Here is a 115,838-nt window from a genome sequence, read left to right as displayed (position 1 = left end):
GATGGCTGGAGCAGTTCTGAAGGGCAGGGCCGTGGAGCAGGGCTTGGGAGGCCACCATGTCAGTCTTATATATACAGTGTATATATTATAATTAGGCCACCCAAACCCAAATCTATGCTGAGGCTAATGTGGTGGCCAGCCCAGGCCTTCTACCGGGTCTTGTTCCACCCATTGTTTAGCGTTAGTCTTTGCTAAGTCATTGTTTCCTTATTTTTGTTTTATTGTTTTTTGTGTGGCTCATGTCACGTTTCCTTCGCCGTTGTGTTGTCCTGTGATGGTCATTTGCTTTCTGCACTTTAGGTTGCTTAGTGTTGTCCCCAGTATTTCATGTGTTTTGTGGTTTGTTAATTTTTCCCAATAAAGTTCTTACTCCATTTTTATCCTGAATATGAGTCTGGTTTTTGTACTTTTCGCAAAACAATCGTTTCTCCTGCTGAATATTCAGGTTCGATTCCCACCTCTTGCAGCACTGTCATGAGAGCCCTGTCTGCATCTGGAGAAGCAACTACCATGTTGACCCTGTAGTAGCTGGTGAACGGCTGAGCGGGCTTGGCTGTCAGGCTGGTTCTCCCAAGTAACTTCTCAAGGTCCCGCATACCATACTCATAACATGAATGAACTCCTCTTTCTAATGGTACTGTAATAAGCGGATCTGCCTACTTGGCGCATCAGGCCCATCAGGCGAGACAACATTAAAAATAGTTCTGTAAATAGAACTGGGCCAGGAGCACAAACACTGGCTAGGCTACAACAGGGTCAAGAAAACAAGCTGTGTGTCAAAAAACTATCAAGAAATCTTTTACAACTTTGGAATGTTACAGTCCTCTCCAAAACTATTGGAATTGTAAGGCCAATTCAAGTATTTATGCTATACACCAGAGTTCAGTTTGAAATCAAACTTTGAATGTGATGGTTTGACTTCTCTGTGGTGTTTCCATGGAATCATTTGGTGCATTTTTAAGACTCATGAATGTGAATGACATTTATTGATATTTTATATTTTATGACTTTTATACACAGATTGATTGTAGGTTTGTGGTGGAATACACACTTATAAAACACTTGTCTACTTTTGAGGCCACAGATTTTCATACATAAATCAGGCCATGAACAAACAAATGGCTAAGCCAAGAATGCATTGGTTACCTTAAAAAGTGAAACTCATATGTTCACCTGGAGAGAAAAATGTTTGTTCCAACACTGTCAGCGGTGGCTAGTGGTGAGCTAAAATCTAAAAGCTATTTATAATGTAACAATACTACTACTACTACTACTACTACTACTACTACTACTACTACTACTAATAATAATAATAATAATAATAATAATAATAATGCTTAACAAATCAATATGTGCTGTATTGGTGATGGATTACAAACAAATGGTTTATGCTACCAGATCTTTTTTTTTTATTTCTAAAATGACTTTTGGTTGTTATTTCACATAAAATGGCAAAGGGATCTTAACTTATTTATCTTGGTTTGTTTTTTCATGTCCTATTTTTGCATGTATTACTGCAATAATACTTAAAAGTATTATTTTTCCTCTCTCTATTTGCTAAGCAAACTAGTTTTGTGTCTCAAATCACATACTATTTTAGATCATTATTCAAGAGTTAAAAATATCAGTAACCGGTTTAGTTAAGCGCAAGTGTTTGAACAAATATATAAAAAAAAACATACTCAATCCTGAAAGCCCTATTTTGTGTACCATTCATCTTTCTTTTTAGTTTAGTAAATACTTTTTATTGAAGGTCATAGTTTTTATTTGAAATAAGGTCATTTGAAATTCACCTCATGACAGCAGAAAGTTTTAAATAGAAACATGACTCACCAGACTGTTTAACATTAAGTTCTGCATGACACCATTAAATATTTTACAGAAACAGAACTATTTTACAGAATAGGAACATGAGCTTCCTGTTCTCTATTCCAAGTCTAACACACAAAATTTACTATGAAAGCATATATAAACACTCATTATATGTAATATTTCCACTAAGAGAGATTTGGATGTTTTTCACAATACAGATGTATATGCAGCGGAGAATGATTCCATAACTGATTATGTTTGTAAGTTGGACAACAGGCACACTAAGAAAGACATTCCTAAACCACAAATCATCTATAACAAAACAGATAAACTCTGTACCAACAACAAAGAATCAGCATTTAGAAATTGTGACTGGGTAGAGCTGACATAATTATCTTACTATCCATGTAACTATCCATTATCTTACTATCCATGTAACCGTAAACCCCTCCTTGAACCGCCACCTTATTATGGTGGAGGGGTTTGCGTGCCTGAATGATCCTAGGAGCTATGTTGTCTGGTGCTTTCTGCCCCTGGTAGGGTCTCCCAAGGCAAACCGGTCCTGGGTGACAGGCCAGACAAAGAACGGTTAAAAACCCCTTATGAAGAAGAAGAAAACAAGGTCCGTGACGTCGCCCGGTATGGTGCAACCGGGACCCCACCCTGGAGCCAGGCCCGGGGTTGGGGCTCGCATGCAAGCGCCTGGTGGCCGGGTCTTACCCCACAGGCTCGGCCGGGCTCAGCCCGAAGGAGCGACGTGGGGCCGATCTCCAGTGGGCCCACCACGTGCAGGAGGAACCTTAAGGGGCCAGTGCATTGTGGATTGGGTGGCAGTCAAAGGCGGGGGCCTCGGTGACCCAATCCCCGGACAAGGAATCTGGCTCTAGGGACATGGAATGTCACCACACTGGGGGGGAAGGAGGCTGACCTGGTGCGGGAGGTTGAGAGATACCGACTATAGATAGTTGGGCTCACCTCCACTTTTCTACTCTGGAGTTGCCCACGGTGAGAGGCGACGGGCTGGTGTGGACTTGCTCATAGCCCCCCAGCTCAGCCGCCATGTGTTGGAGTTCACCCCGGTGAACGAAAGGGTCGTTTCCCTGCGCCTTCGGGTCAGGGATAGGTATCTCACTGTTATTTGTGCTTATGGGCCAAATGGCAGTGTAGAGTACCCGACCTTCTTGGCGTCTCTGGGAGGGGTACTGGAAAGTGCTCTGACCAGGGACTCCGTTGTTCTACTGGGGGACTTCAACGCTCACGTGGGCAGCGACAGTGACACCTAGAGGGGTGTGATTGGGAGGAACGGCCCCCCTGACCTGAACCTGAGTGGTGTTCTGTTATTGGACTTCTGTGCTAGTCACAGTTTGTCCATAACAAACACCATGTTCAAGCATAAGGGTGTCCATCAGTGCACGTGGCACCAGGACACCCTAGGTCGGAGGTCGATGATCAACTTTGTTGTTGTTTCATCTGACCTCCGGCCGTATGTCTTGGTCGACCACGACTCTCCATGTTCCGGAGGTACTAATTAATGCACTTAGTGAAGAGAGCAGTAGAAGACGGTGTCGAAAGTTCAGTCTTGTCCAGAAGATTTGCAACCCAAGTAGAGATTAAAGCTATGGAACACGAGAACTTCTGTAAACACATGCTCACTCCGGCCACCAGGGTAATAAATCAACCAATGACTACTGCACACCGTATCCAAAGAGACAGAATAGTAAAGAACTGGTTTTAAGTCATACAGAAGAAACAATGTAGATTCTTTCAATGTAATTCTTTTGAAGGACAAGCACTTCAAAAGAATTAAATATATACTGTGTTCTCTGGGTAACAGCAAAGTAATCACTAAAGATAGTGGCAACACCACCTCCACGACCAGTCTGACGAGGCTCATGCTTATAAATATATCCTGATGGTGTAGACTCATTTAGACCGATGTAATCATTTGGTTTAATCCAAGTTTCAGTAAGGCAGAGTGCAGTAATGCTATTTTCTGAGATGATTTCATTTACAATAAGTGCTTTGGGTGTAAGCAATCTAATGTTCAGAAGCCCAAACTTTAAGAACTGTTTTTGTTTGCTTCTATGGCATTTTTCTTGTCTAATTACAGTAAGCTTATTCGAGAACTTCTCACGTATTTACTTTTTGATCTCACTGCTCGGGGAACAGACACAGTTTCTATAGGGTGAGCTATGTGTGTATTTGTGTCAAGGTGTTGAAGTGAAGGATGACTATTGAAATTTAAATTTAAGGAGTAGTTTACCAGTCAGAAGATGTGCAGCACCCTGGAGATGTGGTCTGAGAGGATATCCACTCGAACTCTGCTGGGGTGCAGGCCGTCAGCACGGAACAGCCTAGGACACTCCCAGAAAACATTCCAGTTATCAATAAAGAGTAGGTTCTGAGTCTGACACCATGACTGAAGCCATTCATTTAAAGCGAAAAGTCTACTGAACCTTTCAATTCCTCGCTGGTATGTTGGAAGCGGTCCATACACAATTATCCTTGCTGTGGGCGCTGTGGTGCGAACCGTCTCCACCAGGGTGTTGAAGTCCCTCTTCAGGATCTCCGACTGCCTCAGGCTGGTGTCGTTCGAGCCAGCATGAAGAACCACAGCTGCGGTGTTTCTGCTCACGACCTTAGGTACCTGTGCAGCGACATCAAGAACACGAGCACCAGTTAAGCAGTGGGTCCGAGCCTTACCTTTCGACACAGTAGCACGGACGTTGCGGACGATGGAGTCTCAGATGATCACAGTGTCGCGGTCCGTCTCGCGAAGGGGGGCGAAGCGGTTCCAAGTGGGGATCTCAAAGACCGGCGGTGGTGGAGGGGGGGAGGTCCTGGATCGGGGACCGGCGCGCGTCCCCCGCTGCTGCACCCAGGATCCGCGGTGCCGGGAGTTTACCTGAGACAGGTGAGCGACCGGCCAGGGAGCTTCCAGCGCGGCTTTCCGCTCCCGCAGCTCGGCCTGCTTCACCTGTAGGTCACGGATCTGCTTCTCCACGGCCTCCAGCTCCAGTTCCACCAAGTGCAGCTCGAACGTGTCCTCACCTGCACTCAAAGGCAGAGACGTAACCGACATGATGTTATAGAGCAAGAACAACAGAGATAATTGGTGTGAAAAAGGTGTACTAGCGGTAGCCGGGTTAACAGGCCGGTTATGCGTGATGCTAACCAGCAAATAAATGCGACGCTCAAACAATTCAAACACCGCGCTAACAGGCTAGTGGTGCTAACCAGCTGGCCGCTGGGAAAATAAATAAATAAGGTATTTTGAGTGGTTAATAGTAACTCAGGATAACTCAGGATAAATTGAGATTGAATGAAGATACTCAGCCAAGCAAACAAATGCAACCTGGCGACTAATTCAAATTTTTTATTTATTCAAATTTGCAGCCGAGTGTGAAGCGGCGGGGATGAGAATCAGCACCTCCAAGTCCGAAGCCATGGTTCTCAGCCGGAAAAAGGTGGCTTGTTCCCTTCAGGTTGGTGGAGAGCTCCTGCCTCAAGTGGAGGAGTTTAAGTATCTTGGGGTCTTGTTCACGAGTGAGGGAAGGTTGGAGCGGGAGATTGACAGGCGGATCGGTGTATCTTCTGCAGTGATGCGGTCGATATACCGGTCTGTTGTGCTGAAGAAAAAGCTGAGCCGCAAGGCGCAGCTCTCTATTTACCAGTCGATCTACGTTCCTACCCATACCTATGGTCATGAGCTTTAGGTCATGACCGAAAGGACAAGATCCCGGATACAGGCAGCCAAAATGAGTTTCCTCCGCAGGGTGGCTGGGCGCTCCCTTAGAGATAGGGTGAGGAGCTCGGTCATTCGGGAGGAGCTCATAGTAGAGCCGCTGCTCCTCCACATTGAGTGGAGTCAGCTAGAGGTGGCTCGGGCATCTGTTCCATATGCCTCCTGGATGACTCCCTGGGGAGGTGTTTTGGGCATGTCCAACCGGGATGAGGCCCAGGGGAAGACCTATAGCACTATTCGGACTGGATTAGTTCTACGTGGGGACGTGGAGTAATGCAATTTTACCTCAGGACGTCTGTAATATTAATTGGCCAATTCGCACGGGACAAGACATTTCAGTAAAACTAGCAGAAGTGGGAGGGGCAACTTGCTTTACGCACCACAGTAACCTCCTTGTCGTCATGTGCGTATGACGTTGCTTCCTGTTATCACGTGCGCAAACAGACAACTTGGTGCCTCCATGCTTGAAAAATGCACCAAAAACTACTTTTAAACAGGAAATGACGGAATTTTACCGTACATATTTACAGTGGGTCGATTCGGATTATTACCTGAGGTAATTTTTCCATCCGTAATCTTTACTAACATTGTCCGTAATGATTACCGAGATGGTGCATTCTGACGGGACTAAAATCACAGACAAGCTCTGGTAATAATTACTTTACCCCATGTCCCCACGTAGAACTAATCCAGTCCGAATAGTGCTTATGTCTCTCGGCTGGCCTGGGAACGCCTCGGTATTCCCCCGGAAGAGCTGGAGGAAGTGTCTGGGGAGAGGGAAGTCTGGGCATCCCTGCTTAGACTGCTGCCCCCGCGACCCGGTAGAAAATGGATGGATGGATGGATGGATGGATGTAACTGTTTCAGGCAAGTGCAGTTGAATATTTTTCTGTATTAATGAGTCTTTGGACACCAATTCCAGACAAACCTTGATTTAAGAGAATAGACTATTCGCCTGTATCTTTAACTTCTGTTGTGTTCTAAGAAATATATAGTATCCAATTTAATTTCCTTACATATAGGGCAGACAGTGAAGTAAGTGAACTAATTGGTTAGCACTAATTTTGACCTGCCAAAGTCTTCAAAAGATCGCTGATGAAGACCCAACCATAAAGCTGGCTGATGCAACAATAGTTCAAAGAAGCTGAGACAGACTCCGGGCAGTCCCATCCACAGAAATCCCATGAGTCACTGGCTGTCTATGTAGATCAGTCCTCAGCAAAGTGCACACCATGTGACGAATCTTGAACCAGGGGTAGGGCATCAGCAGTGTTGTATAAAGTACTAGAAAGCAATACTTGAGTAAAAGTACAAGTATTGTACTAGAAAAAGACTTTGGTAAAAGTGAAAGTTACCTTTTAGAATATTACTCAAGTAAAAGTCTTAAAGTATCTGATATATATACTGTACTTAAGTATCAAAAGTAATTTTCTGATATTTAATGTACTTAAGTATTTGAAGTAAAAGTAAAAAGTAAAATTTCAGTGATTTCCGGTAGGCATAAGAGCAGGGGCGGTTCTAGGATTTCATCTTTAGAGGTTTTAGCCCTCAGTAAGAATTTAAAACAAGAAGAGTTTTATATTATATATTATATGACTACATAGTAAGCCCAAAGTTATGGTATTATTAAATGGCAAAAGTGGAAACCAAAATTTTATGCATGATGTAATGATGCCAGTCTTGAATCAAATCAGTTCATGTATGTGTGCATTCTCCACAAACAGTGTGTCCAATGAATACAGTCACTGATAAAAAAAATATTCACAAGACAAAGACCAAATCAATAATTGTTATTTTTATTTAGTATTGAATGGATTGTTTGCATTAATATTTTGTTTGTGCTATCAACTCTGGTAATAAGAATAATGAAATTTCACTGCTTTTGGTTGCCATCTTTGTGGCTTTCCGGCGATTAACGTTATAGATAAACGCCTCCAGCTCTGACTGCGCGTGCATGCTGTGTGTTCCTGTGCTTCTCCGTAGAGCGTGCGGAGTGTAATGCAATCTAGGAGCAGTGATTCGCCAAACCTCCCTTATTGCAGTCGCACACATTTCTTCTGATTTTATTTTGTAGTAATGAGTAACAAAGATGCTTAGTGGAAATATAACGGAGGAAAAAGTATACATTTTATCTAGGAAATGTAGTGGAGTAAAAGTGAAAGTTGACAAATTTAAATAGCGAAGTAAAGTACAGATACGGGAAATTTCTACTTAAGTACAGTAACGAAGTATTTGTACTCCTCTACATTACAACACTGGGCATCAGGATTGATGATGTAGGTCTACCAAATAGCCAGCACATTTTGTTTCGAAGTAGTGATGGATTAGAAAAAAAAAAAGATTGCTTAGGTACTATGGCACAAGACCTTTACGTGCTTTATAGGTCAGTAATAGTATTATATAATCAATGCAAAATTTGACTGGAAGCCAATGCAGTGTGGATAAGATAGGGGTGATCTGGAGCTTGTTTATGTTACCACTGGTACATCCAGATAGTAAAGTATTACAGTAATATAACCTAGAGGTAGCAAATGCATGAACTGGTGTGTTTTGCACCATGTAGTGACATCATATTTCTTATCTTTGCAATATTTCTGGAATTGAAGTAGGATAACCTTGTGATATTATTTATTTGAGCTTCAAATAATTTGTGTTTGTGCTTCAGTTAATGACTGTGTTTCAACCTACATATGAAATTGATGATCATTATCAAATGCTTGGAATGGTTAATCATGACTCTGATCATACAAAATCCCTTACTTTGTGCAAGTGTAAGTATTGATGCTGTTAGGGTAGAAGCACTGATTTTTCTTCTATTTGCTCACTTGTAAATTGATTACAAAAAAATAAACAATTAAAATACAAATTTTTGAAAGCATTCTTACTTTACAGCATTTTTTCACACTTGCCAAAACTTTTACACAGTATGTTTTGTGCAGAGAAATGTAAAAGCAATGAAATATGAAAGACTAATGACAAAGAATCAAGAGCTTTTTTTTACAATTGTCCCAAGCCTGTCTCTGGCATCCCTATTTCTGTTCCACCTCATAAAGTGTCACACTGGTCCTGGAACCAGGGACTGAGAAAGAGGACCCACTGTCATGGAGCTTTTGTCACTTGCAGTAATTATCAAGACCCTCACCAGCAACCACAAGGCACAACATCAGGCCCTTCATGAGCTGTGTACAGAGTAGGAGCAGTGTTTCAGGCTCGTCTCCAAACTCAGGCAGAGGACCGGTGCTACCAGCAACACCACAACAACAGTGTCTTCAAAGGATTCTCTTCAAGTTCTTCTACCTAGTCTATTGTTTAAATTTTAGATGAAGGAGTCAGACTTAGACCTTCAGACATAGTAAGTAGTGCACTCGAACATCTGATAATTGAAACTTATCTTTGCTTAAATTTTCTTAGTCAGTTGGAGTCTTCTCCTTCTTCTCCTCTAGGTACAGCGTCTAATCCTCTGCAGTCTTGCAGTAGCATTTTTGGCAATTGGAATTATAATTGTATTTAATTCATACTCAATTGTTTCATTTCTGTAAACAAATTTTCTATTTTCAGAAGTTTATTGGCAAACAGAAGCTGCTTCTATTCCTCTTTTCGCATTTAGCTTCTCTACACCTCTTCCTCTTTTCCTTTCTTAACCATTTTTGTTATATATAGGCTGTATCTTAGTATTAAGTCGAGGTCGAGGGGGATCCATGAATCCTACAACTCCATTTTCTCCTATCCTCATTCTATTATGTTTTTAGGATAATCTCACAACACCCCCTCTTGGAGTTTTATTTTCGTATAACCTTCTTCTTTCCCCGAGTTCTTTTTCACGATTTTGTACCAATTGTTGCCTCAGTTTAATGACTGCATTATCATAACGAACAGGAACCATTCTACAATCCTGATCAAAATCTTTCATCATCCCTGTTGTGAGTATCATGTCTTTGAAGACATAACACAAGATGCTCCCTGCGGTCCATATAGGAAGCAGACTTCCTCCAAGACACAGTCTCCTATTTTCTCATAATTTCTCTGTTTATCAGAATCATCAATTGAAGTCCAAACCATGGATGTTCACCCCAGTCTCATCAACATCCCAGTTTGGAGTATCTTCAAGCCAAATTCTAGTTACCTCCTGTCCTCTCCAATTTCCTCTTTCCCTCTGCCAGGACACTGCCTGTCGCTGTAACCCCATGAGTTCCAGCACTACTGCACTAAGGTCCAGACTCCACCACTGCTGTTAAAGGAAATTCCATTGAGGAAGACATTAGGGTATATAGAATCAATTGTCATTTTAGTAATGAGTCTAGTACGTGTTTTACTTTCCAACATCCACGGTTGACTAGGATCTATCTCAGTAACATTAGGATTATAGATTTAGATAAGATTAAGATATAGATCTTCCTGTTTTCTCTCTTCTTTTTTCCAATGTTTTTAAGTTGGTCTGATTTGTCTTTTTAATTAGTTTCCTTTGTCTGTTGTTTGTTCAGATCTATGTATGTGTTAGTTAAGGTATTTTCCCAGATTCCCTGAATTTCATTAAAACATGCAATCATTACATCATTTCTAAGTATTTCTGTTATTTCTGCATCTTTTAGCCATTTTTCGAAGTTCACAGATTCCCACCTATTGTCCTCAGCCTTCTCAAAGATCTCCTGAGAGAGAAGACATATTTCTTACCTCTCTACATAATTCAATAACATTACTCAGCAATTTAATTCTTAGTGGAGTGAATAACATTAGTATTCCCAACAATCATTGGTCTAACATCATCAGTCCATTCACAACGGTGATTATGGTAAAGATACCATTGGGAGCCAGGATCTTCACATACTTAAATCTATTTTGTTTCCAGATGTAGATGCTTACCCATAACAAAAAACAAAAACTCATGATTCCATTAACACATTTAGCGATCCAGGTAGGTGCTTTTTCCAAATTTATCACAGTGGCAGAGGCTTTGAATCCTAATGCCATCAGAGATGGAAATTATTCCCCTTATATCCCATATTGTGCATCAACCATAATGCCAAGATTATTGTTAATGATATTCTTCCAATTTGCTGACAATATATTGTACCTGAGAAACCTATTATAAATTTGAAACCAGGATGTCTGTCAAACAGTAAATATATGCAGGCTTATAACCTTTTGTGGTTATATGAAAGATCTTGTTCTATTTTCTTCTAGCCACATTCAATATTTAAAATATATATTTCAATTATAGAAAAAAAGGATACATATAAATGTAAATAAAAGTGATCAGAGCTCCCTTGAAATTCTGATAAATAAAACTTATCACATCTTCTTAGTCAGTTGAAATCTACAGCGTCTGATCCTCTGCAATCTTGCAGTAGCATTTATCACAATTGAAATTGTAATTGTATTTCAATCATATTCAATTGTTTCATTTTTGTTTATTAGCAAACATCAATTGCTTTTGTTCCTCTTTCCTATTCCATTCGCTTCTCTATTCCTCATCCTTTTTACCTCTCTCATTTGTTTTTGTTCCCTTTTTTAACAGGTTTAGCTTTGGATCGAGGGGAATTCATGCTCTATTCTCACCTATTCTTACAACAACAATACACACACACACCACTCTGCTGTGTGGAATTCAGAGGATCGTAAGGGAAAGGTAAGCTATCATTCCAGTATGAGTACATAGTTAGTGTTCACTCCTTTACAATTGTTTTTATCATTCTTAATTATAAAAAATGTATTCTTATTTTGTCTTTATCATACTTCAGTAATAATTTAACTGAATAGAAAAAAATGTTTTATTCCTTAATGTTTTTGACAAATAAATAAATTTCACTGCAATCAACATGTTTATTTTTCTTTATATAGTGTCTGTTTTTTTGTAACAAGTGTTTTTCCATGCACTTAATGAATTATTTTATGTCCGTTAATTTATTTGAATAAATATATAATAAAAAAATAACTTTTTTTTGTACAGTGATCAAAATCACTGTGTATTAATACTATGTGAATAGATTTTCAATTTTGTAGAAATAAGGTATGATTTTTAATGACTAACAAAAGGAAAACCAATGGGGCTTTGAAATCAGAGACACCAAAATATTTGGATATTAGTTGATTTTAACGGTGCATATACATATAGCATATTCCTAAGTATGTCATGCATTGTATGAAATGGTACCAAGTAAATTTTGTTCATTTAAAGCAAAGCCATTTACACCAGGTCACGAAACAGCTGAGATTGAAAGTTAAAGGTCTTGCTCTGGGACACAGACATGGTCGCTTGACAGTGACAGGATTTGAACACATGACCTTTGCAGTCAGTTCATAGCAGCACATAAATTTGCACTAGCTCAAGTTCGGTAACATTCTACTTTTATTTTTATCATTTTTGCATTGACAAATTTAATGAATTTAAAATAAAAAATGAGGGCCTTTTAAAAAAAGCTGAGCTCTTACTTTCATTTTGTTGTGTATACCCTTTAAGACTTGCCAAGTTTCCTAACACAAGAAATTAAGGCTTGAAGAGAAAGTAAAAAATTAAATTGAACTGAGAAATCACAGATAAAGATTTTGTGAATGTAGTGAAATGTAGAGCATGTGCTAGAAGAAATGCCAAAGTTTAAAAGTGTAATATTTATCAAATACACAAGCAGGGTTGGGAAGCAGGATCCAATGATACCATTAGCATATGTGTAAGATATATTAATATATATCTATGTCCAAGCTAAACAAGAATTATTGTTGTCACTCTAGGATTCAGCTTCAAAGCAAACAAATGGCTACAGAAAATTACAAGGTGAGTTTATCCTTTGCATACATTGGTGCATACAGTGCACTTAAACTTAAGTTTCTGATAATTAGTTCATGAGATGATTATTAGATTATTAGTTTGGCCTATAAAAACATTTCAAATAACATTAATAAATTATTGAAAAAGGATGCCCATGTGCGCATGTGTCTATTTCTCTGAATTCGCCATAAATTAGTCGCCTGGCCGTGGCAGCACCGTTTGAGATATCAAAAATCCCTTCAGAATTTAGCAAGTGCAATGTCTCAGCATCATGTTCACCACGTTTGATGTCAATCTCATGAATTCCCTAGGAGGAGTATTTAAAAGTTCACCGCATGCAATTATAAAACAATCCAAAATGGCCGACTTCCTGTTGGGCGGAGCTCATAGTTTAGAGCGCGAAAGTTGTTCGGGTCGATGAGATCTATATGCATACCAAGTCTCGTACATGTGCGTACATAATTGCCCGATCTGTGCACAAATGTTTGTTTTTGCATTACAGGGGGCGCTACAGAGCCCCCTTGCCACACCCGTATTCGAGCCTTTGCCCGAGCCTAGTGTCGCACGGCTCTGACGTGTGTGCCAAATTTCAAGAGTTTTCGAGCATGTTAAGGGACCCCAATTGGCCAATGTATGAAATAAATAAATAAATAAATAAATAAATAAATAAATAAATAAATAAATAAACCTGAGCAAAAACAATAGGGCTTCACACCATTCGGTGCTCGGGCCCTAATAATAAACCCGAGCAAAAACAATAGGGCTTCACACCATTCGGTGCTCGGGCCCTAATAATAAACCCGAGCAAAAACAATAGGGCTTCGCACCATTCGGTGCTCGGGCCCAAATGATAGGAACTATTTGTACCCTGATATTCCCTGTCTAAATCTGGCCTTTTTGTTGCTCTAAAGGAGCAAGTGACTACAGTATGAGACTCAGACACCAATTCCAGAAAAACATTGATTAAAAGAGAATATTGACTATTCATCTGTATCTTTAACTCCTGTTGTGATAAAGTGTTTAGAGAAATATATGGTACCCATTTTCATTTAGTTACATACAAGGCAGACACTTACTGTATGTTTTTGACACATCACAGAGTGCATGCACACCTGGTATTTATTGATTTTAGCTCCACATCTTTATCCACATATATATTTCACATGTAACAGCTTAAATTAGAGAAAACGTTTGTGGAACTGTGCACAATTCTGTTTGGAAGGTGCAGTATTGCTCAGTGGGCAATACTATTTGAGCTGTGTAAGGTGTACTATGCAATACACTTGGGACCATATAATTACTGTAATATTGTAGCTATACTATACTGTACACTGTGCAAAACTGATGAAAATGTGCATTAATGATAGCACTACAAAATACTTTTTTAGCACTACAAAAAACTACTAGGATTGCATATGTATATGTACAGTATTTATTTTCTTTTTTTTTGTTTGTTTGTTTGTTTCTTTTTTTCTTTTCTGGTGTTTATCATAGTGTTTCCATTCTGGTGTTTATCATCTGGTGTTATTCTTCATAGTAAAAGTCTTGTTAACATTAATAATGAAAAACCTGGTCAGATGACATGGTCAGTAAATCAGGTAAAATGGTCAGTAAATCAGCTGTGTTGTGAGTAAGTTTGGTACTTTATCAACACAGGCATATGAGCACATCTTGCACATGCTCAATTTGTGTGAATTATAAAAAATATTAACCTTAATTTTGTTCCCTTTTTTAATCCACTGACACAAGGCTTCAGGTTCAGGGCAAAATATGGCTACAGGAACAAGTGAGGTAAGTTTTAGAATTGCTTACATTGTGTTTTTATTAGTAATGTTATGTTATGATCAACATGTTACTTCTGTTGTTATCATATTTGTATTGACAGATTTGATGAAGTGTTTGAATTTATACCCAGAATGAGATATAAATAAACTGAGCTGTCCTTTTCATTTTATTGTGTATTTCCTCTCAGACTTGCCATTTCTCTGAAATGAGAAATTAAGGTTTGAAGTGAAAGGAAAAAAAACTGTAATAAGCATTAGTTAAGCATGAGTAAATACAAGCAACACCCTTAATTGTTTGTATTATATTGATAAATACCTTACTTCATTTAAAATTATATTGTCAAATTGGAAAATAATAGTGACTTTAACAAATTTATACACCAGAATTCTATCACTTCTGAATTTACACTCCAATACTTTTTGCCAGTAACAGTAATAATGAACTGTTGATAAGCAATTAATAGATTAGAAATTAAAGCTCATTCATTCATCAATGATCATTTCATGCAACTTATACATTAAAGTTAATTATTAATTCCATACACCCGATTTTTCTAAGTAAAAGTCTTAACATTAATAATGAAAAACCTGGTCAGATGACATGGTAAGTAAATCAGCTGTGTTGTTGCCAAGTTTGATACTTAATGGGTGCTATCACTTTTATCAACACAAGCATATGAGCACAAAGAAAACAAAAACATTTGTGAATCCAGTTTCTGATCAGGATTATCAGAAAAAGAAAGAAGAAAAGAAACTAATAGACATCTGGTCACGGTAATCAAAGATTCCCCAATCGGCTTGCATCTATTTCAGATTTGATGAAGTGTTTGAATTTATACATAGAATGAGGTATAAATAAACTGAGCTGTTCTTTTTATTTTATTGTGTATTTACTCTCAGACTTGCCATTTCTTTGAAAAAAAAACAACAACTGTAAATGTAAATCATAATTCAAAGGTAAATCAAAGGTAAATGTAGTGGAATGTACAGTATGTGTTATAAGAAATGGCAAATAAGAAATGGCAAATGCTTAATTTGCAAATGCAAATTTGCAAATTATGCAAATGCTTAATTTGTGTGAATTATAAAGCATACTAACCTTAATTACTTTACTCTAATCCACTGAAATAAGGCTTCAGAGCAAAATATGGATGAAAGTAAGTTCAAGGTGAGTTTTAATCTTGTATACATTGTGATTTCATAAGTAATGTCATAGTTAAGTACATTTACCATGATGTAGGAGGTAGAGGCTGGGTGGCTACATTTATTTGTATTTGTAAAAAAATTGTTGGAGATAATTAAAAATGGTGTGTGTGCCTTGCGATGGGTTGGCACTCCGTACAGGGTGTATCCTGCCTCGATGCCCGATGACGCCTGAGATAGGCACAGGCTCCCTGTGACCTGAGAAGTTCGGATAAGTGGTAGAAAATTAATGAATGGATGAATGAATGAATGAATGAATGAATAATTAAAAATGGATGGCATTATTCCAAGAACTGGATCCAAAGGCAAGAGAGTCCACCTCCAATATTTAATGGACATTCAATATTTACATTCTTTTGCACTTTACATTATATATTACTGACATGTTTACATTCCGTTTATAACACTTCAATACCCTCTCAGTATATACACATTTCCCTTTTTGTCTATATATATAAGGTATACAGAGAATGTAAACATATAGGTTTTGTGTATAAAATGCCAGATCAGATTGTTGCAATCCTTCAGATTACATGTATGTGTGTGTTCACAAGTCTAGGTGCATTTAGCTCCCATATTTTGCTGGGGTAGAAGTTTTTTCGTCTATTGGTTCATGAGATGATGGACCTGAATAATTTGCCAGGGGGTAGTAATTTGATGTCCAGAATGAGAAAGGTCCTTTAGGATGTTTGCTGCCCTTTTAAGGCAGAATGCTGAATAAAGATCCTTTAAGGAAGGCAGAGAGCAACCGCTGATTTTACGTGCCGAGTTGATAAGAGGAGTGCTTCCTTGGAGGGCTTTCTTGTCCCCCTCTGAGCTGCTGGTGTACCAGGTGGAGATGCAGTAAGTTAACACATTCTCAAGGATACCATGCCAGCGTCATTGTGGGTTGTTGTGCGTGAAGTGGTCCTCTATTAGTCCTCTCCAAACAATCTTGAATTTGTAAAGAGGCTCCTTCTGGCCATTTTTTCACAGCTATTATTGTAGTGGAGATTTCCTTCTTAGTGGAGTTTATGCTGTAATTAAGAGCACTGTAATGTGGTCTGACTGACCAGAGTGGGGCAGTGGGGTTGATCTATAGCCTTTCTTGATGTTTGAGCAGGCCTTATCCATTGTATTTTTTTCTCTAATTGCACATTTGATATGTTAATGGAATTTCGGGAGAACTATTTTTAGTCTGATGTAAATGAATGGCATGTGACAGTATTAGCGTTGGCATCCGGTGGAATGTAATTTTTTTGTTTATTACCATAACAGCAGTAATTTCACGAGACAGGTAGAAGGGCCTGCATTTAAGCATCAGAAACTCCAGATGAGGAGAGCAGTGACTGTCTGCAATGCTGGCGTTAATGCACCAGTTGTTGTGTACATAGATGCAGAGCCCCCCACCCTTGGACTTTCCGAAGACCTTGTTTCTGTCCCAGAAATATAGTGTACTCCCAGCTAGCTCCGTTTCGCCATCAGGTATGAGAGGGTTTAGCCAAGTCTGTGTTATTAGTAGGATGCAGCAGTTCATTTATGGTGTTATTCTTGGCAATCAGCAGATGTAGTTCATCCTTTTTGCTGGCTAGAGGTCTGGGGTTATTGAGAAATAGACTCGGAAGCGAAGGTTCGTTATCACTTGGTTACACCGAAAACTTAGGTTTAAGATATCTGACCAACTGAGGCTGTAATTTTCGCTGTTTCACTTATATCTACACCAGCATGTGAGTTCAAAGAAAACACAAACATTATGCTTCTATGGACACTGTATTAAATTGCAGCTTAGGAAGTATTGTATTAAGAGCTATTGCATAATGCTATATGCAGTATTTTGGTAAAATATTATATAATACTCCACTATACTTGTGACAGATATAATATAAGCATCTATTTTTGCATTTCTAGCTGTGAAGTGAGATTTTTGTCATATTGCAGATATTCAATGACTCCATCCATGGCCATATTAAGATGCATCCCTTGCTGGTGGATATCATTGATACTCCAGAGTTTCAACGCCTGAGGAACATCAAGCAGATGGGAGGAATCTATCACGTCTTTCCGGGAGCTTCTCACAATCGCTTTGAGCACTCCATTGGGTGAAAATGTCAAAACATTTATATGAATAGGAAACTATGTTAGCCAGAGAGCAGAAGTTGCTAATATGAGGAACAAATAATATATTTTAGTAATAATATCAAAATACCGAGAGTCAATTGGATATGCAAGTCAAAAACATGAATCCAGAAAACAAGAAAGTCAGAGCAGAGAGCAAGGGTCCTAAATGGGAAAGGATGCGATGGTATAAATGGTTCAGAGGTTAACTGTCAATATTTAGACATGTGATTGTCAATAAAAGCTTTTGCACTTTTGAAAGGCTTGAAATTTATAACATAGTAACATGTGACAAAAAGATCTAAAACACTGAAGCAGCAGATTTTGTGAAATTTAATATTTCAAAACTTTTGGCCACAGCTGTGAAGGTTATGAAGGGTGCCCTCTTGTGGTTTGGTGGTGAAATGTCCTATAAAGACAAGACAGATTCCAATGTCATATGGCTCCTAAAGCCAAACCACTACTGCAGTGGGGCCTGCCTCAAAGTCTGAGAGCAGGCAGTCTGAGAAATCAGAAAGTAATCATGAATGTCCTTTGGGCCATAGTCTTCCCGGTACACCAGGAAGAACATAGCAATGCTCTGTGGATAAAACTGAGTGTGTGAACACTTTATGAGGGTCCTTCTTCATTCTCCATTGAGGCAGATTTTGACAGCATGTTCTGATTACTAAATGTTGTTGCTAGCTTTTCTAAGATTTAATACTATAGTGGAGATCTGCATTTTTTTTATTTAGAAAATAAATATTTGATACAGGGCAATCATTCAAGTATATTGTCTGACATGCTGAAAACACATCACAATATTTATTTTATGGTTAACATGTATAACAATTCTACACCTTTTTTCTTTTAACAGTGTGTGTCATCTGGCAGGGGAACTTGTAAAAAGTCTGAAAGCTCAAGGACAAAAGATTGATAATAAAGATATCCTCTGTGTTCAGATTGCAGGATTGTGCCATGACCTGGGTTAGTTATTCACACTGCATTAAACTATAAGACTTAAATATTACAATGGAATAACACAAATCAAATCTAAATCCATGATGCAACAAGAATCCGTTTTTTTAACATATAAAATATAACAGATATATATTCTAAATAATTTTTAGTTCTTCAAAACTTTTGTAGCTGTTGAGTATGATCTCTAAGAAGATGGATCTTGGATTTAGGATCTAGGGTCAAATCCATGGTGTACAATGTAACACGGAAACAAAGCTTGGAATTACGTAATGTAGTGGTGCACAGAAACAGCAGCAGGCAAAACATAGATTCAGACACAGCCAGGACTGGTGGATAAGCAAGATTGTATTTCTGGAAGATGGAATTAAGAAGCATGGGATGCTGTCTATATATGTAAGGGTGGAGCACGGTAGTGGTCACTGTAGTTGTTTGGGCAGGCAGCTGCAAAGAATAGAGTGGAACATGTTACAACACTGTAATGTTGAAACCTTCACAAAAATATTTTCAGTTTGACTCTTTTGTAAAATGTCTACACCTAATTAATATCTGATAATCAATCAGTAAAATCTACTTTTCATATGAAGGTCATGGACCATTTTCACATTTATTTGAACATGTCACGAGGGAGCTATCAGAGAAATTGGTAACTAAACACTTTTACATTTAAATTTACCAGCAATTTAATTTACACAACTAATATACTGTAACTGCAAGTCTCTGGTCTAAGTTTTTACTTTGTTATGCTGTTCTTGTTTTCCTCTCAAGAAGGATTTGGGACCAGAGAAAAGTCAAAACTCAAAGGATTTAGAAAACTGGAAGGTGAGGAATTTGTACTTTTAAACTTCAGAATGAGTATTCTGTGTAATTGCAATTTGAGAGTTAAGCATATTCATCTGCAAATTTTCACAGTAATTAATTAATAATATTTGTAAATATAATATTCTCTTATTTCTTTATAAATAAATTTGCTCTTATTTTTATTTATATACATGGAATAGCACGAAGAACAATCACGCAAAATGTTTGACCTGCTGATCTCAAAAGGCATTAAGAATGATATGATAGGTAAAGTTTATGGATTAGAATTTTCTGAAGACGACTTAATGTTCATCCATGAACTTATTGAGGGCACAAAAGATAAGGTAATAATAACAAAAATACATCACATACACATACAGTATATGCACATATACAGATATATAACATATAATCACAAGATTATTGATTACCCTAATAACCCTGGAAAATAAAATGATAAACACACAAATTTGATTTCTTATTGTCTCTTGTTTTGATCTGCCACTGATTATCATAGAAAAAGCTGAACAGTGTAGGCATTTATAACAAAAGTAGAGTATCTTTGTTTATAACCTTAGAAATCTCAAAATCAGGAGCACTAAGTGGTTCTTTGGTTATAACACTGTGTAAAGCCTCCCGAGTTTCCAAATAGAACTGTTTTATGGAAGTTAGCAACCTCTAATTCTATCCAATAAACCAATAAACCATTTTTTTAGGCTATAGGTGCATGGATCATTATAAGACAACAGTCACAGTCAATTTCTGTTTAATTTGTTTTTTATGATATTTATATGTTTGGCCTGATATAGTGTTCCAACAGTAGTAGAAAAGAGGAAAAGCCGTACTTGTATGAAATTGTGGCCAATAAACTCACAGGCATTGATGTTGACAAAATGGATTATATCAGCAGGTGAGTAAAATGCACAATAATTTTTATTTAACAAAATTTTATGTTTATTTATTATGAAAGGTGTGATACTATGTATCCTATATATTACTATTCTTTTTCTAGAGATTGCCACCATCTGGGACTGAAAAGCAACTTCTCACATAAGCGCTTTATGATGTTTGCACGAGTTTGCCGCAATGAAAATGAACAGCACATTTGCATGAGAGATAAGGTAAACTTTAACGTGTGGAAATCCTTTAATGCAGAAAGACACTTGTTATAAAAAAAACATATTGAATTTCTCTCTCCTTTATACTTCAGGAAGCGATAAACATGTACGAGCTCTTCCATAATCGATACATGCTTCACTACACCGTCTGCCATCACAGGGTTAATGTGGCAATCGAAACAATGTGAGTTAACTTAGAAAATCAACCATCACTGACACTTCATGTGAGATTTAGACAAACATTTGTGTTCATACAAATACAGTACAACACTTTTGAATATTGCCAGTGACAGTAGTAACTAGTTTTATAAAAATAAAAGCACATATTTTCACCATGTTTTCTTATCTTTAAAGGATTACTGATGCACTTGTGGCTGCTGAAGGTCACTATAAACTGGGCAGAAAGACAATCTCTGAGGCAGTTTTGGACCCTAAAACATTCTTGAAACTCACAGGTTCACACCTTTGTCTCTCCTAGACCATTCATATCTTAACAAACATAAAATAAATTCACATACATCCTCTCTTCCCCCAGATGATATCCTTATGGAAATCATGCGGTCAACAGAAAAAGATCTCAAAACTGCACAGGAAATCATTAGAAGAATTCAGGCACGCAAGCTTTACAAGTTTGTCGGTAGTAACATATTCAAGACAAACGAGCTAAATCATTCGGTTGGAGCTAAAGAAAAAGAGGTTAGTCATGTGCATTTGTACCAATTTTATTTGACCAATTACTATGTAGTGTTCCAAATGAATTTCTTAATATATAGTATCTGGGGTATATGGTAAAATGTGGTGATACCTGATTAAAGGCAGTGAGACATACAGAAAAACTGTTAAAAATATATAATTGCTTGCAAAATGATTTTGTGTGTGTGTGTGTGTGTGTGTGTGTGTGTGTGTGTGTGTGTGTGTGTGTGTGTGTGTGTGTGTGTGTGTGTGTGTGTGTGTGTGTGTGTAGGAAGCACTAAAAAAATGGTTCGAGAATATCAGGACAAACGTGAGTTGAATTTTGGAATTAAGTGGTTTTAAAATCCTGAGCAGCACAAGAACCTAAAATCATTATCCCTTTCAGTTGCATGTGTTTTACTGATTTTTTGGAAAAAGCAATGCATTAGACAATCATTTAATTAGCTACTTGTACCTATTAGACATTGATTGAAGTCAAAAACATGTGTGTGTCTGTGTGTGTGTGTGTGTGTGTGTGTGTGTGTGTGTGTGTGTGTGTGTGTGTGTGTGTGTGTGTGTGTGTGTGTGTGTGTGTGTGTGTGTGTGTGTGTGTGTGTTTCTGTGTGTGTGTCTGTGGCAGGATTCGGTGCAAAATACAAGTGCAGCTAAACAATATACTGAACAATATACTGTCAAGGTAAGTGACAAAAATAATATAAATCTAAAAAAGTGGCTTAAGATTTTGGGGCTTGGGCTGTTTTTTTAAATCTCAGGCTGATTTTGTTTTTATTCATTACAGCTTGTTAAATTAAGTTACGGAAAGGAAGAAGAAGATCCAATCAAATATCTCAGATTCTACAGGAAAAGCAACCTGGAAAATTCAGTGAAACTGGATGAAAATGAGGTACACACTTTTACACATACTGTAATTGTAGAGTTTACATTTTCATGCACAGGGTTTTTGCAGATTCTTCAATTCTTTCAGAAGTTACATTTATAAATGAAAGGTCTGGTTTGACTCCCTCCTCCACCATGCGTGTTGAAGTTTATGTATTCTCCAAATGTTTATTCCATGTACTCTAGTTTCCCTCCCATGTCCTGTAGGCTGATTACCATTTCCAAATTGTCCTTAGTATGAGTGTGTGTGAGATTATGACCTGCACTGGGTTGGCACCCTGAACAGAATGTCACCCACCTTGTGCCTGGGATAGACTCCAGGCTGTGTAGGATAAGCACTACAGGAAATGGATGAATGGTACAAACCCAATTTATTAATTATTTTGTCTTTCTGCAGGTTTCCTACATGCTGCCCAAGACCTTTTCTGAAACCAAGGTCATGGTTTTCTACAAAGGTTTGGGAGAGGTACCCCAAAACCCCCCAGTTGACAAATTATGGGAAATTGTGAAAGATTTATGGAAGCCAAGTTCCCCATCCTCAAATGAGGAATCAAGTGAAAATGTGTAAATGTGATAGTGTAAAGTGTGTACCCAGCTCTTCACAAATCTTTTGCTGGGGGAAAAAATGGAAGGGGTAATTTTGAAATCCAAGGTTATTCTATAAAATATTATGCTTTCTTTTTAAGCTAATTGCTCAGGCAAATGGCTGTGCTCATCTAGAGAAAAGAAATTAATTTGTGTGCTGAAATCAAGAGAAATGTGCATATGCATGATGAATGCATGTAATTTATTTAAAATTCATATAGTGTGTTTGTTTATGGCAGATTTCTTTTTGGGGCTTTTCTTTTACCTTTGAATTCATTTATATTCTGAATGATTTTTATATGGTTTTTGCGACTTTTGGTACAATGTTTAACATAAAATATGAAAAAAATATTAATCAGAATAAATTAGTACCTAACAAGTAACTAGTGTGTCACTTCAAGATGATTACAAGTAAGCATAGAAAATTAAGCATGTTATACAGGACATTAATCTGAATCTGAATCTGAATCTTATCATAATACAAATGTTATAATAATGTTTCTTCTGTAGTAGTAATTATATTAAGTGGAATGTAGTAATATTATCATAGTATGGCTTGATCTGGGTTTTTTTTTTTTTGGCTGTTTTTTTGTGTGGGTTTTTTAGAAACTAAAAACTCAAAGTCAAATGTATTAGAGTTTAAGGTCAGTGATCAGTGATTGGCTATGTGATGAAAGAATTGTGGGATTAAAAAAAATATCTTAACTTGTGTGTTGTTGCCACTTTTTAAGAAACATGCACAATACCACACTTCTCTGAACTAGGACACAACGATAATGATATTAATGAGCAAATTAATGAGCAGGACCAACTCACAAATATACAGATTAAAAAAAAAAAGATAGTGTTAGTGCTTTGTTAAAATCAAGGGTAAAGTTGTAAATGTACATTTTAAGACATTAGGATTCTTATGACAGATGGCTTTATGGTTTCTTGTTAATATCACAAGCTGTGCTTTGTTTTTTGTTTTTTTTTTGTTTTTGTTTTTTTGTTTTGTTTTGTTTTTTTGTTTTTTTATTTTGTCCTTATAAGAGACTTCAGGAAAGCTGCTTCATGAACGTTCCACAACATTAAGTATAAATTAAAAAAAAGTATGTTTCACAATTGTTGGTGCTAACAAATCACAAATATCCATTTAGTTATCCATTTAATATTCATACTTTTATAACATCAGTAATAAACACTTTATACATATACCTATTAAAAGTGCAGAGACTTTTTTTCTGAAGGCAGGCATATTAAAAACTTAGCTCTGCCCTTTTCATGCATGCTTTCTCTGGAGTGTATCATGCTGTAAATGCATGTATTCAGTAAAATGTTTTCACTTTGAATCCTTTACTCTGGATTGCAGTGTTTTAGAGATAAAAGCTGGATAGCTGGACAGGTATATATCTAATATTTATTATTATTATTAATATGTAAAATTTAGGTCTACTCACTACAAAGCAAGTCAGCTTTTATAGTATTATTATTGTAGCATGTATCTAGACATGTAATTCCACAGACTTTTAGTGTATAAATCAGTGTTCTATATGATGATAAGTTTAGTGAACTTTTTTGACTATAGGGTGGGATTAGAAATGTCCTCCCAAAGGGCTCCTCCTCTGAAACCTCATTGCACATAGTGTACATAGAGAAAATACTGCAATTTCAATAGAATTGCATTTGAAGATCAGAAGAGCTGCTGAGAGTAAAAGTGCAATCAGGGGTTAATATGCTGAGTCCTGTGAGCTGGTGCTGTACCTGTAGCTTTCTAGCAGTTTTGGAAGGCAGGCGATGATCCTCAGGTAAACATCTGACTAACTCCAGCACAAACTCTCGTGATTATGTGGGAAGTAAAAGTGGTGACGTGTTTGCTCGCGGTCTCGTTCATTCACGCGCGGCTCGTCACGCACAGACCGGAGCAGGAATGCGCGGATGCTTGTGACACGTCCCGCTGCCCAACAACACCGGACTCGTGCTATTTCGGTGTGGTGCGAGACGCGTGCCGCTGCTGCTCGGTGTGCGCCTCGGGCGAGGGTGACCCGTGCGGTGAACGGGGCCGCACGCGCTGCGGTGATGGTCTGCGCTGCGATCGCGCGCCGGCACACCGCGCACGCACCTGCGTATGCGTCACCGCTGGACCCGTCTGCGGAAGCGATGGTCGCACGTACACGAGTGAGTGCCGCCTCAGAACGGAGAACCGGAAGGCCGAGCGGAGCCGCGCGCCCGCTGTCATTCCTGTCCAAAAAGGCGCGTGCGATTCCGGTGAGTAAATGAGGCACGCGCTCCCGTTTCATACACTTTGTACAAAAGGTGTATTTTTTTTATTTTTTTTTATCTTGCTTCGTTTATTAAATTGAACTGTTATTCAGCATGAAACAGATATGGTCATCATTAAGAGTAAAATAACCAACTGGAAAGGAACTAATAATTTATTACATTACTGAATGACAAACAATAAAACAAACAAATTGATATATAACACATATTTAGCCATTATAATGAGGTTCAGCATATAACAAGTGGACACCCAGATAAAAAAAAAACAAGTTCAATTTCTGCCACATCACCAAAAAAGAGAAAATAATGTAATCAGAAAGTACATTTTGGATTATTGTTATTGTAAATTTGTTATTTAAAGTGAAGTTGCGTTGCTCCATCACTCAGTAAATGATACAGCCACAGGACAAGAAAGCAGGAAACTTCCTGAACTCAAGGAGGCTGATCACATCCAGGATCTTATCAGTGTGTGTATCTTTTGTGTTTATTTAAATGAAGATGTGCAATGGACAGTGAACAAAGATAGTTTAAAATAGTTTAGAATAACACTCACCAAAGCTAACTTTGCTTCAGCGTACACACAGATGCATTAACGTCAAATACACTTTCACTATTTTAATCAGTAATAGCATTAAAGTTACTCTGTGATAAAAGATAACCCTTTCTCCACTTATTCCTATGAAAGCTGTAAAAATTCTGACACACATGTTCTATGAGTAATATAAAGGTGCAGATTGCACCTTTGATATTTTAGAAATTCTGATCTACTAAATACTGTAAATTTACATGAAAGCAAGAGTCTATGCTCATTTTTCTATATCTGTTTTTATTTTATTATTTCTATTTCATTTCATTTACAACGCCAACTGTACAGCATTATTGCTCAAATGAAATAACAGAATTCTCCTCTATATTTGCATTAGACTAGCCTTTACATATACTGTACATGCTGCAGTGTCAAAGACAAAGCTGGCAAAAGGAAAATCAGTTATCAGTTCACGTGTTAGGGAAGCCAGAGTCAAACTTTACATCTACATGCAAAATTAAAGCCAGGCCCCTCGTGACATCATAACTGGGGGTGTTTGTGATAATGGATTTATTGGTATTCCTATAAAAATCTGAATGATTAAAAAAAAACTGGACCACATTACAGAGCTCTTTTAATGTCAGGAGAACTTTCATAGCTCTCAGTCCATTAAACAATGCTGACAGTGCCTGTTTCATTTTTTTCATGGTCTTACTGTAATGTTAGCTCTCAGCCTTTATACTGATAACCTATGATTTTGTATCATTGTGGTCCTAAATATCATTTTAACTTTATGAGAAATAAAAGTAAGTATTCTTTTTTCAACATATTATCAATTTTACAACTTAGATGTATTCATTTTATCCTCTACTGAATTTTTATGTTAGATGTAATCTCCTGTGTGAGCCCTTTGTGACAGTCAGAGATTTGTGACCATTTTAACTTTTTGAAAAAGTCTTCAGGACAGAAGATGATGCATTTTTTAATGGTTTCTTTACTAGATACATTTTTGTCTTAGTAACAAAAAGAGAGACAAATATTCTCATTCACAACGATTCCCTTTTCCGAATTTTTTTTAATAGTTTATATTAAATTAATAGATAAACAACTTAAAACATACATACATGGTCATTATATAATAAAAAAATCTAATCATTGGCAAATCATTATGGTATAAAAGAAAGAAAGCATTATGTCGAAAAATTATCAACTTCAGAGTACTCACATCACATCAGCCATTTGTTGATATCTCAAAATGTTTTATTTTTGTAGTCCTGTAGCAAGATATAAAAGCCAGCTTTAGCCAGTAGTGCATTGTAAACCTGTCTTTTTCCATCTGTCCTCATCCATTTTTATTTAAAAAATATACAGTACACAAAAACATTAATCTCATATTTAATTTTATTATCTACATTAAAACTCAATCATGATACATGATGCTTCATTTCTAGTGAATCTGATGTGCGGTAAGTCAAAGACTTCGTAATAACCTGATTTAAAAATCTTGGTAGAATACAAATAGAGAGTTATAGTTGTCTTTTCAGTTTTCTCCATCCCACGATAAACAACAGATTTTTAATCAAGTGTATCTTTTTAAAAGTGTATATAAGCTTGAAAAAGTTTTTTTTTTGTCCTGGAAAAACATAGATAAGTCATGTTAGATTTTTTCCAACAACAGAATTCAAGTGAAATACAAATAAAAATATTTTAGAAAAAAAAGAAGAAAATACAATACAATAATCTGGTTGCACATCCTTCAACTAATAGTTCGTTCAAGTAATAGTAATAGTAACAGTAATAGTAATAGTTTTGCTTGTAATATAGCACTCAGTCTATTTGATGACTTTTGTTTCACTCTTCCTGGTCAAAATGTTATAACTTTTCATAGGGATTGTGCACAAACCTCTAAGTCAGTCCACAGGTTTTTTTGATAGGATTTAGAACAGGCCCTGACTGAGTTATTCCAATATAAGTTCTTTTCTTCCCCAGTCCCAGATAAAGAGAAGCAGCCCTATAGCATGATGCCAATATCATGCTTCACCATGGGTATGGTGATATTCAGATGTCTTGATTTTGCACCAAACTTCTTTTAGTTTTTTTTTTACATGACTTGGGGTGATTTGATGAAAATTTTGGCAAAATGTCAGTAAGCCTGGAGGTTTTTTAAGGCCCTACCTCATAGTCCAGACAGGTGAAGAATGTGAGAGAATGGAAGTAAATGCCAGATATTTCTGCAGTGCCATTTCATGTTTCTATAGGATTCTGGGCAGCCAAACCTGCCATTTTTTTGTCATTTTTAAACAGAGATTTGTTTTGTCAGTGTGTTTCCACCCATCAAGGAAGATCAGGGTTCAAGCCCCAGCACTGTCACGCCACTACTGTTGGGCCTTTGAGCAAGGCCTTTAACCCTCACTGCTCCAGGGGTGCTGTATCATGGCTGATCTTGTGCTCTGATCATTAAAAAATCAGATTTGTCCACAACCTCCAAAGTTGGGATATGTGAAGAAAAGAATTTCTCTGTGCTGTAACATATGTGAAATAAAGGCTTCTTCTTCTCCACTTGTTGACGATGGAAAAAAAGGCAACAGCTGAGAAATTGGCACGTAACTGTACTATGCCATTGTAGAACCTTCCATAAACAGAAACACTTGCTGTGCTCCAAATTTATAATTTCTCTACATTACAGGAATTCATAAAACATATTTGCATGCCGTTTGCATCCTGCAGCGTTCTCTGGAGAGGGCACAGATAACACCTCTGGCATATTGTGTGCTACAGCTTTAATGCTCAGGACAGCTTTAAAGCTCTGACATGTGGCTTGTTTGCACATGTTGCTCATTTGCCTCTGTACAATATTTTTTTTTTGTCCGACTGTATACAGGCTGGAGGGCATACAGAGCGATGATGTTTTAGGTGCAGTTTAATGATATATTATAACAACCCAATCTCTTACTTTTTTCTACAAAAACAGTAACAAAAGTTATATGTGGAATTAAGAAAGCAGACTAATGAGAAAGGTCTTCTAACAAGGCTGAAGTTTTGCAAAAAAGGGTTTGCAAAAGGACATGCTTGGTTATTAGGCCATTAGGTGAACTAAGAAAAAGTGGCTAGAGAGTGATTTTCTTTTTGACTTTTTAAATGCATTTTTGCATAGACAACACTCTTTTGGACTTTATGTTAAAAGTTCTCCACAAAAAATGCTGCAGTTTTTTTGTCACGATACAAAAATGTGTATAATTGTAAAAAAAAAAAAAAAAAAAAAAAAAAAACGAAAATCTTATGCTGCTGGCTTTGCTTATAACTTTATTTATTTTCATTTTAGCAACATAAAATCTCTTTCAAATTGACCTTTATACGTGTACCTAAACATTTGAGAAAGGTATTGTTGCATTAAACACTCAAGTGTGAATGTAGACCATAGAATATGGCAAATTTGTAGGAAATTAATTTCATCGATTGGCACCAAGCAAAATTAAACATACACATTGTAATTTTAGCAAAACTGTGATGTATTATCCATCAAAATTTTCAGTAGGCATTGCGTAATCACAGAAACATAAACAAGCAGCACACTTTGTCCCAAGTTTTCTGAATTCACTCAAAATGCGACCCCCCCCCCCTTAATTACAAATAATGCAAAAAATTAACAATTCCACAACAGATTCATTACAACTAAAAATAAGCTTAAAATATTGCACAGCACATCTTTACTCATACGTATCATCATCAGAGCCATCATCCCATCCCCCTCTTTCCTCCGTTTCCTTTGAAACATTTGCACAATTTTGGCAAAGACAAAAATCAGTACAAGAAAGTCGTGCAGACACACAGGAACATCTTCCAGTCTCACATTTGCCTTGCTTGCAACTGCAGTGGACTACATGCAAAACACTTTCAGGTGCAGGATTTCTAGTCATCCAGGTCACTGTTAACTCCCCATCCTCGAGGTGCCATCCGTTGCCAAAGGGTGAAGGGGCACACATTATACCTTTCAGAGAATGTCTCATTATGGCTGCTTGGTAGTTTGCCCTTTTGCAGTGTTGGTGCAGGGCATCACTTGTCGGGGGCATGGATAGTTCTGGCAAAGCCGATGATGCCACGCAGAATGCTTTGTACCTTGCATCATTCACATTTTTGGCAGATGACTAGCCATAGAGGTGGCACACATATTTGCAAAGTATGTCAAAGGTAGACTGGTCCAGGTTAAAACTTTTACCCAGATTTTTAAATGGATTTAGGTATTCCTCTTTCTCACAAGCAACAGAAAATGCCTTTCTTAAAAGGAACTTGTAGAGTCACAACCTGAAAAGGTACGGATCCCAATAAGTGCCAAACACACTGGTGCCAAGAGCTGATGACACCTTAGCCAAATCAGTGATCCTCGTTTTGTTGCCAACCCCTGTGAAAAAATACAACCTACATGGTAAATCTGGCTGCAGACTTAAAGCAATCACGGCCACATCAGTATCAGGGCTCTTGATGACTACTGTTTGATGTTCATTGGCAGCATGCTGTGCATGTAAAAACAACCTGGTGTCACATTCCTCATGATCACATGTCAGATCTTCAACAGCACTGAGAGTTTGTATATGGTGCATTACAGTCACACAGTGACACAGGTCTCCATGTGCGATGTACAGTACAAGCTTAAGTCCTTGCCCACAGTGGTAAGATCAGCATCTTGCCACGCAAGATAGAGGAATTCTGCCAGTGCCCCTTTACTTGTTCCATCTGATAGAAACTTTTTCCATTGAGTTGGTGTCTTCTGATCACATCCATAAATTTTCACCAGTTATGTACCACCAGCAGCTCTACATGAACGTTCTAGATTTTTAATACTCATTTCCGGATACTGGTCAATCACAAAGTTTATCCGTGTACAGTTGTGCTTCAAAGCAAGCTTGACTATGTACTGCAGTATGGTGTCGGCGAGCTCTCCAAAGGTACTTTGTATGGACCAAAGGGCTTGAATGACCGCCATACTATCAAAGAGAATAGCGTCATGTTCTGGAACTTTGTCAACTAAACATTCTCCACCTTTGGTTTCCAATAAATCCATCAGAGCTGATTTGTTTGTTTTAGCAAGTGGACCATCAGCACTGGCTAAAGGATATGACACAGTTCCCAAGGAATAGGACAGAATTTCCCACAGCTCTATCTTTCTACTTTGACCTACGACGAGTAGTCTGGAGAATAGCTTCTTGTCGGCACGCAGAATCACTTCATTGCTGGCTGTCGATGTCTTCTTTGTCTTTGCTTCTTAACTGAAGGTCTTCTGCCTGTGAAAGATGGTCCTTCTGTCGTTTGCCTGCCACAGTAATGTACTTGTCCGTTTTCTTACAAATTATGCACAAGGCAGGAAGCACAGGACCTGTACAAGCTATTGGCAGGCCCGTCATGGACCTAAGTTTCTTTTTAGGACATTCAGTTGTTGAGGTTCTACTACTCGATGACACAGACTGCTCTTTGTGAGCATCTTGAATTTCAGGATGCTGTATGACACGTTTCTATGCCGCATCCAGGCACTTTTTGTCAATGAAACGCCTGTAGCAAGTGCTTCCTACACGTGACGCGAAGCCAAATCACTCATGATCAAAATATGATTACGCGATGAAGGAACTATTGGTGACTTTAAACACTAATAAAAACTAATCTGCAGGATTATACATGGAGAACGTTTATTTTCTCGCTCAAAACCAATAGCTCTTTTTATTGGAATGAAAAGAATTTCGTTCTCAATATATGGGAACGGGATGAAATGAAAAACGGCTTCACCTTACGGCCTATATGGGGTGACCCTGAGGAGGGCTTATAAACAACAAACAGTACGCTCTCAAGTACAGTATGCTAATAAATTCAGAGCTAATGAGGGTACATTGTCTGTACATTTTCTTAATACACTAACACTTTCACTTCAGAGGCAATAAAAGATCATTAAAGATCATTCAAATCAAGATTTTGTGCTTTTATCTCAACAGGTTCTCAGAACCCCAGCAGCATGCGTTACAAATTCAACTTCATAGCAGACGTAGTGGACAAGATCGCTCCTGCAGTCGTTCATCTAGAGTTGTTCAAAAGGTAAGAAGAATTAATTGGTGCAGACTTACAAATGGAAAAACTGAAGTCAGCAAGAGCATCTTATCAAGATCAGGGGGTCATTTGGAGAGCCCTCGCTTGTTTAACTTTTAACATCATAACTAGTCTAACTCTTGCTATAATACTTTCAACAAAGTCACAGAGAGTGACATTTCTCATCCAAATACTCATTCTTTTTTCCTCAGACTGCCATATACAAACCAGGAAATGCCTGTCTCCACTGGCTCAGGGTTTATTGTGTCTGAAGATGGATGGATAGTCACCAATGCCCATGTCCTAGCCAACAAACAGCGAATTAATGTGGAGCTTAACAGTGGTGTCCATTATGATGCTACGATCAAAGATGTGGACCAGAAATTGGATATCGCTCTGATTAAGATTGATGCAGAGGTAAGCTGGATTGTACCACTTGGCAAACATGTGATTGGTCACTGGGAACAATGTTGATCTGTGATTAATCTAAAGAAACAGTGGTGATTGTTGATTGGTCTTCGGGAACAAGTGTGCAGGACATTTGTTAAAGTTGATTTGCACTAAGCTTTTTGATCAAAACTTTGATGTCCAAATTAAAAATGATAAGAAAATATAAAGAACAGCCTGCACACTAGTAGGATGTCACAAAAATGTAGATAAGTTGACTAAAACAAACAAAGAAAATAAATAAAACACTGCAGTCTGATGATGCAAGGTGAAATCCATATCCAGTAATTGGTGGATTGGTGGTTTGTTTTGATGTTGTGTCCAGTGTGTTGCCTTACTGACAGCCAGAATGTGAAAAGAATCTTTTGCCTATTAGACCAAAAGGGTGTTTCCTCATTGTGGATTGTTGCATAGCCATTGCTAGTCATCACTGATTAATCTCAAAGGATCAGGATCCAATTATTCCAGTAGGAGCCACATAAACTAATGCAAGGTTCAGATCCAGTCCTTGACACAGTCAAAATCTAGCCTGAAATTCTCAGCTGCACATATATAAATATATATTTGCCTCACAATACTTTGGTGTTTAAGGCAAGATTTAAAACAACATTTATTGTGTAAAACTCTCTCAGATCTTAGCACAAAAAAAGAGCAAGTTAACATTTCCTTTACCCTGTTAAGGCCACTGAGAAAATTCCATCTTCTTGTATTGTATGTAAGGCCACATTAACCTTGTGCAGGACAACAGCAAATGACTCTAGTAATCAGTCACAAGCAATGTTCAGACTTCATGAAATGGACTAAAACATTTTCAGGCAGATGGGGGTACATCCATTGCTGCCGGCTCCCTGGAGAGGGAAAGGCAGGGATGGAGCAATTCGTTGTGCCCGGAGGAGAGCAGGTAATAAAGTGAGAGTGTAAAAACACTCTCTGCTAGGCACGGACAAGGCAAGACAGGCAGAGACACGTTTCTGTGCTGCCTTTTACCTTTCACTTCTTGCCAAAAAGCTTTCGGGCAACGCTGCAGGAGTGCAGATGAGTGGCGTTATTTTTTTCCCCAATAGGCAGCTTAATTTTTTTGACAGGACATTAATAATCACAACACATACATATTAAAGTCCTTTAAACTCTTTCTCTGGAATTATAATGAAAACTCCTTACAATGGAATTTTTAATAACATACAGCATATAGCAGCCTTTTTTGTCCTTCTGCATTTGCACATGTTTGAAGTGGCAAAAACCAACAATTTATTACTTGTCCTTTGGTTGTAATCATATTCATATCTATATTGCAGTTGTTGATTTCATAGTAACATTCAGGACACAAGCACTAATTTAAATGTAAGATTATATTTAGGTACCTGAAATGATGCCACATGATCAGCAAAAGACGATGGTGTTTGCAAAAAAAAAAACAGACGTTAAACTGGGGTGCTGATTAGAGGAATATCAGATCAGGTGTATGACATGCAGTGGCTGATGGGTCATGTAGTAAATTGGGGGTGTTTATTAACCATGACAACACGCTGCCCTGTTTCAGGTAGAAACACACACACAAAAAAATCCAGCAAAATGGACAAGCTCTTTTGAAATGCTGGTGGTTCCTGGATGTGAAAATGAGAACACTGATCAAGGGTAGATTGATTTCTGTATCCACACTGTTGGAGTTTAAACTTTACTTTGTGTCCATGCAGGAGGCTTTGCCTGTCCTATCTCTGGGCCACTCCTCTGACCTGCGGCCGGGCGAGTTTGTGGTGGCAGTCGGCAGCCCGTTCTCGCTTCAGAACACCGTTACTACAGGCATCATCAGCACCACGCAGCGCGGCAGCCGCGAGCTTGGCCTCCACAACTCTGACATGGAGTACATCCAGACTGACGCCATCATTAACGTATGTGCAAGGAAGGATACAGTCAAGAGTTTGACTGAGAGAAAAAATCCTGTGAGAGAGTAGAGTGCAGGGCAAAAGTTTGAACCCCCATAGATATAAAGAATTGAAATGGCTAGAAATAGGTTGAATTAATTAATTATCTTATTTTTCTTTTTTGTCCTAAGGATAACATTTGCACCCAAACTTATACTAATCATTTTTAATTTAGCTTCTGCATCTGTCATCTGTGTGGAAAACATTATTAGTTGATTTCATTATCATTTATTGCATCTACTAAAATATTTTGATTCTAAATATTTTGTCTGTTTCTGTGGAAATATGTGTTAGAAATATATATGTTATTGGAAACTAAAGTCTAGCTTGGAGAGCGTGGGAGAAATCTAACCTCACTCAACACTTCTTAAGCTTCATGTACAGGAGATAAGGATCATTTCATGTGGCGTGAAAGAAAACGAAGTGTATGAAATTTGACTTGTTTTGCAGTACGGCAACTCTGGAGGCCCGCTGGTTAATTTGGTAAGCATATAAGCTTCTGTGTGTCTCAATCCTTCTCTGGTTTTTAAGCCTTCATGCTGGGTTTATTGCTCTAGATCTCTCTTTTTTCTCTGTTTAACTACTGTTGGTTTATGTTTTGCTTTCGTCTGGATAAATCATCTGCACTGGTTTATATTCTCCTATTGATCCTGAGAGGGTGAGAACACTGTTTGCTCAAAGCCATGCCCCAGGATGATATTTCAATCCAGCTTCCCCCTGCAATAGGCAATAAAACAGCACTCTCATTTAGTGACCACAAATTGAGATATTTTAAAATGAACTGTGTTAAGTTTTTTCCTTTTTTAAGGCTGAGGTGAAAGCACATTCATATATCTATAGGTTCACTGTAATCTGATTCTACTAACGGTCTCTGAATTTCATTCCTAGTTACCTTCTGAACAATAAAACAGCAGAGAACTTCTGTCAAAAGCCAGATTGGCAGATTTTGTCTAAGAAGGTCATATATTGGTAACAATTTTACATTAAGGTTGCCTTAAGGTAACTGACACTATGTAATAAAAATAAAATGAACTTAGCATTAATAACAATCACTATGATGATTGTTTCTTGCATTGTTTTTTTTTTTAAATAATAAATGAGCCCATGTTAAAAATGTCTAGTTAAAGCTGAAGACCAACAAGAACAACATAGCAATGAACATGTTTTTGTTTTTAACCTGAAACTTTCATTGTTAAACCTAGAAACCAGAGATCAGTAAATTATCAATATTTATCTCATCACTAATGACCTTTTTCATGGAGTTGATGAAGACATGTTTCATTAACAGACAGAAGCAACAATAAACTAACTATATTATTTCGTTCAGTATGCATTTTGCTATTGTTCTGCAGGCATTCACGGTTTGTTCTGGTCTGGTCTGGTTTGGACTGTTCTGGTCCAGTTGTACCAGTTGTAGTTGGATTCCGTTTAATGAAGATTTCAGACATTCAAAGTTGCTGACCCCATGAGGACTTTCAGGAGAACAGCCTCTTAATCAATACACAAAATAACGCTCTCTCTTTGCTGTATCTCCATCATTGAGCACATGAAAGCTGTACTCAGATAATGAGCTAATTGTGATTTGCTCAGAAGCTCCAATTGACTGTATATGACTGTAAAAATGACATTATTATTTATAATCACACTCTCCTGTGTTTATAATCATTTGAATCATTTGAGAATGAATTTCCCTTTTGAGTCTGGTTCCTGGTTTCTGGAAACAGGTTTAGGTGTAATTTGGTCACACAAACAGTCTGGCAACCTTGGTTTGAAAATAACCACCTTTGCTACTGATGCAAGTAACAAGTGATTTTTTTTTTTTTTTAATGGATGGATGAATTAAGTAAGGAATAAAATACTTCAGGGCATGTTGTAGTGCAACATTTTTCACTGGATTCTCCTTCGATAAACTATTATATAAACAATTTCCTACAATTTTTTTGAATGTTGTATTTGTAAGAGCACAATTATTTCTTAATTCCATTGTTTGTTAATGTGACCTACCTGTTTGTTCGATGTTACTATAGAAATAATTACATTATGAACAAGTGCATCAATATCCAACTACCTCTTTTATTAATCAACATTTAATCAACACCCTCTGTTTCAATAATCCAGTCGTGTTGTGGTATGAAAACAGAGGGATTCGATTTGTTTACATATCAAACCCAATTTGAAAGAACAAAAATTCCAGCAGGCATCAATAAGGGCTTTAAAATGTCCTCACACATGGACTAATTTATGTGCAAGGTAAGTTCACATGACGTGTCGACTGTCTGAAAAACCAGACTAAGGCCAAAACAGCTCTATTATTTTTTAACCTTAATGAAGCTCGTTTTTCATACTGCTGCATTTCTGTGATGCTTCAATCAGTTTAAAATTATTCTCTGATTAAAATGCAGAGAACTTTCAGGAGTAATTTGGATTGCACTTCTCAAACAACTGGTGCGGTGCGACCTTTATGTTTTCCTAAAGCCGGACTGTTCGGAATTTGATGCTTTTTGGTTATTATGCTGTCGGCTTTTGTGTCTCAAGGATGGAGATGTCATCGGCATAAATACGCTGAAGGTCACAGCAGGAATATCATTTGCGATTCCCTCGGACCGGATAAGGCAGTTCCTAGCAGACTCCTACGAGAGACAAAGGAAAGGTTTGTCCAGCATTGTTTCTCCACATAAATCATACACTTTATTATTTCTCTGTCAAACTGTTCTGTTTTTTATTTATTTATGAACATGTACATAATGTTTTCTTCTCTCTTCTTTCTATAGGTTTTATTTATTTTTTTATTTTTATTATTTTAACCCTTCTGTTTTTAATTTTTTCGCTTCTCTAGTCCTAAAGAGAGGGACAGTGAATTGAAATAAACTGAACATTGTATTGTTTAAGCATGAAATACATGAACATATTGTGCTTCTCATTTGATTACAGGGAACACGCAGCCCAAAAAACGATATATGGGAGTTAGAATGTTTCAGCTGACGCCAGCGTAAGTTCTGCCCAAGATATATAATATTCTAGCTTCTGCTTGTAGAAATTTAGCTACCATGTTTTGTTATGCTAGCCAAAATGAAAAGTCCTGACTGGTACTAAAGCTTCTTTTTGATCTTCTGTTAAAAAATATACATACTATTTAATAAATTACAGACAAAACTGCTCAAGTTTTTTTTTTTTTTTTCGCTAGCATGAAAACAGAGTTTGGCGACTTTAGACAGGAACAATACTTTCAAACAACATGCCAAGAAATACACAGAAAAAAGATTAACCCAACAGGTTAAGGAAATTAATTTAAATGTTTCAAAAAATAAAGACTGTATAACAAGCAATTAGGCTCAGAAACTATAGTGCCAGCAATAGCTTCATTACTAGCTTCCAGAACATTCTGTTCAGTATTCAGCTTTCAAGGCTCCAAAATGAAAAAAATCAAATAAAAAATCTTTTTGACAATAAACAGAGAAAAATAGTGGCTGCGTGAGTCTTACATTAAAAAAATCTTCTGTACAAAAAAGAAAAAAACGAGTGCAACAATCCCGTAAAGCATGTGCATCTTAGCAACGAAAAAAAAATGCAAATCAACATTCAATCTGCCTCATGTTAGTGTTTCTGTAAGTGACCTTTTCCTGTGCATTTTCTATATTATGTAATGTGTGGTTTTTTCTTGCAGTTTAATCAGAAATCTGAAAGAGAGGGAGAGCGATTTCCCAGATGTCAGTTTAGGAGTGTACGTCTACGAGGTCATCCCTGGAACGGCTGCCTCCAGGTTAGAGAACAGGCCCAGACCTTCCATCTCTCTCTCTCTCCTCATCTCTCGCTCCATCCAATGTAACCCCAGCAGCCTGAGGTGGCGCTCATGTGATCACGCCCAGCTTTCCTTATGCAATTTATGTCCCACTGTTTGCCACAGGGCTTCTTCTACCTTGCGTTTCTTGAAAACATTCCACCTTCTCTCTGCACCATAATGATGTGTCATGCACCGCAAGGCATGTTGGCAGAATGACAAAAAGGTGGCAAGCACAGACTGGAGGGTTTATAGAGCTTTATGGAACCACAAAATATTTGAGCTTGAACAAAAAAGGTGCAATTAATCTCATTGCCCCTGAGCTGCTGAGTGATGGGATTAGCGAGGTTTAGGAACAAAAGAAGCTGGTTGTTAAAGTAAGGTGATGCCTCCCGGGGCTCTGAAAATGATCCCCTTTTGATTCAGAATCATGATCTTGGTGATGGAAATCTATGCCTTCCTAGAATCTCTCCTAAAGGCAGGTTCAATCTGCGCCTCATCCGCTGGTCCTGGTGTACGAATTTATCCTGATAAAATCTTCTATAGTGAGATAAGGTATTCACTGTCATATTAGACCATCAATTAGTCTGGCTAAATCGGGCTCACATTAACACAAACAAGCATCCCTGTTGCATCCACTCTGGAGAAAAGCCATTCTATAACCTAATCTTGAGGTAATATGTTTCTGTATATTAGGATGCATGAGAGTTTTAGCAGTACAGTTCTATTAATGAACATCAGTATAGCAGCTCTCTGCAGGTGAAAGATTCATGTTCATCTCAACTGGAGGGTTCTTTTACGGTTCGATTGATTTGGACGTATGTTTAAAGTCATTATCATGTTAAAAGCAACATCTATGCAGCTTGAAACCTCCTTGCAGAGGCAACTATTTCTGCAAAAATGTATCACGTCCTGATTGTATAATATTAGGGATCAAACATCACACGTCTGAGTGTAATTATTTATTTATTTTTTTAGCGCTGGCCTGAAGAGCCACGATGTGATCATCAGCATTAACGGCAAATCAGTTCAGAGCACGGATGACGTGAGTCACGCTGTGCAATCAGCCGAAACGCTCTTGGTGACAGTGCGGCGCCTAAATGAAGCTGTCACTTTGACTGTTGTGCCAGGAGAACTGGAGTGATATCTACATCCCAAACACTGTTACTGTCAACTGCAATCTAATGCTGCATTCACACATACTGCAAGCCGCAGAGATAAAGCAACCAGAGACGTTTATTTTCAGCGAGAGCTGACGACTTCATGTGTGTCCAGTGAATTGAGAAAAGTTGAACTATGGAGCGACTTGGAGCAGAGACTACCAATTGGATTGAAGACAGAAGGGAGCATGCTGCTTCATATTCATCTCGTATTATTATATACGCTGTAGAATTTTATACACAAACACCAAATCTTCCACCAGAGGATTTCATTTTAGCATCAAGAAAAGAATTGTAGTTGCTAGTACCATGGCAACCGGTATTAGCATAAGAATAGCAGCTACTGGTGGCTTTGTATTACAGCGACTGTTACCCGCAAAGTAGCGGGGGGGGGAAATTGTGTGAACACAGCATCAGAATTCAGGGTTTTGTTATTCGTTGTAGTGATGGGACTGCCTGTATTACCCATAATGCACTACAAACAAAGGTCAGTTTTAATGCAAAGAAACAGTTTACTAATAAATCTATATATCTATAATTACTATCTATAAATAAACGACAGTTGTGACAAACAATATTATGCAACACGAAACACTCGTAAAGCATACATAAGGGCATTGTTTTTGTGGGAAATTACATCCCAAATTTTATCCTTATTGTATTTATGGTGAAATATTTCTCTCTCTCAATTCCTAACAAAATCAATGGGTCTGTGGTGCTTTTGAAGATTTACAAAATTTTGAAGTCAAAGGCTGCAGGCAGTTCATATGAGAAATCAGAATTTGTTGCTGAAAACAACAGCAATTATGTCATGTTATTAGAATTAAATCCATAAATCCATTGGCATTTCAACACATTCGTTTCCTGCTGTAAAATAAATCAGAGACCTAACACCACACAGATTCAACAAAAGAGTCATAATTTATTCAATTACTGACTGAAAGCACGAACAGAGAGCAGTGCCAAGCTTCAAAGATTTACCTTATATCTAATGATATTGTTTTATATGTTTGTTGCATGTTTTCTTCAGAAAGTTTGAGTGAGTGATGTTTTATTTTGCAGTATCTCCGGTGCTATAGTTGATCTGTAATACGATAAAAAGCACCTTTATGACTGAAATTTTCATGACTGTAAGCTTTCCTATGCAAATCGTGACATTTTATCAAACAAATCAAACGTGGTGACAGCCGCTTGTACATGGGACAAGGAATAAATGATTTTCTCCAGAAAGGCCAAGCACTGAAACAAACGAAACAGTTGCCCGGTGTCTTTATTAAACATGTATGAATTTATTCTAAAGGTCAAAATACAGAGCAGAAAGAGCTCTTTCTTCAAGGAGGTGAATACTTATGCACTGTATTATACACGGTGAATGATGTTTTATTTACAGCAACAAATAAAATACAATCTTTACACTGTACAAAACTTTTCCTTTTAAAGAATCACAAACTAGGCTGCATTTACATCAAGTGCTTTGTGTCATTGACGATACAGTAGCACAGTAAAGAAGCTTGCGGGTACAAACGTGAGCAATCAGTAGAACGTGCACCAGTTGCTGCCATCGCTGGGTGTCAGTCCTCCGGTTATGAGCAGGATGAGATCCACAAACCACCAGATTCCCAGGCCTCCGAGAGTCAGGAGTTTTCCAACGGCGGTGCCTGTGTGGCCCAGGCAGAAGCGGTCCACTCCAAAGCAGCCCAGAAAGAAGGAGTACAAAAGCGTGGTGATAAAGTAGTGGCCCGTGTATCTGTGGACACACTTTACATTAGATGTACAGTATATAATAGGACCTTTTTTCAGGTTAGAATAATTCATGGAAATGTGTCTGCAATGGTTGGAGTTTAAACAAATAATCCTGTGTTTGTGTTTTAACAAATTCATATAGTTTTTTTTTTTTAATTGCTGCAGACAAATCAAGCATTCACCAAAATCGGGGAAAATAAATCTGTGAAATTCTAGAGTGACTGACAGGTTTATAACACATTTTCTGATGTGGCATGTCTGATCCTTTTTGTCGCACTGTGAAGTATAAAAATGGATGTTAATTGAAAAATCTTCTTGAAGTCAGAAACACTGAAACTGATTAAACTGATATATCTGTTTGCAGTGCCTGGTCCTGTTGTTCTTAATAAAAAAGGTAGATAGGAGTGTGATTCTGGCTTCGCTTTCTAACCTTGTCAGCACCATGGTGCAAATGTGGCATTTCTTAGCGCATAAGAACATGCAGTTAATTGTAGATAGAATGACCAATGGAAGTGGGTTACATAATAACGCCCCAAGAACAAGAAATCTAGATATTACCTTTAGAAGCAATACAACACTGTGTTCAATCCTAATGCTAGACTACCCTCTAGTGGTGTGTGGTGCACACAGAGCAACATATACAGTATATCTATTTTATCGCTATTAGATGTGCATTCAATATTTATGGGAGGAGTCTCCAGTATCAGTGCTCAGGAGTTCTGGATTGTCTGTAAACTGTTTTTTTTTTCCTTTCATCTTACTAATGTACAAAGAGAAAAGAATGAAAAGTGTTGTTAAATAATCCAGCAAACTTGCTATGGTGTAAGAGGAATAAAAGACAATGAGATGCTGCTACAGGAAAACAGTCGACTTTGGAGCAGATGGTTTTTCTCTAACAGGCTGAACATGATTTGGTTACTTGAAAAACAAACAGTGAGGAAGCAGTTCTAGTACTTGATGCATGGTTCGTTCCCTCTGAGGAATTCCCGAGGCCCGGCACACTCGATGCCGTCCAGGGCTGCACACTGCACCTGAGTGTGATTCACGTCTTTGTAAACCTGACCTTGATTTCCAATCTGTAAAAAGAAAAAGCAGAAATTAAATGCATAAAGAAATAAACAAGGTGGCGGTGTTAATTATGAAAATTTTGCAGTTTTATAATGCTTTGTAGTAGTATAATAGACTGGGACTTAATCAAACAGTACGTGGTTTACTCTCCAGAGGTCATGTCCCGAATTTAATTTTAAAAGCTGCTATTTTACTGTACAAGCACGAGTGGTCTTTTTCCTACTTTCAAGCTGTTAATAAACCTCATTTTTACACTCAATTAATGATTCAGATCTTCAAAGTGCACCGAACTACACAAGAATTGACTTCTTTCATTCACTCATACTCGGGGCATAATTATTCTGGGGAAGAAGTAAAAATAAAGGGGTGGTGGGAAGGTGTTTTTGGGTACTTGCCTTTACACAGCCGTGTCCCAGATCCAGGAAGGCTGTGAGGTTTCCGTCGTGATTGACAGGATCTTTGCAGTATATAAACTCCTCAGGACTGAATAAAAAAATAAATAAAGAACATAATGACAAGGAAAATAAATATATTAAAACCGTATTTTGATATTCCTAAATGATCTTTGTTTGTTTCAATATTAAACACAATGCCAGAGACAAGACAGTGTAATAATAATAATAATAATAATAATAATAATAATAATAATAAGAGATTTAAGCTATGTTTATACTATAAAGCCACAAAACAGTGTTTCAAATTCCCTCAATTTTACCATAGTACCTAGTCACCTCTGCCAGAAGGTTAAGACTTAGAGACTGATAGAATTTTTAAATCTTCTTTACATTATTATTTGATTGATTATTGAGTGATTTACACAACTCCAAATCTAAACATTCGTTAGTGTAGTCGCATTTTCATGGACACGCCCCTGGGGGCGGGAAATAAACATCTATAAAGCCCTTGATTGGATGAGTCTACAAAGCGATTATTTGTATATTTAACCTAGCAATTTTGTAGTATCAGACATTTTTGATACTACGGAACAGGGTTTGCGTTCAGGAGCTTGGTAACGTTAAACACTTACAGGTATCGGCAGAGGACGACCGGTGATGGAGGGCTGTATTCATAATGCTCCGTGTGGTTTGTCGGCTCTGCTGTTGTGATGTTATTATATGTTATATTTTCTTCAGGTTGCTGTGTTAACAGCGCTGTGACTGTAGTAGCTGCTGTTGTTGTTGTTGTTGTTGTTGTTGTGGTTGTTGTCGTGGTTGTGGTTGTAATGGTGCTGGTTGCTGTTGTCTCTCTACTTCCGGGTGTGGTGGAGTTTTCGGATTCAGTCCCTTCCAGGCATTGCAAAAGCAGCACCGACACGAGCAAGAAAAACTGTCCGCCTAACAACACATAATTTACAGAAATGTGAGACATGGCGAAGACTCTCGCTTCAAGACGCTCATTAAAGAGCTAGCTCATGCTAACTACACAAGCCGTCGCGTCGGTCCCCGAATGTCAGCAAGTCCCGCCTACTGAGCTAGGATTGGCGCGGAGCTATGGACGGTTTTCCAATCAGCGAGCTCTACGTGATAACGCAATATGAAGCGCGTAACAAATATCTATGGTTTCAAACTGTAAAATGTTGTCTAGACAACACATAACAATGTTGTGGCTCGACGCTGTACGGGTGGGAAAAATACATAAATACAAACTGTACAGCTAAATTGGAGAGTTAATTAACGTTAATCATTTTTAAGCGTTAAGAACGTCGCACGCTGATGACGTTAACATATGCGGCTATATTATTTATTTATTTTACTTTTCTTTTTTGCCACTTAAGTAAAGTCTATGGAGTCGATGCAGGTTCTAGTTATTGTCGTTTCTGTTTAAAAGTCTCACTAATGCTCTGATTAGTTGAATAATGAATATATTTCTTAGTCACTAATAATAATAAAAATAAAAAATATAATAATAATAATAATAATAATAATAATAATAATAATAATAATAGTGTTACATTCTTCTGTTCTACATTAATTGTTATGTTCTGAGATATGGTGGTTTGCTGTTGGCTACCCCTGAGTAAATTTTCTTCTTGACCAGATTTGTCTCTCTCAAGTTATTACATTTTGGTGATGAGGATGAAAGCAAGGAGAATAAAGTTTTGAAAAGGTGAAAAAGCTGGATCCGTGCAAGTGGGAGCTTTGGAAACATGGTAGGAACAGTCACACCGTTTGATAGTCAGTCGCAATCTTGGGAAGAATATTGTGAAATCTTGCAACATTTCTTCGAAGCAAATGAGATTACAGATGCAGCCAAGCAAAGAGCTATACTGTTGAGCACTGTGGGAAATCAAACATACAGTCTACTGAGGAATTTGTTGAGTCCAGTTAAACCAGGAATAAAGACTTTTGGAGAATTAATGGATTTATTGAAAGAGCATTTCAATCCAAAACCCAGTCAGATTGTACAACGGTTTAAATTCAATTCAAGATCAAGAGACGAAGGGGAAAGTGTTGTTGAGTATCTGGCAGTATTGAGGAAATTGGCTCATGATTGTTATTATGGAGAAAAATTAACAGAGATGCTGCGGGACAGACTGGTTGATTGACCTGTAGGGGGCAATCTATCGCTGTACCTGGGTTAAATGCAGCAAAGAAGACTGTTAATTGTAGATATGGGAACTGTTGTGTATGGTTTGCTGTTGGTTACCCCGAGTAAATTTTCCTCTTGACCAGATCTGTCTTTCTCAAGTTATTACAGTAATAAGCTTTTCAAATAAATTATAATGCTTTTTGTAAATGACTGCCAAATGATAGTTTTGGAGCAAAAAATGATATAATAATAATAATAATAATAATAATAATAATAAAAATAATAATGTCTGTTTTATTTCCTGTCTATAAAGGACCTACCTCTCAAACTCCTTCTGAATCTGTGTGCGTGTGACATTTAAGACACACCAACATTTGACGTTCAATTACAGTAAACCATTTCCAACCCCAGTGTAAAGACAGTAACAGAATCATGCTCACAGAGTCCTGTATACAAAGAAATTCACTTTATTTGATGACAAGTCCATTTCATATATCTTTCACTTTCTCTTCCAATATATTACTCATGCACACATATCTGCAAAATGCTCAATAATAAATAGCCAAAACTTCATGTCTTTATTTATATTTCCATTTATTCTGTGATGGATTTCTTACCGATGAGTCGAGGAGAACAGGGGAAGACAAGCCATGTCAAATATACCTCTAACATTTTAACCTTTTTGCTCATTTGATGAAGAAAAAGATCACTTAAAGTACAGTGTGATTTGAATTACATAATCATAATTAGAGTCTTACATAAATAATTTGTCTTACACAAATAGAGATTTAGGATTAATCAAAACACAATCGCAAAAGATCATTTTCACAAAGCTGGAGGATCTTTTTTTAATACTACTAATACTTACATTTTAGTTTTATTTTCTTAGTGTAATTTGGAAGCTTTGGTCCAAAAGGTATTTGTAACATGTAAATGTTGCTGTAGCTCAATGCATTTAATTCACTCAGCTCAGAATGTACTGTGCTGCACAGGAAAAGATAGAATGAATAAGAAGTGGCTTGTCTTATCCTGTTTTGCCCCCTTACAGGTGAACGGTTGAAGATTAAGAGCCTTTCTCCTGCTCCTATTCTACGTCATGATTTTTTTATTCTCACTTCAGTCACAGGTGTGAAATGTTTATTGCTGTTCAGTTTCAGTTGAAATGAGGTCTTTTATGTGGAAGGTAGCGTGGGTGACCTCTGATCCCTGCAGGCTTTGCTCTCGGGCTGGACTCGGGCTGGAGTGTGGCGTCTGGGCTGCAGCCGGTGTGTGTGGGAGGCATGTGGGAGAGGATACGGGGCACAGCGAGCTGGAACGGCCATGCGCTGAGTCCAAGGAGCCGCCAGCATGCAGTTATACGGGTAACAATGAGAGATGATCAGAGCCTGAATAACATGAATTTAAAAAAAAAAAACATAAAAATTTATCATTTATTTCCTGTTTGGCTTTTTATTACATTTCTGCTAATGTTTATTATTTTCAGTTTTATATATATATATATATATATATATATATATATATATATATATATATATATATATATATATATATATATATCTGTGTGTGTGTGTGTGTGTGTGTGTGTGTGTGTGTGTGTGTGTGTGTGTGTGTGTGTGTGTGTGAATATTTGGGTATTTATTATTTTTATTTTGAGGAATTATTCACATTTCTTAATTATTTCATATTTATTCTGAATACTTATTCAGAAAAGAAACAAACAAACAAAAAATCATAATGAAAAAACATTCAAGACACACAAGTTTTACATTGTTGAAGTCTATTATAAATTATTTTATTTCAAAATTTTACCTTGTATGTATTGTACCACTAACGTGTGTATCATTTACAGTTATTATCAACAAGGACAAAAATCCTGCATCGTTTTTATTTCTTTATTATTAGTAGAAGTATTTTTTCATTCATTCATTCATTCATTTTCTACCGCTTATCCGAACTTCTCGGGTCAGGGGGAGCCTGTGTCAGGCGTCATCAGGCATCAAGGCAGGATACACCCTGGATGGAGTGCCAACCCATCGCAGGGCACACACACACTCTCATTCACTCACGCAATCACACACTACAGACAATTTACCAGAGATGCCAATCAACCAACCATGCATGTCTTTGGACCGGGGAGGAAACCCCCGAGGCACGGGGAGAACATGCAAACTCCACACACAAGGCGGAGGCGGGAATCGAACCCCCAACCCTGGAGGTGTAAGGCGAACGTGCTAACCACTAAGCCACCGTGCCCCCTAGTAGAAGTATTTTCTTTTTAAAAAAATTTTCTGCATAGTGACACCTGAATATTTTTGCTGCTGATGTGTGATGGTGTGACTGCTCATGTGACTGCTCGCTGACATGCTGAAAGACTGATACTGTTTCACTGATACATTTACAACTGCAGGTTCTTATTAGAGCGATGAAATGGTACCTGCGAGGTCGTTTCAGGCTGCTGAAGGCACAGTGGGAAATTTCCCAAAATGGCCTGGTTTGAAGTCTCCATGGTGCCGTAGCTGCAGCCCCGGATGCTTTCTCCAGCAGCTGGAGCAGTGGCCGTCCAGATGTTTACACAGTTTTGGTTTGGCAGAAAGCGTGACGTTCTTCTCACGCCGGCGAGAAGCTGCTGTCCTGGAAAGCAGCAGCGGTGAATGTAACACTCCTCCAGAGTCCGTGTGAAGTGTTCGGCGTGCAGAGGTACAGAGGTCAGGTCGAACAGGCGCTTCTCCACACTCCGGCCTCGTTTATTTGTATCGCAGCCTCTGGTTGGCTGCCTGTCTGTGGGCTCGTGGCTGATGGAGGAGATTTCTCTGGAGTCAGTTTTCATCTGATGGATCGAGTTCTCAACTTCTGCGTCACTCTCACTGTCGCTCTGACAAACATCTGCACAACAAAACACACACACACACACACACACACACACACACACACACACACACAAACATGCAACTGTCATTATTTAATTATATTATGATTATTCTTTAATTAAATTACTTTATTTATTTGTTTGTTTGTCTACATATTCCAGTGTCTCTGTATTATACTATATTTTTTTGCTTATTTAATTTGATATTTTATTTATTTGTTTATGTAATTTACTTTTTGTACATACACCTGTTATTATTGTATTTATTTATATATTTATTTATTTATATTTATATTTATATTTATTTAGATTTATTTATATAGTATTGTACACTATTTATGTCATTCATTTATTTGTTTCTTTCATCATTCAATTATATATATATATATATATATATATATATATATATATATATATATATATATATATATATATATATTTACACTTATGTAATTTTTTAGGCTTTTTATTTAAAATGAAAATGAAAGTCTTAAAAATTGAAAATGAAATTGTATTTAATGCATTTTATTTATTTTTCCATATTTATTTAGATATGTATTTGTTTGCTTGTTTGTATTTATTTTTATTTATTTATTGTACATATTAATGCTTGCATTTATTTATTTTCTTGCTCATGTTCTTATTTGTTTATTTATAATTAGATCTGATTTTGTGTTCATATTTTTTATTCTATTGTTATTTTTTGTCCTTTATTATGATCATTATTGAGGTAATATGAGGGGAAGAAGAGGACAAAGAAGAGAAAGCAAGGTTGTAACCTTTGAGCTTGGACGTAGCAACAGTTGAAACTTGGAGGAAACGACCGGAGGTCAAGCCCTCTGAGGATCCGTTGTCTTTATTCTGCGCCACGTTTCTGGCCTTCAACTGCATTACAGGTTTTCTAACAGAAAACATACTCATTTATTTGTTAATTCATGTAGCTTCTCTTTGTTCGTGTTTGATTCAACAGCAACTCCATCCCAGTTCTGACCTTTTCTCCCTCCTCCCGTTTCCTGTGTCCCGAAATCCCTTTGCGAATGGATTATTGTCGATTTTCAGCTGCGTTATCTGTTCAACATCAAATGTGGTGTAAAATATCAGTTCACTTCCTCTCTGCATGCTGATTAGATCACATAAAAAACATACCATCAACAATAAATACTTAATAAATGTATAGCATTACATCATTTACAAACCTACTATATGATCATGTGTTCACAGATCACAGATTTCATTCTTTTATTATTTAGAATGAATAAACACGAGACATAAAAGAGCGTAATCTACTTTATTAATTACCGTATAATTAAAATATAGAGGTTATTATTTTTTTATATATTTATTTATTTATATTTTTTGTAGAGGTTATCTAGATTTTAATAATACTGTAGTTACTGAATAATAATAATAATAATAATAATAATAATAATAATAATAATAATAATAATAATAATAATAATAATGGAAAATGAGCTGATAGAGATAATTAGTATAAGTTCACATGCTGGTGAATGACATGTAAGGAGTGTGAGAGAGGAACCTTGTCGTTCTGGTACGCAGTGACGGCGATGAACTCAGTCTCGGGAAACACGAAGGTCCTGAACGCACTGTAGGGAAGTTTGAGGAGATCGTCAGCTCTCACCACGTGCAGCCGCGGCTGGTATTTATGCATGGAGTTCAAAATGGTCTGAAACAAGAAACATGATCTCATTTCTGACAGAGAAAATTCTAGAAAACCACTGAAAATAGTAGTAGGAAAGGATTAGTAATTAAAATGATTATGACGAATAAAGATAACTTGATTGTAAGATTTTTATAGTAATTATGTACAGAATCATGTAGTAACACTGCATTCTTTTTTAGACTTTTCCCCTCTTTAAACAAAATGAACAATGATACTGGACATGGAAATCAATTTCCATGTGATCTGAGGTTGTAAATATTTCTTCCTTTTCATTTCTTCATCATGCTGAACAAATGGAAATTAAAGGATTATAGTAATATTCAGTAAAGAAGCAACATGTTCATATATTATATTACTATAATATTAATAATTAAATTGAATCCTGAATAACTCCACACATTTCACTGAAGTATCAGTAACTATCGAAGTTTCTCAAACAAAGTACTAAAGTATAATGGGATAAATATGTAGTTTAAATATTATTCATTTACCTTCTTGACTCATTTATACATTGTATATTTAATTATATATTGTTCATTTGTTTTATCTTTAAAACCAGTTTTAATATTAATAATAAACTCTTGTATTACCTTATAATTAAGCTGACATTGTTATAAAATTATTTATTTATTTTTTTAATACAGTTTTTTTGTTCATTTGTCGATGAATTTATTTATTTATTTTGAACATTTGCTCTTTTTTTAACATCTGATGGAAATTAGTCACTTAGCTGGAATATATTTTCCCTTTAATATATTATTTTATATTATAAAATATACAATTTACTAATTTTTCCAACAGCCTTTACAAAAATAAAACCATTTTGAAATGCCATTTAATTGCTCTGGCTTATCTGCCAACATATAGAAATGTTAGCTGTCATTTTTTGAAGTCTTTCTTTCAACCTCAAACAGCAGCTATTTGTACTTATAATAAACACCGATGGAATAAAATTACGTAAAAGTGTAACAACTGTCATAAAGGAGAGGAAAGGAAATACCACCATGGGGTTTTAATAAAAGTAGAATATGTGAGTTTATACAAAGAATACAAGCCAGTCACATTTCTCAGAGGAGAAAACTGGGGAACTCTGATATGGTGAGAAGGTGTGTAACTTCACAAGGACACAAACTGGAACTCAGACTACGGGTGTGATCATTACTCACAAATCCATGTTTATCTGAGATGTTGTTGGTCAGTTTCAGCTTGTGGAACGTCACAACTCGGGACATCCAGTGTTCTCCAGAGGCTGGGCTGTCCGGGTGAACGTACATACGCTTGGGCAGTTCCGGGTCGGCTTTCCCTGCCACTGTCCAGTGCGAGTGATGAAACTTGTACCTGCAGCCGTCTGATGACATGATGTCCATCAGCATCACGTAGCTCGCTCTGCGGTCCAAACCATTACATCGCACACGCAACGGAGGAAACATCCGCCTCAAGAAAACACGAAGACATGGCCGTGTTATTCTCACAGAGGCTTTTATGAGCTAAAGGTCCAACACAGCGGCTTCAATCGTTACAAAGACCAACTCGTGTAAATATAAGTGATAAAAGACCTGCATTATACTGAGAGATGCATTTATAAGTTCTGTTAAAAATGAAGGAGGAACGTCAAACAATATACAGAGCAACTGTCTGGAAATTTTGACTTCAGTATGTATTAGAGATGCATGAAACCTACAACCGGTGTACAAAAGTAATAATATTTTCTCATCTCCTGAAATGTTCTGCTTTGAGAAATGTTAATTCTAGGTGCTATATTGCAACTTTAATATTTAGTAACAATATTAAACAGAAAGCTGTAAGTCGTATGAAAAAACTCTGTAAATGTAAATTGCAACATGGAAAACATGGGAATAAAAGCTCACACTTTTTAAATATAATAATTTAGTTATTATAATTATAGATGTACACAGCTGTGTTGCTCCAAGACAATTTTAAATATTACTTGTGACATATTAAAATGAAACAATTTCACGTACACATTCAGTATTTAACAAACACGGTAAGTTACTCAGCTTAACGGTAAACACAAGGACTAAGGCCACATGGACAAACACAACAACTTCAACGGCGTAAATTTGACTAACATAGTAACTCAGTAATGATCAGTAATATAACACTGAACCTTATGGTTAAATTTATATAAGATTTAAAACATTTGACGTATTCCGAAATGATCAAACGTAACACAATAAAGAAAAGTTTGAACATAGGGAGTTTATATGTAATTACATTGTATATTAGCTTTTTAATTGTTATATTGTATTACAGTTCAAAGTTCTATATTGCATCTTATTTATTTGTTTGTTTGTTTGTTTTTTTTATTATTTTTAATTCGATTAAAGACATTTGAACAACTTGTGTGTTCACTGGTACATAAATGTGCACACAGATATCACACACTGACAGATAAGTTTAGAAATCCCGTGTCCAATACCATATTTTTAGTATTTTCAAACAGATTAAACGTGTCTAAGACAAGGTTTTCAGACATTTCATCATGCAGATGAAACTTTCAAGTATTTTTCAGTGCTTCACTGAAAAGTTACAACATGGGACATTTTTTCATTTCTCCACAGTAAATTAATTTCTGAATTTCTAAAAAAGTACTTTTGCCTTCTTTCCTTTAAAGCAATAATTTAAAAAAAAAACACTGATACTGGTAATGATGCATATTTAACACAAGTTTGTCATGTTTGTTTGTTTACCTCCCTGACTTTGTGATAACCATTTCAGTGCCGAGCCTGTGGAACTGCCTCCACAGCTCCATGCCCTCCAGGTGCACCGCCGCCTCTTCCTCCTCCTCTTCCTCCTTTTCCTCTTTTTCCACATGTTGGAGGTGATGATGAGTAGATGATGATGATGATAATGAAGAAGATGATGAAGGACTGGAGATGATGATGCTGTTCCCGGTGATCTGCTCCATCAGAGGCCTCCCACACCCCAGCAAAGGGAAAAATGGAGTATGGTACGCCATATACACCTGGATGATCCAAAGAACCAAAATAAAATCACTTTTGATCTTTTCAAAAGAGCTTAGCTTCAGTTCTGGACAAATTATGAGTCTCTGTGTACATGGAGTTGTTTCTTCATGTTTCAGGATGTCTCCTTAATCCCCTAAGCCTCTTAAAAACCTCCTAAACCCTCTTTAGCATGATTTATTCCTGAAGGAAAAAAATTAACAGACGAAGGAAATGAAGTGCAGTGTAAGGAGCAGGGTGACCTCTTCTCTTCATCACAGTCCAGCTGGAGTTTAAACGGAACTAAAGACGACACTTTCTGATTGGCTCCCTGGGGCAACGCGCACGAACCAATCGCGTTTGCGCTGGGCGTGGCTAGTAAACATGACACAAGCTGCACTTATGAGCAAAATCATATGGCAAAATTAAAGGAACGCTACGTCATTACGTCATTACGTCATTAGTGGCGCGTTCGCTTGTCTCCGTTTCTACGTGACACGTCCTTATTATCAGAATCAGAATCAGCTTTATTGCCAGGCATGTTTTCACATGCGAGGTATTTGTTTTACCAGAAGCTCCACAGTGTAACAGAATGACATATACAGTATAGATGAAATTGTAGGTACACATTTACAGGTGTGAAATGTGCAGGTGCAATATACATATGAAATATATATATACAAATATAGACAATATGTATGTATGTATGTATGTATGTATGTATGTATGTATGTATGTATGTATGTACAGATGTGCAAGTATGAAATGTGCAATTGAGGTATACGTAGTACAAATATTAGGTGTTGTGTGTTTCATGGTGTTAATTGTTCATCAGATGGATTGCTTGAGGGAAGAAACTGTTCCTATGTCTTGTCCTATCTATTACTTACAATTAATAGACTGAAAAAAAACATACAGCATAACTCAAGGTCTTTCATATACAAAACTAAAAAGCAGACTTGCATTTATGATGTACTAATATTATGTACTGTTTAAATAAGCCTATTAACTTGCAGTGAAATCACAGAACATTATTTCCGTTTTAAAGTGTCTAAACAATATGAATGGTATTTAGGAAGAATCCATACAGAAATAACCACGTGGTATAGCTATGTTTTTTATGTTCCGTAAACCTGCATTAAGACAACTTTTGTAATAATAATAATAATAATAATAATAATAATAATAATAATAATAATAATAATAATAATTGTGCTCAACAACAATAATAATAATAATAATAATAATAATAATAATAATAATAATAATAATAATAATAATAATAATAATGTGCACATGCACAGTGGCTTAGTGGTTAGCACGTTCGCCTCACACCTCCAGGGTTGGGGGTTCGATTCCCGCCTCCACCTTGTGTGTGGAGTTTGCATGTTCTCCCCGTTCCTCGGGGGTTTCCTCCGGGTACTCCGGTTTCCTCCCCCAGTCCAAAGATATGCATGGTAGGTTGATTGGCATCTCTGGAAAATTGTCCGTAGTGTGTGATTGCGTGAGTGAATGAGAGTGTGTGTGCCCTGTGATGGGTTGGCACCCTGTACAGGGTGTATCCTGCCTTGATGCCCGATGACACCTAAAATAGGCACAGGCTCCCCATGACCCGAGAAGTTGGATAAGCGGTAGAAAATGAATGAATGAATGTGCACATGCAAAGGAAAAAGATTTATATGAAGTAGTATGATTAGCAATTTCTGCAATTTAATTTGAAATTTCATGCAAGAGTGCTGTGGTATAAATAAAGATGGAGAATTGCGAATAAAAATGTTAGAGGTTCAATCTCTCTCTCTCTATTTCTCCCTCTCTCTCTAGTAGCAGGTTCTCCCTATAAACTGAGTAGTAATCTCCCTCTTTCTTTTTTAAACAAACAAATTCTGACCCGAAGCTTTATGAGTCAGAAAAATATCTCTTCTTGCATATTCTGTAGTGTTATGCCCATACATACTGTTTAAAAGTTAATGTAGATCTCAAAGAGGTACAGCATAAAGTGTGAGACTGATATATGGCCAGTACATAAACTCCCAGTGATTGGCTATTTAGTAAAATAAACCTGAGTTTCTCCTCCTCCTTACGTCCCACGGCATTAATCAATCTCCATTCCTTTAACTACAAGACACTAAGCAACACAAACCGTCATGCCATAAAACACACCTGCCAGACAGCACTGCATCACCAACTCATCCTGTACTTGTTTCCTAAGAATCACAGGTGGCATTTAATATCAGCATACTACATACAATTGACTTACACTACAAGTAGAAACCATTTTGAACTACAACAAGTATTCTCTAAAACTGTAGCAAGTATATGATCAATAGTTTTCCGATTTATTTGACAGACTTTTTTTTGTCAACTTACAAACTATCTGAAACCTAGCAACTGTAAAAAAAAAAATACTGTAAGCTCCACCCACTTTACTGACACACACATACACACACACATTGCAGGGTACAATCACATGCACACACATTCACACTCTATGGACAAATTTAGAAATTGTAATCAACTTACAAGCCATATCTTTGGACTGGGGCGGAAACCCAAGAACCCACAGGAAACCCAGGGATGCCAGCTCACCTGTAGTGTTCATTTTAGTTACAGTTTACATAATAGTTTTGCTAGACAATTGTCCTACACAGTACACATGCATTACAGAATTTCTTTAAATGGATCTAAATAAAGAACCTATTGTTTAAGAAAAGAATTTCAGAAATATAGCAGTGATATAATCTAACAACTTCTTTATATTTGGGGGAAAAAAATTCTGTTGACTTACCCCAACCATGCCTTTATTGCTTTTCCTTGGGTTTTCTTAGCTTCTTTGGTTTGCTTGTGCTGGCTGATTATTTTTTAAAAGCCTGAATTAATAAAAAGCCTTTTTTTTAACTACCTTTGCTTACTGACTGTGATCTGTAACCGGCACTGACAAACTGTTCATCAGTTTTGTGTCTTAGATTCTGTGACATTTAATAAAACAGATGTGAGATCAGCTGGAGTGAGTGGCAGAATGATTGCGCCAAGAAGTGTTTTTATTTCATGAGGGCAGGAGTCGTACCGTTCTATGCTGTTAATTGGGATCAGGTGACATATTGAGTTACAGCTTTATATTACAATGGAGTCTGGCATTGGGTTTAGAGTGCAAAGCCTCCCAGCTCACTGTATTTCCTCATCTCTGATGGTCTCCACACATATCCACCCATATTATTGATGAATTTAAAAAATCTATTTGGTTCATTCATAGTTATTTCATCTTTGCAAACTATGAACCAGATTTCCATCACCAGTGGAAAGCTTCAAATAATCTTTTCTCTTCAGCACAGGATGTCCACGGATTCACATCTCTGCACTTTAATCACATTAACATTACATTTGCCATTAACACACTGCCAAATATTGTATTTGTGTATGTATTTCAGGAATTGTACACATTCCTTCAATCCCTATCTTTACGTCTCTTCCTTTAGGCTTTTGAAGCATGAAATGTGAAATGCCTGGCTCAGTATATGCCAGTCAAACCAAGCTTAGGACCTTGCATTCAAGGCCACCTCTGGTGTTGAAAATAAGAAAGAGGTGGGGGATTGGAATGGTGCCGGAATCTGGATTAACTCAGATTTCCCTTAGGGAGCTATGTTTAACCTTTTATTATTCTAGACCTGCTGTTAAATAGGCCCTTGTGTGCAATTTTTTTTATTCCAATCCAAAATGAATAGCATTTCAGGTTAAATTATTTACAATTTCAAAAACAAGATTTTCAGAAGATTCTTATGATAAAACATTGGAGTTTAGGTTATAAAGCTGCAGAAATAATGTCTTCTGTTCTGTTTAGTCCCAAGTTCGGTTAAGTCCCAAGTACCCGAGCAACTCCATAAGCGTTACCTATGCCAAAAAACATCTCAATCATTTCACACTCAGCCTTTTGTAACAACTTTATGTCACTCAGCAGCTCTCTGGAGTACCACCGGCGTTGAGAGAAATACCCCCCCATCCTCCCACACACACTCACACATACACACACAGGCTTATGGGGCAGCTGTGCCAATCCCCAGCAGTCTACTAATAACAAGCCGGTCTTTTCTGGCATGTGGGTGAGGGAAAACCCAGGGTGCTCTTCGTGTCACTTCAAAAGGAACGGAATGAAACTGGACCCAGCCAAGGGGGTGGAGAACAGGACGCTGGATTGTCCAACTAAATTCAGTGACATCATTGCACAGTGGTAAATGCCCCATTAACCAAAATATATTGAGAGCAGTAAGTAGTAGTTTCTAGATTTTTAGACTGTGCTGACTAAACTATAAAGCAAGTCTCTAGATTAGACTGTCACACACATTCACTTTCTGTAAGCACTTTATCCTGATCAGATTTGGATCCAGGGGCTGTCTAATACATCATGGTATTCTCTAGATTACACACTGTTGATGTTGGGAATACTATAGTATTTTAGAAGTATTTTAGAAGTATTATAGGATAATAATTTTGGAAACACGATGTTGTTCTCTAGATTAGACAGTGTTAAGGTTTTAATATTGGAAACATGATGTTATTCTCTAGATTAGACAGCGTTGAGATTCAGATATTGGGAGAATGATGTAATTGTCTAGATTACACATTGTTGATGTTTTAATATTGGGAACATGATGATATTTTCTGGATTAGACAGTGTTGATGTTGCAAATAGGAAATCAGTCATTACTAGTCACTAGAAGGCTGTATTGAGATTGGAAGTAATGTAATTGTAAGATTAGACCCCTACAGTAACAGTATTGGAAACAAGACTGTCACTAGATCAGATACTTCTGAGATGACTTCTGTTGATTTTCAAAAAACGATGTTAGCATAAGTGTTGAGTATTAGATGTATGTAGATTGATGGATCAGAAATTAGATCAGATCTCTTTGAGAATATAGCAAAGAGAATGAGATAGGAATGTTTAGATCAGTCTCTGCGGTAAGTAAAGCTGAAGACTGTGAGAATGTAGCGGGAGAAGAGACGGTGGAATGAGTCTTTAGTCTCTGCGATCTCTCAGACACCTCAGTGTGTACTTAGAGGGAGTATGATGAATAGTCGGGCCGCTAGCAGGCTCATGCGACCCGCCGTGTTTGGACTGAGGAGGTGAGAAGAATGCAGTTAAACAGAGAAGGTGCAAGAGAGAAGAAGGTCAAATGGCACTTATTTCGGACATTCTTCTTTCTTGACAGCTTTTTCGAACAATTTTTTCTGCTGTAGTGGAGAGAAAAGTCACTGGATAAAATCATTATTAAATCCTTTCCAACACTCAGGAATAAAGGGTACTATTACTTGCCTCTGAGAACACTTATATAAAGTAATTTGATGTTTAGCACCATACAAATGTGCATCATTTACTAAACTATTGACCAAAATAAAACAAGGGCTTTGTGATGCTCTGAAATTTATTTATAAGTGTAAGAGATTTGAATACACTATTTTTCAAAACAGCAGTTTGAATTTATCCAAGAATCAATCTCACAGTTACTCAGTTTTGGTAATGCAGTGTCCTTCCTTTTGTTGCTTGTGTGTTTTCCAGAAGAAAAAATTCATCGTTTTATTGTTGTATTTAAGTGTTTCATAATCATGGAATGGTTCTTGAGAGCGCCTTCAACCAAGGTGAATATAATTATCACAAATAACAATAACAAAAAATGATAAATCTCTTCAGAGAAGGATAGCTTAGCACAAATGACCTTCAGAGTTGAGTAAACCACAATGGGGATATACTGGACGCTACATGATTGAATTGTGTTGTGCAGTGAATGGATATTAAATTAAGCCTTTTTTTATTGTGCCATCTTTTCCAGCTGGATGTTTATTGGAATTTTTAAGCACAGTCACAAAGTAGTGATCAATAGGGTTCGACCTAGCAGAGATTCAAGTGTGGATAAACTCGTATACTTTTGTTCTCGTGAGGGCCAAACATGGCCAATTCTATAGTTTTCACAAATACAATGTTTTTCTGCAGTTTCATAGACGTCCTTGAGAATTTTTAGACACGTCCATTCAATACAATTATACTTTTTATTTTTTATATCAAGGTCAGCAGCAGATATGCTAGAAACTGTTTCTAAAAGAAAGTTGTGAAGTTGGGTTAAATTATGTATTCTAATTTTGTTTTACTTAATTTGTTCTAATACATTCTAGTATATGCAAACATTGTTGATGTTGAGTGTTTTGAGGAGAAATCACTGAATTAATCTTTAAAAAGTACGGTGACTCTAGGTGTTTAGTCTTTGCAAAAACATCCTCTTACACTAGAGATGTCTTGATTCATTAACTATTAAAAAAAGCACCATGATATCATGTGTCTTGTTGTACCTTTAAGAAATGGAACATCTGCAGTCCAGCTTCTCAAGGACTTGATTGAAACCTGATTGGAGTTCAGCACGATTTGTTGAAAGATAATCTGGCTGACAATACATTCATAAGCAGACATTTAAAAAATTGTGGTCATGTAGTTTCTGGAACTCTTAGATGATAAAGAATGAACCCACTTGTTCATTATTACAAACTAATGATGAGTGACAAATACCTGTGGTTCTATAAATTCTATAAATCTCTGGACTGACACTAAACCTTGAATGTTTTTCAAATCTTCCAAATTTGGTGTCCATTGTGGTGTATTCTTAGATGCGTTTCTGCAACAAGGCATTTCCAGATACAGACCTGCTGCTGCTTCATGAGAGACTTTTGTGTGTGAAAAATCCCAATTATTCCAATATCAGCAATTTCTGAAAATAATCAAACCATGCAGGGTAAACGTCACTGCAATAAATTGTTTTCTTGATCAAAATTTGATGTTTGATGAGAACATGAACATGAAGTTCTGCATAATTGTAAAATTTTAATTTCCTACTGCAGGTTTTTTAAAGACGCACAAATTGTGTCTATAGAATATGTATATGAATTCTTATAATCAAGATCAATGTGACTTACTAAATGATTGAAATTTTGAGAAACTGGCACAACTCAGGATGCATCAAACTGTTTTTTCATCTTAAGGAATGCACACTTATGAGTAAAATTTGCACGGAGGTTCTAAACACACACAGCAGCCTGGGTGGTAATAGTTTGTTGTTCGAGGTCGCTCATCTCTATTTGGCACATACAAAGCATAAACATTACACTATTGTTTAATCTAATATAGATGGATAATATGCATTGTTAGATTATTGCTATGACTGTTTGAATATCTGATTAATAAATACAGCCAATCATTTGAGAGGTTGCTTGAAAATGTTTATAAAATGTCCCCAGACATTACTGACCCTATGCATAAAATACAGTAGGTTCTTTATTGTTTCTCAGTAGCTATACAGAAATTTCAGAAAAGCATGTAAAGCTTGTAGAAATTTGTGGATTGCAAAATATTCAAGGAAAAAAAAACTGAAAATCAAGTACATTTTCTAAAGTTGTAGAATCTCCACTCATCCTTCTTTCCCAATTTGGCAGATTGTTTTCTGGAATTCAGGAAACACACACAGACACACAAACAAGGGAGTATACATAAAGTGAACGCTTTTACTGCATTACAAAATCAATAGAGGCTTATCAATAACGAGGGCATGAATCACTCCGAGAAGGAGGACAGAAACAGGGAAAAATGAGAGTGAGGGATGGGAAGACTGGGGAGGAGGTCTGAAATCAATTTTCACACATTAGAACAATTAGCTTATTGAGAGGAAGGTGACATATTGAGGGCACTGGACTATAATATACAGCAATTGTGAGAAGGACCGAATAGACTGGTGATGCTGTTGGAATGGATGTTTCTTGATGTATTTTGTGGGATTTAAAGCCAAATTTAAGTACCGGTATTTTGTGCATTTCCTCCATAATATAAATCATTAGGTTTTAAGGACAGGATGTGTTAAGGTCATGCATCCAGCAGTCAAATGCGTTTACTTCCCATTTTTAGATTAGACTTTTTGTACTGTACATCTACAATAGATTAACAAGCAGTTATTTAGTTAGATATCCATTTGATTTCAATTGGGTTGATATAAACTTCGCTCTGTCGAAGGTTCCTAGGTTTGGATCCATTTCACGGATCTTACTGTTTTGGGAAACAAAACCTGCATGAAAAATAATAAAATAACATAAAACGATAATAAAATAAAAATAATAATTAGATTATTGCTACAGCAGAAATGTTTTCAAAAAAATATGTCCAATAGTAACTAAAAAGTGTGTAGTCATTGATATGAAGTCTTCTGTCTTAGAGGGAGAGATGTTTGTTTAGTATTTATAAAAAGAGTCTCCAGTGTATTTAAAGTATTTCAAAAAATATTTCAAAACATGAAGTCTTTTTGAAAAAGAAAAAAGGGTTCGTAATTTTAAGTTTAGGTTCAGTTTGGGAAATTAAACATCTCTTTACAATCAGTGTGAGCAGAAAAGAATCTCAGGGAAAAAAAACAACAGTGGGAAGTGTTATTGGCTGTTACAAAATTTAGTGATCCACATTAGTGTCCACATTGTATACAGGTAATTGTAATATAGTACAAAGAATTATAAACTCTGGGTCATACGGTTAGTGTTTAGTGTTAGTGGTTATTGTTATTGTTTTTGTTTAATGTTAGTGTTTAGTGTTAATGTTTTTGTTTTGTGTATAGTTTTAATGTTTTTGTTTAGTGTTAAGAGTTTATTGCTAGTGTTTAATGTTAGTGTTTAGTGTTAGTGTTCTTGTTTTGTGTTTGTGTTTAGTTTTAATGTTTTTGTTTAATGTTAAGAGTTTAGTGTTGAACTGTTGAATTCCTTATTGCATTTTTAATCAGATTTGTGTAGTTATAATCAACAAGAAACGTATGTCACGTTCGCAGATGCTGAAGCTGTATTCAGATGGTGGGCTGCTTTATCTATAAAAATAATATTTATAGCACAAAATCTTTTTTCTGTGTAAATCCCGATGACCTGGCTGACATCGAGACCACAGTATAAACTTACTTCATTTAAAGAAAAGCCTGTTTTATTGTTATTTAGCCATCTGTGTGTGCATGTGTGTGTGTGTGTGTGTGTGTGTGTGTGTGTGTGTGTGTGTGTGTGTGTGTGTGTGTGTGTGTGTGTGTGTGTGTGTGTGTGTGTGTGTGTGTGTGTGTGTGTAGGTACTCATTTTCAGGATTCATATGAAATACTCTGATGAGAACCGATGCAGCTTTTAATCACCTCTTTAAGGAGTCTGGCAGTCCTTTGCTAATCTACCAGAGTAGGTTTTCACTGCGCCAAAATGTCAATATGCGCTTTTTTTCTTTTGGCTCTCCAGAGTTCACAGGATTTGATGTGTTTCGAATTTTTTCATGTCCCATGGGTCTCGTATGGCTTCTCCATCATACGGCTTCTCAGCATCTCTTTAAATGAACGGCACGGTGAGTTCAGAGCTTGACCACTCACAATAATAAAAAGAGTTTCATCCTGGTGAATGTCTGCAATCCTGGAACATAGAGAAGAAAAATAACAAAACGAGAGAAATCAATGGATTTGCCCTAATGAACATATGCTGTAACTTCAAATTAGGTGAAGACTTTATGTCTTTTTATGTATATGAGAAGGGTAATGAGAGCATGTGGTATTAATTCTTATTACTTCTTTTCAAGGGTTCTAGCTTTCTAAATAGATTTTTGTCTTTGAATACTTTCTAAAAGGAAAACCATCTGGTATCTGATTCTACATCGAACTGCTAGAAATTCCATATTATGCTATACACTAAAGGGTTAGCACAACATTTTTACTTAATCATGAAGTCTAGCTGCTTTCTGACCAAATACTCTAACTAAAGCCTCACATATGGCATTTAAAATTGGTTGGATCAGATGTTAGATTAAAGAAGTCTGAAATCACAGGTTTGGATTGAAGTGCTTATTCTTACACATTAATATATTTAAAACCATTTATATACAAATGGAACGTCATTGTCCCCTGGTGGTCCAGTGGCAGGATCCCGTGCTTTCATTGCTGTGACCTGGGTTTGATACCCCGGAAAAACTCAGCCACTGAGGGATTAAAGCTCATTGCCAGTCCCAAGTCCAGGTAAAATGGGAGGTTTGTGTCAGGAAGGGCATTCGGTGTAAAATCTGTGCCTACACATCAGCGTCTACAATTATAATAAGCAGATTCATCTTGACAAAAGTCATCTGCTTTGGTGACCCTGTACAGGTAGCAGCCCAAAGAACAATGTTGAGAAGGTGAAGATTTCTTTCATTAGAGGAGTTTCCAGTGTCAGTGATTTGTAACAATGGATTGTGAGGGGAAACGTATATGATCAAGTTAAAAATTTTGATTGGTTTTAAATCCATCATAAAAACAAAGGAAAATGTAGATAACTTTTATCTTTGTGTTGTTTTTTATACTTTTTAAATTTTACACCAGAATATAAACAATTGATCAAAATAAAATATTATTGTATATATTATATATAATTTTAAATATTACATTTATTATGTATGCTGACAATAATAATAGGTAAGAGGAACAAGCAACTGGTTATGCCATATGGTCTACTACAGCTACACCGAAAATATCTTAACTACAAGGTGTAAGATAAAAACTTAAAAACCTCAGTTAATCCAGGTTCCAGTTTAATTTCTTTTTTATACATTTACTTGTTTGCCAGCAGTTCTTTTTAAAAGGGAGCAGAATAATCTGTCATCTTGAGTTTTGTTGTGTTTAACAGACTATTCATATGGTAGTCCCTGTAATACAACACACACACACACACACACACACACACACACACACACACACACACACACACACACACACACACACACACAAGGCTAATTACAAAGCAGACAAGTGCCAAGCTGAAGCTCTGATAATGGATGGAGCTGTAAGAATAAATTAACACACATTTGGACAGGTAACAGTTGAGTCTTCAGGGTCTGCTGCGGGTGTGATAAGTATCGATCTCAGTGACTGGACACATATTCACCTCTTCAATTAACTGGATGCTGTTTGTTTTTTTTCTGTTGATTTTTTACCACTCTTCCGTTCAGTCAGCACAAACTCAGTAGAAACAGATAGAAGCTTGAGGGATGAAGGAAGGAGGGAAAGAAAAAGCCATCTGTTATTCTGCCTTTTTCAACACTCTTATGCATTTCCTGTTTTTTTGCTGAGACCAACAACACTTTTATCGCCGCTGTCAGGTCCTGTAATGCCGCCAGAAAGCGCATTAAAGCGTCTTCATTTGGAAATTATTTACGGGCTGAGAACCGGGCGAGAGTGCGAGGGAAAGCATTAGTGATGTAAGGGATAAAAAACGAAAGGGAAAGTTGTTTGAGCGAATAACATTGGAAATAACAGTGAGTTTGTGTGTGATAGAGTAACAGTGTGTTTTATCATTTTTATACCACAGCAAAAAAAGTATTAGAGTGTTGTGGTTTTTTAAATCGAATTGTTGATACATTTAATGTTATGGCACATCAAAATGTCAATTAAACTTTTTTTTCCCCTTTTTTTTTTTTTAATAATCATATAAGCTATAATACGTTTTTTTAAATGTTGGACTTTTTAAAGCTTTTATCTTTTGAGACATGCTTTAAAAAGTCCAATATATACAAGGATTTTGTAAAGTCCAGTAAGCATAAGTATGCAGCAAATATGTATGTTTTGTAGCATTTCTTTACTCCGAGTTGTAAGTATCTACACATTTGCCTCAATAATCTACTCAATCAACTGATAAATATCCAACACTTGAATATAATCTGGATACATAATATAAAAATTAAACATATACATTTAATATTTTGTCTCTCTCCACTCTGTCTATATGTGCAGTAATTTAGGTATTTATGTTTATATGATATGATATGATATGATATGATATGATATGATATATGATATGATATGATATGATATGATATGATATGATATGATATGATATGATACGATATGATATGATATGAAATGAAATGAATATATTTAATGTGTTTTTTTTAAGGTTTGGTTTATAGTCTCACCACAAACGGGGAAATCCAGGTGAAGGAGTTACAACTGAGTTTTAAGTTGTGTGTGTGTGTGTGTGTGTGTGTGTGTGTGTGTGTGTGTGTGTGTGTGTGTGTGTGTGTGTGTTGTGAGAATAAAAGCAGATTTGTGTGATCACACACTGTTTGTGAGCTGACAGGTGCAGGCCGAGGCGTAAAAAGATCGGCGTGGAAATAAAGGAAACGGTTCACGTGATTGGGGACGGTGCATAAAAAACAGCAGGCGACGAGCAGATATAGATTACACTAAACAGCTGCACACATAAACACATAAAACACAGGCTTTATGAGGGAAATGTTGTGGCTCTGTAATATCTAAAGCTAAACCATAATCCAGTAAATATATAATATATTGAGATATTGTTCAGAAGTTGGTAAATCAGAACCGACAACATTATTCATGTTAATAATCATTTACATTATACAAGATTTTGAAATTGTTTCTCCTAGGACGTCTTGTACTCAGGAGACTCGACGCCCAACAGGATATTTTGAACACGGGTTTCTAGGGCTCTTCAACATAAACTTTATCCACCCACAGAACTCAGAGTTGGCTGATTATAACGTAAGCGATTCTCCAAAACCTAATCCGCAGGCGGCTTTACACCTCCTTATCCTGTCTCTCTTTCTGAGCACACAGCGTCTACATTTCCTTACAGTGGATCTATTAACTGCTCTCACCTCTTGCAGCGTTTAGAAGCTCTTTGTTTGACACAACTTATTCGCCTTGTTTATCTCTTCAAATTTCGTGCACCTTTTCAACCAAAGTTAAAAAATATCAGAAAAGCGATTTAAAATCCCTCGAATTTGAAGACCCTTCAAGTAATGATAGAGATTTGCAAGATCAACAGCTACACTTTCTTGTGATTTTTAAACTCAAATCAGTCATTTAGTTTACATGTGATTCTTACAGGTGATTTATTTTCACACATGACTCTTGCATGACTTATTTAGTTTCACATTTGATTTTTTTTATGATTCATTTATTTTTACATTTGATTATAACGTGATTTATTTGTTTTAGATTTGATTACCATGTTTTTACACAATTATATTTTTGATCCTTAGATTCTTGATGCTTATTTTTGATTCCTACAAATGTTTTTTATTGGGCGTGTGATTCTTTTACGATTCACTGTATACTATTTCTGTAGTTAATTTTCCTTCTTTATTATTTATTTTTACATTATCAACTGTTTTTTTTTTTTTATTTTACAAACTTCATTTTATGATTTCTGTTTTTGTTTAATGTTATTTTTAACATTGCCCTAGAAGAGGTCACTCACATCAGAATGGGGAAAGTTTACGATCTCTGTTACTTTGTTGGTACATGATTGCCTGGTTTGACTATTTCAAAACTGCAAATCTCTTGGGATTTTCATGCAAAACAGTCTCTATAGTTTACACAGAATGGTGCAATAAATAAAACACATTCTATGAGCTAAGAGACTGCAGGCTAAAACATCTTGTTGATGAGAGAGATCAGAGGAGAATGACCAGACTGGTCTGAGCAGAGATAAACTCTATTTTAACTATAATCATCAATTTTTACAGCCTTTGTGAGCTGAAACGCCTCTCGGCATGCACAAAACATCTAACCTTGGAGTGGACGAGCTAGTCAAGATCAGGAATCTGAGGCCATCATGGGCACAGACTTGCCATTTGTTAGAAGTAGAATTACATTAAATTCACTTTCATTTGAAGAAAATTCAGTTTGAAAATTCTAATGTGTGTAATTCTAACATATGTTTCCTAAATTATTCTAGAATGTTACTTGACTGATGTCTATGATTTCTGGAATATTGCATCTTTTCAATGTCACAAACTCATTCAAGTCCCACAAGAAGCCTGGTCATCCATAATTTGGAGAATCTCAAAGGGCAATTGATTCACCACTGCTGCAGGGATTGTCTGCCAGTTCAGCACTGTCATGCAGTGTCTTGACATTCAAGAGAATTTGGAATGAATGCCCTCTGCAGTGACCAAACCTCTCATTAGCAGAAAAAAACAAAAGGCTACACTAACCTCTGCTGAGGAACATGTTGTGTGGACAGAGAACTGGTCCAAAGTTCACTAAGGTGAATAAAGCATGTTTAATTTATTTGGGTCTGATGGGAAACATTATGTTTGTCATCAAACAGATATGCTTATGTCATTCAAAACAAGGGCCTGTACACTGACTGTTGCCAGAAATTTTAGTTGTAATCTTTTTTGGTTCGACAGTTATTTCTGTTCTCTAATTTTAATCATTAATTCATTCATTTATTTTCTACCGCTTATCCGAACTTCTCGGGTCACGGGAACATGCAAACTCCACTCACAAAAATAAAAAAAAATGTTACAAAATACGTTTTTTGTTGAAGTGCCTTGGTTATTTTTGTTATACTTGGTTCTATGAGCATGGTATAGCCACAACAAAACTCCTTCAAATGTTGAGCAGTGAAGATTACTTTATGACATTATTTCTGGAAAAATAAAGTGTTCATAAATTGCTCTCTCTCTCTCTCTCTCTCTCTCTCTCTCTCTCTCTCTCTCTCTCTCTCTCTATATATATATATATATATATATATATATATATATATATATATGTATATACATACATATATACATATATATGTGTATATATATATTCGCTTATTAGCCATTTTTAACTCTTAAAGTTAATATTAAAAAATACAAGTACAAAGGTCCGCCTGGTTCACAAATTTCATTGGTGTAAACGTGTAGATGACAGCACTTGTGGAGATCAGTGATTGGCTGAGAATTTGAAGGGCAGTACTCACAAGCAATCATAATCATACTCAGAAGGCCCATTCGCCAATCTGCACTGTTACCTGGTTCATCCGGAAGTGCGAGGTAAAAAATGGCGGCCTCTATGAGCGAGTTTAAGAAACACAACGCAATTCGTTTACAATTTATCCATTTATCGCGACATTTTATAAACAACGCCAAAGTTTATTTTCTTCTACTTTTTCTGATCACACTGACATCCCGCTGTTCCGGAAATGACGACTTTCAGAGAGACGAATTTCTTAAGAGGGAGTATTCGCTGACGAAGCCATACCAAGGTGGGTAAACGAGTCTGGTTGCTATTTTACCACCCGTTTTGTTGACAAATCCCGCCTCATGGACTGAGATTGGTGCAGTTTCTTTACATTCACACGCAATTTTACAATCATAACGCCAAAACCTGAACGTTTCTAGCCAATCAGAGGGTAAAAGGCGGAATATGGGTGGGTTAGAAAATATAAAGAATGTTTTGTTTTATTCTTAAAGTTAGAGAGTTTGAATACGATTTATGAATCTGTCGGCATATAATAAGCCTTTAATGTTAATTGAACAAGATTTTTTTGGAAAGTTTCCCAACTGCTCTCCTTTGAGAATAGCTGCTAATATAATTAAATATGTTGAAGGCTTCATACAAACACTGTCTGAATAATTCTGAAAAATCATTAGAATTAAAAATGAATGAATGAATGAATAAAACGCCATATTAACCACTCGGTTAATGACACAGGTGACTAGTATTTAATTATGATCGATAAAACACTACATTAATCCAAATTAAGAGTAAATATTTTCATTTTCTAGTCGTAAAAACTTGGTCTAGAATTATTTTATACATTTCAAATGTAGATGAGTGTGGGTTTTGTTGTTTCTTTTTGTTTTTTTGAGTGGAAAATTCATGTACAATTAGTGATACATTATATAATCTTTACTTTGTGTCTGTGGTTGCAGGTCTGGGATCATCGAGCTCGTCACACTGGGATTTACTGGGCAATGCCATTATCACACCTGAGTATGTTCGCCTGACTCCAGACCTGCAGAGCAGACAGGGAGGCGTGTGGAGTCGCATTGTGAGTGTGCTTCCTACATATGTTAGTTTAAGTCAGTTTTAGTCAGCTGTAATTCTAAATACAAAATAAAATCTAATGAGAAATATTACAAGAGTAATTTTTTGTAATCATATTTTCTATATTTACACATTGTGTGTGTGTGTGTGTGTGTGTGTGTGTGTGTGTGTGTGTGTGTGTGTGTGTTTGTACATACAGCCATTTTACGTACGAGACTGGGAGCTCCAGGTGCACTTTAAGATCCACGGCCAGGGCAAGAAGAACCTGAATGGTGATGGTCTGGCTCTGTGGCTGACCAGAGAACGCATGCAAATAGGCATGTTTTACTACTACTACTTTTATTAATGATTTAAGCGCCAATGTCCAGACTAGCGTCAATCTTTGGGTCACTTCTTTTGAGAAAAATTTTGTCTAATGTGTTTGTTTGTTCTGATATGAGGCTTCTTCTCTTATTTACAGTCGAGTGTAGCTTTCTTGTTTCAATAGTAACCATGCACACATGGATTTGTACGGTCGGTAAAAAAGGATGACAAGAATTGCTGTGCTATGAGGGGAATGGAATAGAACATATTGTATTTGTATTATTTACTACGTGAATGTTGATGTCTGTGCTAAACCGTTTCAGGTCCCGTGTTTGGGAACATCAATCATTTCACCGGCCTGGGGATTTTTATCGACACGTATCCCAACCATGAAAATCAGCATGAGGTATGTAAACTGCATGCCTGAACAGTGGCTTCTTCATATAGCAAAAGTACTTTATGCTTCAGGTTTGATTGTAGCTACGATCCCGCTGCCAGAGAGTTATAATATACAGCCTCTTTCTTCGTAATGACTTGGCTCATTAACTACTACTTCTTGTTTTTGTACTTATTCTTCTTTTCTCTATGCATAGAGATCATTTCCATTTATTTCGGCGATGGTGGGAAATGGGACAGTGGCCTACGACCACGATCAGGACGGAAGGAACACGGATCTGGGTGGCTGCCAGGCTGCTGTACGTAACGTTGACTACGACACATTCGTCCTGGTCAGATACGTGAAGAACATGCTAACGGTAATTCCCCCTCTCTCTCTCTCTCTCTCTCTCTCTCTCTCTCTCTCTCTCACACACACACACAGGTCATAAATCAGTTTTTTAATGTCTGATGGTTTAATGTCATGATTTTTCTCAGTAAATGTAACCAAACTCCCACTGGGGGGCATCATGTAACTAACTTTTAACACTTCTAGTTCATGTCCTCTAAATACGTCCTGGATTAGAGATCACAGTGAGCCAAATCGCCTTGTTCCTCCACAGGTGATGATCGACATAGAAGGAAAGCAGGACTGGAAGGAGTGTGTAGAGATCCCAGGTGTCCACCTGCCTCAAGGGTATTACTTTGGAGCCTCATCGCTTACTGGAGATCTGTCAGGTTTGGATAGACCGCTTCCTTCATTTTTCTAAAATTACACCATTTTATTTTTCTGCATATGCCATCTTGGAGGAGTTACAGAACAGAGTTTCTTCTTCCCCACTAATCAAAGGTGGCGGTGTGTGATTCACTCCACTGATGCACTCCACTGTGTAATTCACTCCACTGATGCACTCCACTGTCTGATTCTCTCCACTGTGTAATTCACTCCACTGTCTGATTCTCTCCACTGTGTAATTCACTCCACTGTCTGATTCATTCCACTGTCTTATTCACTCCGCTACTCCACTGATGCACTCCACTGTCTGATTCACTCCACTGATGCACTCCGCTGTCAGGTTCACTCCGCTGTCAGGTTCACTCCGCTGTCAGGTTCACTCCGCTGTCAGGTTCACTCCGCTGTCAGGTTCACTCCGCTGTCAGGTTCACTCCGCTGTCTAGTTCACTCCACTGTGTAATTCACGCCACTGAATAACTTCACTTTCTGTTTCACTCACTTGATTGACTTCACTGTCTGACTTCCTTAACACTTCACTCCACCATATCAAATTGGCTAATTATTCCTTTGATTCACTGAATAATATCTAACTCTTTGCTGTCTGATTGCAGATAACCATGACCTGATCTCCCTCAAGCTTTTTGAGCTAACAGTGGAGAGAACTCCTGAGGAACTGGAGAACGAGCAGGAGGTCAAGATACCCAGCGTGGACTACCGAGAGATTCCAGGTAACAAAGCTGAACATTGTGCATAATAAATAAAGCCTGTTAGTGCTTTAACACAGTGGATGCATGGCGTGGGGGGATGTCTCACACAAGCCCTGTCTGTGTTGAGTTCTGATTTATTTTTTTTATTTAAACAGAGATTTAAAAAAGGAAATGAAACTCAGCTCAGCAGTTTCACACTATTTAAAGATGCTGATGAAGCAGTAGCATCGAGCAGCTGAGGATATATAATGTTCCCAGATAAAGTATCAAGATGTCCTTTATATAAAAATGAAAATTGTCAGATATCATTATTATCGATATGAGTATTTCAAATATCATCTTATTTATAATGTCAGTAATTTCAGAATAAATCTAAAGAAGCTGTAATACATTGTGAGTTACCCATAAGAGCAGCACTGATACTCTTTCTGCACTCTTTCGGTTGCAGTGGAGGTTGTGGATGAAGGCATGAGCACGCTTACCCTCCTCTTCCTGTTCATTTTCTCTGTGGTCGGCCTTGTTGTGTTAATCGTGGTGCTTCTCTTCATCTATGCGCGCTGGAAGGAGCGCAGCCGCAAGCGCTTCTATTGACAGTTCTCACTGCTGCATCTAACAGACGTTACCTCTGACACCGAAGAGCCATACGAGAGACAATACAGCCTTGTCCTTGTACTCTCGTTCATCTGCTAAAGTTTATAATATGCTTGAATTTTACTATGGAAAGAACAAAGTGTGTGTGTGTGAGTGAGTGCGAGGCACAGATTTGTACCTGAAGTGTGTATACATATTGTAGAACTACATAACCAGCATTGCGTGTGATATGATGTGTGCCTGTTTGAGTGCGTTCAAGATCTGTTCCTGAACTGAGAAATATATATTAGACACACATAGACAGACAGCTGTATCTGCTCTAGTGAATCGTAAACATTTTGTTTTGGAATTTTGACTTCTTTTTTTAAGACATTTATGATAAAAGATGGAAACATAAATTCAGTCATACATTTTTGCTCATAAAATAAATAATGTTACCATTTGCAAGGAAAATCCAATCGAACACAAACTTGGCTAATTATTCTTTGAGAATGTTCAAGAAAATGTTAGAAACTCACACAAGGTCTCACATCAAGGTCTTTAATATGAGTATTGATTTATTTGCACGCACGCACGCACGCGCGCACACACACACACACACAAACTCCCACCCTGAAGTGTATGCACACATCCATTTTTGTGCCATTTTACACAAAATACACCAAAAATCTGCCAAACTCTCATCACAATGTTATGCTGGATGTGTTGTATAGATAGGACAGTGTTACGTGAACAAAACTGTTCACTGATTCATATCAACTTGGTGTTTTCTTTTTTTGTTCGTTTGTTTTTAACTAATAAAAAGATCACAGTAGCAATTTTTTGGGGTTTAATTGTATGGGTGGTTTTTTTATTGGGTTTTTTTTTGTTTTTTTGTTTTTTTTTGGGGGGGGGGGGGGTTTAAGTCTGTGAACATCAATGCACTGAAATCTCCAGAGTCTTACTCGGATATTGTTTAATTGTCTCACAGCTCAGTGATTGAGATGCTGGTGAAAATGTTAGAAATGTCTTCAAATGAACAAAAAAAAGCATTTTAATTTTTACATTATGTCCTTTAAGTGTTATTTGGTTGGTTATCCTGCTCTTACATTGTGTTCTGACTTTCCTGATTATTTTTAAGGTGTCAGCAATCAGTGAACAAAATCTGTACGCGTACAGAAAATCTTTTGCTCCCTGCTAATTAGAAATAAGATTAGAGATTGGATTACACTGTACTGTACTACTTTAAACTGCTGTTGCATGTTATTTTTGTTTTTTGAAGGGTTTTGTGTCTGTATTCTGAATAAAAGGGTTCTTGGGAAAAGGGGTCAAGGAAGCTTAATGAAAATATTATATAGAATATTAAATTGATCAAATTTACACACTTTAAAACTCCTATTTTGAAATCTCAGAAATGCTGAATGTCTGAGAAATGTATTTTGAAGCAAAAAAAGAATAATTAGTGATGTTGATTCAGAAGCTCCTGGATTAACAGTTAAGAGACTGACATTATGTTTCCCTAACGGTTTGTCCTAATATTTGTTCGAATATTCAAAATAAAGGAGTTTTCATAAACCGAAATGTGTGCCTTTTTCAGTAACATGAGAGATCCTCAAAAATATAAACATCCCAAACCAGTAATATGTGGGATCCTGTAGCCAGAAATGTGTACAACAGATGTCTGATTTGTCACCTGTGGAATTTCAAACCTCCCAAAATGAGACACATTTTATGGGATGTTTTACAGGTTGTGTGCATATATGCGTTAATGTCAATTAGAAATGTAGGAACATGAACATACTTGATATTTGTCAGCGTTACAGTGAGATTTTTCTTCTACCTTTGTTGAAAGTCTTCCTGATTAAAATAGAATTTAATCCATCTATCGACTGTAGCCCTTATGGTGCCTGTTTCCCAAAGAAAGAGATATATAGAGAGAGATGAAGATATTCCCTCACACCTATATATTATGTAGTATTTTGTACTATTTAGATTTGTGACATATAATCTTATGAACTGTAGAAAGATTAAAGGGATTCAGATTCAACGATGATGCAATCCTCTCAAACTAATTTCAAGTCAACAACAATGTGTTTGAATCCTCACCATCCCTGAATATGCTAGTCAGGTTTTGACAGCTATATCCGTTAAACCATTGACCAAGGCTGTGTCCGAGTTAGCTCATGTACAGTACCACATGTAACTGCTGCTATGATACTAATGAGTTCATTCCAGTATTTCTTATACAGTATGTACTCTGGTCTGCGCTGCTTTTGTGTATTGTCTTTTGTCCTTCACTGTTTGCAGCAGGTTGCAAAGATGCACTTTTATGTGGCTAGGACAAACTTACTTAAGTCCTTAGCTCTGTATTTTTTCCACGTAGCACCAGGGTCTTGGAGAAATGTTGTCTCATTTCACTGTGTACTGCAACAGCTATATATAGTTGAAATGACAATAATAAGCTTCTTGACTTGACTTGACTTTCCTTTTGGTCAGTTCTGTCCATTTATGTAGTCAAGAAATCCAGCTGGTGCGCTGATGTGATCATTTTAGTATTGTTTCACTTCCCTTTTTTCAGTTCCATTTGTTCCCTCAGTGTCTTATGCAACTTTAAAAGAGGTGGCTAATGATTGTGTTGAGGAACTGAAGAATGGGAACCAAACTCACCTGCAAACACACACACACTCACTCACACACGCGCACACACACACACACACACACACACACGATATTTGATTGGATTCCTAGGCCAAACCCTCTCCATTCACTCAGCAATTAACCTTAACCAAACCTTTGATAATTAACAATGGGCTTTGTTCATCAGTCCTTTAGTAAATTTGTGTATAAATATTTGAGCAAGCAAAACTAAACTATCTGTTTAAGCTAGATTTACAAGCGTTTAGAAACACAGACACACACACAGAGCAGCTAATGTGGATTGAATGACAAAACTCACATCAATGAAATGATGAGTAAACAGCGTAAAGGGCTGACAGAACTAGAAGTTGTTCTGATTAACATTTATTCCAACAAAATACATATTGTTTACCAGCTTAAGTAATGTAAAATGTGACTTGGTTCATAAGCCATGCTGGAAAAGCAGAAGGCATCTGAGTGTCTGGAAAGCCTGATGAGGGCACACTCGGTAATATATAGCACACTGATGCCTGAAACATTTCACATCGGTCACTTAGTTTTATTGCACAGCAATAAAAGATGCCACAGCAAAACGTTTCAACTTGTATTTATATAATGGCATTCTCAATCTAATGCCTAGTCTAATTTACCGCAATGTATGGATTTGGGCTTGTTGTAGTTAGTGCCTGTAATCTGGGTTTATTACGTTACAAACTATTTCAATCTGACATTAGAATCTGTATATAAATGACTCATTGTGGTTTATATTATTTAAAACCATTCAGCGTTTCTATTAGTTAGGTTATAAATTTTGTGTGGAAATTTAGACACATTCAGAAGCACAAGCAAAGGTTGTTTTTTTGTTTTTGTTGTTACCAAATTTCTGATGTACTGTGGATGCTCCTAGGACAAATGTACCAATAAATCCATTTGTATGCAGCTTGATAAATAATGAGTGAAAATTATCTTACTAAAAATAAATCAATACTTTTCCCCCCTTTTTTTGTTCAATAAGGACTTGAGAAAGAACAAAAAAGTAAAACTAAAAAAATCCCTAATTTTCCCTCAGGCAAGGCACATATTTTACGTTTATTTTTTGTTGTTGTTTTGTTTTTTAAGGCTGAATTGTTAAGATTTGTAGAAGTCAAGTTTTAAAGCTAACAAGTAATGAATCTTATGGCCTCTGGCTTATCTGTGTGAACCTACATGTGTAAATTCCCACCGGTTCACATCATCCAAAACCGTGTCTCTGCAAATATATGTAACTGCAAATTATTTAAAGACATGAACAATAAGATATCACAGAGCTCTCAGGTTGGAGGCATGGCCTAAAGTATGAAATCAGAGATTGTGTTTGAAATTGGTTAAAAAGTAATTGTGCCCTACGATGGGTTGGCACTCCATCCAGGGTGGATCCTGCCTTGATGCCCAATGACGCCTGAGATAGGCACAGGCTCCCAGTGACCCGAGGTAGTTCGGATAAGCGGTAGAAAATGAGTGAGTGAGTGAGTGAGTGAGTGAGTGAAAAGTAATTGATTCTGTACTTTTACTTAAACATACAGTTGCTAACACCAAGCCATACTGCATGTTTGTATGATGCTAAACTGATGGCTATATCAGTTACTAAGTGAGTTAGATGATTTAGCCTCTTGTCTTCACTGTGGTCTGCTAAAAAAATCAATAACAGTAAGCGTTTGCATTTTACAGTTCTACATGCTTCAGGTTTCATTCTGACAGAAATAAAACAATGTTTTCACACCTACACACACACACACACACACACACACACACACACACACACACACACACACACACACACACACACACACACATAAAACAGCATTTGGGTTTGCTGTGGTTTTGTGCTCACATCACCAAGTAAGCTTTTAGTACTATTAAAGGAAGTGGTCAAATATAACCACCTGTCCTCATATATGCAGGCTCCAGGGCCATGATTCACATGATTCACCATTTTCCATTCGTCACTGTTTTAGTACATTAGCTGATGTGTGTTGACTGTAATTTTTCATTTTGACTGATCTGAGGTCAGTTTTGTTTTACTAAACGTATGCAGCTGAGGTTAAGGAGCCTCTGACCCAAGATCAGAAGTGGAAACGCTTGAGAAAGAGGAAGTGCAGCGAACAAACTCGTCCCACCACGCAGCTGAAGAGAGTCTGAGCGGTCACAAGGACAAGCGAGTGTTTTCATCCAGGCCAGGTAAGGGGAGTAGGGTTTTTTCAAATATAATGTATGTTCTCACACAGCAAAAAGAGGTAGATATTTTGAAATGTCTATTTGTGCTCGGAATATCCAGGCGATGCTAGAGATTCTATGATTTAAAGACAGTTTGAATTTGAGGTGTGTTTCGCAAACATCACTCTAATAGTTCTTTTACTTTTTAACAGCAATTTGAAGCTTCAAGTTCAAGGACTCAAGTGAACCTTAGTCCTAAAGATTAAATATAAACCTTTATCATAAATCCTAGTCTTAATGTGACAATTCTGATCATAATAAAATAAGTCTCAGTGATAAACGATAGTGAACGTGGCGCTGCATTCAGTTGTGCTTTCTGTGAAAGTAAATATGAAGTAACTTCCATATGAAGTTGAAAGGCGAAAAGTTGGTAATTAGGAACAGAAGAAAATAAACAGTAAAATAGAATATTTCACATATGTTTAGGCTTATTCCTTTCATGTTTTAACATTTTTGTACGTGTTGACATCTTTGTTCTCGGAAACTCACACAGGAAGCGTGTGTCATTGGTTTTTTATAGCTGAAAGAGGAAGTGGTGTGTCTGTGTTAGTTACATTTGACATATGATGCATCATTATCCTTACTTGACTTATCTAACAGCAGCATTTGGGCTGTTATATTTCGGAAATAATAGAAACAATTATGGGATTATGCAAGGAGTCTCCAGTGTGAGCAGGCAGTATTAAGCTTTCTAGCACAGGAAACTCATTCTTAATGCTATTATTTGTAAGTACTTGTGTATTTTTTTTGGTTCTTGTCCGTGTCTCACCCAAAGAAGTAGGTAATGGTTAGGGGAGACATTAACCTTTATAAAGTCTATATAAATGTAGGGGTGTCAATTTTTTTGGGACATACTTTAAGAAAATGCCACTTTATTTATTTATTTATTTATTTATTTATTTATTTATTTATTTATACATTAATGATGTAAAATAAAGTTTCTCTTATTTTCAGGATTAAGTGATAGTGAAGGGTCGCAATACTTCTGAAGGGGAATTTCATGAGATGATATAAATAAATGTGTTTATTTCAACTTAACATACCTGTCTGTTTCTCTCTAGAACCACCACAAAAAAAAAAACAAGATGTCATGCCTCAAGTGCCTAAAATATACCATGTGTGTGGTGAACTTCATCTTCTTCGTATGTATCAGTTCTCACACTCTCTCACACACACACACACACACACCGATAGAGAGAGAGAGAGAGAGAGAGAGAGAGAGAGAGAGAGAGAGAGAGAGAGAGAGATTGAACCGCTAACATTTCACAATTCTCCATCTTTATTTATACCACAGCACTCTTGCATGATCAGTAATGATTGGCCAGAAATGATTGATTAACTTAATACGAATTTACTCTGTAAACAGTGCAGCTGCAAACCGCAGGTTGATGAATAGGTGTTCTGATACTTTACTGCTTCTACAGTAACAGCTAATTCACAGGGACTTGCTTGGAAGAGGCAATGCAGTCGTTCTCATATGTACGAACACGTTTAGTTAGGATTTATGGAAGGAGTCACCAGTGTCAGAAACGACATTAAATGCAACTGATTCATTACAGTTTGGTGTTATAGGATGGATAAAAACTGCTAGTGTTTACAGTTTGATGTGGTACTGTTACTAGAAAATAATCAGTCACATAAAACCACCTTTTCATTGGTTAGTTTTCTAACCAAAGAAGGTTTTTTTACATTTGGGAAATTCATAGCAATTCCCAAACCATCTTTAATAAACAAACAAACAAACAAACAAACAAATAAATAAATAAGCAGTAACAGTATGCAAAATGCTTATACATATTTTGTTGCAACAGACACCTAACTTGTCCAGGCACATCTAAACACTAAATTCACATTGCTGAGATTTGCACATAACATGTCTGTGATGCTTACAGCTTTGTGGAGCTGCTATATTTGGCTTGGGGATCTACATGAGCACTACGTTCAAGTACTTGTCCCTCTTCCCAGCCTTGTCAGCCATAAATGTGGCCAATGGGCTCTACGTCATCGGCATATTTGTCACCTGTGTGTCCTTCCTGGGTTTTCTGGGGGCCCTTAAGGAAAACCGCTGCCTCTTGATTTCTGTAAGTCTTTAAACCTAACAACCTGTTCTAAAAGAAAAGAAATGTTCATAAGATGTCAACAGTGACTGTCGAATCAGTACTCCTTCACCGGCAATGAAATATATGTTGTGCTAGTTCTTATGACCTGCTTCCTATTTTTAGGGGGAATTTACAAAGGGTAAATATTAAAAAACAAAACAAATATTAGTTGTGGTAAAAGTAACATTTTTACTAAGGTAAAAATTGCCATGATGCCAAAAATTCTATTCTGGTACAGGATAAAATACATATAGCCTATAAATGATTTACTGAAGTTCAACTAATTGAACTTAATTCTAAAATACATCACTGATTTTATTTACTAATCATAAACTGGTGCTAATTAACAAAAGGTTAATCCCTCAAACTAGCTGAATGCTAAATGCGAGCAGGTCCAGCACAAATTGTCTGGATTAATAGTGTACTGTATTACTGAAAAGTTTGAATGTGCGTTCAAGTCTCCCTGAGAAGTTCGTATCGAAGTTCAAGTCACGGTTGGAGTAGTACCTGCTTTTAATTGAATACGTACCTATACACACACCCCACACACACACACATATACATTAATACATACATAAATACACTATATATATATATATATATATCACACAAAACCACTGAATTTATTGCTCAATCAGACTCATCTCCAAAAATTGCACTGCACCCAACGAAACCTTGCTAGTGAACCTTTGTTCAGGTTATTAAATACTTACATGTGAGAGCTAAATGGACATGATAATTAATTTGATTTGTAATCTCATACAGGCTGTAAAAAAAAGTTAAATATAATGCACAATATCACTGTGTGAACATAATGTGTGAACAAAATAGAGAAGTAAGTGAATTGTAAGAAATAAGTAAGTAAATGAAGCAGACCTAAGGAAACAGTGTAGTAGAATCTACTCCTAAATATCACAAGGAAAATTAAAGCAAATACAGAGTATTTAGGTGTGTTTGAATTATTTGTAAAAAATTTGAAAAATTGTCCAGTGATTCAACTTATGTCTGAACTCTTTGCTTTCAGTTTTTCATTCTCTTGTTCCTGCTGATGTTGGCTGAGCTGACAGTGGCCTGTCTCCTGCTCTTTTATGAGAAAGATGTAAGAAAAGACTTTCAGAGATGAGCCAGTTTTAACAAAACAAATCCAGAATAATATCTTTTAGTTTAGTGAGCTGTGCGAGGCTCTGCACAACTTACAGCAATTTGCTAACTTTCACACTTTTGAAGTATGCAACAATGCTGTGTTATTCAAGCCTTAAACTGATGTATAGTGTGTGCTTGATATTTGCTGTTTTTAGACATATCGCTATTGATTTCAGACATGAGAAAGTTACATTCCGTAAACAAACAGATTATTGTAACAGTAGTGATGCCTTTTCGGATATTTTTTTCTTTATTCTTTAGCTAGGTAGGGAAATAGGGAACATGTTGATTAAATGTTTGTTTGGAATAGATGAAGAACTTTAAATGTCCCAGCTAGTTGTATTTTTTTTTATTAATCTGGTGTCTGCTTTTGTGTTAATTTGCTTTAAAAAAAAAAATTAGATGCTTTAGAATTACCTGACTGACTAAAATGTATTTGTTGATGCTATATAAAAATCAAAGAAGCTAGAAACTCTAAACTAATGAAAAGAACACAGGCTGAATACCTACTGAAGTGCTGAATGGAGACTTATCATAGATTTGGTACTGCTTTTAGATTGACAGTTTCATTGAGCGTGAACTGACAGCTAGCCTGCAAAAAGATGCAGGAGGGAATAACTCAACCATCAACTGGAAAACCATTCAGGATATGGTAAGTTATAACAGTAATGTTTGACGAATAAAAAAAAAAGCTGTACACAAAAAATGAGACTTACTGATAACTTTTGGTCTTTTCTACATGGTGCTAGTTTAGTTGCTGTGGTGTAAATAATGCATCAGATTGGAACAGTACCTCTCATTCGGAAAACTTGTCAAGCCCAGCATGTAAAACCAACACCCAGCAAATGGTATGACAACTTTCTAAATTAAATGGTGCAACTCTACTGCTATAAAAATGGCTATACATTAATTTATAGAGAGCAAACTGAATCATCACACTTAGTGTAAAAATGTAAAAAAGACATTGTGTGTTTATAGGGATGCTATGCAAAACTGAAGACGTGGATTGAAGACAATCTGCTCGGAACCGGAATAGCAGTCATCATCATATGCAGCATTGAGGTACAAACCATCATATCTCATCTTCCAAGACGATACAGTGCGCATACACACTGAACAATCTGATGCAACAATAGCATATTCTCACTATTATGAATTACTGTGAGTGAAATTATGAACAGGGGTTTCTAAAGGGTCTTCTAAAGGTTCTAAAGAGAAAGATATTTGAGATAAAAATGGTCAGGTGTTAAATAAATTAAGCAAATGAGTGTAAAGTTTCAAAGATGCTGAAGGGATTTTATAGCAAATATTACACACATTGTGTGCTTTTAAACAAACAGGATATAAAAATATGGCAAGAAGTTTTGGTTGTTCTTCCCCAAATCCATGGCCACAAAGTTGCAGGTACACAATTGTACAGAATGTCTGTGTACAATGTAGCAGTTCAGATTCCCTTCACTGGAACTAAGAGACCTAACATGACAAGGCTCCTGTGCACAAAGCGAGTTCCATGGTGTATGAGTTTAATGTTATGGTGGAAGAGCGCATGTGTCTTGATTCTGCCTCGCCATTTAACACCTTTGAGATGATGTGAAACACTGACTGAACCCCAGCACTCCTGTTCCAATAGTGAGAATGATGAGATTAATTAATGAGATCGGTGTCTGATCTCAGTAATGCTCTTGTAACTGAATGAACACAGATCCCCACAGTCACTCCCCAAAATATAGTGGAAAGCCTTCTCAGAAGAGTGGAGCTTATTATAACAGCAATGTGGAAATGAATAAATCTGGAATGAGATGTTCAACAGGTACATATAGATGTGTTGATCGAGTGTCCAAAATCTTTTAGCCATTTAGCTCAGACGTTGGTCAGTGATAACTGAACAAAGAGTCGCATAGCTAGTCACTATGAAAACTGCAGCGACTTTAGTCAGCTAAAAGAGATAATAAAGACATCTGTTGTCATGTATTAGCTCCATGTTTTTATTCAGGTATAGTCTTGTGTATTAAGATGCATGCTAACTGCAATAAGCTAGCACAATTGTTAGTGTAGTTATCATCTTATCTTTGTGTAAACGTTCATGTTTAACAAGTCAGAAATATTAGAAAGTCACAGAAATATTAGTTGCATCAGTTTTCTCTCATTTCAGCTGAACACTTTTGAGGTTAATTTTTCCATATCAGCTTTAAAGGTGGCTTACAACTAGCAATTTATCAGGTATTGTAGCTAGCGATTCTGCTTCTTGTTGTTGACATTTATAGATCCAACAGAAAAATCAAGATGCGTAAGTGATTCTTTTCCAATAACAGGTTCTTTACACCTCTTATACCAGAACAATTTTAACAATTTTTTATGTATTAGAGAATGTCAAAAAATCCTTTTTTCCATTTAATGTTACTGTTTAATATCGTGAAATGTCCACAATACAACTCCCTGTAAGAGTGATTTATCTGTAAAAACAGTCAGAGTTGCTGGTTATATAAAAAATCAGTTTCTGACCAATTCGTATTGAAAATTTAACAGACAGGTATATAATCAATTATTTGCTCTCTCTCTCTCTCTCTCTCTCTCTCTCTCTCTCTCTCTCTCTCTCTCTCTCTCTCTCTGTTTATAGGTTTTGGGTATGTGCTTCTCTATGACTCTTTTCTGCCACATCAGCAAATCTGGACTCGGCTACAAGTGAACGGCCATATCACTTCCACAATGCAAAACGGAGGCAGTCAGAAGAGTTGGCCTCCATTTATGTTTATACATTTATAGTTTCATAATCAGAATTTGTGACACTTGTCGAGATTACTATTCTGACGTGTTATGTGAAGATGATACGTGTGTACTGGTACACAGCTTCATTACAGTGTATGGATTTATATGTTTTGTCAAACAAAAATGGCATTTCCTTTCATTTCCATGTACAGAAACTGCATATGTGACTGGATCAATGGTAAAGTGTGACGACAGAACACTGCCTTTAAATTTGCCATAAAATATAGTATAGTGCAATATCAGGCTGGTCCACAATTATGTTTTTAATTTATTTTTTATAAAATGAAAAAAGTTTTATTCCGTTTTGCTTTAAAATGAACTCCGCTATTAAGAAATGAGAAATTGACATCAGTACATGTAGTCTTTAACAGAAGCACTATTATGAGAAGGATTAGCAGTTCCAATGCTACATTTAACTTCAAGTAACATTTTGGTATAATGAAACCCAGTCCACATATACACACTCTCTTGTTTATGGAAAATTCATGTAACATTCAGAAAATTCCCCATATTTACTTTTGTTCAATGTAGCTCTAAAAATCAGGATACTGTGATCATAAATATAATTAATTAATCAGAGTTAGTTGATGTACAGATTCAATTGTTTCGTTTTTTTTTTTTTTCTCTCATTAATTATCTGTGTCCTTTCCTTCATTCCACAACTGCTGTAACTTGTGACTTCCTGTTTGTCAAAATAAAATAAACTATTTGGGTGAAAAAGAAAGGCATGCAGTGATGTTTTGGTCAACTACCTACTTCTTTGGAGAAGCAGTTTGTTTCAGTTTGTGTGAAATCAGGAAATAACTCATTGATGACCTTCCTCATGTAGCACCGTTAGAAAGACAATATAAAAACTCGCACTTTTGTTTTTACAAAGCTCACAAGCCCCTTTCCGAAAGGTAGTTCTTAAACACTCCGAGCCCTGACATTGTTTCCTCCTGTCAGACAGATTTTCTGCAGATCAGTGGAGACATCCCGATTCTAACTCTTTAAAGATGCCCTGCCACGCGTATTTCATTACTTTTGTGGTAATGTCTGAAGTTTACCATGGACTCTGTAACATTTTTTTATGTAAAAAAAAATGCCTTGATTACCTTGTTTCAAGCCATTCTAATGTGGTATGGATTATGGAAAGACTCAGCTCGATTTGCGCCAGTTCTCATTAATATTCAAATGAGCTATGCTGCTTGGCTCCGATTGGCTAACCGCTAGGATATGAGCGCATGACTATTCATTCACCCAGCGCAATAAGTAGCCTAGGCTAGAGGAACTTTGTTTACAATCACCTTGAATTGCGGCAGAATGGCTTCTTCACAAGCCCGTTGACGTTCAGCCATCCTTGCTGTATAGGAAACTCACTGAGCTACACGAATTCTGTGGGCGCGGTCTCAAGTGGGAGAGCTCATGAATAGTAATGAGCTCAATCATTACGACGTCAGACTGACCAGCTTTTCTAACTGACCTGATTTCTCCCCTTATTTCTTTTTAGTGGCTAGAACTGACCGGGGAGGTAACAGTTCGTTTTCAAATTCACGACACAACACAAACACATATGGACCTAACACATATCAAAAAATACAAGTAAAAGCGGTTTTGTGTGGAAGGGCACCTTTAAAATAATCTCTGTTCCTAAATAACCCTTGCTATCTCAAGCTGTTATAACCATGAGCTAGACTGTCTGGTTTCTAAAGACACTGTTATATATATACTATATGTTATAAAGACCCTGGCACTGGTCCAAATTTGCCAGTTGGTTAAACAGGTCAGTCGATGATTCAGTCGATGGGTTTACAATATCTTCCCTAGCACCATGACTATCCCTGGCTGCAGAAACATTTCAGTGTACTTAGCCCACTACTCTACTTCAGACATCCTCCTTCTTTTGAAAGAGAACTATCTTATACGAAGGACATTATGAAGATCTTGGTAGAACCCTGGGAATTTGACATTTGGTGAAGTTGACCATTCAGAATTCTGACTAGTTTTTAGTGTCTTCACTGGACCCCCAGCAATTTGCCAATTGGACAGCTGTCCACTCATCTAAATAGATCAGATGATAATACAGTTGATATGGGTTCAAACTAGGTTATCTAACACCTTGACTACTTGGGGTTTATGACAGACTTCTGCCTCCAGCTGTAACTGGGTCACCAGTATTCTGTAAAGTTGAAGGCAGCAGATGGAGAAAGCACACATGTTCTTTATAGAATGTGAAGCCTTCCCTTCTACCTGTACACAAAAGACTGCATCTCCAAGGACTGCTCCTTAATATATGTGTTGGTCCATCTGAAGGACATTACAGAGACCTCACTAGACCCCTGCAATATGTCAAATAGGTCAATTGGTGATGTGTTCAATATGGGGTTATACTAACTTCAACCTGACTATGGGGGTCTATATCAGGGTCTTTGCCTACCTGTACCTGTTTTAGTAACAAAAACTGTTATGAGTTAAAAACTATCTACAATGAACAATACATTTCTTAATAAAAAGGTCACTCAGAATTATTTTGTGCCATTCTTTCTTCTGCTTACAGTGCAGTAGTATCTTTTACTCTCCTAGTATTAAACTTCTGTACCTAGTACCGTTTTATCGGACTGTCTTATATAGAAGCAATGATGATTTTCGATTGTTATTCCTTTTCAGTATAGCTTGCAATAAAATACGAGGTTTCATCTTCATTCACAGAGACTTAGGATGGAGGGTGGATGCTCCAAAAGACTCTAGTGCCTGTGTCTGATTTTCATCACTCCTGTCACGTCCGGGCCCTTGTTACATGACAAGCTGCATTTTTTCTCTCATTAGCATTAAGGAAAAAAAACAAAAAAACAGACTGTTTATAGCTTCTTTAACATATGGTATAACAGTAACTTACTAGTTTCAGGAACATATCAGAACATTAATTGTTATTAAAAATGGATTTAAAGCAGAAAATGTTGTACATTCATTAAAATTGGTACTTAATAAGCAACTGCTAGCATAATGGGAATAAATCACCAAATCGCCCCACTGCTAAGTTTGAATGTAGCAATATGTAACAGTTTGAATGTAAAAATAACAAAAACTATATTATTTTCAGCTTTTATCCTTTAAAAAAAAAAAAAAAGTGAAACTTCTGATAAACCAAAAAAACCAACAACTGTAATTCATCACGATTCCACCGTTTTATTTTAAGAATAAAGTCCTGTCTCCTCCATATTTTTAAAGACCAAATAAAAATAATAACCCTAAAAAAATACTAAGATTTCCTTTTACTTTTTCTTTTTTTTAAATAACTTTGTTCTTTTGGAAATCGTTACACAAAAAAATAGAACAAGTACAATTTAAAGTAAAACTAAAAACAAAACAAAACAAAAGAAAGAAATGTAACTGTACACAGCAGAGTACATTTATTGCAAACTTTAAACACCCCCTTATACCTCTTCAACTATACACACAAGAAAATTATTGCAATTCACCTAAAATATGCAAAAAACTTTGAACAAAAGTTGATCGTTGTGTTCTGCTTTGCGAAGAAAAACAACTGTGGATTGATTTTAGAGTTTGACCCGTTTTTCCCTCCGCGATTCCTGACAGCAGATGTGTTAAAGTGGAGTTTGAAGCCTTTTGTAAAGTTTTTGTAACTGTATTGCATTTTTAAACAGTGTGCGTCAGATGGCCAGCTGTTAAATAGATTAGAGCCATCAAATGAAAAAAAATAAAATAAAATAAAAAATCTACTATAGATCAAGCCACACCCAGTGACTGGTGTCATAAGACGTCTTTAAGAAGCTTTTAAAGATAAAAACTGAGACTGCCTTGTGATTTATTGTTTACTGTGCAACTCTGCAAAAGCTGTTTAGTTTTAACTACCGTTTCTCTGTAGGTTTTATTTTTTGTTACCTAAAGGAAATGTCTCCATTCTTTGTACACCGCTTAACAAACCCAAGCAGAAACAATGCAAGATTTACTAATCGATGAAATTCCTCACACACGCTTTAGAACTTGATTAGTAAAAGCTGGGTTGAGTTGATTGAGAATCAAAACCATGATCGGCGAGTAAACAATGGCTAAATACGACCAGTCTGGATCTCTAGAGAGGACAATGATGTTATAGAGGCTAGAGGATATTAAAACAAAATGCTTGCCCATGTTTTTGATATTAAGTTCTCAAACTGGCAAAGTTGTGCCAGTATTTTCTGGTTTATTTCAGCTCATCTAAGGAAATGGTGTGAAGGATGTAATTGTAATTACTAATTACTTAATTGTGTAAAGGCATGGTTCAATCACCACTTTGAATAGACAAAGAATACACATGCTGTAGTCCTACACAGTCCCACAATTAGTTTGCTTAGGAGTTAAAATCAATGGCAATGACCTTGATTGAACAGCTGCAAGATATACTTTATATAAACACACACTATCTTCTGTATTTACATAATGCTTTTTTATTTGTGCAATCCGGTCTAGTTTACGTTGAATAAGTTGCTTTGGGGACCTTTTAAACTTTGTTGTCTGGTGCAACAACAGCTTCCAAGAAAGGACAAAACTATCCTACCTGGCTAAACCGGAGGTACGAAGAATGGAGCACTGAAATGATTTTTAAATTATTGGACAAAAAATAATATTGTTAATTACATTACTGAAAATAAGAGATACTGGCATAAAAATCATCTTTCATTTAATCTAGAGTTGAACAATCCACTGCGGTTACATCAGTTATCAGAAACGTATGTATTTTTTCAAATTGCAAGTGATCTATCATTCCATTTTAATTATCATACTTGACTGAAGTCTGTGTTAAACACAACTGATAACTAATGAAATTGGAGCAGTTCAATTCAGCTTGATGAAACACGACCTTGCTCGAAAAAACTTTTTAACTCACAAACAAAATCTCACAAACACCTCGGGTTTGAATATTTCTAAAAATGTCTCTTACATATACAGGTATTTTGAATTATTGCAACAACGGTGTGAGACTGAACCCCCTGAGAAGGAGGTTCAGTAACGGCAGCTGTGATGTCCGAAAGCTTGTGAATAAAGAGTTGTGTGTTAATTAGAAATGTTCACCAGTCGATTTGCAGCATACAGATATTAGCTAACGAGCACGTTTTTTCATCTACCGAATGTACTGAGTAATCTTCATCCTACACCAAGAACTTATAAATTAGCACACTTCAATTATTTTTGCAAAATAAATAATAAAAAAAATAGACACAGCCGGTACACAATATGTGATGAGCGGTAGAAAGCCTGCATTTCTGGACTGCTTGTTGATTTCCTCTTCCCAAACACCACCTTAATGTTCGTTCTGAACCTGAACCTGAGTTACACTGATGGCACCTTGGGAATTTTGAGAGATCGAGTGAACAAGGTCAAATGCAGGTGCAAAGATTTGAGTGAATAAAATGTGAAAAAAAAAGTGGGGGAAATAAACACATCTGATATGCAGCTCCACCTGTTGATGATCTATAACATCACCTCTGATAGATGTTTCTAGCTGTGAGAAATCACAGGTTTATAATAAATTTGCTTGTTCTAATACGTTCTGGTTTCTCTAGTAACAGCTCATTTGCAGCCATCTACAAAGTACAAAATGCCTTTTCTTAAATAAATATACAACTGCTGAAACTGCTGGGTTATAAGAGAAATAAAACTAGGCTTGAATTCCTGTGTCCTTGGATAGAGAGGTTAAGTGTATACAGCTCATTCTCATCACAATGACAATCCTCCAACGCAAAGAAGAGTGTATGGGGTAACCAGCCCAATAAAAAAAAAAAAAGGTAGGCAAATTGTTGAGTGCTCGTGTTCTACGACGCCCCCTAGTGGCTGAATAAAGCGCTGAAAGTGAGGCATGCGAATTTACTGTAACATGATGTCACAATTTGTATAATAAAAACTATGTAAATGGTTGCTTTCGAGGCAAAACAAAACTGTACACAAACTGTTCACGTTCATTACAGTTCCTACTATTTGTATGACATCAGGATCGTTACAAATTACCAGCAATATTCACGCTTTCACTACGATACCGCTTACATTTTGTTCCACTGGACATTGTATTTACAGTACATCAAACTAAATTTTCCCTAAACACCACTAGCTACTGATTTTGGCTAACGTTAAGGTAAATTAATGAATTAATTAAAAAAAGAAAAAAAAAAGCTACATATGAATATATATTAAAAACAACATTAATAGATAAAAGAGCGAGCAATTTGGACATTAAGGGATTTAAGGTAGAAAATACACACCTTTTAAAAAACCTAAGCTCCGGTATTATTGGCACGACAGCAATGTGGCTTCTGTGTCACCATGTATTTATACCCCTGGAAACAGGAAGTTATATTGATGATCGCCTAATTGATTTTAAACAGTCAAATGAACTTAAGAAAGTGATACATTTACGAGTCATTTACCTTTTTGGCAATTTCACTTCAATTTAAAAGGTTAGGACAAGTTGGTGTGTATGTATATATATATACATACAAGAGATCCTGCACCTGCTCGATAGACACAAGTTTTCTTTTCAGTGTGATGCAAATGTTAAGAGTACCAATAATTCCGGAGCTGACTGTATAAACACACACACACACACACACACACAGTTTAACAAATGTCTAGTTCCTCTCCAGTCTGTGCACACAATAGCACTACAGAGCAAACCATCATCAGCATCATTACTCATTGCACCCATCTGTGCTCCTGAGCCACACGCTGTGCCGCTTCACAGTCCAGACTGAACTGAAATCTACTCGGCTCTTCTGCCAAGCCTGTGCAAAAAACACTCTGTACGGGCTGCTCACGGGGAAATAATCAGCCAGATGCACTCGTGATGACTCAGTAACACCGTCTCTTGTTAACGGCTACATGTTCACTAGCGACGTGCATTTCCTCAAGAAAATGCTAATCGTTTGCGCATCTTATTATGGCCCTTAAGTTGTTTGCTTGTTTTTTGCTTAGTTGTTTGCATTCTTGCTAGGATATGTTCACAACAGGCTTGCTTTTATATAGTCGATATATAGAACAGGTTTTGCAAAGAAGAGATACGGTAAAAGATCGTTATGTATATGTGGATATGTAAGTTTACTTCCTGTATACTGTCCTTCCCCGTTTGCTAGACAGCATGCAAAAAACATCCATTCATAACCTCGGTTCATTTTATACTATCTTTAGCTAACTATCGGTTGCCATGGCAGCGTAAGCACCTGTACAAAACTAGTTACATGATGTGTGCATTGTGAAGCCATTTCTATTTACGATGAAAACTCAGCTACATCAAACACCTGGCACCTAGGACTGGTTATCTGATAGGAAACTCCTCTCACAACACTCAAAATGCTTCCAAAATGCTCTTTTTTCCCCTCAATTGTCCCAAAGCCAACGGCTCCTTGTTACAAAAACAAACATTTTTGCAATACTTCTTGTTGTTGCTCCTGCAAGGTATTCAAATGAGCAAGGATAAAATGCTTTGTTACCATGGTAACAACAAATAGTACATGCTCATTACTGGGATAAACTGTATGACAATTTATGCTCACTAAAGATGAGTTGATCAAACCTTAGCTTTAGGAAAAGGAGTGCGAATTTTTTTTTTCTTTTTTTAAAGTAGGAAGGTACTTGTGCTTTAGGAAACGTGTAGTGTTTGCTCGTCATGTACGGACTTCTAACATTAAAGTGCAAACCGACTGGTGTTTCTAAAGGCAGGTTTTAGATGTTTACAATCGTGAAACAATACATGATGATTGAAATGAGTTTCATTAGTAATGTGATCAAAAACCCCAAAACAGGGAAAAAACCAAAACAAACGTATCCCTATAACTCAGTAACGCTTTATGGTAGTTTACCTCTGTAAATTTAAAGCGAATATGGCCACAATCAAATTGAGATTGTAACAGATTTCAGCTGAGAGTTGAATGCACTTGCGTTGCGAAGGGAAGAATCTGAATAAATCCTATCAGAGGACCACTTGTTCAAACAGTGAGTGGAATGATTGGAAAGTTTTGCTGATGTGTTACTGAGGAATGCACAGCAGGAATGTGTGTGTGTGTGTGTGTGTGTGTGTGTGTGTGTGTGTGGAGGATAGAATCTTGTACAGAATCATCTGGTTTCACAGAGGCAGGAAGCGTGTGGTGTGCAGCAGCAGCGGGTTCAGGTCCTCAGCGTGAACTGCACGGTGCAGCGACGGCTCCGACGCACTGCGCTCGATCTTGGGCAAGAGATCCTGCACCTGCTCGATAGACACAAGGATCTGGGGGAGAAAACACACACATTAAACCTTGTGTAGAAATACACAAACATATTTGACATGCATGTGCAAGCATAGTTCATATTTCATGCCAGTTATCATCAGCAATGAGAAAATCAGTTTAGGTGGAAAAAAATCCTTATGTGGTTCCAACCTGAGGAAAGAGTGGCCTCTCTTCTGGTTTGAATTTCAAACAGTCAATAATGAGACGTTTCATGGATTTGGGGCAGTTACTGTGCAGCTTGCTAAGGTCTGGTGACAGGTAGCCTCGACCGACCATGAAAATGATCTGAGGGAGAAAAAAAAAAGAGAACAGAAGAGTGAGCATGTCAATAACGTCAGAAATGAGCCGAGTGTAAACCGTGTGGTAAACATGGGTGGTGTTGAATGTGTACTATTCTGTGACGGTAAACGGTTTTGTGAACGACACTTGTTTAATTATGTAACAGAGAAAATTTATGCAAAAGGATTTTTCTTCTTGTTCTTATTCCCCTGATGCTCATTACCTGTCACTGTGTTCTTGTGTGTAAAAGCTTATCTGGGAAATAAAAGTGGTGTGTCTTCGCTCACCTGGTCGCGGTTGCCAATATTGGAGTAAGGCAGTGTGCCAGACATAAGCTCGAACAGCACCACACCATAGCCGTACACGTCTGACTGGAAGGTGTAAGGGTTCGAGTCCTGCATGCGGATCACCTCGGGAGCCTAAATGAGAGAAAATGATCAACCTTCTGCTGCGATCATATGCTGTTAGCACAACCATGTACATAAGCACACACAACATGTTCTTCTCCATATCTTTAGTAAATGCTGACACTGTAGATCACTGGTGTGTCTGAATGCTCACCATCCATAATATGGATCCGCTTGGCTGCTCTACCTGCTGAGAGCCGCTCCAGCGATACTTCACCGTGGCCAAGCCGAAGTCACCGATCTTCACCGTCCAACCCTCGTGAAGGAAGATATCTGAAACCATAGATAAGGAACTCCACAACACCTACAATACTATGGTTGGTTTAAATCTCGTTATTTTGGCTAGGGCTAAGCTAACTAACATGTTAGCTAGGGCTAACATTTAGAAAAAGCCTGTTTCATTCAGATGGACATCCAACAATCAGTATTTCTTATGTGAACTGTTTGTTACAAGTTTCACGCTTGTATGCTGTAAGGATACTATTAGATTTCAGGTCCCGATGGATGATATTCTTGGCGTGAAGGTAGCTGTCAGAAACAAAGTGAAAAGTTGATGTTAATGTAAACGGGATGAAAACAGAACCAGTTCCATTAACCAGAGAAAAATCTCTACATCTTATTGGCTACAGTACCTCTGCAAAACAAAACAAACTTCAGGTTAAATCTACATTTTAAATGCGATGCAGCCAAAATCAGGAGGACCGTGTGATCTTCAGTGAAACATACTGAATTTATGATTAATTGTTCTATCCATTAGTTATTTATCATGTGGCATAGATTTACATACTCCATGCCCTGTGCCGTCTGGCGCGCCACGTCAATGCGTCTCATGGTGTCGAATTTGGTCTCGGTGACGTGCAGGTGACGATAGAGGCTGCTGCCTTCGCACCACTGCGTGATTATGGCAAAGTGCGGCTTCGTCATGAAGCCCATAAACAGCAGGATGTTGACGTGGCGTGTCTTCCTGCAAGAGAGAGACAGAACAGGAGACAAGAAATAAAAAGAGAGAAATGAGAGGAAAAAGAATAGAGCAGAGAAGAACTCATTATAACACAAACAGCATCTTGAGGGCTGATATGTTCCTTTGTTAGTCCAAGCGAGATGAATTTTTCCAGAACGTTGTTAATCTGTAAAAAAAAAAAAAATTCCCAAACCATAATACAAATAAGCTCTCCTTGTTGAAAGCTTCACAGTATCAGCATTTACAAATGTGTGTTTTTTATTAGCCCTAATAGAACGAGTGCGTTAATATAAACCTGCATCTGGAACAGCTGAAAAGTTATTCAGCACCCTCCTACTGAGAGTTCAGCAGTGCTCTCGTGCACTGAGGAGAACTCACCGCAGGACCTGCATTTCATTCCTGAAGGCCTGGAGCTGCTCTGGCGTCGGCTCAGTCACTTTCAGGATCTTAATGGCCACGTCGCCGTGCCACTTGCCCTTGAAGACGGTACCAAAGGAGCCGGTGCCTATGCGCTTCTGCCTGGTCACTTGGTGTGAGGGCACTTCCCAGTAGTAGCTTGAGTCTCTGTAACGCTGGGTGACACAAACCAATCCATATCCACTTCATATCAGTATTCTATCATTGCAGATCCTGAAGGTTGTTTTTTTTCGAAGAAATTAACAACAATCATCTCACTACAGGTTCTCACCTGATTTCTTTCCCTTTTTCCATCAAGGATTAGCGGTTTGCGCTCCGGGGGCGATTTAGGTGGTTTCCGACCAGGAGAACCCAAGTGAGGCGGACTGGTAGAGGGTTTTGGAGAGGATTCTGGCCCTGTGGGAGAAGCTTTCAGTAACATTTGCTTATACAACACAATGGTGACTTAAGAAATGTATTTTAAAACTATAGACCGAAAAACACATATATGGTTTAGGAGCCTGATTTAGAGAAGTGCATGAACTCAGAAGATGAAAAATCACTGCTGTAGATAATGAGTGTAGAAAATGAGAGCATGTCATGTGATAGTACTGATCAAAAAAAAAAAAATGCTGTCATGATAAAAAATAAAAACTCACCCATTGGGCTGTTGGATTTTAATGCCTCCTAAATGAGAGTTGGGGGGAAAAAGGAATGAATAAAATGATGGTGTAAATCAAAATGATGTCAGAAGCAGGTAAAAAAGTGAGAGTCCAGTACCAGGTTTTTCTAACTCTCATTTCCTGGTGTATTTTATGTTGTGATGTTAACCGTCAACATTGTCTTAAATGATGCCACTATTATTCCTGTGATGTTGAAAGTCTTGCTAAAGAATAAAAAAGGAAGGTACAGCAATCTGAAATGATGCTTGTGGACCGCCTCAGATACATTTTTACATAAAAATAAAGTTTAAATCAAAGCAAATCAATGTATAATTTCCTAAAGAATTAACACCATTATTTTTTTAAATGAATTTCCTAAATTATTCCCTGATTGTTAAGAAACAACACCAGTGTGTCTTAAGAGTGTCCATATGGTAAAGTCTGGATAACAAGTGTTTAATCGATGATTACTCCTTAGTAATGGACTCAGACTTTTGGACGGTGCTGTCAGTTTACGCAAACCATCATGATGGTGGCTTTAAGTTCGTGTGTCTGACCTCAATGACGTTAGCTGCTCCAGGCCCCAACGTGCTGACCATATGAACGTTGGGGGTTGAGGTGGAGCGAAGCCTCTGCAGAGACTGACCGTCCCCTCCCGGCATGGGGAAGTGGAACGCCGAGGCTGGTGACAGCAGCGTTGAACTGCAAACACAAAGATATTTTATATATTATATATATATATTACATTACACACACATATACGCCCAGTACACAGGCTTTAATATCAATGTTTTTATAATTCCATGTATGACCACTTTTTAATGATTTTACAGTTGAAGTTCCTCTCTATCTTTTAAGTGGCATTAAATGTGATCTAAGATGTGTGCATGTACCCAGCAGGATCAGGTGTTAAAGGGATGACAGAGGGGATAGGAACGGACACAACTTCACCAGTGACAACTTCAACTGCACACCTGAGAAAAGAACACACACACAGGCGCACACACAGGCGCACACACAGAATGTGAAACAGAAATCATCGTTAAGTGTATCGTTTGATAAGAATTTTAGCAGCAACAAAAATCATCATAAATACTGTTGTTCATTTCACACTGTGAAAAACACACACACCGTTTCATGGTGTCCATGTCCACACAGACTGTGGGCACTTTGCTGCTGCAGTGCTGGTGGAACTTGTAGCCACACGTTTGACACCGGAAGCCATTAAATAGGAACTTGTGGCAGAAGTCACAATACGCTAATTTAAAGAAGGTTTTACGAACCTGGAAAGACGTTTTTAAAGCAAAACATTGTTGAGTTACAGCATGTAGCTAGTGTCATGTTTACTTAGTAGAATTTACAATAAAGGTAATCGTCAAGTCTGAACACTGAAGATCACTAATTACTAGTATATGAAGTGCCAATAATTGAGATGAAACTTGAGGTAGAAGTGAATAGTCTCTTAGTTTACAGTGCTATATTGACAATATAATGTCGGATGTTATCACACTATAAGATCATATATGTTCAGTGGTCATTTCTTTCATCAGTGACTAATATAAAAACAGCTTTGTAGAGGTAGATATGAACTTGTGTGCTTTAAAGTTCAACTTACAAAGTTGTGCATGGTGAGAGGGACATCGTCCAAAACCTCGACGAGAAGCTCCTCTCCGACAAGAGGCGTGATGTCAGTGTTCCATTCTGTGAGCCTTTTACGACTGAACACAGGATGAATGACACACATATACATTTAAATAATAAGCAAAGCTATTTCCATTGTAAGGAAAATTGTATTTTGATTCTTTCACTTGAGTGGTTCATCGAGAGCCTATAATAGAAAAGTTTCACAGGCTTAGAAGCTTGTGTGTGAGAAATCATGTGTAACGCCATGCACTCACCCTTCGAGTAGGCGAAAAACAGCACAACAGTCCTGAGTGAGGCCTCGCACCTTGAGCGCTTTGTCCAGACTGTCATACACTGTCTGACCTGGACGCACGTTCACCTGAACATGATAAAACCCGCAGTAAAGTTTTGATACTGTTTATAGATTTACAGATATATGTCCTAGATCGCATCGGCACATCTGTGTGACGTCACTGAAGACCTGGATTGGGTTAAATATTTTGCGTGGGCGCACTCACCACTGTGCGCTGTTTGTTGGGGAGGTAGACACGGATGGTTCCTCCTCCCCGGGGAATGTCCTCTGGGCTCGTCTCTCCCGAAGAAGAGCAGGACGACGTGGAGGACATGGCGTCTCCGCGGGGAAGATGCAGTACTGGTTTTCAGGCAGCCACAACAGACAGAGAGAGAGAGAGATAGAGAGAGAGACAGAGAGAGAAAGCGAGAGAGAGAGTATCAGAGTGGCACCCTCACCTGGAGCCTGAAAAAAAAAACAATACATAAGAGACAAACAGAGACGTTTTGTTACATGTGTGACGTGCAATGCTCTTCAAGATACGTGATTTCTTAGATGCAAACTGCACAACACCAATCACTCCAACTCCAGTGGGAAAAAAAAAAAATCAATGAACTAAAATGAGTCACTTCATGTCTTAACAGTACAAACAGACTCTCTTTTCATTCTCGAAACATAGAGAGGTAGTCTTGCTCCAATCTAGTTTTTTTTTAAAAGGAGAAAAAAACACTAGCACTCTGGAAGCATGTAATATTATATAATTGGATAACAAATTGTAATGGATCACTAAATTTAATACGGAGCCAAATCATTGTGCGATTTTGGCAATTATTTTGCAGCCCTTCGAAAATTACTTGCACATTGTCCTCTCTCCGCACATTGACTCACACCAGTGCTTAGTTCCCAAGCTGTTAAAATACCACACACACAAACACACACACCCCCACACACAACACACAAACACACAACACACAAACACACACGTCAAGTCTGTTAGGTAATGATCCAAGTGCAAATCTCACCTTAACATTCTGATTGATGAAGACAAGCTGTGCGCTCCAGCAATCAAAACTCCACAACATGATTTCACAACACGATCTCTCAAATCAAAGCCTAAACCAAATAGCCAAATTTTTTATTGCATTGCCTTGTGTTACTGAAGTATTTGATGTTAAAATCTTTAGTGACCGACAGGCATACGGGACACACCTTCTTCACTGACAGGAGCACCGGATACGGCTCCCTTGCCCTGACTGACAGGTACACAGGACATGCCTTCTTCACTCTGACGGGTACACAGGACACACCTCCCTCACTCTGACTGATGGGTACACAGGACATGCCTCCCTCACTCTGACGGGTACACATTACACACCTCCCTCACTCTGACTGACGGGTACACAGGACACACCTCCCTCACTCTGACTGACGGGTACACAGGACACACCTCCCTCACTCTGACTGACGGGTACACAGGACACACCTCCCTCACTCTGACTGACAGGTACACAGGACACACCTCCCTCACTCTGACTGACAGGTACACAGGACACGCCTCCCTCACTCTGACTGACAGGTACACAGGACACGCCTCCCTCACTCTGACTGACAGGTACACAGGACACGCCTCCCTCACTCTCAGTGACAGGTACACAGGACACGCCTCCCTCACTCTCAGTGACAGGTACACAGGACACGCCTCCTTCACTGAAAGATGCTGTGACACACTGAGCAGAAGGGTTTTAACACTATGATTTTGTTGTACAGCGCTGTTGTGTTGTTGATGTTGTATGTTATGATATGCTGTAACAGTGATTAGTCAAGTTATTGGAAGTGTCTTGTTTCCAGACTACAAGGTCACCAGGAAGATAAAGCCTCAAACTTGAGCATAGACCTTCAAAACTTTTTGGTCATTGGCAAGAAAATTAAAATAAAAAATTTTTGAAAATCACGAGACGCTTCTCAAGTTCCACTATTTTGGCCATAAGTTTGACTTCCCGGACATCCAATTAGCGGACTGTGTGAGTCAGATCTCCCAAACCGAGAGGCGAGATTTGACATGATAAGTGTGAAAACAAAACATTGCGCCACGAAAGTCAGTCTTGAACAGACTGTACAAACTGCCACAGAATTACATTTTAACTTGTTATTCTTGTTGTCAAGGGCAAGTGCACTGTGACTGCGCTCTCCTGCACACTCTGTGTTTGACTTGTCTGATGTCATGCAGTCTGAACAGAAGGTGCTCTACAGGTAAAATAATTCCTCAAGGTGTTACCTGAAGTGATCATTAAAGCCGAATTAAGTGCCTTAATTATTAAAATACTTTTCATGGAAGCTAACACAGAGAGACAGAAAGACATCTAAGATTTGCTGTAAGCAATAAATGGAGCTTGACACAATCTGCACTAGCATAAGGAATTTTGTTTTTTCATATTTATATTAATGCACTTACTCAAATTTTACTGTTTCTAAAGACTTGCTGATATGCTTAAGATTTCTGTGAGGAGATTTTTGCTTTTGTTTTTTACCTAATTAAAGAGAGAAAGAAGAGAGACTAATATGAGGAACGTCCTTTTATAGCTGCTGAATAACGCAAGTGAATAAAAGAAATTGACTTGTTTTGCAGCTGTTGAATAGAATAATAAAAGGACAAAAAGAATGATATGGTAAAAGAGGAGTAAAACACTGAAGCATGTTACAGAAAAAAAAAATCAACTTTAGAGTTGTGTAGTGTTAATCTCCAGCTTTGGGTCTGAATGCATCACACTACATGGTCGTTGATTCATTTCCTAGAACCCTGTCGGGTTTTATTCATCAAATTATTCATGAGATTTATGTATTTCCCGAAGTGATGCAACAAACATGATGATTCAAAATAAACCAAAGAAAGAGAACACACGCACACACAATATTACATCGTCAATATGCACAAAACTACATAATACAAGCAAAAGCACCAAAAGAAAATAATAGCAATAATGTAATAACTGATAATTAACATGAACGCATCAGTAAATAAACAGTGCTCGAGACAGTTATTTGCACCTGTTGAACTCAATATATAACTAAAGACAAGACAACCTAAATTACCTTTACAACAACCTTCATGTCATTCGGAACACAAGCAAAACTTCCCACATTCTCCAAACATACACTTACTTCTCATAGCACAATAGAGCTTTTTAAACTAAACGCGTAATGAACTGCTAACGAGCTCTCCAAACTGAGAGGATTTTTCTTTTTTGGATGAAACTCAAATCGTTTCTCACTTCCTACATGAATGCACTATATCTGATTGAAATAAAATAATGGCTTCCGCATCCTAGGTAACGAACTATACGTCCAACAGGGAACCGTTTGGGATTCAGCCAATTACTGAGCCTTCATCCGAGCTGTGTTTTCACCCTGACACCGTGTCACAGAGCGCACAAACTCTGCCGTTATTTTCTGTTCATTACTAGTTAACTACATTAAGAGTTTATTCACAACGGAAAAGGAAAAAACAGCATCTTCACAAGGCGGAAAGGGATTAAGTTAGGCGGCTATCTTAACCCGCTAATACAGCTAAAGCTAACTGAATAGCATTACTCATGTTAGCATTGCAGCCCAGTTTTATCAGAATAAAAAGTATAAACACGCTCACACATACACTTGAATTAGCTATAAGTATAACGTTACAGGATGTTTCTTCCGCTGCAAAGGATCTAAAACATGTATTAAGTCTAGAAGCGAAAGTTAGACTTTGCTTATTTTGTTTCTGAAGTAAATACTCACCTGAGGCGGCAGCCATCTTGCATTCTCTCAATCTGAAGTCTGATCAACGAAATATTGCAGGGAAAGCGGAACACCTACAGCTCGGGCTCTGATTGGTCTGTTTTTACAACTCGCCTTTCTAATTGGTTGATCTTGTTCATCATTGTAAGCCAATCAAAAAGCTGAGGTGTGACGCAAAAAAAAGTGTTAAAGAAGCCACATTGCGTTTTGTAACGTTGCAACTGGCGTTTTATAAGTAAATTTATTTTTAGGCTCGTTTAAATAAAACTAAAACATTTATTTGTGTGAATATTAATATTCGAAGTATACGGTCATGGCCAAAAGCAAGGTTTAATAAATGAATAAATAAATAAATAAATAAATGAATGCAGTGTCAATATTTACAGTGTTGACTCTTGTGCTTCATAACATTTGCAAGTTGCTCTGACATGCTGGATATTATCCTGATTAATGGCGATTCGTTCTTGCCTTATTAGTATTCGGAGTTGATCACAATTTGTGGGCTTCTGCTTGTCCACTTGCCTTTTGAGGATTGACCACAGGTTCTCTATGGGATTCTCTACAGGTTCCCCTAGGTGTCCGGACAACTGAGTCACTGGCTATTTTCAAACAATGGTTGAAGACCTACCGTATTGTATATATGTTTTTATATATATATATATATATATATATATATATATATATATATATATATATATATATATATATATATATTTGAGTCTGGTTCCCCTTTGAGTCTGGTTCCTCTCAAGGTTTCTTCCTTTACCAATTTAAGGGAGTTTTTCCTTGCCACTGCTGCCTGAGTCACCTTAGACTTGCTCATTGGGGATAAATACATGCACATTGTGAACTATATATATCTAATAATAATAATCTTACATTTTTTATTATATTAATTCTTTATATTATTCCTTATGTTTACATTCTGTTCTATGTTTATGTTCTGTAAAGCTGCTTTGAGACAATGTCTATTGTAAAAAGTGCTATACAAATAAACTTGATTTTAATTGAATAAGGGCAGGGGGTGGCATGGTGGCTTAGTGGTTAGCAAGTTCGCCTCACAACCCCAGGGTTGGGGGTTCGATTCCCACCTCCGCCTTGTGTGTGCAGAGTTTGCATGTTCTCCCCGTGCCTCGGGGGTTTCCTCCAGGTACTCCGGTTTCCCCAGCCCCGGTCCAAAGACATGCATGGTTGGTTGATTAGCATCTCTGGAAATTTGTCCGTAGTGTGTGATTGCGTGAGTGAATGAGAGTGTGTGTGTGCCCTGTGATGGGTTGGCACCCTGTACAGGGTGTATCCTGCCTTGATGCCTGATGATGCCTGAGATAGGCACAGGCTCCCCGTGACCCATGATAGTTAAACGGTAGAAAATGAGTGAGTGAGTGAGTGAGTGAGTGAGTGAGTGAGTTAATAAGGGCGTCTGCCAAATGCTGTAAATGTAAATGATTAAGATCCGTGGAGTTACCTGGCCATGGATATAAAATTTCAATGTAACAGTCTTTGAGCCACTCCATTATCACTCTTGCCTTGTGAAATAGTGCCCAGTCATACACAGTGCACAGATGCACAGATCATCACTTGCTCCTGGATCATTGGGAGAAGTTGCTCTTGCAGGATGTTTTTTATTTTTTATTCACAGCAGAATTGTGAGTGATCCCACTCCCTAGGTTGAAAAGCAACCCCAGAATCAGAATCAGAAAGAGCTTTATTGACAGGCATGTTTTCACATACGAGGAATTTGTTTTAGTGACAGAAGCTCCACAGTGTAACACATGGATGGACTCAGGATGCTTTACCTTTGACATGACACAGGACTCATGGTAGCATTCACCTTTTCTTCTCTGGACAATCGAGATGTCCCAATCCAGATGTCCCAAACAGTCGGAAGGGAGCTTCATCAGAGAAAATACCTTTGCACCTGTCTTCTGATGTCCAATCCTAGAATTTTCTGTAGAATTTTTAGCCTGTCCTTGATGTTTTTCTGGGAGAGAAGTGGCTTATTTGCTGCCCTTCTTGACAACAGTCCATTGTCCAAAAGTCTTCGTCTCAATGTGCATGCAGATGCATTCACACCCACCTGCTGCCATTCCCGAGCAAGCTCTGCACTGGTGCTGACATGATTCTGTAGCTGTCTCCTATAAAGGAGATGATCCTGTGCTTGATGGTCAATTTAAAGTTAAAAGTGACGTGATATACAGCTAAGTATGGTGACCCATACTCAGAATTTGTTCTCTGCATTTGACCCATCCAAAGTGCACACACACAGCACTGAAAACACACACACACACACACACGAAGCAGTGGGCAACCATTTTTGCTGCGGCGCCCACAGAGCAGTTGGGGGGTTTTGTGTCTTGCTCAAAGTCAGACTCTGTAACCATTAGGCCACGACTTCCCCATGATTTAGGACATCCTGACAACTTCTTCACTACAGTCTAACCTCTCTTCTTGAAGTTTTTGATGATCTGGTAAATGGTTTTTCAGGCACAAAATTCTTTTTAGCAATTTCCCTGCATGTGAGGCCATTTTGATACAAAGCAATAATAGCTGCACGCCTTCCTTTGGAGGTAACCATTGCTAACAAAAACACAATGATTGAAAGCATATCTTCTTTTATAGTATTTAAGTTGCTCTTAAAATCCAATCAGTATATTAGTGATTACACCTGACTAGTATTTCATGACACTTTCAGATGTTTTGATGATATAATTACAGAAATTGTGTTAACTGGTTCTTTTATGCCTGGGCCAAAACCAGTGAATTTTTTTTTTGGGGGGGGAAAAGTAATTTTTTTTGGCCAGTAAAGCTTTCTGTCAAGTTTTAACGTCACTATAGATAGACAGGAATATATATATTTACATTAATAAATAGTTTTAATAATAGTAAACAAATTAATAATTTTTGTATATTTTGTATATATTTAAAAATAAATATTTTTAAAATTTGTTGAAATTATTATTATATTTTATCCCAAATAGCGCTTTTTTAGCCTATCTAGCCACACTACCGGTATATAGGGTGTGTAAGAAGGGCTTCCACGCCCTCTATAGCGCCCTTTATGTCATAGCCAGTGCCGTCCGTGGGTTTTCCTGAACAGAAACAAAAGCTGGAGCTTTTTGGTTCCGCTTAATAGACGATGTCTTGTTACGGACAGAAGGCCACAGACGAGTTGCTCCGAGAGTTTTTACGCACACGGTCGTCTGCCAAGTATGTAGAAGTGGAAAAGTGACAAGCAGTGTACTTTTCTGCGGATTAACGGCTGCCTCAATGGATATTTGTTTGGAGAGTTAAAACGCGAAAGGTTCCTTGAAACTGCGCATGCTATTTTGTGCACTTAGATTAGCCAGTTTCGCTAACACAGCTGACTTGCTCACAACAAAAGACGTTATTGTTTTTTTTTTTTTTTTGGATTTCTTTTTTTAAGCCGTTTATTTAAGAGCTGCCTGCTATTAACTGACTTTCTAATTGTGTTAATAATTTTTTTTTTGCACTTATAGCTTGGGAATCTTTTGACTGTAATTTGTTTTGCTTTTAAAAACACCACATTCTGGTCACTAGGTTGTGTCCCATATATCTCCTTAAGGGTTTATATAATGCACTATAAGATTCCACACTAAATGCACTATATAGTTCCAAATATCCCTCTATTAGACGTTTCTAAATATTAATTCACACGCTCATGTGACGTAATGTGCGCTGTATAAAGTGTAGAAATTATGTAAGACTTAGTGTAGTTATATAAAATAAAGTGAGTGGAGAGCGATTTAAGATCAGTGTTTTACATTCCAATGTAGACCAATGATTTGTAATGACACTGTTTTCTTTCAGGACTAGGATGATGAAGAACTGGGGTGTGATTGGAGGCATTGCAGCTGCTATGGCAGTGGGGGTGTACGTGCTGTGGGGTCCGAGCACAGACAGGAAGAAGAGGAGGAGAGGTAAAGTACACACCCCTGGTGTTCTAGCACCTGTCTAGGTATAGCTAAAGCTCCTGAACACAGACTGCAAATAAGCAAGCGCCTGATATATGACATGTAACACATACGCATTATTTATTCTCTGTTTATTTACTGTCTAACATAACTATAAGGTCTCAGTGTTCCAGGCTTATGTGGCTACAGTTTACAGCAGACATATTTTAGTGGTTTCACATCTACACTTAAGTCATCATTTATATCATAACTTTTAAAATTTTACACTGTGTGTGTAGGCATGGTCCCGGGTTTGGTGAACCTGGGAAATACATGCTTCCTGAATGCACTGCTGCAGGGTCTGGCCACATGTCCTTCTCTAATCAGCTGGCTCCAGGACTTTACCACCCACAACCTCTCCCATCACTCCAGCACAGACACGCAGACAGATGTGCAGACGGGTACATCACTAGATACACGGATTTCCAAAACACTCTTGAAGCTGCTTACAGGTAACCTCTATCTGATTTTGTGTGACTATATTCTCTCTTATTTGTCTTCTACTTGCTGTTTTTTTTTTCTACTTGTTCTCATTCTCCTTTTATTTCATGCTCCCTGCCTACCCTACCTTAGTGTGTGAATATCTCTCTCTCTCTCTCTCTTTCTCTCTCTCTCTCTCTCAGGATATCTTTATCATTCATTTTAGATTGTCGCATTTAATTTATCGTGTTATTAAAAATCTATCTTTTTTTCTGTTTCCTCACTTCCCCTTGCAGCTCTGTCCAGTCCTAATCCCGCAGAGGACGATGTTTTGGATGCAGGATGTCTGTTAGAAGCTCTTCGTCTGTACAGATGGCACATCAGCTCCTTTGAGGAACAGGTGAGTTGTGAAGCACTACCTGGCAATCTGCTTTGCAAAATTTTAATTCACAATTCAAAGTTTGATATTTTCACATTTATATTGATCTGGACTAAGCCCCAGCTGTAAGTTCCTGAAATTTCCGTTCTCAGGATGCTCACGAGCTTTTCCATGTCCTCACGTCGTCTCTGGAGGAGGAGCGCGAGCGACAGCCCAGAGTCACTCACCTGTTTGACATGGAGACACTGGAGGTGAGATACTCTTTATGATTAATACAAGCAATATACCAAATAATCTACATAGTGCTTCTATAGGAGATTTAATGCTAATGTTTTGCACTGTTAATGTTTCAGAAATCAGCAGAAACAAGCAAAAGCCCTGTTAGCTGTTGGAGTCGAGGTAAAGCTTGAGCATCTGCTGAAATTTTAAATGTTACTATAAGTCCTGATTAATATTTAGCAGGACACAGGCCAAACCTCTACCTCAGTGTTTGGTTTAATGGGAAACATTAATGACTTTCTCTGATTTTTAGGGCCTCTGCATCCAATTCCCAACCGGTGGAGGACACAGCACCCATTCCACGGACGCCTGACTAGCTACATGGCATGCAAACGCTGCGAGCGACAGGTATTCACAATACAGTATAAAACAATACAGTAGGATATGTTATGGTGTAGTATGGCAGGATACAGTACAATACAAGGCAGTACAGTCTGGACAAATTGGTACAATACAGTATGGAAAGGTCTATATAGTATAGTACAGTACAATATAATATATGCATAGAGGATTGTACAGTATAAAATTCAGTATTATGTGGTCCAGTAGCACAGCACAATACAATACAATTATAAATCAAATACAGACTACAGTTTATATAAATAGTTATGTGAATGGATAATATTTCTGCAGTAAAAATTAGTTAGTCTTAAATATGCATGTAATGCTTGTGTACTGACCTGTTTACTAGTCACACATTCATCCCTGATTGCAGAGTCCAGTGCGTTACGATTCATTCGACAGCCTCTCACTGTCCATTCCTGCTGTTCAGTGGGTAAGCAAGCCACATATTGGATTCTTGCATAAGGTAGAAGTTAAAGTATTATTAAAGGCCGATGGAAACAGATTGAGTAGAGTGTAGCGAGAGTCTGTTCAACAGGGCCTTTTTTTTTTTTAAAGATTGTTTGTAATTCAGGGTCGGCTGGTTACCCTGGATCACTGTCTTCAGCATTTCATCTCCTCAGAGACAATTAAAGAGGTGGAGTGTGAGAACTGCACAAAGGTAGGCTATTAATGTTTAGTATGTTATACTAGAGCGCTGATGAATGCTCCATACTGATTGGCAAATACTAAAAGGTTCTTTATGTGTGTTTAGAAACAAGCAGAGTCTGAGGACAGTCAGGTCCTGGAGAGCCAAAGGACGACCTTCGTAAAGCAGCTTAAGCTTGGGAAAGTGGGTGTGGCTCTTCACATTCATAACACACAAAAGCAAATACTTTCCTTTAAGCCAGGAAGAAATTAGGGGATAGAAAATACAGGCTAAGCACATTTTTCCTCTTTTGCAGTTAACTGCAATGTGAGGGTAAAAAAAACTTGGCTAGAGACAATAAAATACAGTTTACTTGCTTAGTGTTTTGATTTTCTTCATGTGTGTCCAGCTCCCCCAGTGTTTGTGTATTCACCTGCAAAGACTCACCTGGTCTCCAGAGGGAGCTCCCATTAAGCGACAAGAACACGTTCAGTTCTCAGAGTACCTTAGCATGGACCGCTATAAGCACATCAGCGCTGCACAAACACTACAGGTGCACAGCATGGCCAAAACAACCACAACAGAGCAACCAAACAATCAAACCGTTGCCAATGGAGTCGGTAAGAGAAAAAATTGCTTCTCCTATACACAGCAGTTTAGTTCAGGAATTACTGTGTTCATACGGAAAGTCTGTGAATTTTTTTTTTTTAAGTCCAGTGATAACCCTTGTCTTTTTATTTCACTGATTTTTTTCCCCTTTCAGACCCAGAGCACCATAACAACAACAATCCTCTATCAAACGGCAGCATCTCCTCTGTGTTTCTCTGTCCTGCATCGCTCAACTTCGCACACGACTTCAGGTAACAGTCCGTCACACAACTCATTTTGTTTGTTTGTGTGATGTTGGGGTCAATTATTTGTATGCAGAGTGCTAATATCACTCCATGCTTCCATTATAGTATACAATGTATATAATGTTGCTGAGATCTTAGGCACTCATTGTAACTATAAAGGGAGGTAGAGATAAACACTTCAAAATATCTTTCATCACATATGGGTAGGAGGTGCGGTCTAACGTTTGAATCAGTTGATAACAGTTCACAGCTGATGCACAAGCTTATTCAGCTATTACACCAGGTTTAGGTACAAATTAACAAATTATACTCAGGCTTGTGAAACTGGTAGTTACAAGCACCCATTAGCAGTTAGCTACATTAGCATTATGACTTAAGTCTTGGTTGATAGACTTGATTTTAAATGTGTTGTATAAAGCTCATTGTCATGAAACCAACTGCTTGTTACAAAAAAACACTAAGAATTATATCATGATTTAATACATTGGTTATCAGTATCATATATGTATAATTAACATAAAAATGTTTTTCAATGTTCACTCAGTTTCTGTTGTAACATTCTTCCAGCTCTTCAGAGTACCTGTACCGGCTGATGGCGGTGCTTGTGCATCACGGCGATACACACTCCGGTCACTTCGTCACGTACCGGCGGAGTCCGGCATCGTTCAGCAGCCCACAGTGGCTGTGGCTTTCAGACGAGTCAGTGCGCAAGGCCAGCCTGCAGGAAGTCCTCTCCTCCAGCGCGTACCTTCTGTTCTATGAGCGAGTGCACAAGTGAACCAGGACAGAAGATCTGGGCTGCAGGTCTACAGAGAACTGAGTGTTAATATTAGAGCAAGCATATAGCTGATCCATACAACAGAGCTCTACCTGAAACTCTGAGAGTGTGGGCTGGATAAAGCAGAGTTTACAAAATGCTCCGGGTACTAACAGAGCACACGGTGAGGTCATGATGATCTTCACACTCCTGCTTATTGAGTACAAAAATAAGGTTCTTCAGATATTGGAGGGTTGCTCTAGGTGAAGCAGTCAGTACACCTGCTTAGTCATGCAGTTATCCAAACAGCCAATAGCACAGATACACTTCAAGAGTTTGAAGTGTAATTGTAATAATTATGGTTGTAATGAGTGATTATTATTTCTTAGCAGTCCTGTCAACTCAAATCAGTTTAAAGATTGTTAAGAGTGAAAAATCCAGTTTCTGAAATGCTCCAACCAGCCCAACAATGCCAAAGACACTGAGATCACATTTTCCCTCTGTTCTAATGTTGAACATTAACTGAAGATCTCAACCTGTATTTGAAAGATTATTTTTGCTGTTGCGTTGCAATGATTGGATTGGATGAAAACGGGATTTAAGCTGAAGAATGCCTCCGTGAATTAAACCAATTTCCTTGGGAACACCCCCCCCCCCGCCGCCCCCCAAAGGGAAAAAAAAAAAAAAGTACCCCAAAGACCAATTCTGTTCCCCGAACATTTAACAGGATACAGGATTGTGGCATTTCCACTGCAGTGTTCTTTGGTTTAAGGGTTCTAGCTTCCTAAAGCTAAAGCATTTCTACTTAACCCTTTTGGCTAAAAGGAGAAAGAAAAAAAAACTTAAGTGGGGGGGAAAACCCCACATTTTTTAATGTATTGTTTGTTTATGTTGGGTCCCATTTCATGGGTTCTGCCTCATGTGTAAGTCTCATCTGCCAATCTGGGTGTGATGAAGGTGTTGTATATCGATACAAGTACATGCAGGAGAAATGTTTTTAAACTTTTCATTACACACTCATTGAAAAAAAGCACTGTACTCCTGGGTTTGGACGGGTTAATATTTGTATAATTCTTAATGGGTTCTGCTTGGAAATGATTGTGAAACTACGATTATTAGCTGCTAATGAATTTGTGTGTGTGTACACACATCATCTCAAATGTCATTTTTTATGGCCTGTTATTTATTCAGCCACATCTTAACGATCTGCAGTTACTCTTTGTTGCTGTGATTCAGCTGCAGTCTGTTAATCATGCCCCATGTAGCTAAACTCTTGGTGGTCTTCCAGTCCAGATGCACCTTTGATTAGACAAGAGGAAGCAATGGTTGCTGAATTGTATCTAATATTTAAGCTTTTTAGAGCTTTACAAGTGTCGACTGTTTAAAAAAAAACAAAAACACCAAAGGCATGTTTTCTGTAACTGATCTGTCCACTGTTTCGGTTTATGTAGAAAAGGCTCAATGCCAAGCTCACACACACACACGTAGTATTGTTCCAAAAAACATATGCTAATTGTATGCTAAAGAATTTGCACGGAAGATGGTATTTTGACCTTCTCATATTATATGATTGTAATGGTTAAAGTTTTTTAAACTGTTTTTCTCAATTGTAAAAGATATTCAATAAATTTCTGCAACTGTAAAGGCTCTCTGGGTTGTTATAGGTCAGTCTATGGGGTGTGGTTATCATCACATGCTCAGTTTGTGTTATTAAACTTACACAAGTCCTGGTTCTTTTTAGTAAGTCAGAGTTGACTCTCATCTCAAATGGCTCTTTCATATTGATTGTGCAGGACATTTGAAATGTTATTGGCCAAAATCTTCTTATATCCTAACTTCTAATGGTCAAAATGGCATTATTATGCATTACATTTATATACAAGGCTGCCAACTCTCACGCATTCAGCTTAAGACTCACGCAATTGACCCAAATCTCATGCCACACCTCATATTCTCACGCAGACTCAGCAGTGAGGGAAAAAAATCGCACCGCATGATCTCGCAAAGCAACGTGTAGAGAGACCATACAGACAGTGTAGTGAGATTTTTGTGACAATTGTGAGGGAAATACATAATTTATTCCCATAAACTGTGTAGTCAGCCGTTCTCCCTCCCATCTGCACCGTGTGAATTGTGAACGCAGGCAGGTCAGTGAGTTACAGGGCGCTCCGTGTCTTCGTCCAGTTTAGGCTAGTAACCAATAGGTCTATGCTGTTATTTAGTTTATATAGAATTAACCCTCTTGCAGACCTCGTCTGAATTCCTATACAAATTAGGAATGCCGAGTCAACTTGACCTTGTCTGTTTTGACTGCTTATAAAAAAATGAAATATATATGATAGCCTTTTTTTTTCACCTTTTTTGTCGAGCTTGTTTCCAACATATTAACATATATTTTGCAAAAATGTTTGTAATATTTGGTATAATAAACCTCATTAATATACAAAAATGCCTCATTTTTTAGTAAAAAAAATACTATAGAGGCACAAAAGATAATGCACAATTACAGGCTGGTATATTTCAAAGCCAGGAGATTGCTTTGAAACCATTTTGACCATTTTTAATGTCAGTAAATAATAAAACCTGTTTTTTTTCCAGGTCAAATTGACTTGAATGCTTATAAATCAAAAAATTATATTTGTGAACATTTTAAACTTGTAATGTCTATTTTGCCTACCAGATGCCATATGATCACCCAAAAATGGGCTTCACACACACACACACACACACACACACACACACACACACACACCAACCAACCACTCAAAAACATGGCATAATTTCTTGTGAATAAAACTTCCTTTACATATATTATGCTTTTTATATATATTTAATTTATAAACCATAAACCTCATGAAATTATGCCATGTTTTTGAGTAAAATAAGCAGAAATTATTAAATATTATAAACACCCCCAGGTCAAAGCTGACTGATGCAACTAAATTCATAAATAAGAGAGAATAAACAAATATGATTTGATTATGAAAACACAACATGTCTGTGTGTATGTGTGTGTGTGTGTGTGTGCATGTGTGTGAAAATGAAAAGTGACGTGACATACGGCTAAGTATGGTGACCCATACTCAGAATTTGTTCTCTGCATTTAACCCATCCAAAGTGCACATACAGCAGTGAACACACACACACACACACACACACACACACACACACACACACACACACCCGGAGCAGTGGGCAGCCATTTTTATGCTGCGGCGCCTGGGGAGCAGTTGGGGGGTTCGGTGCCTTGCTCAAGGGCACCTCAGTCGTGGCCGGCCCAAGACTCGAACCCACAACCTTTGGGTTATGAATCAGACTCTCTAACCATTAGGCCATGACTGCCCTGTTTGTGTGTGCGTGTAAAGCTTGTTGGTAGAAGAAGAAGAGAAGAGAAGATATTGTCTCCAGCTGGACAAATGCATAACAAGTGTGAAATATTTTTCAAATGATTGTTTTTGTTTTTTTGGAGGCCCAATGAATTGCAATGTCCAATGCTTGTGTGTGTGTGTGTGTGTGTGTGTGTGTGTGTGTGTGTGTGTGTGTGTGTGTGTGTGTGTGTGTGTGTGTTTGTGTGTAAAGCTTGTTGGTAGATCAGATTTTGCCCCCCGCTGGACAAATGCATATAACAAGTGTGAAATATTTATAAATAAGTAGCTTTTGTTTTTTCTGGAGGCCTAATGAATTGCAATGCCCAATGCTTGTGTGTGTGTGTGTGTGTGTGTGTGTGTGTGTGTGTGTGTGTGTGTGTGTGTGTGTGTGTGTGTGTGCAGCATCATTTCAGTAGATCATATTCTGCCCTCTGCTAGGCAAAGGCATATCAAAATTGTGAAATATTTACAAATGTGTAGCTTTTTTTCCTGGAGGCCGAATGAAATGCAATGCCCAATTTGTGTGTTTGTCTGTGTGTGTGTGTGTGTGTGTGTGTGTGTGTGTGTGTGTGTGTGTGTGGTGTGTGAGTGTGTGTTTTGGGTGCGTGTGTTAGTGGACATTTTATGTGTGCATTTTTGTGTCTGTATGTATGTTCATTGTGCTGAAAAGGGCAAAAGTGTGACCTATTGCCCCACTAAATGTGGCCGAGTCAAAATGACTCGGGAGGACTTGAGGAGGAAAGTATTTATTTTACGAACACATAGTTCAACGAAAATAGACAAAATTAATTTTACTTGCGAAGATCATAATTTGGAACAATCCTGGTAAATTTCAGGCAAATATGTGGAAGGAAACCCAAGTTATGACACATTAAACTTTCCAGATGAGTCAAATAGACCCCAGGTCTGCACAAGGGTTAAGTTAGCATTAGCAGAGTTGTTTGTTTTGCAGCACTGAGCAGTTATTTTACATAACTTTATCATAAAAAACAGTACATAAGCATTTCCAGATGACAAATATCTAGACATGCCTAGTAGTTAATGTTAATTATTGTTTTCTAAGAACAGAATGTCAAGTCAACGACATCCCATATTAAAATGATTTTATTTATATCAATCACAACTCATCAATCATGTCCAGATATTTGACCTTTGTGGTGTCAGTATGGATAAATTAGAATTTTCTGTTATAGGATGTTATCTAAAGTGTTAGGGATCGAGTGGGAGCTGCATCCAAATCAATGATTAAGGCTGCAAAATCAGCCACCAGCACTTACAATAAGCACATGTTAATCTGTGAACATGTTAATCACATGTTAATCCTATTTCTGTAAAATGTTTGTGAAAATTAAATGTAATGAAAATCTCCCAAGAAATTTTGTACAAATACCAAATACTTTGACAATCAATATATACTTATTGCACTTCTGCTAATGTAAAAATTTTTCCACACCAAGCCACGCCCCTCCCCATAACCAAAGCCCCGCCCCCAAAATCTCAAAAGTTGGCAGAAAGTTGGCAGCCTTGTGTCATATATATAATAAGGGTGTGTGGAGATGCCTGTCTTCAAAACTTGAGAGCCCTATATATATATATATATATATATATATATATATATATATATATATATATATATATATATATATAAACAATCTGACAAAACGTGGTGGAATCAATGGACCTGAAGTCGGTAGTTGGTAGTTCACAGGAAATATGTTACAAAGTTAATTTCAGTTATTTTCAGATATTGGATTTGGTTTATTTAGTTTACTGTATTTGATTATTTGAGTAACATTGAAGCACATAAATATATTAGAGAGAAATTGTTTGATAAATTATAGTTTACAGCGTATTCATAAATTGATTAAAATCATAAAAAAACACAACTAAAAAACTTTCTTGGTTTTTCATTGTCCAAAAGGAAGGTTTAAATACCTTACTGTGTTTTTAGGGTTAATTTAGAGAAGTTAAACCTCCATCTTATTTCAACCCACAAGTGAATGGCACACACCTGGCGTCAACGTCACACGACTTCCCAACTCGTAAATACGAATTTCCCAGGAGGACTTGAACGCAAAGTAACACTGAATATTTAAAAATAAATTAATAAATTAATTACATATTTAAAAAAAATATGTATTATAAAGGTTTTTAATGTGCTTAAAAAAAGAATAGCATTATTTTACAAAATCTCTTTCAATCTTTCTTTCTTTCTTTATCTATCTATCTATCTATCTATCTATCTATCTATCTATCTATCTATCTATCTATCTATCTATCTATCTATCTATCTATCTATCTATCTATCTATCTATCTATCTATCTATCTATTCACAAGTCTGCCACTACATGAAATAGACCAATCAGAACGCAGGTAATAACCAGGAACCGCTTGCTAGCCACACCCACAACGAGTCGTCCTTTTCCCAGTGTTGCCAGCTCCGCTGTTTATCTCTACGTTTAGTAAGATATCGATTGAAGGTTTTATTTGGCGTTAGATTAATTATATTAACTTGAAATAATTTTTTTCTATTGAATTCACCGCTTGAACGCGGTTATCTTTAATATAATTATACTGTGGAAATGATTAATGATCTCTACTTTAAGCTAAAGTAATATATTATTTTAATATGAGCATTGTAAAAACCTAATTGAATGTGATGGACTGTTGTGTTAATATTAAACAATCTCAATCAGTTTTACTGTGATAACAGTAACTCTTCACGCCAATACCAAGTCGTTTTTCTAATGTTTTTTTTTTAATTTTAAAAATGACCTATAAAGGACAGTTTTAAACAAATATAAAAGATTAAATATAATGTACTGACATACAAAAGCTATTTCATGATTAAGCATTCGACTGGACGGATGCGCAGTACAACAACATTCATGGCGTCGTTTGTCAAGTTTTTAATTGTTTAGTTTCAATTTTTTTAGCTAGATTTAAAGACTGGCAGATGTGTTTTGGTGCACAGACTTGGCAACCCTGCTTCTGTATCGTGCTCACATGTAGCCTTCATTAGCTGAGCGTCAGATCACATTGTGCCACACTCAAAGTTATAAAACAATAACTACAATGCCTACACAAAGTGTACCGATCCGAGACCCGGCTTTACTAACCAGGTTACTACAGCAGTATTTACACTTGTTAAAGAAATATCCGATCATCACCAAATCTGTTACAAGGTCAGTTGGCATGTATATTATCTAACTTTAAGAGTTTGGGGTGCTTTAGATATAAAACCTCTCCATTCACACAGTATGTAAAATAAAACTATTCAAAGAAGCTTGGATTAAACATGTGATGAGTCAACTACAAATAATATAATACTGTCCCTTAATACAGAAGTATACAGCTTCACTACTGTAACATCATTAGAAGAAGTGGACTTCCTGGTTATGCTTTATATAGCTCCACTTTATAAATCATAAAAAAAATCATAAATAATTAATAATGATTTATTGAAATCAGCAACAGTTCTAATACAAACCCTGTTAGGTATACTTTCATACACTAAAATGCATGAACATTGCTACAGATCAACAAACTGATTCGAATTCTGAAACATTAAAAAAAAAAAGGTCTTTGCGCTCCTGGTTTTGTTTGCGCTTTTATTTGTTGAATCGATCTCTATGTAATATGTAGAAGAGAACAGATGCAACCTCGTTACTGAAAAATAATTAAACAGGTTATTGAAGTTTTTTAGAGTCATGTGGAAAACGTTCCGTACTGAAAAGAAAGCCTGCATTTGCATTGCTCTTTAATATAAAACAAAAACATTTAGCAAGCTGTTTTAAGGATCGAACGCACTTCATGTTTTTAATGACTAATTTTAATTCAATGCTTTTCGTGTTCATCAGTTTGCTGCAGAGAAACTGAAATGCAGTCATTTTCCAGATTCATCATTATATAAAGTCTATGCAGCATGGATTATAGCTAAAACATGATGAAAGTGTTATGATTTAAAAGAACCCAATTAAATATTCAGTATAAGAGAAAAGCCTTCAAGGTGGATGGGGTGGAATATAATCATAAACTTGAGTCAGCTATCTCTATTTCTTTTTCTTTCTTTTTTTTAAACTGTCTCCTAGTGAATAAGAATAGCCTTTTAATCTAGACAACATTCACTGGCTTAAGGCCTTTGGTCAAATCAGTTTGAACCGCTTTGTTTCCATCTTTCTAATGTTAGCTATTAGATTTGTTTGCTTTTATACACTATTTAACTTTATCACCAGGAAACCAACAAGGCAACATGGCAACTTTATACAAGCACTATCAACAGATTTATTTTGAACTAGTTTAATGTTTTATCAACAATGATTTGCTGCACCAAACCAGAAAAATATCCAGGGATAACATGACGTGTGTAAAATGCTCCTGTGTTGTGTTTTTCAGTGCCATTCTGTCTTCAATGGGAAACCTGCTTTCGCAAGCTCTAGAATCTAAGAAAAAACTTAAAGAAGGTCAGTCTAGGAAAGAAGTGGACATTTATGGACCCATCCGCTTTGCTGTATATGGGTATGATGATCAGGCAACCATTTCCTATCAGTCTTGTTCAGTCTTATGTCGGGCAATTTTTTATAATTTGTTTTTAGATGTTCTTTTGATTTTTGATAAATAACCACAGAAACTGGTTCAGTCTCTATATATAATGCTTTTTTCAGACTTGTCATCACAGGTCCACTGAGTCATTTCTTCTACCAGCTTCTGGAGCTGCTGTTTCCAGCCTCGGCTCCATACTCCACGTTGAAGCGCCTCCTCCTGGAGCGACTCGTCTTTGCCCCCGCTTTTCTCTTCCTCTTCTTTGCAGTGATGAACATTTTGGAGGTAGACATACTTTGCCCCGATCTATGAAACACTGACTTTTGAGTATGATTGGAGATTGATGGTTATATTGTGTGGCACCCTCATGTCTGTACAAGACTACAGACATGTCTTGCTGTTGTAAATGTGAAATCCACTGGTTCACTATAGGGGAAGACAAACGCAGACTTGCAGGATAAGCTGAAAGCAAGATACTGGCCTGCTCTCAAGATGAACTGGAAAGTCTGGACACCATTTCAGTTCATCAACATCAACTATGTGCCTGTGCAGGTGAGTCTGATACCAAAAAACAGATGATCGGAGTAACTGAATATCTATCTCCTATTATAATTGACAGGTTAGTAAAGTTTATGTTGGATACTACGGGATAGATTTGGCATTCTGCTCCCAAAGTCTACAGTTATGCTAAAAGAAACCCTTGGGAGTTCAAGATTTGCCTAACAAATTTTGCCATGTCTTGTTAAAGTTATCAAACGAGATAGCGATGACTTTTTTTTTTCCTTTACAGTTTCGGGTGCTGTTTGCCAACCTAATCGCCTTGTTCTGGAATGCATACCTCACATCTGTCAGGAAATGAAACCCCAGTGTTAATGTTAAAGGATGGTTACATATGTCATTACCAATGAAGCCAGTGTGTGCCTTTTAAAAGACATTGTACTAGAACCAGTATGACTTTCCAATTAACTGTTTGGACTGTAGGAAGAGGAACTAGAAGATGGCTTCTTCAAAAGATACACTTCTTTATGAAAGAACATAACACATACTAACATTGCCAAAATCTAATTCAAAATGTCTTCGGCTGAGGTGCAACAGTAATGAAACCAGATTATTATTAACAAGGGGATGAAACAGTATTGTTTAATACACGCTTTTATGCATTTCACAGCAAACATTTGTGTAGTGAAAGAAAATAATAGTGGATTTTGATGATGATAATAATAATAGTTAATAATAATAATAATAATAATAATAGTTAGAATAATTAGAATATTTAATAAATATAATATAATAAATAATATTCTGCCTAGTATTGGTCAACACTAATTTTAGCATTGTACATTGTAGTACTATGCTTTTGTAGGATGTTTAATAAAAATATTAGGCTTGCTACTGGAGAAAATTAGCTTGGAGTTTGCTACTGAAGAAAATTGTCCTAACAAAGTGCTGTTAAATTCTCAATTCTGATCAGAATTCTGGTTAGAAGGTCTTGTTTCTTTGTCTACAATGGCAGCTTTAACTTTAATTAAGTCTTGGAGGCAAATCCAAAGGTTAATATTAATGCGCTCATTCTTATACAGATAAACAGATTTGATGATCATGATGTGCCATTGTTTAAAAAAGAAAAAAATTGTAACTTTGTTGAGAAAGACATGATCGTCCTCTAGTTTTAGCCTAATGAAAGAATGAATGTTAAATGATAACAGGATTTGTCCTTTTTGTTTGTTTTTGGCTATTTCACCACATTAAATGTAACTAAATTGTTAAAAAAAAAAAAAAAAAAAAGTATGACATCATTTAAGAAATAAAAACTAATTACTGAGAGATTCCTGGGGTGCTGGAGAAAAAAACCCTCTGTAGGTTGTCTGTAGTTATGTGGATTGAGTTTATGATAAGCCCCCCCCATTTTTTTCTGAGTGACAACCGTTGGTGCCTACATGTGGAGGTTTAACTTTATGTAAATATGGAGCTACTTGGTACAGCGATTAGCTCTGGCAGTTAAGGCAGTTGAGTGTAAACTACCTTTTCATCTCGTATGATATGATGCTGATATACAGCGGTGAATTTTATTCGAAAATGTTTCATTTTAGTGACAACGAATACTGATTTGATGTCAAGTGGAATGCTAGTTTATAGCCTGTCCAGGAAGCTTCTTGTTCTCTCTATGACCACAAGAGGTCACACACTTCCTGCCCTGTAAAGTCCTGTGCAGTTTTAGTGCCACTTCCACAGCACAGTTGTTGACTTTTGAACCTCCAATTAATAGATTACCTGATGTTAACTCTCAAACACTTCCTCATATACATAGTGATAGAAGAAACGAAGCATTTCGAAGCCTCGAATCAACTGAATCAATTGCATCGCAAAATGATTCAGTTTCGAAGCTTTAGAAACACCACACGCTGGAGACACCTACTGGAAAAATAGTGTAATGGCAAAGAGATCTAGGCCCAAACATATTGACACCTTTTACAAAACAATTTCAAATATCTTCACAACAGTGTAATGTTTCAATATAATTTGCAAATCATTAAATAATATGAAATTTACATGCAATTACTGAATTTTTAATTACTCTCACATGTGTGTGTCAAATCTGCCTATAAAACAAATGCAAAGTGAAGGTGTAATGTTATGACTCAGTGAGATGGAGAAGAGAGCTCTTGGATGAAAACAAATCACATCAATCAAATTTTATTTGTCACATACACATAATACAGAGTACGGCATTCAGTGAAATGCTTTTTGCATCTGTCCGGTATTCAAACATAAGGAATGCAATTGGG

At 37.2% G+C, this 115,838-nt stretch overlaps 9 protein-coding genes and 1 long non-coding RNA gene across 16 annotated transcripts; 6 read left to right on the top strand and 4 right to left on the bottom strand.

Annotated features, from left to right (window-relative positions):
* Positions 1 to 11,124: 11,124 nt before the first annotated feature.
* LOC113639114 (deoxynucleoside triphosphate triphosphohydrolase SAMHD1-like) lies at positions 11,125 to 23,136 on the top strand. Of its 2 annotated transcripts, none has more exons than XM_027140815.2 (18): positions 11,125 to 11,183; positions 12,284 to 12,326; positions 14,070 to 14,111; positions 15,237 to 15,272; positions 17,225 to 17,385; positions 18,258 to 18,367; positions 18,946 to 19,004; positions 19,127 to 19,180; positions 19,360 to 19,503; positions 19,969 to 20,069; positions 20,172 to 20,280; positions 20,370 to 20,461; positions 20,632 to 20,732; positions 20,813 to 20,973; positions 21,242 to 21,280; positions 21,590 to 21,646; positions 21,749 to 21,853; positions 22,244 to 23,136. In XM_027140815.2, the coding sequence occupies exons 2-18, from the start codon at positions 12,306 to 12,308 to the stop codon at positions 22,412 to 22,414; spliced, it is 1,563 nt and encodes a 520-aa protein (XP_026996616.2). In that variant the 5' UTR covers positions 11,125 to 11,183; positions 12,284 to 12,305; the 3' UTR covers positions 22,415 to 23,136. The 2 variants fall into 2 exon arrangements, with proteins under 2 accessions (XP_026996616.2, XP_026996626.2); XM_027140825.2 differs by having other exon boundaries at positions 11,127 to 11,183; positions 19,130 to 19,180.
* Positions 23,137 to 24,071: 935 nt separating this feature from the next.
* Positions 24,072 to 39,849, top strand: htra4 (HtrA serine peptidase 4). Its single transcript, XM_027139529.2, has 9 exons — positions 24,072 to 24,678; positions 31,198 to 31,297; positions 31,501 to 31,705; positions 33,430 to 33,624; positions 34,108 to 34,140; positions 36,193 to 36,307; positions 36,589 to 36,646; positions 37,322 to 37,417; positions 38,414 to 39,849. The coding sequence occupies exons 1-9, from the start codon at positions 24,258 to 24,260 to the stop codon at positions 38,577 to 38,579; spliced, it is 1,389 nt and encodes a 462-aa protein (XP_026995330.2). The 5' UTR covers positions 24,072 to 24,257; the 3' UTR covers positions 38,580 to 39,849.
* Positions 39,498 to 42,896, bottom strand: tm2d2 (TM2 domain containing 2). Its single transcript, XM_027141866.2, has 4 exons — positions 42,434 to 42,896; positions 41,802 to 41,889; positions 41,293 to 41,414; positions 39,498 to 40,342 (listed from the first exon to the last, which is right to left on the bottom strand). The coding sequence occupies exons 1-4, from the start codon at positions 42,772 to 42,774 to the stop codon at positions 40,129 to 40,131; spliced, it is 765 nt and encodes a 254-aa protein (XP_026997667.2). The 5' UTR covers positions 42,775 to 42,896; the 3' UTR covers positions 39,498 to 40,128.
* A 1,483-nt stretch (positions 42,897 to 44,379) lies between these two features.
* LOC113639759 (T-box transcription factor TBX3-like) lies at positions 44,380 to 51,830 on the bottom strand. 2 transcript variants are annotated; one of them, XM_047818853.1, is made up of 8 exons: positions 51,564 to 51,830; positions 51,197 to 51,471; positions 49,652 to 49,919; positions 48,342 to 48,488; positions 47,793 to 47,869; positions 47,581 to 47,702; positions 46,370 to 46,818; positions 44,380 to 45,320 (listed from the first exon to the last, which is right to left on the bottom strand). In XM_047818853.1, exons 1-8 carry the CDS (start codon positions 51,579 to 51,581, stop codon positions 45,108 to 45,110), a joined length of 1,569 nt encoding a protein of 522 aa, XP_047674809.1. In that variant the 5' UTR covers positions 51,582 to 51,830; the 3' UTR covers positions 44,380 to 45,107. The 2 variants fall into 2 exon arrangements, with proteins under 2 accessions (XP_047674809.1, XP_047674810.1); XM_047818854.1 differs by having other exon boundaries at positions 51,712 to 51,735.
* A 6,890-nt stretch (positions 51,831 to 58,720) lies between these two features.
* Positions 58,721 to 66,361, bottom strand: LOC113639884. The gene is made up of 3 exons (XR_003439931.2): positions 66,225 to 66,361; positions 60,629 to 60,893; positions 58,721 to 58,926 (listed from the first exon to the last, which is right to left on the bottom strand). It is a non-coding gene; the product is annotated as an uncharacterized LOC113639884 (long non-coding RNA).
* On the top strand, positions 66,280 to 71,566 carry lman2lb (lectin, mannose-binding 2-like b). 2 transcript variants are annotated; one of them, XM_027142100.2, is made up of 8 exons: positions 66,280 to 66,509; positions 67,180 to 67,298; positions 67,494 to 67,611; positions 67,921 to 68,003; positions 68,191 to 68,352; positions 68,596 to 68,710; positions 69,320 to 69,436; positions 69,864 to 71,566. In XM_027142100.2, the coding sequence occupies exons 1-8, from the start codon at positions 66,305 to 66,307 to the stop codon at positions 70,004 to 70,006; spliced, it is 1,062 nt and encodes a 353-aa protein (XP_026997901.1). In that variant the 5' UTR covers positions 66,280 to 66,304; the 3' UTR covers positions 70,007 to 71,566. The 2 variants fall into 2 exon arrangements, with proteins under 2 accessions (XP_026997901.1, XP_026997911.1); XM_027142110.2 differs by lacking the exon at positions 66,280 to 66,509 and adding an exon at positions 66,529 to 66,674.
* A 3,126-nt stretch (positions 71,567 to 74,692) lies between these two features.
* Positions 74,693 to 81,607, top strand: zgc:64051 (leukocyte surface antigen CD53). Of its 2 annotated transcripts, none has more exons than XM_027141917.2 (8): positions 74,693 to 74,839; positions 75,937 to 76,017; positions 76,768 to 76,956; positions 77,999 to 78,073; positions 78,674 to 78,769; positions 78,867 to 78,965; positions 79,096 to 79,179; positions 80,735 to 81,607. In XM_027141917.2, exons 2-8 carry the CDS (start codon positions 75,961 to 75,963, stop codon positions 80,801 to 80,803), a joined length of 669 nt encoding a protein of 222 aa, XP_026997718.2. In that variant the 5' UTR covers positions 74,693 to 74,839; positions 75,937 to 75,960; the 3' UTR covers positions 80,804 to 81,607. The 2 variants fall into 2 exon arrangements, with proteins under 2 accessions (XP_026997718.2, XP_026997710.2); XM_027141909.2 differs by lacking the exon at positions 74,693 to 74,839 and adding an exon at positions 75,450 to 75,601.
* Positions 81,608 to 84,028: 2,421 nt separating this feature from the next.
* Positions 84,029 to 97,594, bottom strand: araf (A-Raf proto-oncogene, serine/threonine kinase). 2 transcript variants are annotated; one of them, XM_047818321.1, is made up of 16 exons: positions 97,512 to 97,594; positions 93,964 to 94,202; positions 93,721 to 93,824; positions 93,438 to 93,540; positions 92,954 to 93,105; positions 92,716 to 92,796; positions 92,380 to 92,524; positions 91,820 to 91,847; positions 91,453 to 91,589; positions 91,143 to 91,336; positions 90,591 to 90,767; positions 90,285 to 90,331; positions 89,958 to 90,076; positions 89,684 to 89,815; positions 89,268 to 89,402; positions 84,029 to 89,116 (listed from the first exon to the last, which is right to left on the bottom strand). In XM_047818321.1, exons 2-16 carry the CDS (start codon positions 94,069 to 94,071, stop codon positions 88,976 to 88,978), a joined length of 1,803 nt encoding a protein of 600 aa, XP_047674277.1. In that variant the 5' UTR covers positions 94,072 to 94,202; positions 97,512 to 97,594; the 3' UTR covers positions 84,029 to 88,975. The 2 variants fall into 2 exon arrangements, with proteins under 2 accessions (XP_047674277.1, XP_026997039.1); XM_027141238.2 differs by having other exon boundaries at positions 91,453 to 91,577.
* A 2,966-nt stretch (positions 97,595 to 100,560) lies between these two features.
* On the top strand, positions 100,561 to 106,785 carry LOC113639843 (ubiquitin carboxyl-terminal hydrolase 30). Of its 2 annotated transcripts, none has more exons than XM_027142027.2 (13): positions 100,561 to 100,718; positions 101,340 to 101,449; positions 101,722 to 101,934; positions 102,199 to 102,302; positions 102,434 to 102,532; positions 102,635 to 102,680; positions 102,814 to 102,908; positions 103,276 to 103,335; positions 103,477 to 103,563; positions 103,657 to 103,734; positions 103,940 to 104,150; positions 104,294 to 104,390; positions 104,952 to 106,785. In XM_027142027.2, the coding sequence occupies exons 1-13, from the start codon at positions 100,648 to 100,650 to the stop codon at positions 105,160 to 105,162; spliced, it is 1,482 nt and encodes a 493-aa protein (XP_026997828.1). In that variant the 5' UTR covers positions 100,561 to 100,647; the 3' UTR covers positions 105,163 to 106,785. The 2 variants fall into 2 exon arrangements, with proteins under 2 accessions (XP_026997828.1, XP_047674916.1); XM_047818960.1 differs by having other exon boundaries at positions 100,675 to 100,812.
* A 4,344-nt stretch (positions 106,786 to 111,129) lies between these two features.
* Positions 111,130 to 115,601, top strand: pxmp2 (peroxisomal membrane protein 2). The gene is made up of 5 exons (XM_027139554.2): positions 111,130 to 111,695; positions 112,906 to 113,028; positions 113,175 to 113,337; positions 113,485 to 113,604; positions 113,843 to 115,601. Exons 1-5 carry the CDS (start codon positions 111,586 to 111,588, stop codon positions 113,909 to 113,911), a joined length of 585 nt encoding a protein of 194 aa, XP_026995355.1. The 5' UTR covers positions 111,130 to 111,585; the 3' UTR covers positions 113,912 to 115,601.
* Positions 115,602 to 115,838: the final 237 nt, after the last annotated feature.

This window comes from Tachysurus fulvidraco, chromosome 9, assembly GCF_022655615.1.
Source record: "Tachysurus fulvidraco isolate hzauxx_2018 chromosome 9, HZAU_PFXX_2.0, whole genome shotgun sequence".
Lineage (NCBI taxonomy): Eukaryota > Metazoa > Chordata > Actinopteri > Siluriformes > Bagridae > Tachysurus > Tachysurus fulvidraco.
The sequence above is the reverse complement of the archived record's forward strand: the minus strand, read 5'-3'. Positions and strand labels throughout refer to the sequence as shown.

Coding starts and splice junctions, on each gene's coding strand:
- LOC113639114 (XM_027140815.2), top strand. CDS start 12,306: ATGGCTACAGAAAATTACAAG. Junction 20,462..20,631: donor AATGTGGCAATCGAAACAAT/GTGAGTTAACTT, acceptor TTATCTTTAAAG/GATTACTGATGCACTTGTGG. Junction 20,733..20,812: donor AACATTCTTGAAACTCACAG/GTTCACACCTTT, acceptor CTCTTCCCCCAG/ATGATATCCTTATGGAAATC.
- htra4 (XM_027139529.2), top strand. CDS start 24,258: ATGTGGGAAGTAAAAGTGGTGACGTGTTTGCTCGCGGTCTCGTTCATT. Junction 31,706..33,429: donor TGATTAAGATTGATGCAGAG/GTAAGCTGGATT, acceptor GTGTCCATGCAG/GAGGCTTTGCCTGTCCTATC. Junction 34,141..36,192: donor GAGGCCCGCTGGTTAATTTG/GTAAGCATATAA, acceptor TTGTGTCTCAAG/GATGGAGATGTCATCGGCAT.
- tm2d2 (XM_027141866.2), bottom strand. CDS start 42,774: ATGTCTCACATTTCTGTAAATTATGTGTTGTTAGGCGGACAGTTTTTC. Junction 41,890..42,433: donor GTCGTCCTCTGCCGATACCT/GTAAGTGTTTAA, acceptor TTTTTTATTCAG/TCCTGAGGAGTTTATATACT. Junction 41,415..41,801: donor TGGGACACGGCTGTGTAAAG/GCAAGTACCCAA, acceptor TTCTTTTTACAG/ATTGGAAATCAAGGTCAGGT.
- LOC113639759 (XM_047818853.1), bottom strand. Junction 47,703..47,792: donor AACGGGAGGAGGGAGAAAAG/GTCAGAACTGGG, acceptor GTTTTCTGTTAG/AAAACCTGTAATGCAGTTGA. Junction 45,321..46,369: donor AGCCTGAAACGACCTCGCAG/GTACCATTTCAT, acceptor CATGTTATTCAG/GCTCTGATCATCTCTCATTG.
- lman2lb (XM_027142100.2), top strand. CDS start 66,305: ATGGCGGCCTCTATGAGCGAGTTTAAGAAACACAACGCAATTCGTTTA. Junction 68,004..68,190: donor ACCATGAAAATCAGCATGAG/GTATGTAAACTG, acceptor CTCTATGCATAG/AGATCATTTCCATTTATTTC. Junction 69,437..69,863: donor GGACTACCGAGAGATTCCAG/GTAACAAAGCTG, acceptor TTTCGGTTGCAG/TGGAGGTTGTGGATGAAGGC.
- zgc:64051 (XM_027141909.2), top strand. Junction 76,957..77,998: donor ACCGCTGCCTCTTGATTTCT/GTAAGTCTTTAA, acceptor CTTTGCTTTCAG/TTTTTCATTCTCTTGTTCCT. Junction 79,180..80,734: donor TCATCATATGCAGCATTGAG/GTACAAACCATC, acceptor CTCTGTTTATAG/GTTTTGGGTATGTGCTTCTC.
- araf (XM_047818321.1), bottom strand. CDS start 94,071: ATGTCCTCCACGTCGTCCTGCTCTTCTTCGGGAGAGACGAGCCCAGAG. Junction 91,590..91,819: donor AAAATCCAACAGCCCAATGG/GTGAGTTTTTAT, acceptor TGTTACTGAAAG/CTTCTCCCACAGGGCCAGAA. Junction 91,337..91,452: donor GAAAAAGGGAAAGAAATCAG/GTGAGAACCTGT, acceptor TGTGTCACCCAG/CGTTACAGAGACTCAAGCTA.
- LOC113639843 (XM_027142027.2), top strand. CDS start 100,648: ATGTCTTGTTACGGACAGAAGGCCACAGACGAGTTGCTCCGAGAGTTT. Junction 103,336..103,476: donor CCATTCCTGCTGTTCAGTGG/GTAAGCAAGCCA, acceptor TTTGTAATTCAG/GGTCGGCTGGTTACCCTGGA. Junction 104,391..104,951: donor AACTTCGCACACGACTTCAG/GTAACAGTCCGT, acceptor ACATTCTTCCAG/CTCTTCAGAGTACCTGTACC.
- pxmp2 (XM_027139554.2), top strand. CDS start 111,586: ATGCCTACACAAAGTGTACCGATCCGAGACCCGGCTTTACTAACCAGG. Junction 113,029..113,174: donor ATCCGCTTTGCTGTATATGG/GTATGATGATCA, acceptor TGCTTTTTTCAG/ACTTGTCATCACAGGTCCAC. Junction 113,605..113,842: donor TCAACTATGTGCCTGTGCAG/GTGAGTCTGATA, acceptor TTTCCTTTACAG/TTTCGGGTGCTGTTTGCCAA.